This window comes from Hyperoodon ampullatus (assembly GCF_949752795.1).
Source record: "Hyperoodon ampullatus genome assembly, chromosome: 3".
Classification (NCBI taxonomy): domain Eukaryota; kingdom Metazoa; phylum Chordata; class Mammalia; order Artiodactyla; family Ziphiidae; genus Hyperoodon; species Hyperoodon ampullatus.
The window spans coordinates 84268583-84412761 of record NC_136916.1 but is presented as its reverse complement, the minus strand read 5'-3'; the positions used below and the strand labels follow the sequence as shown (position 1 = coordinate 84412761).

General features: G+C 38.5%; 1 protein-coding gene across 1 annotated transcript; it reads right to left on the bottom strand.

The window, feature by feature from the left end:
- Nucleotides 1-28336: 28336 nt before the first annotated feature.
- On the bottom strand, nucleotides 28337-123046 carry LOC307051000 (ankyrin repeat domain-containing protein 26-like). The gene is made up of 24 exons (XM_079701314.1): nucleotides 123007-123046; nucleotides 119997-120025; nucleotides 119832-119904; nucleotides 101586-101647; nucleotides 98425-98518; nucleotides 95633-95661; nucleotides 95468-95540; nucleotides 84782-84864; nucleotides 80659-80810; nucleotides 78678-78711; nucleotides 78254-78395; nucleotides 74771-74984; nucleotides 72734-72914; nucleotides 71985-72122; nucleotides 68404-69360; nucleotides 66857-67009; nucleotides 63943-64013; nucleotides 63508-63601; nucleotides 51672-51778; nucleotides 49725-49854; nucleotides 37995-38212; nucleotides 36368-36596; nucleotides 29685-29730; nucleotides 28337-28498 (listed from the first exon to the last, which is right to left on the bottom strand). Exons 3-24 carry the CDS (start codon nucleotides 119857-119859, stop codon nucleotides 28455-28457), a joined length of 3279 nt encoding a protein of 1092 aa, XP_079557440.1. The 5' UTR covers nucleotides 119860-119904; nucleotides 119997-120025; nucleotides 123007-123046; the 3' UTR covers nucleotides 28337-28454.
- Between the last annotated feature and the right edge of the window lie 21133 nt (nucleotides 123047-144179).

Below are 144179 nucleotides of genomic sequence, written 5' to 3'. Positions count from 1 at the left end.
CTGAACTAGTCTCACCTGCCGTGACATTTCTTCTGTGCTTTTGACAATTTTCACAGCATATGGATTCTTCATTTCATTCTCAGACACATCAGTTAATTAGCTAATTTGGGTTTTGATTCACATGTATTAAACACCATCATTTTTGAGCACACAAAAACCCCCTTATGTGACATAAATGGCATTATGTCCAAAAGAATGGTGTTAGATTATCTTTTGCTTTGGAGGAAAAGACAGTAATTAATTTGATATATATTTTTTCATTTGCAGATTTTAATGCCATTTTCACCACTGAAGGAAAGGTGAATGACCGTGGCCAGTCACTGCTCCTGGTTTTTGTGACCCTGACATTGTATGCGAGGAGTTTGGGGAAATGAAATGGAATAAAAGGGCCTCAGTTGAATACATGGGTAAGTAGTGTTCTTAAGACTTCAACAAAATCTAAAACAGTTTGCAATTCACATAGCTTTTCTGCCAAGAGGGACATTTTGAATAGTTGGCGGAATGAGGAATTAAATGTAGATTATTCTGGAAGAGACTGGAATATAACATTTGAACAGGTTAAATTTGTAACAATAAAATACCAGGGGGAGGGCTTCCCTGGTGGCGCAGTGGTTGAGAGTCCGCCTGCCGATGCAGGGGACACGGGTTCGTGCCCCGATCCCGGAAGATCCCACATGCCGCGGAGCGGCTGGGCCCGCGAGCCATGGCCGCGGAGCCAGTGTGTCCGGAGCCTGTGCTCCGCAACGGGAGAGGCCACAGCAGTGAGAGGCCCGCGTACAGCAAAAAAAAAAAAAAAAAAAAAAAAAAAAAAAATACCAGGGGGAGAATGAGACCATTTAATTTCCAGCACACAGAAGACACATAACGGTTCTAGAAAGGATGAACGCAGCATAGGCTGCTGTTTCAGGCTTCTGTGTTCATTTTCAAAAGCAGCCTGGGAAATTCCTGCCATTCTTTGGAATTCGAGGCAGTGGCAAAGCTAAGGTCAGATGTGATGGATTACGAAGCCAATTTGCTTGAAGTTTGTGGTTCACTAATCCAGCTCTTTGAATTTCAAAGAACCGAGGTGATGGCATTTGCAATGTACATCACAGAAAATTAATGGGGTTCCTTGGTCAGAAGCGAGAACTAAGACAATGTGACAGGGAAAATGGGGACTGCTGTTACTAATGGCTGGGGAGTGGGACTCCTGGTTTCCAATGGGAAAGCCTGCCTAGCCATTCAGGGCCTCTCCCCGCCCCGATCCCCCTTGTAGGCTCTGAGGGAGCCCTCTTTGTGGGTCAGCCTTGCCAAGAATGAGAAAACACAAAGCACTACTTATTCAAGTGGTTCCCAAGAATTCAGCAGCATCAGAAGCAGTTAAAAGTTTTAGTCTAATTCACTACAGTGGAACTGACTGGTTCCTCCTGTCTCCAGTTCCACAGCCTACCACCCCGTCAGGGTCACGTTGGCAGTGCTGGTGGGAGTCCGGCCCATCAGGGTGCTGTGCTGACATTGGATGCTTCCCACGGTGGACTGGACTTTGAAGCCTGAGGAGGAGTGGCAGAAAGGAGACTGAATAACTGCCCAAGAGGCAGGCTGGGAACGTGGGCCAGGAGGGGGTCTCGGGAAAGAATCCAATGAAATTAGTGAATGGGTAGTGAATGACTTGCGCTCAGCCAAGCTGGGTGCTAGGTACTATAACAGTTCATAGGATCATTACAGCAACTGTCTGTGATAGCAATAGAAATATAGCCCCTGGCACAAAGTGGTTGCTCAACAATTTCATTTTTTGAATAAAAGCAAAAAAAGAAAAAAAAAAGCGCAACAAAACCCAAAAAACCTAAACACTCCCCAAAACTGTTCAGCTGGGTGATAATATTGTCCTTCCTTTTCAAATGAGAAAACTGCAATTCAGAGACTCGCTCAGATAGTAAGAGAGTTCTATTCTTTGTACTTTGTAAGCTGCAAAAATACGCTTCAAATGTTAGCTTTCATTACTCTGTCACGGAATATGCCCATTTCCTTAAAGCCTCTGCCTCTGGAAGTGCCTGAAACATCATAGCAATTCAATACCTATTTGCTGATTGAATGACTCATTGACCATTGGGCAAGAGGGGCTGATGGTATCGTAATTGGATTGTCATCTCACAGGAAAAGAGGTGAGGATTTCCACACACATATACCATCCACTGTGCAGGGTGAGTTTCCAACACTGTGTAAGAAAGTGGAAGCTAGATATCTATTAAGAAAGACAAGGTAAAATTTTTCTGGATGATTTTGGAAATCCTAACTCTGGCTTAGAACCCCTTGAAAACTCCATTAGGAATCAAAATGTACTAGTATTTTTATTGGGTAACAATATAATCTGAAAGAGTGAAAAATTTTCTGTTTGACAGTGCAGGTTGGGATTCTATTTCATATTAATGGTCAAATCTAATATGGATAGTAGTTTTTGTTGCCTATATGTTTATTAACATTTGAGGGCAATTTGAACTTGATAGCATGTTTCATTGCTTCCTCAAACAGTAATTACTCTTTATTGTAAATACATTTATGATATTACACATATATTTCAAGACATACAAAAAGTAAATTCGTTTAAAAAAATCTGAACTGCTTTGTGCATTCTTATTTCTAGCCTTTACTTCCACTTAGAGTCTGATAGTCTTGGACGTAGCCACTAAAAGTTGGTCAATAAATTGCAGCTTTTAGAATCCAGGGAGAGTAAGCTTAAAAGAGAACTCCAGGATTCTGTGTTCATTCACTCCTGGTGCCATTTTTTCTGGGAGAAAACCCAGATTTTCTCTGTCCATTTTGGATTCTTATTTCCTGATTGGAGTTGGGGGTCCTCACGAGCACTGATAGGGTAGAAACTCAGCTGTAGGTAGAAAGTCTCTGTATGTTTTCAACAACAACAACAAAAAATTGAACATGGAAAATTTCGATCAGTACAAAATATAGAGAGAATAGTTAAAACATTTTTCTTAAGTTGAAGTATCGTTGATTTACAATGTTCTGTTAATCTCTGCTATAGAGGGAATAGTTTTTTGAACCCCAAACACCCTTACCCAGATCTAACAATTATCACCATTTTGCACATCTTGTTTTAATCTCTTTCCCCCATTTATTTTTTCTGCATTATTTTAAAACAAATCCCATATCATTTCACCTGTAAGTAGTTCAACATAAATCTCTAACTGGTAAGGACTTTTAAAAAACTGCCTTGCAATTATCACACCCAAAACAATTAACAGTGGTTCCCTTCATACCATCTAATACCTATATTAACTTTTCCCTGATTGTCTTAAATATGTCCTTTGTGGTTGGTTGGTTTGAATCAGGATCAATCACTGAATGTTTTTCCTGAAGCACAGACACCTCCCTGGGGCTACCTCCGGTGTCTTTCTACGTTGGGAGACTAAAACTAAGGTAACAAAGGTAAACTTGGGATCTAAGGCATTATGGCTCTATCTGCTAGTTGCGGCCGAGTGGAGAGTTAACTAGAAAGGACTAACCTGGCCTCTTGGGCTGCGTTGGGACAGGGCACCTGAATGGACCGGTCACAATCCCCAAGGGGCAGGGTGGTCTCATTCCTAATTCTAGAAGTGGACTGTGCCAGGTCATGCCATCCTGTGGCTGCAAAGACAGCAGTGGAATCCTCTAGAGCCTAGTGGGAAATAGCAGTCATTCCAGGAGAGTCACCGTAAGAAGACAACAAAATGTCAGGTCTTGTGGGTTGCAGAGGATGGCCCCAGGACCCCAGCCCAATTAGGAGTATTTGTTGGAAGTAGAATAGCAGGCAAAAAATGAAACAGAAGGGACTGGGTTGGAGATGGTGGGTTTATCCCATGTTGGAGAGAAGAGTGTGACTGGTTCCACAACTCTCCGAGGACACTAGCTATCAAGTGTGTTTGGAAACAAAACTATTTGGTTCATAGAGTAGGAGCCCAACAGTGGGATCTGGCCACTGGATGCCAGTTCGGGAAACAGGGCTTCATTTCATGTCCCACTGGGGGAAGGAGAAGTAGACAGGAGGCAGCCGTGCATACCCTGCCCATGCTGAGATTGGTCTGGGAGCATGTGTGAGCCTCAGCACAAGCAGAACAGAGCACACAGGTGGAGTTCACAGAAGGTGGCATTTGGTACAGAAATACGTTTTCCAAATGACATGTTACTAATCTGAAAGAATTAGAACTTGTCTCCTCAGATACATTAAGAGATTTTGTCCATATTACTGATAATATAAGTAACATCACTAAGCATAGAAAAAATGAAAACCGGATACAGAGTGAAGTAAGTCAGAAAGAGAAAAACAAATACCATATGCTAACACATATATCTGGAATCTAAAAAAAAAAAAAAAAAAAAAAAAAGGGTTCTGAAGAACCTAGGGGCAGGACAGAAATAAAGACGCAGACGAAGAGAATGGACTTGAGGACACGGGGAGGGGGAAGGGTAGGCTGGGATGAAGTGAGAGAGTGTCATGGACCTATATACACTATCAAATGTAAAATAGATAGTTAGTGGGAAGCAGTCATAGCACAGGGAGATCATCTCGTTGCTTTGTGACCACTTAGAGAGGTGGGATAGGGAGGGTGGGAGGGAGACAGAAGAGGGAGGGGATATGGGGATATATGTATAAGTATAGCTGATTCACTTTGTTATAAAGCAGAAACTAACACATCATTGTAAAGCAATTATACTGCAATAAAGAAAAATAGTTCTAAAGTAGGAAAGGAAAAAAAAACTGGCATTTGAATAGTATTTCATAGTTCTCAAAACATTTTCACAAACATTCTTTTATCTTCACAAAAACCCTGTCCATTTAAAATTGGCTGATATTTACTGAGTTTTGACTATATGCCATAATCTATGCTGGCTGATTTTTATACCTTGCATGAGCCTCTCCACCTATCCCTTTTTTAAAAGGGATTTTGCCTCTAAAGTCCCTTACTTGTTGTATTGGATGGGGTTCATCTCAAGAATCAGAATAGATAATTCATGTTCTACAGGGACGTGGCTTATGTGATTAAAGACACTGGATAGGCCATCTCGGCAAGACTGTCTCAGTCCAGTGCTAGAACTTGAAGCCCCCAGGCAAGTGGTCAGGAAGGGGAGATCACAAGCAGGCTGGAACCCCATGTGCATAAGCTAGAATCCCATAAGGATGAACTGAATTCCACATCTGTACTTATTGCCTCTGACCTTGGTGATAAGGATATCCTGCAGGAGCCTGAGCCCTTCCTCATGGAGCTGGACAAACATATCCCCGGCCCAGGAGTCAGAGACAGGGAAGGAAAATTCAGGGGGAGAAGAGAGCAATGACAAGACCAGCTGCTGCTTCACATCAAAGAGGTGACTCAGCTGATCAGCAACAACCTCTGTGCTACAAAATAGCTGCCGCTTCCCTTCTGTCTTGCAACTCTCCCTAGAGACTCTTTCTTGGAGCCCATGCTAACAGGAAACACACAAGAAAAAGGAATTCTGGGAAATGTAGTTCTGAGCGGGCACAGAGCCGGCACACCTGTTCTAAGATGTGCACAAGGTGGGGTGGTTCAGTGTTCAAGGCAAGGAGAGGGGGTTGACCTGCAGTAGGAGGGGCTGCTCTGCAGCACTCAGAGGGGAGTTAAGGTAAACTAAACCTCAGTGACCACGTTAAACCTTCCACTACTGCAACAGGAGCTTCGTGTCGTAGGACCCGCTTTCCTGATGTATTCTGCTAAATTTTGCGTGAAATGGGGCAGCGTGTCCTACACTTGAATAGTTAGCAGGGAAGCATGGAGTCCCGGCCTACTCACACTAAAGGGTCTTTCATTCATCCAGCAACTATTTGTTGGCTCTGGTGGTGTTGTTCTGTTCCTTCTGCTTCTCAGGGGACCATCCAAGTTTACATGGAGGAACAGCTGAATCTTTTGGTGTCCCAGCTGTAAGCAGCTAATTGTCACCAACGCCTTACCCCACCAGGCCCGTGCCTGGCAGGCTCTTTGCCTCTACCAGATGGGCACCTGCCCTGTCATGGTATCTTCCCTCAGCCAAGCAGACACTTGGCTGTGGGAAATGTCTTCCTGAGCAAATGTGGTCTCAGGTAAAGAACATAAGAGGGCCAGCCCAGCTCTCATCCAACTTGGTGCTCAGGCGATGTGCTCTTTGGGAATCTGTCACCATGCACCCTGCAGGGTGAGGGGAAGGAACTCTGTCTCAGCTGCTGTGAATGTATGTGAGTGGGCAGGTGCTGACATTCCCTGTCCATCTTTGCTGGGATAGGCGACCTGGAGCCACCTTTGAAATCAAGAACAGAGACTAAACGGCCTGGCGGGCGTCCAGAGGGCCCCTGAAGATGCATGCAGGGACGCTTGAATCGCAGAGCCTATTACACGGCCCAGGAAGCACATCGGTGAGCTGGGCCTTGGGGGCCCAGGTGGCTCTGAGCACCTTGAGCAGGATTACAGGCCCTGCCAACACGCCTGGAGCTCGGAGTGCTGACATGGGTATGTTCCCTGGGAATTTCTTGCCATTTTTCATCTTTGTTCTTTGATCTTTGCTTAATGGAAAAGCAAGCTTTGCGTGCTCACTGGAGGGTCTGGCGTTCCAGGCTGGGAAGTGGAGCTCAGGCAGGCAAACCTGAAAGCAGCGCTCAACTGGTCCGGGGCTGCAAATTAGTATATTCTACTTTGCTGGCAGGCTTTATTGATTGGCCCAGGGCGGGTGATGATTTTCCAGGCATTTTACATAAATAAATCTAGATAATGGTATCTAATATCTCACTCTCTGTCCCTGTCACAGAGAAAGGTAGGGGGGCATTCTTAGAAGTTCAGACATATGCTTCAGTTGCTGACAAATAGGCTGAATCTTGGTGCCTGGGAAGAGGGAGCTCCAGACGCAGCTGGGGCTCTTGGGAGGCAAAGGTGTCATCTTTTTAAAAAAAGGCAATTTCCTCTTCTGAGAGGATTTAGTTATTCTATGCATTACCTCTGAACTAATCAGTTGCGGCCCTGAGTACCAAGGGTTTGCATTGATCACCAGTGGGGACATTGTAGAGAATGAGTTCTTTTAGGGGACCTTGGATGGAGATGCTCTTCTAGTTCATTCCAGACAGCTCTTGTGAAGCCAAAGATGACCTGGCTTAAGGGTTTTACAGATCCTGGCCTTGTAGACCCTTTGCTGCTTCTGAGCAAGCCCACCTCTCCACCAACCAAAGACATTTCAATCCCTCATGATCCAGTAAGTCAGATCTACTCTAAAAAGGTGTGTGTGTGTGTGTGTGTGTGTGTGTGTGTGTGTGTGTGTGTGTGTGTGTGTGTGATAAATTGACCTTTCCTTTCCCTGGTGAGCAAGGAGTTTAGGACTTGGGTGTTTGGCATGGTGTTTTTAAGACCTGTGGAAGTATGCTCAAAAAGGAACACAGTGGGATGTACTCAGAGAGATGCACCTGAGTGTATTTGCCTTATCCTGCCAGCCCTGGAGATCCTGATACGGGATGTATGTTCAAAATGTGTTTTGTGAGCCCACCCCAGCAGAGGGCTTTGGCTGAAGAGCCCTTGACTGTGGATCCGGTATGAGTTCCCTGTCTGCTGTGTGTCCTTCACTCTACTTTTCTCTGTGATTTAGACTTTATCTGCTCTTTCTGATGTTTGTCCTTTGCCCTTCCCCCATTTCTCACACTTCTAGAGGCCAGCAGTCCAAACCAAGGTGTCTTCAGGATTGCTTCCTTCAGAACCTGGGAAGGAGGGATCTGTTCCAGGTCTCTCTCCTTGGCCGGTAGGTGGCCTCCGTGTGTCTCTTCACATTATGTCTTTGTGTCCAAATTTCCTCTTGTTATAAGGACACCAGTCATATTAGGTTTATTTCAACCCTCATTTTAACAAGATGGCCTCCATGAAGATCTCATGTCCCAATAGGGTCATATTCTGAGATAATGTCAACATATGAATTTTTTTGGTGGGGGGAACACAATTCAGCCTATAACACAGACCACGATTAGCTATCATCCCCCATCCTTTAGAGAAGGGGAGTGGGGCCCCAGAGATCTTTGAGGTAGCCTGGTTAATCAGTGGGGCCCTGGGAATGGACCTCAGGTTCCTGCTACCCTTGCAGGTACCAGGCTTCATCAGAATCCAGATGTGTGAAGGAGCTCCGAGGGCCCGCAGTGAGTGTACTCCAAACGGGTGTAGAGTTGGTGTCAGTGTCCAGGTGTCAAGCTCAGCTCTCAAGTTTTAAAACCTCTCTGTTTTAAGAGGACACATTACTCAGATTGAACTGAGGCTTCTCCCTTCTTTCTTGTCTGCTCCGAGGGCAATAATGGTACTGACGGTCACGGTTACAACTACCACTACCACCTACATCTGGTGAGCACCATGTACTTCTGCAAGCCTGTTCTATGCTTTACCTATGTCCATCCTTACCACCACCCCATGAAGTAGATTCAGGTTTAGAAGCCCTTCTGAAAGCCCCTGGGGCCAGATGTATTTTAGAATTCAGAGCTCTGCAGACTTGAGAAAAGCAACTACAGTGCTTGTCTTGTGTATGACATAACAGCCCTTGTGGGTTCAGGGGCAGCATTTGAAATCAGACAGCAAAACATATAACTATTCACACAAAACTGGGTCAATGAGGATAAGCCATAACCTCTGATCCATTCAAGTCAGATTCTGCTGCTGTTGAGTTTGGAAAAACTTTCAGTTTTTTGCGATTCTTTAATTTCAGGTGTGTGGCTAAGGGATCACGAGCCTGTTGCTATTTTGGTCCCTGTTCCCAGATGAGAAGGTGAAGTTGCCAACCTGCCTGCAGAGGTGAGCTGGCCTCGGCACTCAGCAGGAGAGGACTGATGGCAGGGCTCTGTCTAGAAGAATCTGGGTGCTAGTTCTGGGCCCCAGTGACTCATTCTGTGCCTCCAGGGCACATTGTTCACCCTCCCTGTAGCTCAGTTCCCAGTTTTGCTCTGATATGCTCACCTTGTGGCATTGCAGTGAGAATAAAACAGACTTAAGACGGGACAGGAAGGGGTCTGGGTTTTGTGGGGCTTGAAGCTTGCGAGACTGTGAAGGCACTCTTAAAGAAACAGGACATAAAACAACAGACATAAAATTAGACACAGAGTAGATTTTTCTTTAGGATGAGAAATCACAATAGATTACACATTTTAAAAAGCTGCCAGATAAACTGGAGGCGGGAGTTTGTGAGGGGGAGCCCTCTCTGCTTTCTGTTCAATTTTTCTGTGGACCTAAAACCAAAAAAAAAAAAGAAAAAACAAAGGTCTATTAATTAAAAAAACAAAAGCTGCCAAATAGTTCAGACATCACACAATCTAGAAAGGGAACATGATATATTTTTTAAATCAATTATCTGCCCACTCTTTATCCTACTTTTTTTCCCTACAAGTTTTGGGCTGTGGATTCTTTGATTTCCTTTTCACATGACAATGATTTTGTAATATATTTATAGAGAGCCTTTAAAAATCAAATGTAAAGATGATGCAGTCTTCCTTCTAGCGTGGTCGATGAAGCTGGCTTTTTATAACTGAAAGCTTAGAAACGTTCCTCTCGGCTTTGCAACTGTTTATTGGTAACATGGTAAATTTTTAGGATGGTTGACCAATTTGAGATACCTTTGCCAAGTTTCTTCCAAATCTGTGCCTTTCTTTAGGCAGGAGGATAGTGTCGTGTGCCCCTGCAGGTGAGGGTTTCAAGCTGCCTGGGGTATTAAGGGATGGGGGGTCAGTTGCACACTGTCTGGTTCTCACAGTAATGGTGATGCCGTGTGCCTCCCCACTGTAGGGTCAGCCCTGCTTTGGCCTCTAGAACAATCTTTAAGTAGGAGGATTTTTAGCAGCCTCGTCTTCCTGAAGCACTGGCTCTCATTTGGGTTCTAGACCCACTCCTGTTCTGCTGGCTGGGCCTCTGTTTGAATTGGGTACATAACATTGCCTAACATCCCAGCCTTCTAAGAAGGCAGGCCAGTCTGGCTACTAAACCCCCCCTCTCTATAGCCTCCACCTGGACACCCTCTTTGTGAAGGGTGCTGTGAGCTGCCTGCCTGAATTTCTGAGTATGTTTCTCTCCCTCATATATGAACTCCTTGATGGCAGAGGTAGGTTTTTTGTGATTACATGTTTGTGACCACATCAACCAGAATAATATCTGGCATAAAATTGGTACTTGGAAAATGTAAAGGAATGAATGAATGAATGAATGAATGAGACATGGAGGGCCAGGCCAGCTTTATTGCCAAAGAGCATTTAGGAGCTCTTAGAGCAATAGGCATAGATGCTTCTGAGCTTGACGGGGAGGATTTGAGGGCTGAGCATGGGGTATGTGGATATCCCTGTATTTTGCTAGGGCTGCTGTAACAAAGTACCACAAACTGGGTGGCTTATGGAAAAGAAATTGATTGTTTCACAGTTCTGGAAGGTAGATTGATTTACAATGTTTACATTGATTTACAATGTTTTGTTAATTTCTCCTGTACAGCAAAGTGATTGAGTTATACATATATATACATTCCTTTTTAAAAATATTCTTTTCCATTATGGTTTCTCATAGGTCATTTGGGATTAGGACCCACCCTAATGGCCTCATCTTAACTTGGTTAATTCTGCAAAGACGATATTTCCAAATAAGGTCATATACTGAGTTTTACTGGGGCTTATAATTTTGATACATCATTTTTTTTTTTTTTTTTTTTTTTTTTTTTTTGTGGTATGCGGGCCTCTCACTGTTGTGGCCTCTCCCGTTGCGGAGCACAGGCTCCGGATGCGCAGGCTCAGCAGCCATGGCTCACGGGCCCAGCCGCTCCGCGGCATATGGGATCCTCCCAGACCGGGGCACGAACCCGTATCCCCTGCATCGGCAGGCGGACTCTCAACCATGATACATCATTTTTTTAAGGGGAAACAATTTAACCCATAACAAGCCCCAAAAGCTCTCACATGGGTGTTTTGGACATTTCCATGACTTTCAGGGGATGAAGTGGGGAAGGGATGTTCTCAAGGACAGGACAGTAAAGATCCTGGATGGAGTTTCTCAGGATTAGCTGGAACATAGGTTAGTGCTTGTTCAATAACGGAAGAAAGAAAAAGAGAGTGAAAGAATGAATGAACACATTCTGCGGTGTACCATCCTATGGAGATATCCTTGTGACTTCCTCCTGGACACTCAGTATCATGAACTTGCCTGGACAGATGGTTTCTGGATGCTTTGGATATGCTGCTGCCAGGTTGAACTCTGGATGCCTACAACTGGGAACCAGATAGACCTGTGTTCAAATCCTGGCTCCACTATTTTCCCATTGTAGGATGTAGGTCAAGTTACCTCATCTCCAAGAACCTCCGATTTCCCATGTTGAGATGACAATGGTGATAGTAATCTTATAGAATTGTTTAGCATTAAATATGATCATATACATGATATATGTAGCTTAGAGTGGGCAGAAAGGAAATGCCTGGTAATGAGGAGAAGTCTACTGTTATTGTCATATGTGGCTCTGTCTGTCTCTTCCATGGCTGCCCTCCTCTAGCTTGTTAATCTGGTTCTGGTTCCTTCCACACTGCCCCTTTCTTCTAGCTGGAGTTGATCAGGCTACGCCTGGCTAGTCCCAGAAATAAGGTGATCAGATGCCCAGTCCCAAGTTAGGCAGGAAGCCTGACTTCTGGGCCAGAACTTCAATTAAGTGCCTCTATGGGGACTTCCCCGGTGGTTCAGTGGTTAAGACTTTGCCTTCCAATGCAGGGGGTGCGGGTTTGATCCCTGGTGAGGGAGCTAAGATCCCACAGGCCTCACGGCCAAAAAATCAAAACATAAAACAGAAGCACTATTGTAACAAATTCAATAAAGACTTTAAAAATGGTTCACATCAAAAAAAAATCTTAAAAAAAAAGTGCCTCTGTGGACTAAACTGTGCATTCTCTCTGTGCCCTGAGTGTCTTCATTTGTGAAATAAAATGTTGTTGGTCTAGTCCTCTCTATGACCCTATCAGTACCTAATTCATGTCCTTACAAATGCGGATGAGAACGGTTATGGGTGAGTATTTTTCTGCTGTAGGACAATATTTTTACTTGTTGTTGTTACTGGCATAAGCATGGTGTTAAGACCTGTGGCATGAACAGCGCTATAAGAACTCTTGGATTACAGCATAACCCAGAGGAAAGGGAACGCAGTGTCTCAGAGCCGACTGTGTTTCGTGCACTGTGCTCTATGCTTTGTGTACAATATCACATCACACACACACCACAGCCTCTAAGGAAGGAGCAGGGCAGGAAACTGAGGTCTATGGAAGTTACATGACTTGCTGGAGGTCTCAGTGCTGGCAGGTAGGAAGGCCAGAATTGGAACCTAGGATGCCTGACAGTCAGGGACCTCTGGAAAGGCAGCTGGACCCAGAAGAACTGAGAACAGCGAACAGCCACGTGTCCACGCCCCCCACCCTTCCCCCGTCCCAGTCCCCGCACAGGCGCACAGGGCTGGGAGCTGCCTTGGGCTTGAGCAGTGGTCTGTTCAAATAAGTTCTTATGAAAGCAACAGGCCTTGACTAAAGAACCAGACTCTCCCCTCGGCCAGGCTCCTCTGCATGAGAAAACAGGCTTTTAAGAGGATAATGAACTCAGCCTCTAAGGCAAGTGAGCAGGCAGCTGGTGGAAAATATTCCTGTGCAGATTTAGCCTTAGCTTCAAGGCCCCTTGCAGCCTGCTTCTGCTGGCAAGGAAATGGCCTCACACTAAGGAGGAAATATCCGCCTTCCTTCAACCCTAAACCCTGGGAGTCATTCTGGCCATCCAGCGAGGTTCCCAGGCCATTTTCCTTTAAGTATTTACACTAAGCAAGTGCTTTTTGCTCATGAACACTTTTTCTCTCAAAAGGATCTTAAAATGGGACTCAATTCCTTTTCAGCCGAAGTTCAGTTAAGAAAATAAAGGCCAACTATTTCCATATTGCAAAGTGAGATGGTAGTGGACTGACAAAGGAGGTGATAGGAAACTAACTGGTTTTGGAGCCTTAAACCCATACCCACTGGAGAGCATCAAAAGGGGCATAAAGTCAGGACATGAGAAGTTGGAAAGGTGGGAAGGGAGGTGATTGGAAATTGGAGCATTTTTTGCAAAGAGCTGGGCAGTGATTTTTATCCTTGATGGCAGAGGGTCAGGGGATACCTTCTGATCCCAAATCTATTGAGAGGGATGCTAGTGGGAATTCTCAAAGATCTCAGCATGCATCCCCTGGTTCTTGAAAACTACAGTGGACTGACATCTATCTCAAATTTGGGAATCTACAGAGCGAAAGGCTGTGGCTGGAGCTGTCAGCAGGTGGCTCAGTGAACAGAAGGCTGCTTTGGGGAAGTGATTCTACCCCCACTGACTGAGGGCAAATACGAGTTATTTCCTGTGTGGGTCAGGGAGAGAGAGAAAAAATTGATAAGGGGCAGTCACCCAGAGGAGTGACAAGAAAATGCTGAAGTTGTACCATGGTATGCCCAGGAGTCGAGGGAGAAATTGTAAGTGATCAGCCAGAAGAGGTACATTTGTCTACATCAAGGGCACTGTAGCAACTCTAAACAAGACCCTTCTAATAATAATTCATACATGTATAGATCTTACTAAGGGCCGAGTGTTCTTATCACTAGTTTAGTCCTCCATAACTCTATGAAGCCTACACTATTTTCATCTTTATTTTACAGATGAAGAAACTGAAGCACAGAGAGGTCAAGTGACTTGCCCAAGGTCACCCAGGTAAAAGTGGCAGAGCTGGGATTCAAATCCAGGCAGTCTAGCTCAAGAGTTTACACTTTTAATCAATACGCTGATGCTGAATCTTCTAGTAGCAATGAAGCCATTACATAGTTCTGTTGGAGGAAAATGTTCAGTTTCTCTGCCAGAACTCCATGAAGGAAGCTGGGATCCTGGGTGAGCTCATCCTGGCTGCCCTCTACTCCCCAAGTCCCCGATTCGCCCTTCACTTGGCAACACCTCCCACCTTCTCTCAACGTTTCCCTAAAGGGCTGCGCTGGGGACGCTGTCATCTCTCCTCTTGGCCCCCAGCCAACTCTAACCTCTGGGGCCTGCACAACTCAACACAATCTCCAGATGCTTCCTTGTGGCCCCTGCACCTACACAAGTCCAGTCTCAGTAAGAGCCCCTGGGAATTCTAGCTCCCTAACAGAGAAGCTACGGGTTCAAGTGTAATGCTTTTTGGTGCTAAAGTCAGGGGAGACTCGTAGCACTTTTCTATCACCTTTATCTCCTCTTCCATTGGCTCTGAGCCCTCAGTAGCCTGAGGCAGGAGACAGCTCTGATGCTTGTCTGCTCGCCCGCCGGGGTGGGCGGCGCTGGAAGCTGAAGCTCGGGCTTCGGTCAGAGCGCAGGGAGAGGACTGGGGCTGGCGGCGAGCACTCAGCCTGAAGGGGGCTAATGCGCCACAGCTAGCCGGGAGGGAGTCCGGGGAAACTCTGGAGCTGCCGAAGAGGCAAGAGACTTTTTCTTCCCTCTTGGTTTCCTGGTGCGCGAGGAGAGGGGATTAAGAGCGCTGCTTAAAGGAGCTCCAGAGACGGGCGCAAGTCGCGGCTGAAAGCGCGGAGCCCAGAGACGGGCGTGGGACGCTGGGGCTGCTGCTGCCGCCGCCAAGAGGCCTGTGTGCGAGCGCAGGTCACTGTCCACGCCGCCCTTCCGGGAGCCTGTGTAGCCCGTCACTGCCGGGGGCCCGGGATCCCGGGACGGCTTCCCTGGGAGAACGCACGGCAGGCCTCGGGCTGGTGCAACGTCACGCCGGCCTCTGCCGCTGCAGGCTCGCCCCGCACTCCGTGCCCCTCCCTCCCCCCCACCTGAGTGAGCCAGAGTCCCCGAAGCGGCTGCTCCTTTAACCCTGTCCTGTCTGAGCAAAGAACAGACGCCCTCCGGCGACCTACACGCAGAGGCGGGGCCAAATCCAAAGCTGAGCCCCGGGAGCTGTGAGAACAAAGAAGAGAAAGGGAAATCTCTCCCAGCAGCCTCAGAAGCAGCAGGTTAAAGCTCCACAATCAACTAGATGTACCCTGCATCTGTGGAATACATGAATAGACAACAAATCATCTCAAATTGAGGAGCCAGGAGTCAGTGCTGTGCCTCTGAGGTGGGAGAGCCAACTTCAGGACACTGGTCCACAAGAGACATCCCAGCTCCACATAATATCAAATGGCGAAAATCTTCCAGAGATCTCCATCTCAACACCAGCACCCAGCTTCACTCAACGACCAGCAAGCTACAGTGCTGGACACCCTATGCCAAACAACTAGCAAGACAGGAACACAACGCCACCCATTAGCAGAGAGGCTGCCTAAAATCATAAAAAGTCCACAGACACCCCAAAACACACCACCAGACGTGGACTGGCCCACCAGAAAGACAAGATCCAGCCTCATCCACCAGAACACAGGCACTAGTCCCCTCCACCAAGAAGCCTACACAACCCACTAAACCAACCTTAGCCACTGGGGACAGACACCAAAAACAACGGGAACTACGAACCTGCAGCCTGCAAAAAGGAGACCCCAAACACAGTAACATAAGCAAAATGAGAAGACAGAAAACCACACAGCAGGAGAAGGAGCAAGATAAAAACCCACCAGACCTAACAAATGAAGAGGTAATAGGCAGTCTACCTGAAAAAGAATTCAGAATAATGATAGTAAAGATGATCCAATATTCTATTTCCAAGATCCAAAATCTTGGAAATAGAATAGACAAAACGCAAGAAACAGTTAACAAGGACCTAGAAGAACTAAAGATGAATCAAGCATCGATTAAAAACACAATAAATGAAATGAAAAATACTCTAGATGGGATCAATAGCAGAATAACTGAGGCAGAAGAACGGATAAGTGAGGTGGAAGATAAAATAGTGGAAATAACTGATGCAGAGCAAAATAAAGAAAAAAGAATGAAAAGAACAGAGGACAGTCTCAGAGACCTCTGGGACAACATTAAGCACACCAACATTCGAATTATAGGGGTTCCAGAAGAAGAAGAGAAAAAGAAAGGGACTGAGAAAATATTTGAAGAGATTATAGTTGAAAACTTCCCTAATATGGGAAAGGAAATAGTTAATCAAGTCCAGGAGGCACAGAGAGTCCCATACAGAATAAATCCAAGGAGAAATACGCCAGTACACATATTAATCAAACTGTCAAAAATTAAACACAAAGGAATCATATTAAAAGCAGCAAGGGAAAAACAACAAATAACACACAAGGGAATCCCCATCAAGATAACAGCTGATCTCTCAGCAGAAACTCTACAAGCCAGAAGGCAGTGGCAGGACATAATTAAAGTGATGAAGGAGAAAAACCTGCAACCAAGATTACTCTACCCAGCAAGGATCTCATTCAGATTTGATGGAGAAATTAAAACGTTTACAGACAAGCAAAAGCTGAGAGAGTTCAGCACCACCAAACCAGCTTTACAACAAATGCTAAAGGAACTTCTCTAGGCAAGAAACACAACAGAAGGAAAAGACCTACAATAATGAACCCAAAACAATTAAGAAAATGGGAATAGGAACATACAAATCGATAATTACCTTAAATGTAAATGGACTAAATGCTCCCACCAAAAGACAGATTGGCTGAATGGATACAAAAACAAGACCCATATATATGCTGTCTACAAGAGACCCACTTCAGACCTAGAGACACATACAGACTGAAAGTAAGGGGATGGAAAAAGATATTCCATGCAAATGGAAACCAAAAGAAAGCTGGAGTAGCAATTCTTATATCAGACAAAATAGACTTTAAAATAAAGACTACTAGAAGAGACAAAGAAGGACACTACATAATGATCAAGGGATCAATCCAAGAAGAAGATATAACAATTGTAAATATTTATGCACCCAACATAGGAGCACCTCAATACATAAGGCAAATGCTAACAGCCATAAAAGGAGAAATCGACAGTGACACAATCATAGTAAGGGACTTTAACACCCCACTTTCACCAATGGACAGATCATCCAAAATGAAAATAAATAAGGAAACACAAGCTTTAAATGATACATTAAACAAGATGGACTTAATTGATATTTATAGGACATTCCATCCAAAAACAACAGAATACATATTCTTCTCAAGTGCTCATGGAACATTCTCCAGGATAGATCATATCTTGGGTCACAAATCAAGCCTTGGTAAATTTAAGAAAATTGAAATTGTATCAAGTATCTTTTCTGACCACAATGCTATGAGACTAGATATCAATTACAGGAAAAGAGCTGTAAAAAATACAAACACATGGAGGCTAAACAATACACTACTTAATAACGAAGTGATCACTGAAGAAATCAAAGAGGAAATTAAAAAGTACCTAGAAACAAATGACAGTGGAGACACGACGACCCAAAACCCATGGGATGCAACAAAAGCAGTTCTAAGAGGGAAGTTTATAGCAATACAATCCTACCTTAAGAAACAGGAAACATCTCGAATAAACAACCTAACCTTGCACCTAAAGCAATTAGAGAAAGAAGAACAAAAACATCCCAAAGTTAGCAGAAGGAAAGAAATCATAAAAATAAGATCAGAAATAAATGAAAAAGAAATGAAGGAAATGATAGCAAAGATCAATAAAACTAAAAGCTGGTTCTTTGAGAAGATAAACAAAATTGACAAACCATTATCCACACTCATCAAGAAAAAAAGGGAGAAGACTCAAATCAATAGAATTAGAAATGAAAAAGGAGAAGTAACAACTGACACTGCAGAAATACAAAAGATCATGAGAGATTACTACAAGCAACTCTATGCCAATAAAATGGACAACCTGGAAGAAATGGACAAATTCTTAGAAATGCACAACCTGCCAAGACTGAATCAGGAAGAAATAGAAAATATGAACAGACCAGTCACAAGCACTGAAATTGAAACTGTGATAAAAAATCTTCCAACAAACAAAAAAGCCCAGGACCAGATGGCTTCACAGCCAAATTCTATCAAGCATTTAGAGAAGAGCTAACACCTATCCTTCTCAAACTCTTCCAAAATATAGCAGAGGGAGGAACACTCCGAAACTCATTCGACGAGGCCACCATCACCTTGATAGCAAAACCAGACAAGGATGTCACAAAGAAAGAAAACTACAGGCCAATATCACTGATGAACATAGATGCAAAAATCCTCAACAAAATACTAGCAAACAGAATCCAACAGCACATTAAAAGGATCATACACCATGATCAAGTGGGGTTTATTCCAGGAATGCAAGGATTCTTCAATATACGCAAATCAGTCAACGTGATACACCATATTAACAAATTGAAGGAGAAAAACCATATGATAATCTCAATAGATGCAGAGAAAGCTTTCGACAAAATTCAACACCCATTTATGATAAAAACCCTGCAGAAAGTAGGCATAGAGGGAAATTTCCTCAACATAATAAAGGCCATATATGACAAACCCACAGCCAGCATCGTCCTCAAGGGTGAAAAACTGAAACCATTTCCACTAAGATCAGGAACAAGACAAGGTTGCCCACTCTCACCACTCTTATTCAACATAGTTTTGGAAGTATTAGCCACAGCAATCAGAGCAGAAAAGGAAATAAAAGGAATCCAAATCGGAAAAGAAGTAAAGCTGTCACTGTTTGCAGATGACATGATACTATGCATAGAGAATCCTAAAGATGCTACCAGAAAACTACTAGAGCTAATCAATGAATTTGGTAAAGTAGCAGGATACAAAATTAATGCACAGAAATCTCTGGCATTCCTATATACTAATGATGAAAAATCTGAAAGTGAAATCAAGGAAACACTCCCATTTACCATTGCAACAAAAAGAATAAAATATCTAGGAATAAACCTATCTAAGGAGACAAAAGACCTGTATGCAGAAAATTATAAGACACTGATGAAAGAAATTAAAGATGATACAAATAGATGGAGAGATGTACCATGTTCTTGGATTGGAAGAATCAATATTGTGAAAATGACTCTACTACCCAAAGCAATCTACAGATTCAATGCAATCCCTATCAAACTACCACTGGCATTTTTCACAGAACTAGAACAAAAAATTTCACCATTTCTATGGAAACACAAAAGATCCTGAATAGCCAAAGCAATCTTGAGAAAGAAAAATGGAGCTGGAGGAATCAGGCTCCCTGACTTCAGACTATACTACAAAGCTACAGTAATCAAGACAGTATGGTACTGGCACAAAAACAGATAGACAGATCAATGGAACAGGATATAAAGCCCAGAGATAAACCCACGGACATATGGTCACCTTATCTTTGATAAAGGAGGCAGGAATGTACAGTGGAGAAAGGACAGTCTCTTCAATAAGTGGTGCTGGGAAAACTGGACAGGGACATGTAAAAGTATGAGATTAGATCACTCCCTAACACCATACACAGAAATAAGCTCAAAATGGATTAAAGACCTAAATGTAAGGCCAGACACTATCAAACTCTTAGAGGAAAACATAGGCAGAACACTCTATGACATAAATCACAGCAAGATCCTTTTTGACCCACCTCCTAGAGAAATGGAAATAAAGACAAAAATAAACACATGGGACCTAATGAAACTTAAAAGCTTTTGCACAGCAAAGGAAACCATAAACAAGACCAAAAGTCAACCATCAGAATGGGAGAATATATTTGCAAATGAAGCAACTGACAAAGGATTAATCTCCAAAATTTATAAGCAGCTCATGCAGCTCAATAACAAAAAAACAAACAACCCAATCCAAAAATGGGCAGAAGACCTAGATAGACATTTCTCCACAGAAGATATACAGACTGCCAACAAACACATGAAAAGATGCTCAACATCTTTACTCATTAGAGAAATGCAAATCAAAACTACAATGAGATATCATCTCACACCAGTCAGAATGGCCATCATCAAAAAATCTAGAAACAATAAATGCTGGAGAGGGTGTGGAAAAAAGGGAACACTCTTGCACAGCTGGTGGGAATGTGAATTGGTACAGCCACTATGGAGAACGGTATGGAGGTTCCTTAAAAAACTACAAATAGAACTACCATATGACCCTGCAATCCCACTACTGGGCATATACTCTGAGAAAACCATAATTCAAAAAGAGTCATGTACCAAAATGTTCATAGCAGCCCTATTTACAATAGCCCAGAGAAGGAAACAACCTAAGTGTGCATCATCGGATGAATGGATAAAGAAGATGTGGCACATATATACAATGGAATATTACTCAGCCATAAAAAGAAATGAAATTGAGCTATTTGTAATGAGGTGGGTGGACCTAGAGTCTGTCATACAGAGTGAAGTAAGTCAGAAAGAGAAGGACAAATACTGTATGCTGACACATATATATGGAATTTAAGAAAAAAAATGTCATGAAAAACATAGGGGTAAGACAGGAATAAAGACACAGACCTACTAGAGAAGGGACTTGAGGATATGGGAAGGGGGAAGGGTAAGCTGTGACGAAGCGAAAGAGCGGCATGGACATATATACACTACCAAACGTAAGGTAGATAGATAGTGGGAAGCAGCTGCATAGCACAGGGAGATCAGCTCGGTGCTTTGTGACCGCCTGGAGGGGTGGGATAGGGAGGATGGGAGGGAGACACGAAAGGGAGGGGATATGGGAACATATGTATATGTATAACTGATTAAATTTGTTATAAAGAAAAAAATAAAGAAAAATTTTAAAAAAAGAAGCTAAGTGGTCTTTCCTACGACTTCCTTCCCATTTTCTTTGCAGTTTCATAAAGTGATTTTGTTTTATTTACTCCAGTGAGTCATTAGCATAAGGATCAAAATGACAACCGGTAACAAACAATTAGAGAGAAGAAGCCACATTTTATTTGTTGTTGCATCTCTAGCATTCAGCACATAGACTAGAGCTCAAAAATTGGCTGGTTTTGATTTTGTGGCTTTTCGAATGATATAACATGCATTTACTATCTGAGGTGAGGGAATATGACACGCAGATTATTTTATTTTAAGGAGAGAGAGTTTTCTAGACCTTCCAGTTTAGGTGGGTTATGACTGAAAAACTAACTAGGAACCCTCTCCCCTCCTCTTGAATCCATTAAAAATAAGGGGGGAAACACTGTTAAAAAGAAAAACTAATTGCAATGGAGCAGGACCCAGTGGGGACCTCCCCATGGCCCCTGCCTCTTGTTTGTAGAAAACCTTTAGCCTCCTAGGCTTTCCCCCAGTTCCAAAGAGCAAATGTAATTAGGGAAGTGAGAAAAAAGGAAAATAGTGAAGCAAGACAAAATAATAATAGTTTAGCCATAAAACAAAGTCAAGGACCTTTAGTTCCTCCTCAAGGGCTATAGATAATAGTCTAAGCCATATATACCCTTGAGCTGTTTTGCAGACACTGAAAATCCCACCAGGTGGAAGAAGTTAACTGCATGCTGACCACAAGCCCACAGACCTCAGACCGGTTGGAACCTGATGGTTGATGTTGATTCCCAAAACACCACCCTGTTACCTCACTGCCAACCAATCCAGAAGGATGTACACAAGCTCATCTGGCACATTACATCCTCACCCCTAATGTTGCCTTTAAAATCCCTTCCCTGAAAGCTATCGGACAGTTTGGGTCTATTGAGCCTGAGCCGTCTGTTCTCCTTGCTTGGCGCCACGTTGGGCACCTTGGAATAAACGCCACACTTTCCTTCATCACAACCTGGTGTCAGTAGATTATCTTTGCTGTGCATTGGGCAAGTGGACCCAAGTTTGGTTTGGTAACAAAATCAATAACAAACTCCTATGCTCAACATCACTAATTATTAGAGAAATACAAGTCAAAACTACAATGAGGTATCACCTCACGCTGGTCAGAATGGCCATCATCAAAAAATCTACAAACAATAAATGCTGGAGACAGTATGGAGAAAAGGGAACCCTCTTGCACTGTTGGTGGGAATGTAATTGATACAGCCACTATGGAGAACAGTATGGAGGTTCCTTAAAAAACTAAAAACAGAAATACCATGTGACCCAGCAATCCCACTACTGGGCATATACCCTGAGAAAACCATAATTCAAAAGGACACATGTACCCCAGTGTTCATTGCAGCACTCTTTACAATAGCCAGGACATGGAAACAACCTAAGTATCCAATGATAGAAGAATGGATAAAGAAGAAGTGGTACATATATACAATGGAATATTACTTAGCCATGAAAAGGAATGAAATTGGGTCATTTGTAGAGATGTGGATGGACCTAGAGTCTGTTATACAGAGTAAGGTAAGCCAGAAAGAGAAAAGCAAATATCATATATTAATGCATATACGTGGAATCTAGAAAAATGGTACAGATGGACCTATTTGCAGGGTAGGAACAGAGACACAGATGTAGAGAATGGACATGTGGACACAGGAAGGAAGGGGAGGGTGGGATGAACTGGGAGATCAGGATTGACATATACACACTACCATGTGTAAAATAGCTAGCTAGTGGGAACATGCTATAAAGCACAGGAAGCTCAGCTCGGTGCTCTGTGATGACCTAGGTGGGTGGGATGGGGGTCGGGGCGAGGGAGGTCCAAGAGGGAGAGGATATAGGTATACATATAGCTGATTCACCTCATTGTACAGCAGAAACTAACACAACATTGTAAAGCAATTAGACTCTAATAAAAAAATTTTAAAAATTAAAACAATAAAAAACTCTTGCAGGGGGGCAGGAAGGAACATACAGGTTGCATTATAGGTTCTCCATAAAACCTAGCCTAGAACTGGAAAAATATTAGAATATTTCAATATTCTTCTTAAAATTGATAGTTAAAATACCTGCCCGGTGTGATAGTTAATTTATGTGCCAACTTGGCTAGATTATGATCCCAGCTGTTTGGTCAAACACAAGTTAGATGTTTCCATGAAGGTATTTAAATATATATATATATTTAAATACAGTTTTGTATCCTGCTTTTATAAACATCACATTTGGAGCACTTTACCATACCATTAAGTATTCTTCGAGGAAATGATTTTATTTATTTATTTATTTATTTGGTTGCACCAGGTCTTAGTTGCAGCAGGTGGGCTCCTTAGTTGAGGAACGCAGGCCCTTTAGTTGTGGCATGCAAACTCTTAGTTACGGTGTGCATGTGGGATCTAGTTGCCTGACCAGGGATCGAAGCCAGGCCCCCTGCATTGGGAGCGCAGAGTCTTAACCACTGCACCACCAGGGAAGTCCCCTCTGTGAAGGTGTATTTAAATGTGATTAGTATTTAAATCAGTAACTTTGAATAAAGCTGATTACCCTCCATAATGTCCATGAGCCTCATCCAATCAGTTGAAGGTCTTAAGAGCAAAGACTGAGGTTCCCCAAAGTGGAATGAACTCTTTTCAAGACTGAAGCATAGAAACCCTGCCTGAGTTTCCAGACTATTGTCCTGGGGATTCAGACTCAAGACTGCAACATCAACTCTTCCCTGAATTTACAGCCTGCAGGCCCACCCTGCAGATTTCAGACCTGTTGACAGAGATAGATAGATAGATGATAGATGATAGATAGATAGTTAGATAGATAGGTAACCTCATACTGTTTTTATTTCCCCTCTGGAGAACATGGACTAATAATTTTACTATATCCCAGCAGCAGGGCTATAGTTATGTTTCACTATATCCTGGCAACAGGGATATAGTTATGTTTATAATTATAGTAAAATGTATTGTGGTAATCATCTCATAAGTCAAATCATTATGCTGTACACCTTAAAATTATACAGTGCTGCATGTCAATTATATCTCAATAAAACTGGAAGGAACAAAAAAGAATTTCAATTCGGGAGACACAGATTCACGTAAAACTGAGTGTTCCGAGAGAGAGTCAGGGGCTCATAAAGACAAAAAGCCACAGGCCGACAAAAATTGCCTGATGAGAATTATGACTGACTCTGATACGAGTCCAGAAATACTTGTCCTTAAGGGATCACAAGTTATTTTAGGGTAGGGTCCAAGAAGTATCTTGAGTTTCTGGCAGATGTTCTGGATGACTTCATTAGGACAATAAATGGTCAAAAGGTCAGATTCCATCCAGGCTGAGACGTGCATATGTCACACCCCTTAATGGCCTCCCAGCTCCACTTTAGAGAGCCCTCTTTAGGGAGCATTACCAACTCCATTTTTATTTTTCTTTCACAAAAGGCAGTATGAAATTTGTCCCTGACTTCTGCTGAAGTGAACAACTGTACAATACCATACAAAGTGAAGAAACTTCGTATTCTATTACAAGTTAATCACTGAGGGGATGTTGCCTACAAGCTTAAGTTATACACAATGGCCCATCTCTGGGAACCCTGCCTCCCAGGTAATGAGCATTAAGCTAAAGTACCTTTGTTTAGCTCCCAGGAAGCATGCTGACCAGGCCCACCTGTGAATGACTGCAGGGAGGAAAAAGAGGAAAACAGTAACACCTCCCCTCAGGAGGCTGATGGGAACCAGGAAGTGTTTGACTTTACTCCCTCCCCTTTCAGTATAAAAGCAGCCTGAATTCTAACTCAGGCTAGATGGTTCTTTGGGACATGAGTCTCCCATCTTCTCAGCCTGCCAGCTTTGCAAATAAGGTCGCTATTCCTTGCTCCAACAACTCGTCTCTCAATTTATTGGCCGGTCCTGCAGCGAGCAGTATGACTAACACAGTGACCCCACCTCAGCTTGAAGCCATTCAGGTGAGCTTCAACTCACTGGCTAGTATTGTATGGATAACAGAGTTTGCCATAGATTCCTTCCTTGCAGGCGAAGCAAAGTCTGTGCCACTTGTAAATTAGCATCGCTACCTGTACTAAGGTATGTGCTGTCGGGGAGAAAAAAAACCTTCCTCTATCCTTCTAGGTTCGTCTGACTGGTCTCAGGATAAAATTGATGTGAGGCAGATTAACAGGAGAAAAACAAAAAAAAAGCTTACTAACATGTATACTTCCTGTATACATGGGAGAGACCCAGGAAAACTGAGTAACTCACCAGAATGGCTAAAAACCTCCCCTTAAATACCATCTTCAGCTAAAGACAAAAGAGGATGTTATGGGTAGTGGTTTGGGACTACAAAGTGGAGGAAGGCAATTCACATGGAGATGGAAAAGCAAATGTCTGGAACTCCCTGTAAAAATCTGGAGTGCTCTTTACCGCACCTAGCCCATATTCCTTCTAGGTGTCTCTGGTGATGGCGGTCTTCTCGGACCAGGCCCTTTATCTAAACTCTTCAACAGTTAAGGGGGTGGTAAAAAGAAAGACTTCCTGAATCTTCCACTTCTTAAAATTATTCAGCCTAAAATAATTCTCGTGCCAAAGACACACGTTTAGGGGTGACAAATTTTGCTTCCTTACAGTGCCTTGGGCCAGATAGCAAAGGTTAATATGGAAACACAAGGAGGAAGCCACCTGCCTTCCCAAGGTCGTCCCTAATGCTTTGGGGGACTCGGCTAGATGCCTGAACCTGAGATTTGGGGGAGTTCAGCTGAGACCAACTTCTTTTGCTAAGTCAGGGTCCTGGTGATCGTAGCTCTGATTAAGTGTTGGCTAAGACAAACCCAAAGGATTTGGTGCCCACCAATTTTAGTTGGACTGGTTACAGTGGCCGATGTTGGGGCTAAAGCTCCTTCCGGAATGAGGGGTGGAATTGTGGGGAAGCAAAATTTCCTGGGTTTTCTCAGCGATCTTGTAAAAAGCCCTGGCCCTCTGAGACTCTCTGTGCAGTGTGAGATTCACATCTACAGCCATTTGTCTAGTTAATTGCTCTGATCTGAAAGGATTCATAAAGTCTCATCCCCCCAGGAGGACCAAACAGTTACAGCTCTGAGTAGGTCCCCGAAGGTGCACCATCTCCCTAGGAATTCACATTCCAAGGAGGAATGAGGCCCAGAAACTTGGAGACTCCGGGTCTGGCTCCTGGAGAGATTTCATCACCGGCAAAGCCCATTAGCTGTTCCCAGGAAATAAAAATAGAATCTGGGTAGTAAAATAAAGTCTAACCTTTTTTGCCTTTGTGCTTAGTCTGCTTTCACTGGCTTACAGGGGGGCTTCGTGCAGAGGCCTTGCATCCAGCACTTCAGACCCGAGTTCCGGGTGTGAAATGTCTGCGCCAATGCTCCAGCTGGGGGTGGGAGGTCCGACCGTATGCAGGAACGCTGCACACGACACCCCCAATCAAGGTGGCGGTGGCGGGCCATGTGGGCACTGCGATGGGGAGCAGCTGCACCTGCGCCTGCGCCTGCCCCGCGAGAACTCCACCCCCTCCCCTGCTGAGGGGATCCCTGTGAAGCAGCCCCGCCCACGGCCTCTTGAGCGGGAGCTTGTGCCTCTGCATTCTTTGATCAAAGAGTAAAGCTTTCTTTTGCTTCTGAACCCAACTCATTCTACTGGTGGGGGCGACACTGGGCAGAAGGACCCTTGTTGGGGTGGGTAACAGTTTTACTTACATACCAAAGGCCAGAGTGAGGAGGAGATGCTTCCCAGGAGAGAAGGACGGCTAACTCCCGCCCCTTCACAAGCAGCAGGGAAAACCAGTTTCCTCCCGCCCTTCACCTGCTGACTTACAACAACTGACCTGTTCTCACCATGTTGCCCCAGGTGCAGGCCTGGGCGAGGGGGGAGGCCTGTGTATTTACTGTGAGATATTAATAAGAACTCTGTCTGCGATCCCAATACGCTGTGGGTGCATTCAGGATGGAATTAAAGAGTATTAAAAGCCCAGCCGAAAGGAGAGAGTGTCTCAAAGAGGTCAGTTATACTGAAAGCCAAGAGGAATGAGAAATTCAGTTAGACAAGGACTGGAAAGGTGTCACTTTGATTTAGCGATGTGGAAGTCATGGGTGACTTCGGAGTAGTTTTGAGAGAATGCGGGAAGGAGAAGACAGCCTAGAGCGGGTGGGGATACAGGCAAATCTTTCAAGAAGTTTGTCGTGAGAAATGAGATTGCCTGGTACACATGAGAGGGAAAAAACAGGGTGAAAAGTTTACAGAGAGAGGAGATTTGAAATCGACATTGTGAAGAAAGAAGATGCAAATTAACTAAATAAAAGTAGTAGAATAACTTTCTTCAGCAGCACGTAGATGCCTGGGTGAAGGTAAGGGGGGAGAATGATAAGCAATCTCTTATGAAGTTCTGCCAACTAAATACACTGAAAGGACAGAAGAAAAGGGAATAAAGGATGTAAGTAAGAGTCGCTAACATTTTAGCTCTTGGAATTGTTGGGAAGGAAAACACTTCCTCTACCCTCTTACGTTCATTAATTGGGAATCTGCAAATTAAATTGACAAAAGCAGATTACCATGAGAAAAAAACATTTAACTGTGGATGACTACATGCAGGGGTTCACAGAGAAACGTGATTTGAAGGGCTGGCTACAACTGGGGGCTTATATACTACTTAAGTGACAGGGAGTAGGAGAAAGGCATCTTCTGAAAAACATGACTTCTTGGTGGGGGGAGGGAAGGGCACTTATGGGAGAACAAATGACATTTAGGAAAGATAAATGTTACATTAGGAGAATATATGGGAGATATGGTAGTTTTAGGAAAATGTCTGTTTGAGTCTGGTGCTTGGAACTCTTCTCTAAGACTGTTTCCAAAAAGTAAGTAAGTAAATAAATAGAAAAGGTGAAAAGTCTTAGGGAAATTTTATTTCTCCATGAGGAAAGATCTATGAATCAGTGTTTAAAGTTATATATACTAAGTTTTATGGCACTAGAACAATTGTAATACATCCAAACATTGACAATAAGGACTCCCCTGGTGGCACAGTGGTTAAGAATCCTCCTGCCAATGCAGGGAACACAGGTTCGCCCTGGTCCGGGAAGATCCCACATGCCATGGAGCAACTAAGCCTGTGCGCCACGACTACTGAGCCTGTGCTCTAGAGCCCGCATGCCACAACTACTGAAGCCCGCGCGCCTAGAGCCCAGGCTCCGCAACAAGAGAAGCCACCACGATGAGAAGCCCGTAGCCCCCGCTCGCCGCAACTAGAGAAAGTCCGCATGCAGCAACGAAGAACCAACACAGTCAAAAATAAATAATATTAAAAAAACCCTAAAACATTGACAATAGCCATAGCAGCAGTATATCCAAATGATGTCTGTCTAAATCTTTAGGTCTATATATAGTGATAAAATTGGAAATAGAAAAAAGCTATCAATCAACACCACTATATATCAATGACAAGTTTGGTTGTCTGGGTGCTGGTATCAGGGCTCAGTTTGAGTATGTAAAACTCAACAGTGTTTTGATTCACAAAATCTGATTAAAAGTAAGTTAGATGCAGAGAAACATGGTTTAAAATACTATATAAATTTTCATCATACACATATAATACAAAAATATTTTCCTTTAATCCAGATTTTCACGTCATGTTTAATGGGAAACAACTAAAATGTTATGCAAACAACCCAGGAGGGAAATTTTTACTATTTATCTTGTAGATCATATAATCTTTCTTCAAAATCTGTACATATTCTCGTGATGTTTTCAAAACTAGATCTTGATTTAGATTTGACTCATCAGTAGCTCCTAGATGAGAAGCTCTATAGCAAGCTGATTCAATTCAGCAGCAGCTGAAAAGAAAAGAAAGGATTATATTCTTTACCTAAAATACTTGAGTTAACTAAATATAAGTTAGTAAAAAAAAAAAAAAACCTGAGACCTTTCTAAGCATTCAGAAGAATGAAAAGTATTTATACACGACATAACGCAAAATACAAGATTACTAGTATATAATTTGCCTGTGGTTGCACGATGAATTAATTGCTCTTGTGGCTGAGTATCAGAGCTTCTGGCTTTCTCATTCGTCATTCATTTACTCAACAACCATCTGCTAAGGTGCTGTGACAAGCACTGAAATTACAAGATGAAGGTGACACAGTCCACCCTGAAAAATCATACTATAAACTGGAAAAACAGACAAACAGGCAATTTCCATACAGAGTCATAAATACTATGACAGGTATAAAAGAGGGTACAAGGAACACTCAGAAGTGACACCCAGCTTTGTGTCAATACTGTCAGCTTTTTGGTGCAGGTGGTATGTAAGCGGATACCTGAAGGTCAAGGGAAAAGTATGGGAGATGGAGGGAAGAAGCAAATACAAAGACTAAAGGTGAGGAAGAGCACCTGTGGGATTGCAAGCAGTCTATTTGACTAGATGTAGAGCAAAGGGGCAGAGGAAGGTAGTAAAGAGATAAGGCTGAATACTATGGCAGGACCCAAACTGATTTGGGTGTTTTTATTCCATGATAAGGAATTTGGAATTTTTCCTGAGAGTGAAAGATAAACCAATGACAAAGTCAATGACAGGAAATTTTAATGTCAGCCACTAAGTGACAGCTACATGAACGTGACTGCTTGAGTCTGGGTTTTTTGGCCTTAATCACTGCCAGAAACTTGAGAAGTTGATAAACCCCATGTTTTCTAATAGTGTCAGTGTGCAGGTTGACAGTTCCACAGGGATGGCAGAAGTAGAGAGGAAGGATATAGCCAGAAATAAAAAGAAATACATAGACTTTTTGAGATTTTTTTTTAAAGCTATGGAACATGATGAATAAATGAGGAATCAGGATATTTTTCATTATGAATGTTCATTCTTTCACATTTTTTCATTAGATATGTATAAGAAAAGATATTCAACCTATCAATAGTATCTGTCATCCAAACAATGGAAAGAGATGCCATTTACTACTGAATATTTCCAGTGTATTTCAGAAATCAATGTCTAAATTTAATTCATAAATTTCAGCAACATACCTTTTTCTAGTACTCTAGTTATATTTTTTTCCATCTCCGGCCACATCTGAAATAAGTAAAATATTATTTAAGTTAGACAAGAGACATTTTTGTAGGAATGATGTATAGCTTATGAAATGTGGCCTTTAAATAATACTTCTAGAGACTAGACCTAATTTGAGGATTGCTTAAATAGAAAAATAATCACATATATAAAATAAAATAAATTCCTACTTATTTTGATTTTAGATAATAAAGAACACATATATGTAACGTTATGTAGATTAATCTGATAAAAAGTACAATGAATATCAGTCTATTGAATATACATAATTTCAGAGGGTGATATTTGATCTTATTGGTACAAACAAGTTTAAACGATTAAAATCATATATTACAATGAATGCATTACTTTGCAATTCTTAGAAAAATTGCTCTTTATAAAAGTTTAATCAGTTTTTTACTCTAATGGATCTTTCCTTAAAATGAGTTTTCCTTTCTTACACTTCTATATAACTAAAATTTTAAGGTATGTTCTATGGTAATAATTTTTCAACATAGAATCTTAAATACATAAAATGGAGAAAATGGTTCTGTTGTAATGTCATGTCAAAATTCTACTGGCAAAAAATTAAGTAAAGGTATTTTGCTGTCTATGTTAGGAGTAAAACATTTATTTCAGAAAATCTGCTTGAAGAAAGGAAAAGTAGAGGCTAGAGCCAGTTTTCAAACTCAGTTTCTGATTCATGACTTTCTAGAATTAGAAGCAAGGAAAACAATACATAATTCTTTAACTGTAACTTTGTTTCCATTCTAGAAATTAGGGCCAACTTTTTGAAACATTTGACTAATTATAGTTATCTACTTAATTATGAAATGTGTGGGAACATTTCAAACTGTATTACAAGTGTCTCCACCTAGAGTGTTCTTTTAAAAATCTTTCTTATAAAAGGCACCCTCTCACTAAACAGGGTCTCAAATAGTATACTGAACATGACAAACACTGTGATGATAATGATATCATGATAGCCAACGCCTTTGTAAATTTTAGGTGCGAAGACAAATTTTTTGGCTAGCAGGTTTCCCAATATTTTCAGAGACTGCTTTCCATAACACTTTTCTGACAACAGCACTGTAGAGAGGCCCTATGAAATGAATAATGTGACAACATTACTAGACAGGTTTTGTGAAATTAATAATTCATAACAGATGAAGGAAGAAGCCTTTACTGAAATAATTTTTTATTACCATTAATAAACACTGCAAAATGTAGGTCACGTTTTTACATGCGTTGAATTAGGGAATGACCCGTGTAAGATTACTCTCTTTTCCCCCAAAAGCTCTTTTCCTCAATATGTACTTCCAAGACGCTTATGTTGATTTCTAGGTGAAGATCATGTTCACCTGGAGGAAGTAGTTGGAAGTCGAACATTAATAAGGAGAACAGGGCTTCCCTGGTGGCACAGCGGTTGAGAGTCCACCTGCCGATGCAGGGGACACGGGTTCTTGCCCCGGTCCGGGAAGACCCCACATGCTGCGGAGCGGCTGGGCCCGTGAGCCATGGCCGCTGAGCCTGCGCGTCCGGAGCCTGTGCTCCACAACGGGAGAGGCCGCAACAGTGAGAGGCCCGTGTACCGCAAAAAATAAATAAATAATAAGGAGAACACACCTGCATTTTTCTTTAAACTTTTCCATTGAACAAAAACACAGAAAGGTGAGAAAATTATACACAGGAAAACAATATATCAGCAAGTTTTAAAGATTTTTAGTTAGAAGGATTCTCTCACAACTGGTAGTTTCCAAACTATGTCCCATAGTAATGGAAGGTCCCCCACTGAGGACACTGCAGGACTGAAGGAAAAAGAAGTCACAGCTTCAGGGTCTCCGCCACTCCTTTAGCTAAACAGCTCTATATTTATCTCTGTTTTATATAATACAGTTTCATGCAAAATTTTTTTTTAAAAAAAGAAAGGTTCTTTTCCTTGAAAGAAAATTTTTTAAGGTATGAGAGTCATTGATTTAGTCAAAGTCCCTAATTATACAAAAGAGGTAACAAAGGGTCAGAGAGACTTTGTCACAAAGCCAACGTGTCACAAAGCCAACGGCCTTCTCACTGAGTCTAGAGAGACTTCTACACCAGCTACTTCCTCAGATTAAAAAAAAAAAAACACATAGATTTTTAACTATAACTCAGAGAAAATGAATATGTAAAACTTTGTCATGTAGCTCAATAACGTTTGATGCATGAGACATGAAATAGTAGCTTTCTAACTAAATTATATGTTTCAAAGGCATGAACAAGAATAAATTATCATAACTCCTATTAGTAGCAGTCCATATATTTAATTTATAAAGCACAGATTTTTTTTTTTTTTTTTTTTTTAACCAGAGGACAGGGAACTTGAAGGAGAAAATCTTTAGTTGAATCACACAGGCCAAAATTTAGGAGAGTCTTCTTCTTTTTTTAATTATTATTTATTTATTTATTTTTGCGGTACGCGGGCCTCTCACTGTTGTGGCCTCTCTCGTTGCGGAGCACAGGCTCCGGACGCGCAGGCTCAGCGGCCATGGCTCATGGACCCAGCCGCTCCGCGGAATGTGGGATCTTCCCGGACCGGGCCACGAACCCGTGTCCCCTGCATCGGCACGCAGACTCTCAGTCACAGCGCCACCAGGGAAGCCTGAGGAGATTGTTCTTTAAAAGGATATTCGTTTCCTCCAAATAAAACTTGGTTTACCGAAATGAGTCAACAAATGAATTATCCACGTTGTGGGTTATTTATGGCAAAATTTAAAACACAAAACAGATTTCTCTTTACCATCTAGCATACTTCAATCTCTCATCATTAGTTTGTATGTACAAAAAACATGAGTGTAATCTCAATTAGAATTTAAATCCAGTCAGAAATTACAGGCTAATTCCTTGGCCTAAAGTTTCAACGTGAAGACTTACACTCCTACCCTCCTCATGAGAGGAGGGGAGATTTACTCAATGCGTGAATTTGGGAGAAGGAACTAAGAAGTGCTTGCTTGCTTCCGAATCTCTTCTTTGAGAAGGTGTGTGTGCCCTCAGCACCGGGAACTGGGGTCTGCTCTCATGCCCGCAGTAAGCAGCCTGCCCTGGGGCGGGGGTCAAGCATTTGCTTCCTCCCCTTAGGCCTAATTTGGGATGAAGTATTCTGAGGCCCACTGTGACTGCACACTTAAAGCACGTCCTCCAATTCATTAGTTATGTGTCAGTAACAAAGCTCCTTAGTTGATCTCCAGCTGCTGACTCCCGTGTGCTGAACTCAGAAGGGGAAGAGAAGTGTCATCTGCCACCTACCCAGCACAGCTCCAACAAGGCAGAGGACCACACGACACTGAGGGAACGTTTTCTTCTTCTTCCCTGACTTTATAATTAATGTACATTGTTCAAAACAACCCCCACTATAAAGTAGGGGAAAGGTGAAAGGAACATTTTAGAAAGAAACGTAGTGAAGCCGGTAACAATATGAAGCACAACAAGTATGTGCTCGTTCACCCAACCGTAATATACTACTGTTAAATTATATCTGAGACTGCAGGCTGGAAAATAATGTTGCACTCTCTTTTTTAAGACCAATTTGATAAATATATACACACCACACACATACACATGCACACTCATTTCCAAAGTTAATTTATTTTCAGTAATTATTGATACTTTTAAAATTTGATATCACTCATTTTAAATGTCACGAAAATGTAATAAAATCAAGTCATTTAAACCACTTCAATTCATTATCCAATTGTAAACAGGCTAAGGTATGAAGGAAATTACACTTGGCAGTCTGTAGATATTAAGTACATATATTTTGCTGCAGAGAGAAGAACTGAGGAAGAATTTGTAGATCAAAGAGCTGAAAAACTAAGTACAGGAAAAAAAATGAATGAAAGAAAAAGAACTGTTAAGAAGTTGAACTATTACCTCTATCTTTCAAAAGATAAAATGCCTACTCATTTGTCCATGTGGACAAAATGAAGTGGGAACAAGAAGGATTATACTGATATAATAAACTGAGACAATAAACAAGTTTATTGAACTCTGCCTGTGCCTTATGAGAAACTAGCTCAACTACTGTGGTAATTTGATTAGAGTTAAAACTCAAGAGTGGATAGGCACTGCCTTGGTGATGTAAACACGAGCCCTATTTTTTTTAAAAAGAAATGTGACTCAATATTCTGGTGAGACACAAAATGTTGTGTCATATAAAAAGTCAAAGTCTTAGGAATATTAATTGTTTTAGCTTCAGTGCATTTGTATGACCACATTTAGAAAGAGAGTTGCTGAACTGAATGGACATTTGAGCAATTTTTTAAATTACTTAAATAAATCATTAGAAAAATTTTCAAAGTGTCAGTAATGCACCAAAAGTCCAAAATCAGTCAATGTAAAATGTAATCCTCCTACTTAAGACAGATTTAAAGGGCATTTATTAACTACTGTGGCCATGCATCGTGTTCGGCACACAAATACCTAAAAACTCTTGAACATAAAAAAATCTTTAAACCAGTGAGATTGTGTCTGTTATAAAATTGTCTGGAATAGATTTTTAAGTTTTCAGTTCTTGAAAAAATTCTATGTGCAAGAAAATCTAACAGTGATGTAGCTATTTTGGCTAATGTTAACTTTTGTATTTTATAATAATATAATTAAATAACACAATTGAAAAAAACTGTAAAATTACTTCTGATATATAGGACCAAACATCCCAGAATTAACTAGAATGTGAAAACTGAGGGTAAAATTAGCAAGACAGATATGCAGTAATTTCCTACCCCCACAATGGTATCAACTGCTAAGACTGAACTTCATGTACTGGTGAGGGAGGTAATAAATCTAAGTATTACATACATGGAGAAAGCTTGCTGCTACAACCAGCGCAACTGAAACCACACACCTGGAGTAGTACTTTGCTATAATTATTTTCCTTAATGTTAGGCGAAAATGCTGAGTAAGATAAAACTTCACAGTAGGAATAGTCCAAAATGTTAAAACATTGCAAATAAAGGAGAATGATAAACAAATGCAATCTTAATGCCATTTTTAACATTTTACTTTGTAGAATCATAGCTAAAACCTTTAGAAGGCTATTGTTTTATCATGTCCCATCCAAAAACCCACCTCTTTCTATCATTTTAGACAATGCGTTAACACCTCTCATAGTATTATTTTATGTTTTCCTAGTAGAAATAATTATATTCCTAGCAATTCCAGAAGGCACCTTCTTTCTGTAAGTCTTACTAAGAATTATGTGAAAAACAACTGTATAATAACTCTTCCGTGGCATTCTGTAGTGATTATGGAGACATGTCTTTGCACCTTGATAGAGTTAAGTAGTGCTCTTCAATCTCTCTTATTAAAACCAGCACGATTTGGCAAAGACCCCACAAGGGAACTATGTATACCTAGTAACTACAACATTGAGTTTAAAATAAACGATTTTTCGATTTATCTAGAATTACTAAAATAATAAACGCCTCTTTCCTCCAAAAAAATTAAAGGAAAAAATTCCCGCAGAAATTTTCTCTCACATTGTTTTTGCATTCACACACTCTTTCATCTTCATCTTGTAAAATGATACATTGTTTGATTTTTTGGGTGACAACCCATGAGAACATTCTAAGTTTATATCATGCTTAGCAACTGACAGAGGGCTTGACATGCATTTTCTTTTTGACCCTGGAGTCCAGTTTCATGGCTCTGAAGCACTTAGACCCAATTTAGCCACAGCACTGTCTAAGAAACCTTAGCTTTGCTCTTCTATGATTTCTTACGACGTGAAGCCAAATGAGAAAACAGGTTGAGACTTCATTTAACAAGGCCTACTTTTCTCTGCATCAAGAACATCATGAAAACACCATCAAAACCATAACCCCCTGTGCACTGAGTGAGATGCATATTTTAATAACAATGATACACAATGAAAACTAGTTGCAATTTAAAGACTCCCCATCATAGTCATCATTCATCCAGGTGATGGCAAGATAGAGACATAAGTGGACTTCATTTTAAAAATTTAAATATTTGCTTTATTTATGTATTTAGAAATGTTCTACAATTGCTCAGCAAGACATTTTATAAAAATTCAATAAAAATGCTCTAAGTAAAATAGCAATTAAGGATGCACTCTCATGTACGAAAATGAGAAAAAAATTTAACTTAAAAACAGAAATTAACCTATTTAGTGCTACAAGTCTATTTAATTCACAAAAAGGATTTATCTAGGATTCCTTTAAATTAAAAAAAATCCATATATGGTTAAGTGTTTGGATGCCAATCATTCACTTATGCTTAGGGGTAGAAAAACTAGGGTGCAGCAAAACTTGAAAATGATTATGAACCATTGTCAAACTGAAATCAATTAGAAGGTATATCTTTGGTTATTAGGCAATAATATTTAATTTCTAAAATAGAATTTAACTGCAGTTTTTCAAGAAATTTAAAATTTGTCAGTTTAATTACATTTACTGAATAAAGTTAATGATAAATCTCTCTTGAAAATGAGAAATCCAGGGACTTTAAAAAATCATAAAATTTCTCTCTCTTTATTAGCACAATTAATTATGGCTTTTACTTCGTGTGTGTAAGTCAAATAAACAATTCAGAATTTCACCAAATTAAAAACAAGAATTATTATCAGAAATCTGAAACCCAAGGAAAAAAGGGTAATATAACTAACCTTGGTCCAGTAAATCTCCATGCTCTCATGTGAAGGGCGCCAACTTGAGGTAGAAATCCCTAAGTTTTCTCCTGGAGTAAGATATCTATTGGGCACTAAACTATTATTAATATTTCCTACACAAGGTGGCTTCAGGACTGGCCTCGTAGTAAGAGTGCTGAGTAAAGATCTGTTCTGCTGTTTCTCCACCAGTAGTTTCCTACTGACCTTTGCCAGCTTCTTAAGAGTCCTGGAAAGATGGCAAAACACCAATTTCATTCATTGCATTTTCCCTAAATGATTTGTAAATGATTTGCATTTCTTAAATTGCCATAATAGTAAATGGAATGAACCATTAAACCACGTTTTAACACTGAAAATGGGTTAAAGCAGACCTATTATAAACAATTCTAGGTGTAAAATTATTCTAAAGAAGTATATATGTGTCTGGGGGATCCTTAACTAACAAGTAAGTCAGAGTCGGGAGAGGAGAGAAATGGCGTCAGCGATGGAGACGGCTTAACAGGTGACGCTTGCTGCCTTCTGCGATGGCTGCACTTAGACACCCACCTTTAGTAAACCAGTTCAGGGCTGAAAAAACAAACCGTCCCTCAAAGACATTTTCAAGCATTTGCTTTCACCACCCCTGTATACACATTTCACTCATTACCTCAGAGGAATTAAGCATTCGGCACTGAGGAATAATCTAGAGCAGCGGTCCCCAACCTTTCTGGCACCAGGGGCCAGTTTCGTGGAAGACAACTTTTCCATGGATGGGGGTGTATGGGGCTTGTCAGGATGGTTCAGGCGGTAACGCGAGCGACGGGGGGCGATGGGGGGGCGGCAGGTGAAGCTTTGCTGGCTCGTCCGCCGCTCACCTCCCGCTGTGCGGCCCGGTTCCTAACAGGCTGCGGACAGGTACCGGTAACACTGTTACTGAGGCACTGGGGGTGGGATCTGCCCTTGCGGTCTTCCACGCACACCCTCACGCAGGCCACCGTGTTATTTTTAGACACTTTGTGAATTATACGGCCCTTCGCCCCTCTGTTACTTTCCCCTTATTTCACAAGCATGCCTTTATGTAGAGTAGAAAAACTTCAAATACAGTAGTTTGTCTCAGGGCGCCCTCTAGCGATGATACCAAAGATCATAATCAAGAAAGTAAATTTACCAAATGCTAAAATGTGACGCTTTGCGTTTAAGCGGTAACCTTCCAAAAAATAATTAAACTCGTTAATATTTCTATTTACGGGAATTCCAACAAGAAATTTTATCTAAATTACAAAGTTTCAAAAACACTTAGCTTAAAGACTAAATCAGGTTAACTATTGGGTTGGCCAAAAAGTTCGTTTGGGTTTTTCCAGTAACATCTTACGGGAAGACACAAATGAACTTTTTGGCCAACCCAATATATGAAAATATAAAAAATAAACTTATGTAAAACCAACAAAAAGGTGGGGAGATGCAAACTGGACTAACATTTTAAAGGTCACTTCACTTACTAACATCATTTTCCAAAGTTATACTATCTAGTTAGCTTTCACTTCCTACTAATCTCATGAACCTGGCTCAATAAAAATTATGCTTTAGAGGCAAATCAATGAGCTGAATTTAAATTTATTTTCTATGATTCTACGTTTTGACTTACTTCTTTAGTTTATTTGCCAATAACTTTCTAACTTTTAGTTCTTCGAGGTAGAGTTGCTTATATTTTTCCAACTCTGCTTTAGTAGAATCTTCTTGAAAAGTTTTCATTTTGGAGAGTTCAGGTTCCAGATCTTTAATTCTGAGTTCCATTGGACTTCTTATTGAAGCATTATTATTCTCTCTTAACTGCTCTAAGTTTTCTTGAGATGCTGCTTGTGTCTAAAGTCAAATAAAAACATACATGTTTAAAATAATTATAACCTGAATAATTATAGTATATTTGTTCCCTTTAGTTTTGTGGCAATGATTCAGAGAGCAATTTTAAATGTGAAAAAAAAAGCTGAACTTTAAAAATATTTATCATCAATGTAAACTGAATTAAATCTTAATTATAAAATTAAAGTGGGATCATTCTTATATTCGTACTCATGTAATCTGATAATTCAAAGAATAATAGGATCAATTTTAAAATTTTTAAATTGAACAATACAGCTAAGAATAATCCAAGAGTATAGTACAATTTCTAAATCGTAATATTTTCTTTTCATCCTAATAGTTTTGTTTTATACCAGTTGGTCATAAAAATAAAATGATTCCCTAGTGAGAATCGTTCTGAAAGATCAATTTAGTGAGAATAATGATGGAAACTGAAATATTTAAAGGGAGAAACAAATGCCACCTTCCTTCCAGAAATTTGCAAAACAAACTGCTATAAGGGAAGTAGAAGAAACATAAAATGTATACATCCGAAATGGAATTTATAGTGAAGTGAATTAAAGCACATTACAGATAAAAAATTAACCTGTAAAAATACATTGATTTCTTTTAATTTTTCTATTATATCCTGTCTTGCTCTTTCTTCAACCTCCCGTTTATACTGCTCTACTTGACTGTGTTCTATCATATTCATTTCTATATGACTTCTGAGGTTCACTACTTCTTGCTCCAACTTCTTTTTATTCTTCTCTAGTTTTTCACATTTCTTTTGCATTACTTTCATAGATAATAACTCCTGTTGAAGAACTTGATTTTTTGCACTCAGATGTAGACATTTTGAAGATGCAGTTTCCAGTTCTGCTGTAAGGTCATCAATCTTCATGGATAAAATAAAATCGCTTGGTAATTAGGGACGTAGACCGAGAATAGCCTAACTCAAAACCAGTATCCACTTTTAAAATAGATTCAGTTACAATAAAATGGTGTCTATATTGTAGCGTGTAGGACCTTGAATTACTAAGAAAATGAAGAAAAAAGTTCAAACCACCAAGAGCCACAAATATATATCCTTCACTGTCATCATTGTTACACAAAATTTGCATTTGATTTTATACTTTTATTCTTCTATTGTTTCATGCCTTTCCTCCATAAAATGACTATAAGTCACCTCTTAGTAGAAAGCCTCTTACTCCTTCCCCACCCCCATCTTAACCCGCCATGATTTTTAAAGTTTTAGGGATATCATATTGAGTTATTTAGGGCTGAATTAATAAATGCCTCCCAAAATAAGACTCGGAAAATCAGACTCTAATGAGTCTTGTAAATATGGCTTCTAATACCATAAGCCTTTTTTCTGAACTACAAATATTTTATGCTAATTTGAATTGCATTCCAAGGAGAAATGCTTCGTAGGGTTAAGGAGAAATCACATCTCCCAGTGTAATAGTTTAGCGAGATGATCCATACATTTTTCTGAACAAAAAAATGCCATTAATTCTTGTAATGCTTTGTTACTTTCCACAGAATAAGAGAACATACTAAACAAAACAAACAAAAAAACTTGCTGGAATTTCAAGGAGACTGAGTTGGGAAGAACTACTTCCCTTTAGACAGAATGATTATTTGGTCAGACAAGGCAAGTGGATGTGGTAGTTTAAAAACATGTCTACATGTTTTTAAACTAGTGGCGCAGTGGTTGAGAGTCCGCCTGCCGATGCAGGGGACACGGGCTCGTGCCCCGGTGCGGGAAGATCCCACATGCCGCCGTGGAGCGGCTGGGCCCGTGAGCCATGGCCGCTGAGCCTGCGCGTCCAGAGCCTGTGCTCCGCAACGGGAGAGGCCACAACAGTGAGAGGCCCGCGTACCGGAAAAAAAGGAAAAAAAAACCATGTCTACAAATTCTTTGACACTTATCTCACGAAATTCTCAGGGCTTCACAAGACTGTTAATGGAAGCCTGACGGCCCTTGAAGAGGCTGAAGGTGACAGCTTCTAGGCAAGGGAAGAAAATGACACTGCAACCTGGAGGGAGGGGGACTCTAGCTACAAAGCAGCTGAAAGTAAAATTGATGAGAGGGATAAGCTAAAAAAAAAAGACTATTGAATATAAAGGATCCAGGACTCATTGCGTTCAAATATCTGTATCCCATTTACAGCATCTCCACATGCCCAAATAATGCTAAAACAGAGAAATAGCTTCTGGACTAAGATCAGATTTAGGGTGCTGCCAGGAAAACATGGTCTAAAGATGAAGCCAAGACTGTAGAACCGTTTATTAACACCCTGGAAAGACTTAAGTTGGTGCCTCAAATTCCTTTAAGGATCTTTAAAAAGCATAAGAAATTTATAGGCATCATCCTACAAAGTTTCCCGTCCTACCGTCCTACAACAGCTTCACAAGAAACCCAAGGGGAAGAGCTTATCTCAAAAAGATTTGGGAGGGTAGCTTTTCCAATGTCATGAACCCCAATAAAATTCACAGGACATTGAAAGCTTTAAAGAGAACTGTGGTAGCAAAAACACTGCTTGCTAGCTTGGATTAACGGAGACCAAGACAGTACAAAATGAGAAGAGGCCTCTGGGATTTTCTTAGAAGTTCTGTAAGTCCCCCTTCCTCCAGGTTTCAGTGTCATTTTCTTCCCTTGCTGGCTTGAGAAACACTACTCAGCTGCAAACACAGCTCATTTCTTATGAAAACGACGGAACTAAGAGCTCAGAGGGTACAGCAAAAGAGAATCACTTCCATGGTCGGGACTAAGTCCTAACCACAGAGCTGGCAGCAGGTATCAGGCTGTATTTCAGAACTGCTATGGACCAGCATGTCTTCCATTTTCCATTTCTGAAGGGGAGAGTCTTTAGCAGTTTAACAGAATATTGGTTATGTGGGTGACAGAAGATTTGTCCCTTTAGTTCTCAAGTCTTAGTACTGAGAGGATTGGTACTCAAGGGGCTATACTCTAGAAACCACACACAGGAGCCTCATCCCCATCCGTACCTGGTGAAAGATGGTAAGATCCTGGACTCAAGCCTGAGCCTGACACCATAACAATTGAGACTTGTGGGGGAACTGAGTAGGGATAAGTGTATTCTTCATGTGGAAGGAATATAAAAATTGTGGCCAGTGGGTAGATTATGCTGGTTTTTAAATGTATCCATAAGTTTTTGAAAAAAATTATCCCATAAAAAAAGGTAGACTATGGGCCAAGCATAAGTGACTTATTCCTAATGAACAGAATATGGTGGAAGAGATGCTGTGTGAATTGCAAGGCGAGGTTAGACAAGGCAACACAGCTTCTGCCTGGCTCTTAACCTTGGAACCCAGCCCCATGTTGTGAGGAAGCTCAGGCCACAAAGAGAGCCTAGGTGTTCAGGGTAGGTGTTCCAACTGAGGGGAAGAGAGGCCAGCTGTCCTGGCTATGCTTTTCCTAAGTATAGATTGTGAACAAAATAAACATTGCTTATTTCAGCTACTAAACTTTGAGGAGATCTTTAGGAAAAAACAGATAGAAAAGTGGATGAAAAAAAAGAGATAATAAGAAACATAACTTAGACACAGTAGAAATTGGTTTCCTATAAACTGGAATCTAATAAATGTTGAGATTAATTTAAAATGACAAACAATGCTGATGAGAAGAAGCAGATAACTAGAAGAAAGACCTAAGAACTATTCAGGAGGAAGTTTTGGGCAGGTTCCCTTCACTTACAATTTCTTACACATAGGCAGGTATGCCTCTTCAGAATTTCCCCTCAAGTTTGAAGATAAGGAAGATTGGTAAGCAAGGAGACATATGAAGTATAATAGTTGAAAAACAACTAGAAATCGTCAGTTTAATTACCAAAATCAGACTTTTTTACCTCATCTCAAATAACTGAACTTCTAAGGGATAGGCAACTTTGAATATTTATTAATCTAGGACTCAATCTTCATTGTCCTTTCCTCAGAGAGGAAATAAAACATCATGGAAGCATTTTTAATCTTCTCAGTAGTAAAACAAATGGAGTGTCCTTTGGCAGTATATAATTAAATACAATTTTTCCTTTACCTTACTTAAAGCTTGTTTGTAAGGGAAGGTAGGATATCTCATTTTTACATTGTACCACAGTGCTTCTCTATATCCTACAAACTGGCTTTGAAATTTTGAAATTCAAATTACTAATCTATTATTTGTCCCAGATAAATTATTACCTTTTTTAAAAAAATTTTATTTTATTTATTTTATTTATTTTTGGCTGTGTTGGGTCTTCGTTGCTGTGCACAGGCTTTCTCTAGTTGCGGCGAGCAGGGGCTACGCTTTGTGGAGGTGCACAGGCTTCTCATTACGGTGGCTTCTCTTGTTGTGGAACACGGGTTCTAGGTGCATGGGCTTCAGTAGTTGTGGCACACAGGTTCCACAGCTGTGGCTTGCGGGCCCTAGAGTGCAGGCTCAGTAGTTGTGGCGCATGGGCTTAGTTGCTCCATGGCATGTGGGATCTTCCCGGACCTGGGCTCGAACCATTGTCCCCTGCATTGGCAGGCAGATTCTTAACCACTGCACCACCAGGGAAGCCCTACCTGGTTTTTAACAGCTATACTCTTTTTTTTTTTTTTTTCCCGAAGTATTTTATTTTTTTGCTTTATAACAAATATAATCAGTTATACATATACATATGTTCCCATATCCCCTCCCTTTTGCGTCTCCCTCCCACCCTTCCTATCCCACCCCTCCAGGCGGTCACAAAGCACCGAGCTGATCTCCCTGTGCTATGCGGCTGCTTCCCACTAGCTATCTACCTTACGTTTGGTAGTGTATATATGTCCATGCCGCTCTTTCACTTTGTCACAGCTTACCCTTCCCCCTCCCCATATCCTCAAGTCCATTCTCTAGTAGGTCTGTGTCTTTATTCCTGTCTTACCCCTATGTTCTTCAGGACATTTTTTTTTTCTTAAATTCCATATATATGTGTCAGCATACAGTATTTGTCCTTCTCTTTCTGACTTACTTCACTCTGTATGACAGACTCTAGGTCCATCCACCTCATTACAAATAGCTCAATTTCATTTCTTTTTATGGCTGAGTAATATTCCATTGTATATATGTGCCACATCTTCTTTACCCATTCATCCGATGATGGACACTTAGGTTGTTTCCATCTCTGGGCTATTGTAAATAGGGCTGCTATGAACATTTTGGTACATGTCTCTTTTTGAATTATGGTTTTCTCAGGGTATATGCCCAGTAGTGGGATTGCTGGGTCATATGGTAGTTCTATTTGTAGTTTCTTAAGGAACCTCCATACCGTTTTCCATAGTGGCTGTACCAGTTCACATTCCCACCAGCAGTGCAAGAGTGTTCCCTTTTTTCCACACCCTCTCCAGCATTTATTGTTTCTAGATTTTTTGATGATGGCTATTCTGACTGGTGTGAGATGATATCTCATTGTAGTTTTGATTTGCATTTCTCTAATGAGTAAAGATGTTGAGCATCCTTTCATGTGTTTGTTGGCAGTCTGTATATCTTCTGTGGAGAAATGTCTATTTAGGTCTTCTGCCCATTTTTGGATTGGGCTGTTTGTTTTTTTGTTATTGAGCTGCATGAGCTGCTTATAAATTTTGGAGATTAATCCTTTGTCAGTTGCTTCATTTGCAAATATTTTCTCCCATTCTGAGGGTTGTCTTTTGGTCTTGTTTATGGTTTCCTTTGCTGTGCAAAAGCTTTTAAGTTTCATTAGGTCCCATGTGTTTATTTTTGTCTTTATTTCCATTTCTCTAGGAGGTGGGTCAAAAAGGATCTTGCTGTGATTTATGTCATAGAGTGTTCTGCCTATGTTTTCCTCTAAGAGTTTGATAGTGTCTGACCTCACATTTAGGTCTTTAATCCATTTTGAGCTTATTTTTGTGCATGGTGTTAGGGAGTGATCTAATCTCATACTTTTACATGTCCCTATCCAGTTTTCCCAGCACCACTTATTGAAGAGACTGTCCTTTCTCCACTGTACATTCCTGCCTCCTTTATCAAAGATAAGGTGACCATATGTCCGTGGGTTTATCTCTGGGTTTTCTATCCTGTTCCATTGATCTATCTTCCTGTTTTTGTGCCAGTACCATACTGTCTTGATTACTGTAGCTTTGTAGTATAGTCTGAAGTCAGGGAGCCTGATTCCTCCAGCTCCACTTTTCGTTCTCAAGATTGCTTTGGCTATTCGGGGTCTTTTGTGTTTTCATACAAATTGTGAAATTTTTTGCTCTAGTTCTGTGAAAAATGCCAGTGGTAGTTTGATAGGGATTGCATTGAATCTGTAGATTGCTTTGGGTAGTAGAGTCATTTTCACAATGTTGATTCTTCCAATCCAAGTACATGGTACATCTCTCCATCTATTTGTATCCTCTTTAATTTCTTTCATCAGTGTCTTATAATTTTCTGCATACAGGTCTTTTGTCTCCTTAGGTAGGTTTATTCCTAGATATTTTATTCTTTTTGTTGCAATGGTAAATGGGAGTGTTTTCTTTATTTCACTTTCAGATTTTTCATCATTAGTATATAGGAATGCCAGAGATTTCTGTGCATTAATTTTGTATCCTGCAACTTTACCAAATTCATTGATTAGCTCTAGTAGTTTTCTGGTAGCATCTTTAGGATTCTCTATGTATAGTATCATGTCATCTGCAAACAGTGACAGCTTTACTTCTTCTTTTCCGATTTGGATTCCTTTTATTTCCTTTTCTTCTCTGATTGCTGTGGCTAAAACTTCCAAAACTATGTTGAATAAGAGTGGTGAGAGTGGGCAACCTTGTCTTGTTCCTGATCTTAGTGGAAATGGTTTCAGTTTTTCACCATTGAGGACGATGCTGGCTGTGGGTTTGTCATATATGGCCTTTATTATGTTGAGGAAAGTTCCCTCTATGCCTACTTTCTGCAGGGTTTTTATCATAAATGGGTGTTGAATTTTGTCGAAAGCTTTCTCTGCATCTATTGAGATGATCATATGGTTTTTCTCCTTCAATTTGTTAATATGGTGTATCACGTTGATTGATTTGCGTATATTGAAGAATCCTTGCATTCCTGGAATAAACCCCACTTGATCATGGTGTATGATCGTTTTAATGTGCTGTTGGATTCTGTTTGCTAGTATTTTGTTGAGGATTTTTGCATCTATGTTCATCAGTGATATTGGCCTGTAGTTTTCTTTCTTTGTGACATCCTTGCCTGGTTTTGGTATCAAGGTGATGGTGGCCTCATAGAATGAGTTTGGGAGTGTTCCGTCCTCCGCTATATTTTGGAAGAGTTTGAGAAGGATAGGTGTTAGCTCTTCTCTAAATGCTTGATAGAATTCTCCTGTGAAGCCATCTGGCCCTGGGCTTTTGTTTGTTGGAAGATTTTTTATCACAGTTTCAATTTCAGTGCTTGTGATTTGCCTGTTCATATTTTCTATTTCTTCCTGATTCAGTCTTGGCAGGTTGTGCATTTCTAAGAATTTGTCCATTTCTTCCAGGTTGTCCATTTTATTGGCATAGAGTTGCTTATAGTAATCTCTCATGATCTTTTGTATTTCTGCAGTGTCAGTTGTTACTTCTCCTTTTTCATTTCTAATTCTATTGATTTGAGTCTCCTCCCTTTTTTTCTTGATGAGTCTGGCTAATGGTTTATCAATTTTGTTTATCTTCTCAAAGAACCAGCTTTTAGTTTTATTGATCTTTGCTATCGTTTCCTTCATTTCTTTTTCATTTATTTCTGATCTGATTTTTATGATTTCTTTCCTTCTGCTAACTTTGGGATGTTTTTGTTCTTCTTTCTCTAATTGCTTTAGGTGCAAGGTTAGGTTGTTTATTCGAGATGTTTCCTGTTTCTTAAGGTGGGATTGTATTGCTATAAACTTCCCTCTTAGAACTGCTTTTGCTGCATCCCATAGGTTTTGGGTCGTCGTGTCTCCATTGTCATTTGTTTCTAGGTATTTTTTAATTTCCTCTTTGATTTCCTCAGTGATCACTTCGTTATTGAGTAGTGTATTGTTTAGCCTCCATGTGTTTGTATTTTTTACAGATCTTTTCCTGTAATTGATATCTAGTTTCATAGCATTGTGGTCGGAAAAGATACTTGATACAATTTCAATTTTCTTAAATTTACCAAGGCTTGATTTGTGACCCAAGATATGATCTATCCTGGAGAATGTTCCATGAGCACTTGAGAAAAATGTGTATTCTGTTGTTTTTGGATGGAATGTCCTATAAATATCAATTAAGTCCATCTTGTTTAATGTATCATTTAAAGCTTGTGTTTCCTTATTTATTTTCATTTTGGATGATCTGTCCATTGGTGAAAGTGTGGTGTTAAAGTCCCCTACTATGATTGTGTTACTGTCGATTTCTCCTTTTATGGCTGTTAGTATTTGCCTTATGTATTGATGCGCTCCTATGTTTGGTGCATAAATATTTACAATTGTTATATCTTCTTCTTGGATCGATCCCTTGATCATTATGTAGTGTCCTTCTTTGTCTCTTCTAGTAGTCTTTATTTTAAAGTCTATTTTATCTGATATGAGAATTGCTACTCCAGCTTTCTTTTGGTTTCCATTTGCATGGAATATCTTTTTCCATCCCCTTACTTTCAGTCTGTATGTGTCTCTAGGTCTGAAGTGGGTCTCTTGTAGACAGCATATATATGGATCTTGTTTTTGTATCCATTCAGCCAATCTGTGTCTTTTGGTGGGAGCATTTAGTCCATTTACATTTAAGGTAATTATTGATATGTATGTTCCTATTCCCATTTTCTTAATTGTTTTGGGTTCGTTATTGTAGGTCCTGTCCTTCTGTTGTGTTTCTTGCCTAGAGAAGTTCCTTTAGCATTTGTTGTAAAGCTGGTTTGGTGGTGCTGAACTCTCTCAGCTTTTGCTTGTCTGTAAACGTTTTAATTTCTCCATCAAATCTGAATGAGATCCTTGCTGGGTAGAGTAGTCTTGGTTGCAGGTTTTTCTCCTTCATCACTTTAATTATGTCCTGCCACTCCCTTCTGGCTTGTAGAGTTTCTGCTGAGAGATCACCTAACAGCTATACTCTTAAAAATTTTTCTTTGGATGGGTTGAAATAGTTATTCTATTCATTATGTGTTAAGCTATAAAGTACAGCTATGCATCTCTTTCTTTTTCAATCCAAGAAGGTAGACACAGGGAACTGTGGTTTCTGAGAATGCAGGATCTATGTCAAGAACAAGATCAGCACGAGTGTTATACACAAGAACCACATCAAAAGATGATTTAATTGTGAATTGCAACATGATGGCTTAGAGAGACTTCCAACGAGGAAAGCTGACAGCCCAGACTTAATCTTCTCCTAGATGGTGAAACATACGGATGAGTCTATGAATTATAATGAGCTAAACATAATGAAACAGATAGCAGACGAAGTCAGCAGATCTCGTGACCAAGGTTTGATGGAAACTGGAGTGAAGTGGGAGGCACTGGGTGAGAGACTAAAGGTCTCAATGGAGGGAGAAAAAAAGGAATGGACTTTACCTTTGTAAACCTACTTCCCATTGTGTCATGGGGTCAGTGAGGCATAAGCTGGCCACAGGCTCCTTCAAGAGTCAAAAAACCTCCACGGAAGTAGAGTTAAAGACATTCCACTACATTGACTTTTTTTTTTTTTTTTTTTTTTTGCTATATGCGGGCCTCTCAGTGTTGTGGCCTCTCCTGTTGTGGAGCACGGGCTCTGGACGCGCAGGCTCAGCGGCCATGGCTCACGGGCCCAGCCGCTCCACGGCATGTGGGATCTTCCCAGACCAGGGCACGAACCCGTGTCCCCTGCATCGGCAGGCGGACTCCCAACCACTGCGCCACCAGGGAAGCCCTACATTGACTTTTTATTATTACATAAAACAACTGGTAAGATGCAAGATGACGAAGAAAGAATTCTCATAAAATCTGACTTGATACTGGCATAGGACAGACATATAGATCAATGCGTTACCATTGAGGATGTAAAAGGAATGCCCCACATTTACGGCCAACTGATTGTAAGAGTGCCAAATAATTGAATGAGACAAGAATAGTCTTTTTAACAAATGGTACTGGGACAATAGAATATCCACATACAAAAGAATAAAATTAGACCTCTACCTCATACCATATGTAGAAATTAAGTCAATATGCAAGAGCTAAAACTACAAAATTCTTAGAAGAAAACACAGGTGTTTATCTTCATGACTGGATTTGGCAATTCTTAGATATGACACCAAAAGACAAAAATCGACTAGCTGAACTTCATCAATATTAAAGACTTCCATATTTTGAAGGACACCATCAAGAAGGGGAAAGGGCAAGCTCCTGAGTGAGATAAAATACTTGAAAATCCTATATCCGATCGAAGATTTGTATCTAGGATACAAAAAGAACTCTTACAATTCAATAATAAAAAGACAATCCAACTTAAAAATGGGCAAAAAGTTGAATAGACAGTTCTTCAAAGAAGATACACAGATTGACAATAAGCACATGAAAAGTGCCTCAACCTTATTAGTCAACAGCGAAACGCAAATCAAAACCACAATGAGATGCCACTTCACACCTTCTAGGATGGCTATAGTCAGAAAGACAGGTAATGACAAGTGTTGGTGGGCATGTAGAGAAACTGGAATGCTTACACACTTTGGATAAAAATGTAAAATGGTGTGGCCCCTCTGGAAAACAGTATGGCAGTTCCTCAAAAGTTTAAACAGGGTTACCATATGATACAGGAATTCCATTCATAAGTATATTCCAAAAAGAAATGAAAATAATATGTTCACACCGAAACTTGGACATGAATGTTCATAGCAGCATTATTAACAATAGCCAAAAAAGTGGAAACCACCCAAAGGTCCATCAACTGATGAATGGATAAATAAAATGTGGTATGTCCATACAAATGAATATTATTCAGCAATAAAAAGAAATAAAGTATTGATCCACGCTACAAAACAGATGTTCCTTAAAAATATTATGCTGAATGAAAGAAGGCAGTCACAAAGGACCCCATATTCTGTGATTCCACTGACATGAAATATCCAAAATAGGCAAATCTATCGAAACAGGGAGTACAGTCGTGGTATTAGGGCTGGGAATATGAGGAAGGGAAAACTGGCACAGGGTGATGGCTAAAAAGTATAGGGTTTCTTTTTAGGGTGATGAAAATGGTCTAAAATTGATTGTGGTGATAACTGTATAACTCTTTGAATATACTAAAAGTCACTGAATTGTACAGTTTAAAGGAGTGGACTGCATGGTATGTTCATTATATTTCAATAAAGCTGTCACCAAAAAATAATGGATGCTTTGGGGTAATGGTGTGCTGCTCAGCTTCAGATCACTAGCCATGGTTCAAGACACAAACAGTCAACAGTGTGCCCTTTTTATGGAAAAATTATATAGGAAAAAGCTGTCTTTTTTACTGGTATCAAGCCTAAAAAATTAAGAGACAAATCTACGTTTCACTGCTCAAAGCATGGAGTGATTTATATTTCCCCCAATTAAGTGACTTCTGGGTCCCAAAACTGATTAAAAATTACCTTATGTTTTAGCATATTAATCTGAATATCCATTTCACTTTGACTGGTTTTTAAATCTCCATGGAAACTAAGCTCTCCATTTTCATATTCATTTAACTTCCTTCTTGGCATTTGTAAGAGTTTCTTAAGTCTGTAGAAATGCATAGAATGAATAAGTCAAGTGCTTTTTAGAGTAGATAATTGGGCTTCCCTGGTGGCGCAGTGGTTGAGAGTCCGCCTGCCGATGCAGGCGACACAGGTTCGTGCCCCGGTCTGGGAAGATCCCACATGCCGCGGAGCGGCTGGGCCCGTGAGCCATGGCCGCTGAGCCTGGGCGTCCGGAGCCTGTGCTCCGCAACGGGAGAGGCCACAACAGTGAGAAGCCCGCGTATCGCAAAAAAAAAAAAAAAAAGAGTAGATAATTAATAACTATTTAAACAGATATATGTTCTATCATATAAAATAAACTCTATAAATTATAATCCTTTCTCATCTGTTCTAATCTAATATGGTTTGAAAGCATAATAACTAAATTATAATCTTAGGTAAATAATATGAAGAAAAATTTTATGACACATGCTAAGTAAAGAGTTAATATAGTATGTGTATACATATATTATACGGTTCTTATAAGGAAGCTGTTATTAGTATCCATTTTTAGTATGTTAATATGAAATACTAACTTATTATTAAATACTAGTTATAAACCAGACATCAGTATCCAAGCTGAAGAAGAAGAGCATATCATATATGAATGTTTTGAAAAGACACAAAAAGACATTTTGGTACCTACTGACCACAGCCTCTACAAGAAGCAAAGAAATAACACACAAAAAAACATCGACACTCACTCACTCAAAATAGAAAAAGAAACAAGAAAGAAAAATCTTTGGAGTCTGAGCTGCTGGAGAAGAAAACCAGGCTGAGATTCATAAAAAAGGAAATCAGCAGAGAGAGAATGTGTACCAGTCTCTTCAAGCTGTTTTAAGAGATCTAGAAATCTTGCCCAGCACAATGTTAACAAAATGCCAAGCAATGTAGAGAAAATTAAATGAGAGAAAAATACTTATGAGAATCAGGGAAGAACCATAAGTACAATACCAAAATCCACAGATGCTCAAGTCCTCCTAAGCACATACTCCTGTATACTTTAAATCATCTCTAGATCACTTATAATACCTAATACAAGGTAAGTGCTATGTAAATAGTTATAAATACAATGTAAATAAATTCTATGGAAATAGTTGCCACCTGAGGCCAATCCAAGTTTTGCTTTTGGGAACTGTCTGGAATTTTTTCCCCCTGAATACCTTCAATCTGAGGTTGGTTGAATCTGTGGATGCTGAGGGCAAACTGTGCTCAGCAAATAACCAGAAAGGAAGCCATGTGGAGGCACCACAGACATTGGGAAACACTCTTATTTTTTTTTTATAATCTGAGTGGTCAAAACATGATCATTAATTTTATTATTCTTTAAGTCATACATATGTTTTTGTACGTATATTTTAGAACTAAACTTTTAGAGCAGAAAGAAAACATAAGCAAAATCAAGATAGTTTTTGATGTTGTTTAACAGTGACACAAATAGGTTTTTAGATATTAAAATACTTGAACGCTGAAGGGGAAGAAAACAACTAAAAGAGGGCAGGATTACCCAAAAAGAGCAAAGATATCTTGCAGACATAAAAATTCAAGGTAGATGATGAAGAGCAGAGTGATATTACTATATGCAAGGCACACTATTGTTATTGTTTTAGAAATCATTAAAGAGGAACTGTAATACTGGGGGACTCAAAACAGTTTCAGATTGTGCTCTGAGTTTCTAAAGTAAACTTTTAAATAGGATGGATGATTTGTTTAAGTATGAATATACACATATAAAATGAATTTGTATCTAAGGTTTTAATAAAACAAAATTATAGTTAAATCAATTAATTGTTGAAATTATCAGAAATATTAAAATCTTACCTAGTAATCTCTTTTTCTAATTCACTATTTTTCTTCATTACTCGATCCAAACTATATTCCAGAGACTGTTTTAATTCAATATATTTCTTTATTTCCTCCTTTTCATCCTCAAAAAAAATTAATTATTTTTTAAAACCTAGAGACTTACTCTTCTTTCTTAAAAATATTACTTCTCATGAGTTCATGAGTAATATACATTTATAGTGAAACACAGTTTATAAACCTGATGCCAATAAGGACAGATTTCAAAAATAATAACTTTTCTTGGCCGGAGGAAGATGGCGGAAGAGTAAGACGCGGAGATCACCTTCCTCCCCACAGATACATCAGAAATTCATCTACACGTGGAACAACTCCAACAGAACACCTATTGAACGCTGACAGAAGACCTCAGACCCCCCAAAAGGCAAGAAACTCCCCACATACCTGGGTAGGTCAAAAGAAAAAAAAAAAAGAATAAACAGAGACAATAGGATATGGACGGGACCTGCACCAGTGGGAGGGAGCCGTGAAGGAGGGAAGGTTTCTACACACTACAAGCCCCTTCGCGGGCGGAGACTGCAGGTGGCGGAGGGGGAAAGCTTCGGAGTAGCGGAGGAGAGCACAGCAACAGGGGTGCGGAGGGCAAAGCAGAGAGATTTTGGCACAGAGGATCGGTGCCCTCAGGCACACACCAGCCCGAGAGACTTGTCTGCTCGGCCGCCAGGGCGGGCGGGGCTGGGAGCTGAGGCTCGGGTATCGGCTTTCAGTCGGAACGCAGGGAGAGGACTGGGGCTGGCGGCAGGAAGAGACCCTGAAGGGGTTAGTGCTAGCCCGGAGGGAGTCCGGGGAAAGGGTCTGGAGCTACCGGAGAGGCAAGAGACTTTTTTCCCTTTTGTTGCCTGGTGCGCGAGGAGAGGGCATTCCCCTCCCTCCCCTCTGCCTGAGTGAGGCAGAGCCCCCGAATCAGCGGCTCCTTTAAACCCGTCCTGTCTGAGCGAAGAACGGACGCCCTCCGGCGACCTACGCGCAGAGGCGGGGCCAGGTCCAAGGCTGAGACCCGGGAGCTGTGAGAGCAGAGACAGGGAAATCTCTCTGTGCAGCCTCCGAGGCAGCGGATTAAAGCTCCACGGTCCATTTGATGTGCCCTGCGTCTGTGGAGTGCATGAATGGACAGCGAATCATCCCAAATTGAGGAAGTGGACCTTGAGGACAAGATTTAAGACTTCCCCCCCCCCTTTTTTTTTTCCTCTCTTTACAACGAATTATCTCAAATTAAGGAGGTGGACTTAGCAAGATTTCAGACTTTTCGCCCTTTTCCTCTTTTTACAACGAATTATCCCAAATCGAGGAGGTGGACTTGGAGAGCAAGATTTTTGATTTTTCCCCCTGCTCTCTTTTTGTGAATGTGTATGTGTAATCTTCTGTGTAAGATTCTCTCTGTATAGCTTTGCTTCCACCATATGTCCCAGGGTTCTATCGGTCCGTGTTTTTTTTCAATAATTACTTTTTAATTTTAATAACGCTACTATATTTCATACTTTATTCTATTTTACTTTACCTGCTCTTTCTTTTTTTCCTCCCTTCCCTTCCTCCCTCCCTCCCTCTGCTCCTCCTTTCCTTCTTTCTTTTTCTTTCCTCCATCCCTCCCTCCCTCCCACCCTTCTTCTTTCCACTTTCTTTTTCTTTCCTTCCTTCCTCCCTCCCTCCCTCCTGTCTTTCTTTCTTTCTTTCCTTCCTCCCTCCCTCCCTCTCTTCTTCCATTCACTCTTCCTTTTGCTTTCATTCCTCCCTCCCTCCTCCTTTCTTTCCTTCTTTCTTTCCATCCTTCCTCCCTCCCTCCTTTCTTTCTTTCTTCCTTCCTTCCTTCCTTCCTTTCTTCCCTTCTTCCTTTCTTTCAATCTCTCTTTCTTTCTTCTACTAATTATTTCTCTCTACTTTTTCTCACTGTTATTCTGAGCAGGGTGGATGAAAGGCTCTTGGTGCTGCAGCCAGGAGTTAGTGCTGTGCCTCTGAAGTGGGAGAGCCAACTTCAGGACACGGGTCCACAAGAGACCTCCCAGCTCCACATAATATCAAGCAGCGAAAATCTCCCAGGGATCTCCATCTCAACACCAGCACCCAGCTTCAGTCAACGACCAGCAAGCTACAGTGCTGGTCACCCTATGCCAAGCAACTAGCAAGGCAGGAACACAACCCCACCCATTAGCAGAGAGGATACCTAAAAACATAATAAGGCCACAGACACCCCAAAACACACCACCAGACGTGGACCTGTCCACCAGAAAGACAAGATCGAGCTTCAACCACCAGAACACAGGCATTAGTCCCCCCCACCAGGAAGCCTACACAACCTACTGAAACAACCTTAGCCACGGGGGACAGACACCAAAAACAACGGGAACTACGAATCTGCAGCCTGCAAAAAGGAGACCCCAAACACAGTAACATAAGCAAAATGAGAAAGCAGAAAAACACACAGCAGGTGAAGGAGCAAGATAAAAACCTACCAGACCTAACAAATGAAGAGGTAATAGGCAGTCTACCTGAAAAAGAATTCAGAATAATGATAGTAAAGCTGATCCAAGATTCTATTTCCCAGATCCAAAATCTTGGAAATAGAATAGACAATATGCAAGAAACAGTTAACAAGGACCTAGAAGAACTAAAGATGAATCAAGCATCGATTAAAAACACAATAAATGAAATGAAAAATACTCTAGATGGGATCAATAGCAGAATAACTGAGGCAGAAGAACGGATAAGTGAGGTGGAAGATAAAATAGTGGAAATAACTGATGCAGAGAAAAATAAAGAAAAAAGAATGAAAAGAACAGAGGACAGTCTCAGAGACCTCTGGGACAACATTAAACGCACCAACATTCGAATTATAGGGGTTCCAGAAGAAGAAGAGAAAAAGAAAGGGACTGAGAAAATATTTGAAGAGATTATAGTTGAAAACTTCCCTAATATGGGAAAGGAAATAGTTAATCAAGTCCAGGAGGCACAGAGAGTCCCATACAGAATAAATCCAAGAAGAAATACGCCAAGACACATATTAATCAAACTGTCAAAAATTAAACACAAAGAAATCATATTAAAAGCAGCAAGGGAAAAACAACAAATAACACACAAGGGAATCCCCATCAGGTTAACAGCTGATCTCTCAGCAGAAACTCTACAAGCCAGAAGGGAGTGGCAGGACATAATTAAAGTGATGAAGGAGAGAAACCTGCAACCAAGATTACTCTACCCAGCAAGGATCTCATTCAGATTTGATGGAGAAATTAAAACCTTTACAGACAAGCAAAAGTTGAGAGAGTTCAGCACCACCAAACCAGCTTTACAACAAATGCTAAAGGAACTTCTCTAGGCAAGAAACACAACAGAAGGACTATACCTACAATAACGAACCCAAAGCCATTAAGGAAATGGGAATAGGAACATACATATCAATAATTACCTTAAATGTAAATGGACTAAATGCTCCCACCAAAAGACACAGAGTGGCTGAATGGATACAAAAACAAGACCCATATATATGCTGTCTACAAGAGACCCACTTCAGACCTAGAGACACATACAGATTGAAAGTAAGGGGATGGAAAAAGATATTCCATGCAAATGGAAATCAAAAGAAAGCTGGAGTAGCAATTCTTATATCAGACAAAATAGACTTTAAAATAAAGACTATTAGAAGAGACAAAGAAGGACACTACATAACGATAAAGGGATCGATCCAAGAAGAAGATATAACAATTGTAAATATTTATGCACCCAACATAGGAGCACCTCAATACATAAGGCAAATACTAACAGCCATAAAAGGGGAAATCGACAGTAACACAATCATAGTAGGGGACTTTAACACCCCACTTTCACCAATGGACAGATCATCCAAAATGAAAATAAATAAGGAAACACAAGCTTTAAATGATACATTAAACAAGATGGACTTAATTGATATTTATAGGACATTCCACCCAAAAACAACAGAATACACATTTTTCTCAAGTGCTCATGGAACATTCTCCAGGATAGATCATATCTTGGGTCACAAATCAAGCCTTGGTAAAGTTAAGAAAATTGAAATTGTATCAAGTATCTTTTCCGACCACAACGCTATGAGACTAGACATCAATTACAGGAAAAGATCTGTAAAAAATACAAACACATGGAGGCTAAACAATACACTACTCAATAACGAAGTGATCACTGAAGAAATCAAAGAGGAAATTAAGAAATACCTAGAAACAAATGACAATGGAGACACGACGACCCAAAACCTATGGGACGCAGCAAAAGCAGTTCTAAGGGGGAAGTTTATAGCAATACAATCCCACCTTAAGAAACAGGAAACATTTCGAGTAAACAACCTGACCCTGCACCTAAAGCAATTAGAGAAAGAAGAACAAAAAACCCCCAAAGTTAGCAGAAGGAAAGAAATCATAAAGATCAGATCAGAAATAAATGAAAAAGAAATGAAGGAAACGATAGCAAAGATCAACCAAACTAAAAGCTGGTTCTTTGAGAAGATAAACAAAATTGACAAACCATTAGCCAGACTCATCAAGAAAAGAAGGGAGAAGACTCAAATCAGTAGAATTAGAAATGAAAAAGGAGAAGTAACAACTCACACTGCAGAAATACAAAAGATCATGAGAGATTACTATAAGCAACTCTATGCCAATAAAATGGACAACCTGGAAGAAATGGACAAATTCTTAGAAATGCACAACCTACCAAGACTGACTCAGGAAGAAATAGAAAATATGAATAGACCAATCACAAGCACTGAAATTGAAACTGTGATTAAAAATCTTCCATCAAACAAAAGCCCAGGACCAGATGGCTTCACAGGCGAATTCTATCAAACATTTAGAGAAGAGCTAACACCCATCCTTCTCAAACTCTTCCAAACAATATCAGAGGAAGGAACACTCCCAAACTCATTCTACGAGGCCACCATCACCTTGATACCAAAACCAGGCAAGGATGTCACAAAGAAAGAAAACTACAGGCCAATATCACTGATGAACATAGATGCAAAAATCCTCAACAAAATACTAGCAAACAGAATCCAACAGCACATTAAAAGGATCATACACCATGATCAAGTGGGGTTTATTCCAGGAATGCAAGGATTCTTCAATATACGCAAATCAATCAATGTGATACACCATATTAACAAGTTGAAGGAGAAAAACCATATGATCATCTCAATAGATGCAGAGAAAGCTTTCGACAAAATTCAACATCCATTTATGATAAAAACCCTGCAGAAAGTAGGCATAGAGGGAACTTTCCTCAACATAATAAAGGCCATATATGACAAACCCACAGCCAACATTGTCCTCAATGGTGAAAAACTGAAACCATTTCCACTAAGATCAGGAACAAGACAAGGCTGCCCACTCTCACCACTCTTATTCAACATAGTTTTGGAAGTTTTAGCCACAGCAATCAGAGAAGAAAAGGAAATAAAAGGAATCCAAATTGGAAAAGAAGAAGTAAAGCTGTCACTGTTTGCAGATGACATGATACTATACATAGAGAATCCTAAAGATGCTACCGAAAAACTACTAGAGCTAATCAATGAATTTGGTAAAGTAGCAGGATACAAAATTAATGCACAGAAATCTCTGGCATTCCTGTACACTAATGATGAAAAATCTGAAAATGAAATCAAGAAAACACTCCCATTTACCATTGCAACAAAAAGAATAAAATATCTAGGAATAAACCTACCTAAGGAGACAAAAGACCTGTATGCAGAAAATTATAAGACACTGATGAAAGAAATTAAAGATGATATAAATAGATGGAGAGATATACCATGCTCCTGGATTGGAAGAATCAATATTGTGAAAATGACTCTACTACCCAAAGCAATCTACAGATTCAATGCAATCCCTATCAAAATACCACTGGCATTTTTCACAGAAGTAGAACAAAAAATTTCAAAATTTGTTTGGAAAAACAAAAGACCCCGAATAGCCAAAGCAATCTTGAGAACGAAAAACGGAGCTGGAGGAATCAGGCTGCCTGACTTCAGACTATACTACAAAGCTACAGTAATTAAGACAGTGTGGTACTGGCATAAAAACAGAAAGATAGATCAGTGGATCAGGATAGAAGGCCCAGAGATAAACCCACGCACATATGGCCAACTTATCTTTGATAAAGGAGGCAGGAATGTACAGTGGAGAAAGGACAGCCTCTTCAATAAGTGGTGCTGGGAAAACTGGACAGGGACATGTAAAAGTATGAGATTAGATCATTCCCTAACACCATACACAAAAATAAGCTCAAAATGGATTAAAGACCTAAATGTAAGGCCAGAAACTATCAAACTCCTAGAGGAAAACATAGGTAGAACACTCTATGACATAAATCACAGCAAGATCCTTTTGGACCCACCTCCTAGAGAAATGGAAATAAAAACAAAGATAAACAAATGGGACCTAATGAAACTTCAAAGCTTTTGCACAGCAAAGGAAACCATAAACAAGACCAAAAGACAACCCTCAGAATGGGAGAAAATATTTGCAAATGAAGCAACTGACAAAGGATTAATCTCCAAAATTTATAAGCAGCTCATGCAGCTCAATAGCAAAAAAACAAACAACCCAATCCAAAAATGGGCAGAAGACTTAAATAGGCATTTCTCCAAAGAAGATATACAGACTGCCAACAAACACATGAAAGAATGCTCAACATCATTAATCATTAGAGAAATGCAAATCAAAACTACAATGAGATATCATCTCACACCAGTCAGAATGGCCATCATCAAGAAATGTAGAAACAATAAATGCTGGAGAGGGTGTGGAGAAAAGGGAACACTCTTGCACTGCTGGTGGGAATGTGAATTGGTACAGCCACTATGGAGAACAGTATGGAGGTTCCTTAAAAAACTACAAATAGAACTACCATATGACCCAGCAATCCCACTACTAGGCATATACCCTGAGAAAACCGTAATTCAAAAAGAGACATGTACCAAAATGTTCATTGCAGCTCTATTCACAATAGCCCGGAGCTGGAAACAACCTAAGTGTCCATCATCGGATGAATGGATAAAGAAGATGTGGCACATATATACAATGGAATATTACTCAGCCATAAAAAGAAACGAAACTGAGCTATTTGTAATGAGGTGGATAGACCTAGAGTCTGTCATACAGAGTGAAGTAAGTCAGAAAGAGAAAGACAAATACTGTATGCTAACACATATATATGGAATTTAAAAAAAAAAAAATGTCATGAAGAACCTAGGGGTAAAACGGGAATAAAGACACAGACCTACTTGAGAATGGACTTGAGGATATGGGGAAGGGGAAGGGTAAGCTGTGACAAAGGGAAAGAGAGGCATGGACATATATACACTACCAAACGTAAGGTAGATAGATAGTGGGAAGCAGCCGCAGAGCACAGGGAGATCAGCTCGGTGCTTTGTGACCGCCTGGAGGGGTGGGATGGGGAGGGTGGGAGGGAGGGAGATGCATGAGGGAAGGGATGTGGGAACAGATGTATATGTATGACTGATTCACTTTGTTATAAAGCAGAAACTAATAAAAAAAAAAAAATAATAATAATAATAACTTTTCTTGAAACAGCTTATATTGATTTTTTTTTTTTTTTTTTTTTTTTTTTTTTTTTTTTTTTTTTTTTTGGTGGTACGCGGGCCTCTCACTGCTGTGGCCTCTCCCGTTGCGGAGCACAGGCTCCGGATGCGCAGGCTCAGCAGCCATGGCTCACGGGCCCAGCCGCTCCGCGGCATATGGGATCCCCCCAGACCGGGGCACGAACCCGTATCCCCTGCATCGGCAGGCGGACTCCCAACCACTGCGCCACCAGGGAGGCCCTATTGATTTTTCATTTTCATCATTTCATCCTTTTTCTAGAATTTAAATTGCCAAAATTTATTTGTTAAAAACAGACGTTTTGGGACTTCCCTGGTGGCATGGTGGATAAGACTCCATGCTCCCAATGCAGGGGGACTGGGTTGAATCCTTAGTCAGAGAACTAGGTCCCACATGCAGGCCGCAACTAAGAGGTTGCATGCCACAACTAAGGAGCACACCTGCTGCAACTGGGGAGGCCGCCTGCTGCAACCAAGACTTGGAGCAACCAAATAATAATAATAATAATAAATAAATAAGTAAATAAATAACCCAGAGGTTTTTACACGTTAATGAAATTTTTTTAAAGAGTGGTTATATTTACGTTTTAGTTTCTAAAGATGCCCTAGAAACATTTTCATCAATGGTTTAAGATATTCCAGGTTTTGTTAAATCACATCTTACTAATATAATCTTTGAAAAATTCCCACACAAGATAAAGCCTTTCATTCTCTGTAAGCATTCTTCCATAGGTTTCAATTTCTCCATTTCTATTAACCATTCTTCTCTTTAAATAAAGTTTAAGTCTTCTGTACACTAAATAAAAATGTAACTTCGGGCTTCTCTGGTGGCGCAGTGGTTGAGAGTCCGCCTGCTGATGCAAGGGACACGGGTTCGTGCCCCGGTACGGGAAGATCCCACATGCCTTGGAGTGGCTGGGCCCGTGAGCCATGGCCGCTGAGCCTGCGCGACCGGAGCCTGTGCCCCGCAACAGGAGAGGCCGCAACAGTGAGAGGCCCGCGTACCGCATAAAAAAAAATGTAACTTCTTCTTGATTCTTGTAGCTTTTTCTCTCATCCTTTTTCTCCCTCACTCCCACTACTGGACTCTTATATTCTTTTTTAAAATTAATTAATTAATTATATTTATTTATTTTTGGCTGTGTTGGGTCTTTGTTGCTGCGTGCGGGCTTTCTCTAGTTGTGGTGAGCAGGGGCTACTCTTCGTTGTGGTGTGTGGGCTTCTCATTGCAGTGACTTCTCTTGTTGCAGAGCATGAGCTCTAGGCACATGGGCTCAGTAGTTGTGGCTTGCGGGCTCTAGAGTGCAGACTCAGTAGTTGTGGCGCACAGGCTTAGTTGCTCTGCGGCATGTGGGATCTTCCCGGACCAAGGCTCGAACCCGTGTCCCCTGCATTGGCAGGTGGATTCTTAACAACTGCGCTACTAGGGAAGCCCGGGACTCTTACATTCTTTAACGCACGGTCTCATCCATAATTCATCTTTCATCACTTATTCTCTTCTTTTACACTAAATTGACTTTCAATCTTGTAACTCCATTAAAAGTTTTGAGGGTCATCAAGAACCGTTTCTTCTTCAGTCCTTACCCTGCTTCACTTCTCAGCAGCAACCGCGAACATGACCACACTCTGCCTCTGCTCCTCTGAGCCCACCTCAGTCTGAATGACAGTAACTCTTGATGTTCAGTCCTTGACCCTTTCTAATCCTCTTTCTAAATTCACTCAGGGCTCCTTACATCTCAAGGCTTCGTACCAGATTCCCTAACCTACCTTTCCAGCCTTGACCCCTTTGCTGAGATCACCTGTACTTTACTCTCCCCCTTCTTGCTCCTCATAGACAACATCCTCAGCCACACTCATGAGCCATTGCTCAGGGTGGATTATCCTTGTACAGAGCTATTCTTGGACACTTTACGTTTATTCTTATTGGTGTTACTTTGAGTGTAGTGTTATTTTCTAATCTTGGGGGGCACCCTCACCCTTAGGATGTTGACCAGCATAGTTTGTCTTTATTTTCTTTTACAATGTGAAAGTTTTTCACAAGGATCAGATTATCAATTATTTGCCCTTGTTTTCTTCTTTTTCTTTTTTTTTTTTTTTTTTGGCTGTATTGGATCTGCGTTGCTGCGTGCGGGCTTTTTCTAGTTGAGGTGAGTGGGGGCTTCTCTTCACTGTGGTGCGTGGGCTTCTCACTGCAGTGGCTTCTCTTGTTGCAGAGCACAGGCTCTAGGAACGTGGGCTGCAGTAGTTGCAGCACATGGGCTCAGTAGTTGTGGCTCGCAGGCTCTAGAGTGCAGGCTCAGTAGTTGTGGTGCACGGGCTTAGTGGCTCCCCGGCATGTGGGATCTTCCCCGACCAGGGATCAAACCCATGTCCAATGCACTGGCAGGCGGATTCCTAACCACTGCACCAGGGAAGTCCCTGCCCTTGTTTTCTTTTGAATAATTTCCTATTCCATAGAGACCTGACCTTATGGAAGTCTTCTGATACTCCTTTCAGGTGAATACTCAACTATATTGTTTGGAGTCTTGAGTCAGCTAGAGCTCTCTCTTCTTCCCAGCCCAGATTCTTCATCTCAACACTGTGTTGACCATATATCTTAACTCAGGTTGGCTCTGGCCTGGGGATTCCTGAGATGAGAACTTTAGGAGAAGCCAGGGCTACTGACTGAGTTGGTGAAAAGCTGTCTCATTAAATTTTTGATTTGTGTAGACCTTAAAGTGGCCAATAATTCTATGTCATAATCCTAACTCATTTCTATAGGAATCTACAGAAAATCCGTTATTATTTTTTTTAATACCCTTAATCAGTGTGGGGTATCCTTACAAAATTTTCAATTTCTGATACCCGAATAGATTTGTTTGACAATGTAAGGGGACATCTGGCACTCTCATTCACATGAGACTCCTTTTGTCAACATATTGTGTTGTCACTCGTATGAAAAGTATGCTAATACAATGTGACTAATGCATATCAAGTCTAGAAAAAATAATTTTCAATGTTTCTTTGAACACAAGAAGGGCCAGTCAATAGAATGTTCTAGTCCCCCTGACAGGTATATCTGTATAATGACACTGCATGAATCTAACTATTGTGATGGAAAGAAACGAGTTGGTAGGTGCATCTACCTCATCCCTCCAACTTAGGGTTCACAATAGAATCTTCTGATTTTTAAATCATAGGTAGCTTCCCTACAAAGGAGAGTATAAACGGCAGGAGAATCCCTTTCTGCTTGGTAAATAATTACATAGCTTTCACTATACATTGATAAATTGGAATCCTGGATTACACATCAGTCTTTTCTGAGACTGGCTCTTACACCTTTGAAAGGCTGATTAACTCAAGTGTCTGGGAGAAAAATTGTTCCTGAACTTGCTATGCTAGGAGCACCTGTTACTATGTAAGGCCCTGATTGAGCAGCCATTTCTACTTTTTCACTGGCATCTCTTTTCTTTTTTTAAAGAAAAAAGGGGGACTTCCCTGGAGGTCCAGTGGTTAAGACTTTGCCTTCCAATGCAGGAAGTTCGATCCCTGGTCAGGGAGTTAAGATCCCACATGCCTCCTGGCCAAAAAACCAAAACATAAAACAGAAGCAGTATTGTATCAAATTCAATAAAGACTTGAAGAATGGTCCACATCAAAAAAAATCTTTAAAAAATAAAGTAAAATAAAATCCAAGAAAGGAAAAAATACATTCCTTTCAGAAAAATGCTTGCATAGTGACCTAGTATTCCTTCTTGATAAAGAAAATGAACTACAACGTTAAAAGTAATTCATTCTCAAAATAGCACTGGAGGGTTTAGATTACAAGGGAAATTCAGAATTCTAGATCAAATCATTACTCAAATTTCTGGACTCAAACAGATATTTGTGTACCACTGTTCATAGCAGCATTATTAACAATAGCCAGAAGGTGGAAAAATCACAGTGTTCATTGACAGATGAATGAATAAACAAAATGTGGTATATATAAAATATTGCTTTTGGACTGTCACCATCTTTTTAATTAAAGTCTTACTATAAAAATCAATTTTATTATTTCAGTCAACTTCCTCTATAAAGAGGAATTATGCTACCAGTAGCAAGTAGTATCAATATAAAAATAAACTCTTTTATCAATGAGACTTTTCATATTGTCCAAAATATTCTTATATATTTCTAGTAAAACAATTAAAATTCCTTTTCAGCATGACAGAAATTAAGAGATTGACTTACTGAACTTGTACCTAACAGGTTTTTCTGAAGCTCTTCACTTTTGTCCGCTTGCTTTTTGACTGTAGCTTTTAACTTGGCATTTTCAATATCAAGCCTAAAATGCATATTTTAAAATAATTATTCTCACACATAGATTTTAAAATACCACACAGTTTCTGAACAAACACCTGCAGGTTCAATTACATATGTTCTAAGAATTTTGAAAAGTAGATGATTTGGCAATTGTGCCGTTTTCTAGTTGTGTTCTGTGGATAATGTGAAAAATTTAGAAATAATGGAGAAAAATTATGCATTTCAAAATAGCTCAAAGCTGAAATGTTTACCCAGCTTTACAATGATGTATTTATTGTCATAACTGATATAATTCTCATACTATACTGCTTATCTGCTCTATACTTATACTTAAGTTATTTTCTGTGCTGCTTTAAATTGTACTTTTGGATGTGATCCTGCGTCTTCTCAGCACATCTCATGGCCTCTGTACATCGATCCTGTGCTTCTTGCAACTAAAAGGAGAAAATTTTTTTTTTAATTACTGATAATCTAGCCAATCCGCCATCATCTGTTTTTATGTCTTTCTTCTGCATATTGTTTATGGCTACTTTCCTGCTGCAACAGCAGAGTTGAGTTGCTACAACAGACACCTTGTGAACCACAAAGCCTAAAATATTTACTATCTGGCCCTTTACAAGTTACTGACTTCTCGTACTAAACCACAGCATCATTCATGCTTTAAATTATATTTTATCAAATAAATACACAAATTTATAAATTGGCCAAATGGGGAAAGACATTTATATTTTTTACTCCACGCTCTATACCAACTATAATTTTAAATATCCACATATGTGAATGACCACAGCTCTTTCAGTGATTATGAACGTTCACACTACACACTACTGTTGGTGACAACCAGGTGCTTCAGGGACTAGTGTGAGAGGTAGTATCTACACAGGAGCCAGAATGCGTGGGTCTGAGTCCCAATTCCACCACTTATTTGCTGTATGTCCTTGAGCAAATTACTTAAATTTTCTGTGTCTCAGTTTCTCCAGCCGTAAAATGAAGATAATAATAGCACTGACCTCACTGGGATGTCGGGAAGATTAAATTGGGGGGGGGGTATGCATAACGTATTTAGAAAAGTACGTGGCACATAGTAAATGCTAAGTGTTTACAATCAGAATTATTACTATTGCTGTATTTTATGTTCCAAACAATTTGATATTTTAGGCAGATGGCATGCCAACAGAAGTGGTCTCCTGTACAAGTCACACTGAAATCATTCTCCATACCATTGAAATTGGCAGTAAAGAGGGAGCATGAGGACCAGAATGTATGTGCCCAGTACTTCAAAAACTTCCACTGATTCCACTAGTCCTTTTTTCCACTTATAATAATTTATAACTTACTTCCTCTCTGTACTACTCAGTGGGCAGTGATCATGGATTAATATGCAAATAGCACCTCCTGGATTGAGTGGTACATAACTTACATGACCATCAGAGGAAGGGTTATGTCACTGGCATGGAAATATCACCCTATTGCTAAATCAAAGCTCTGAATCAATTCACTCCTAGCAACTGGTTATGTCTAGAAAGTACTCGGATGAGAAAATTAAGGTTATGTGGTATGGATATTGGAGAAGCTATCCACAGAGCTTTACAGTTGGTGAAATGCTATCAATGTGAAAATCCCCAGTTCTGGCTGCATAATGAAGGAAGGCAAATTTAGATTTTTTTTTCCAGAGTGAGGGGAAAAGAAAAGAGCATTTAATTGAACAATTCTCCTCTATTAGATTAAGAGCTTTTAATTGTATATTTAATTGCTTAAAATACATTTTAATAAAAGATTATATCAATATCTCCAAGAAAATGTTATTGGTATGGTATAAAGTACTTAATTGTATCCTAGCAACTGTTAAGCTAAAATATTTTCAATTTATGCAAGACAGGTGCCGTGCATATCAATAAATATTCCCTGTTAGACAAATTTATACTTAGGCGAGATTCTCTCTCATGAAAAAAATTAAAACAGTGTAAAATTAAGGGCTAAACTCTTCTTCACAGACTAGATGACAGGGTCAATGAGAGCTAGGACAGTCAGAGAGCTTCATGGAGAAGACTGGGGGCCAGGTCTGAATAAATGGAGGATTAGGCAGGAGGAAAAGAAACTGTAAAGACAGAAAGGACAGCATGAGTAAAGGCCAAGAAAAGGTGAAATCAGCCAATTAACTAAGAGGATAAAACCCAACAGCAGGGAGATAAAAATTATGTCCACACAGTAACTTGTAAATGACTGTTCACAGCAGCATTATTAACAGCCCAAAGGTGGAAATAACCCAAAGGCCCATCAACTGATGAATGGATGAATGGCTTAGCCACATAACGTGCTGTTCGACAATAAACAGGAATGGAAGTACTGATATGCGCTATAACATGGATGAACCTTGAAAATGTTACATCAAATGAGAAAAGCTAATCACAAAGGACCACATACTGTGTGATTCCATTTATATGAAATACCCAGAATAGGCACATCTACAGAGACAGAGATTAGACTGGTGGTTGCTGGGGCTGAGGGAGATGGGGGCCATGGGTGACGGCTAAGGGACGCAGGGTTTTCCTTTGGGGGTGATGGAGATGCTCTATAATTGATGCCAAGTGCACGACTCTCTGAATATACAAGGAGAGATTGAACTACACATTTTAAATGGGTGAATTATATGATATGTGAATTATCTCAATAGTTTTCTTAAAAATACAATGGGAGGATCTAGATAATTTTCTTAATTTTCTATTTCGGGTGTACATACTACACACGATCTGAGTATCTCTACGCTTTTACAATATATCTAAAATGAAAAGAATATGAAGGCAATGCCTAACTTCAACTGGTTTGTATAATGACCTTTCTGCACACGTTATTCTGAAATCCATGAAATAAATACACACAGATACTACATCCATTCATGAAAGTGAAGATGAAAAATGACAATTTTATGGAACATTCCATTAAACATTATCCTCTGATTTTATCTGGCTTGCTTCATCATGGTAGTAGAGATATCACTAAAAAATACTGTTTAATAGAAAAAAAAAGTCTCTCAACTTCTGTGAGGAATCACGCACAATTCTCAACTTTCCTAAGGGTAAATATTGTAAGAAAAAATATATAATGCAAACGGCAGAATGAAAGTCAGAGTTTAAGAAACAAGTGCATGATAAAGATAACAAAATTGTAATAAATTTACTTGTAACGGAAATACAAAAGAAAGCCGTCCATGAAAATTAGTGTCCTAAAACACTTTATCCTATACATTAAGTATTGACACGTTAAATTTCATACATACCTGACTTGTGACTTGACGTAATTTTTTCTTTAAATCCTGTGCCTCATCTTCTAAATTAGTACGATAACATGACATGGCCTCCAGTGAAGCCTCTGACATAGATTGCTTTTTTAGGGTATCAGCCAGTTCTTGTTGAAGTTGTCTCACAAGTGCCTAATAAGATACTCTGTCACTGATTTTATAAATTACCTTATTATTAAGTTATGTTAATAATAGATAACTCCAACCTATGTACTTTGAAAACTATCACCAGAGACATCAATTTGTCTCCTTCTCCTTGTATGTGCACCTTCCTGCTCACTGAATTTGGTTTAAGACACAGAAGGTGTTACCCTCTGGCCTTATCACTATTAAGTTACTTAGACAATGGATTCAGTCCCACTATCCACTCCCTGACCTTCCCGATCAATTTGCTGAGCTTGAGGACCTCCTCAAGTCTCAGAAAGAAATGGGTGTGTAGGTGGGACGAGTGGTGGGAACATCTTCCCTCTTCTCTACTGGAGGCTTCCATTAACTTCAGAGATCCTCACATATTCAATCCAGTGCTCAATAGATTCCTATCTCAGAATTAAAATGAGGTCATTCCCATTTTAATTCCTAGAATTAAAATGAGACCTTCAGGGCCTCCCTCTGCCTCCCGATAGAAGCCCCTATGACCCTGTCCCACACCCTATTCCTGCTACTCATGAATCTGCCACCCCTCACTAGTCTGAAAATGGGAGTCCAATGCCAAATTGATAAGTCACAGAGAGCTACAATTCTCTTTGTATTGGACAGATTTATATCCAAATGATAGTAACTGAGCCTTGAAATGAGAATTATGAGCAAATTATTTGTAAAAATGTTCCAAGTAAATTATAAATAGAAATGGGAAGATTAAATCAAGTATAGTTTTGCTAAAGCTCACTACTTTAATCCCAAATTATGATTTAATGAAAAGTAGATGCCTTTAAAGAGTTGAGAGGTCATAAGAATACATGGTTTGAGGCTGAACTATTTCCCAAATTAATTCAAATTGACATGAAGAAAAATAAAATTATATCAACTAAAAAGTTATGACAAGCTACTGAAGGAAAAGTACTATGAGATATGGCATCAACACATCAGTTCATTCGGGAAATCTGGAATTGACTGTCAAGGTAATACACAAAATTGAACCTTAATTTCAAAATAATTCGTTTTATATCTGAGCATTTCATTTATCTGCTTCATCATGATACTAAAATGTGGTGACATAAAGATTAAAATTATTATCTTAGCAGTAGAAGAGTAAATTACTAATACCGGTCTATACCCATTAACAATTTATAACTTAATCTCTTAAAATTTCATAGGTGACACAATGTCTCTACTCAAAGTAAAGTACCTCTCAGGTCTAATTCTCTATTTGCTGAATACAAGGTATGCTTTTAGGCTGATTTACAGTCTATAGATTTATAGTCTATATATTATTTATATTCAACTAGATTCAACATTTAGCCATAATCAAAATCACTTTGAATTTTCTTTCGGAAGTCTGAGAATTATTTCTCTTCTTGGATACTTACTTCTCTTTCTGTTTTCTCATTTTCATACTGATATATTCTCTCTTTTAAATGATTACATTCATTGATTAACTCCTTGTTCCTTTCCTCCAGCATCAGACCTTGTTTTTCACTTTCAGCTTTAAGATTTTTCACAATCTCCTGAAACTGGTCTTGGATGTTAATTACTGTCTTCTCTCTACTATCGGCTTTGTTTTGCGCATCATCCAGTTGCTGTCTGAGCAATATGTTTTCACTCTGGAGTTGAGATAATCTCTCTTCTAAGGATTCCTGCTTTCCAATGTATTTATTCACTTTGCCTTGTTCACTTTGATACATGTGTTCAAGTTCCTTCTTTTGACACTGTGCTTGGCTTAGGTCTCTCTGTACACGTTCTAACACCAAAGTCTTTTCTCTGAGAGCATCCCTCATGTGATGGAACTTGGTTTTTAGGCTACTGAATTTACTTTCAGCTTGAGAAAGTTGCTGGGAAAGCATCTCATTGTTACCTTTCAGGTTAGACACATCAAAATTCATTTTGTCCTGCAAGCGTAACCACTCATCTCTTGGTCTCTGGAAGGCAAGTCCCAGGTCTCTTTTTGATGTCTGACTTTGATGGTGATCATGTATGGCAGCAGCCAGTCTAGAACGGTAGGATTCCACTTCTGCTTCCTGTCTTTCTTTGCTTTGTTTTTCATTCTCCAGCTTAGAGTTTAGCATTGTATTCTCAGCTGTCGGAACATTAAGCTGTCCAGTATATTGGAATATTGTCTTTGTTAATGTTTCCTCATTCAGTTTTATTGTCTTTTGAAGATCATCATTCTTTTCTTTTACAATTTCAGTGTCCTCAAAATATTTCTTTTCCTTTTCCTGGTTCTGACATTTTATTGTGTCGATTTCCAGTCTTAGCATGGCAACTTCATCCTGCAACATGTGGTTTTTATGTAACAGATCTTTTTCTTTTTCAGGACTATCAGACACCTAAGTGAAATAAAGGAGATTTTTAGCTAGTACTCAATAAATTGACATTTCATGATTTCCTCTGAAAGACTAACCTATATGTTTATACAATGAAAAGGCTGCAATAAGTGGATATCCAACTGGAAAAAATAAGGTTGGATACAAACCTCAGACTTCTTACAAGCAGAAATCTTCAAAAGTTCAAAAATTTAATTGAAGACAATGAATCCATGAAAGTAAAAAACAAACCACAGGAGAATTCTTAAGAAGCTCAGAATTGGAAAGGCCTTTCTCTAAATTATAACAAACCCAGAAGGCTTAAAATAAAAGATTAATAAATCTGACTATAGCTAAAAATTGCCTCTGATGTGATATATTTATACGGTGGAATACTACTCTGCCATAAAAACAGAATGAAATAATGCCATTTGCTGCAACATGGATGGACCTAGAGACTATCATTCTGAGCGAAGTAAGCCAGACAGAAAGACAAATATCATATGATATCACTTATACATGGAATCTAAAAAAATGATACCAATAAACTTATTTACAAAACAGAAAGAGACTCACAGACGTAGGAAACAAACTTATGGTTACTGAAGGGGAAAGAGGGGGAGGGATTCATTAGGAGGTTGGGATTAATATATACACACTACTATATAAAAACCAGATAACCCACAATGACCTGCTGTGTAGCACAGGGAACTACACTCAATATGTGGAAAAAGAATCTATAAAGGTATATATATATATATATATATATATATACATATATATATATATATAACTGAATCACTGTGCTGTATACCTGAAAATAACACAGTATTGTAAATCAACTATACTTCAATAAAAAATAAACTAAAATACCACCTGCTAGCTTAAAAAATAATTACGTCTGCTAGCTAACCTATACAGCTACCCCAGAGTAAAAGCCTTAGCTCTGTATATATTTCGACAGATTAAATTTCCTAAAATTTTTTTTCCTGAGAATATTCCATAAATATTCTATGTTTCTAATATTTATATAGTCCTGAGAATATTCCATAAATATTCTACGTTTCTAATATTTTTATAGTCAGTTACAAGAATCACATCTACTGATAACTGTACTAAGCACTTCTACAAACATCAATTAACTCATTTAGCTATGACAGTCCTGGAAATGAGGAAGTCAAAAATACAAGCAAGCTGCAGGCTTTTCTCCAGGTCTTCTGACTTTACTATGAGTCCTCTTACACCAAACCACAGCTAGTTCTCTAGTACAAACATATAAATATGAAATGAGCCTTATATTTCACTATGGTGCATACACTCGTGGTAAATAAGGTAAAATTTATAGAGATCTTAGAAAATCGTGAGATTATTCGCTGCTGCAATAACTTTTATTCTCTCTTCATAATGCTTAAAATAGTAAGGTAGGGGGAAATACAATGAACTGTTTCACTAAAAATAAAATACTTATCAATAAATTATCACTAAATAAATATTATGGCATATCTATCACTATTTTCAAAAGTTCCTTGTACTGAAATAGGACACTACATGGAGCAAAGTGTTAATTTTCTCACAAGTAGAAGAATGACGTCCAAAAGATGGCCTCTGAACTGGCTATACCTTTCCTCCTTACCATCAGTGGAAGGGATAAACTAATCTCTCTACTAATCTATCAAGTAAGTGAAATCACTGCCAGAAATCATAATGTTGCTTTGTTTGTTTGTTTTGGGGTTATCTCTTTTTTTTTTGGTAATTTTGTAAGTTTATTCTAAGGAAATAATTTTGTTAAAGTGCTCAAAAATGTTTTTACGGGCTTCCCCGGTGGCGCAGTGGTTTAGAGTCCACCTGCCGATGCAGGGGACACGGGTTCGTGCCCCGGTCCGGGAAGATTCCACATGCCGCGGAGCGGCTGGGCCCGTGAGCCATGGCCGCTGAGCCTGCGCGTCCGGGGCCTGTGCTCCGCAATGGGACAGGCTACAACAGTGAGAGGCCCACGTACCGCAAAACAAAAAAAAAAATGTTTTTACAACTAATGTTGCAGCTTTTACGATACTGAAAAATTGTAAGTGATGTGAAAATGTCATTGATGGGGTACTGGTTAAAGAAATGACAGTGAAGCCAAGAACAGACTCTGATTTAGACACTGAAAATGATGAGGTGCATAGTGATTGACATGTTCACTCCAAAGCAGAGGGCAAGAACGTATTCAGTGCTGGGATTTGGTCGGGTAGTGTGGTCGATGGTGGAGCACACATGGTCTTCCCTGCCTAAACCGCCATCAGGGTGCAGACTTTTCTAGATGGTAGCAATAGTTTTGAGATTATGAAAAGTTCATCAGTTCCTATGGAAAATATTAAAAGCCTCTCCTTGGATGAGGCTATTGTATGTCACTGCTTGACTGTTGCAGACAAATGGATTTGAATTAAAAATACTACTTGAATTAAATTTAATCAAATATAATTCAATTATGTTTGAATTAAAAATATTAAATATCCAATGGATGAGAAACGTCCACTCCCTCCCCAAAATATACTTAAATAGGTTTTAAATATCCTCTACACTGTCTGTGACGTATAGTATTGGTTTTTAAAATATATACATATACAGATACATACACACAAATATTTGAAAATGATTAAAGAAAATACCTCAGAATTCATTTCCTTATTAGTCATTTCTATCTCCTTTTGTTTGGCAAGGTGACTGGTCAGGATTCCATCTTGTAAAATTCTGGCATTCTGCTCTCGAGAAAGCTGCCTCTGAGCGTCATTTCGTTCTTCTACAACCTGGAGACATATTTCATGAGGTTTTTGGTCTCATACCATTAAAAAAAAAAAGTCAAAAGCTTAAGAGCAGAATTAAAAAAAAAACTGTTAAAAGGAAGTAGCCTTTTAAAATAAACACAAGGATATTTATCCCACATGAATAACTTAAGATTTTAATTTAAATGACTGCTAAACTTATCACAGAGCAAAAATACAGGGAGATATAGTATTGTGAAAGAAAATCTTTTTACAAAGCATTTAACTAGTTCCATCGCAGTCTCAAGGCAATTTACCCTGTATTTTAACACAGAAAAGCCAAAATTAACACATGGATTGGAATTAAGAATATTACTTTCGAATGGACCAAAAATGCCAATCATTATGTTAATCATTAAGCTCAATTTACCTTCCATTCCTCCATTCAGAAAACATACACAGAGCATGTATTAGAAGCTAAGAATGGCAAGAAATTAATAATTTAAGCTATAAATGTCATAGTTCATATTTAGGATGAGATAACACTTTTTATTTGTTTTAAACCTAAATAATATATATTAAATCAAAGAGATATTACAAATAATACTGAGGAAATACTGTTGGAAATTTGAAATTTTCACCAAAGATTAACTTACCTGAATCAGATTATTTCTCACAGTCCTCAGTTCCATGTCTAGTGCTCTGAGAGTGAGTTCAAGTTGTTGTTTCATTTCAACTTCTTTACTGTATTGCTCTTTTCTTCTTAACTGCTCCCTAATTTTTTCATATAACCTGTCAGCATTTCTTCTCTTCTTTTTTTCTTGTTTTAGGGTGAATCTGCAGTTAAATATGCTTACCTTAAAATGTGTTTTGTTGGAAAATAAAAAGTTCATTTTATGATCTGGATCTTCACCTGCTGATTTAGTATCCTAATGAAATTTCTGTTCTCCAGTTTTTTTTTCCTTTCTAGGCCTCATATTTTTAATTCCTCACTTCAATCTCTTCATAAAGATATATGTACTTGAAAGGTAGCAATGAAAAAACATTCTGCCACTTAAGTAAGTTTTAGTCAAGAGTAACTCTGGTGAATAGTGTAGGAAAGAAATTTTGAAATTATTCAGTGAAGTTAGGCCGAAAATTACCCTGTTTTCCACACTGTCATAATTACTCCTCCTTTAGGACAGATAATTTAGTTACTAGTTAAAAAGAGAAGCTGTTGTTTAGAAACAAGTTTATAAGTTCACTAGAAATAAAATTTCAACTTCATAAAATACTACAGGTACCCCTAAATGACTTACAGTGCCAGATAAAATCTGCAGATGCCTTTTACAGAACATATATCTTCAGACACTGTAATCCAAGACTAGGCTAGGGAGTCTAATATCTGTTGCCCCACACTTTTTATGTTTCTTCTTTTGTAACATTTTCAACTTGTTGATTATTATCTATTTAATAAATAATTTTAAATCCCATAAGGCAGAATCCATATTAATTAATTAAACAGAGAGTATTTTGTGCTTTCAGCACAAACCTGTGAACTAATTTTATCTCTGTATGAAAGAGACATTGAATAAACTAATCAGTAATCACCTTCCATTTTTACCTTTTATTTCATCCACGCATATGTTAAGAATAAAACTACATAAATGTTTTTAAAAATTTTGTCTTGAGAAAAATGGCCATTTCATACTTCTGTGGGTGGGAGTGTAAAGAAATATAAACTTTCTGGAGAACAATTTAGAAACATGGATCAAAGACCTTTTTAAAAAGTTCTCATACTTTAACCAAATAACACAATATTAAAGAAATTATTCAAAATAAATAATCAGAAATGTAGAAATGAATTTATAGAAGAGACATTCCTTGTAGCATTAAATATAATACAGAAAAATGAAAAATAACTGAAATTCAATTTGCTAAAAAAAAATAATGACCATAATTCAAAAAGACACAAGCACCCCAATGTTCATTGAAGCACTATTTACAATAGCCAGGTCATGGAAGCAATGTGAATGCCCATCAACAGACGAATGGATAAAGAAGATGTGGCACATATTTACAATGGGATATTACTCAGCCATAAAAAGGAACGAAATTGGGTCACTTGTTGAGACGTGGTTGGATCTAGGGACTGTCATACAGAGTGAAGTAAGTCAGAAAGAGAAAAACAAATACGCATATTAACGCATATATGTGGAATCTAGAAAAATGGTACAGGTAAACTGGTTTGCAAGGCAGAAATAGAGACACAGATGTAGAGAACAAATGTATAGACACCAAGGGGGGAAAGCAGGGGGGTGGGATGAACTTGGAGCTTGGGATTGACATGTATACACTAATATATATAAAATGGATAACTAATAAGAACCTGCTGTATAAAAAAATAAAATTAAAAAAGATATTACAAAAAAAATGAGCCTTCGTATGGAGGACTTCTGTATGGCCATGAAAATGATGATTTGGAAATATATACATTAAATTATTAGTAGAAGTATCCACTGTTAAGAACTTGCTGTATTATTTCCAAGAATTTCATACTCCACAATACTAATGAAGTTTTCTCCCCTGTAAAATCCCAGCAGGTATGTTAGCAAGTATAAAACTTCCCGTAGTATTAAAGTAAATACACATCTGTAGTATTACAGTAAATAAAAACAGTTCAAATATTTCTTGAAAACTAAGATGTTCAATACCTCAAGCTGCAGAGCTCTTGTTCCCACTCCACTTTTTGATGCTCTAACTGTGATTTCATTTCTTTTGTTTCTGATAGCTCCTTTGGTAGCCCAGTAACCTTATTTTCCATTTTTTTATTTTTTTCTGTAAGTAGTTCACAGTAATATTTTTTAAGTTCTATTAATCTTTCATATGAAAGAACTGCATCCTGAATTTTCAATAAGCTAACAGAATCTGCATTAGGAAGAAAACAAAGATAGAAATGAAATATATGAGTAATTTTTATGTATAAAGCACTGCACATTTTCACCTTCACTCATCCATACATTGAGCAAATACATTTTTTTTTTTTTGGCCATGCCGCACAGCATGTGGGACCTTAATTCCCTGACCAGGAATTCAAGTGGCTAAATATACAATGCTCCAAAGAGGTGGAGGAAAGAAACAGAAAAAAATATATTTGAAGAAAAGAATGGCCAACAATTTTCTAAACTTAATGAAAACTACAATCCCACAGATCCAGGAGGATCTGGCAAGGAGAGAAGAAGTGGCAGTAAACTATTTTGTAATATTCTTATCCTATATATGATGTGGTACAATATTACTTGAAGGTGGACTGTGAGAACCCTAAGTAAAATACTGTAAACCCTAAAGTAACCACTAAAATAGTGAAACAAAAGAGTTACAGTTAATAAACCAAAAAAACAAAAAAGAAATAAAACTACATCATAAAAATTACTTGATTAATCTAAAAGATGGCAGAAAAAGAAAAGGGGAACAAAGAACAGATGGGATAAACAGAAATCAAACAGCATAATGACAGATTCATACCTACTGTATCAATAATCACATTAGTGAAAATGGTCTGAAAACCTCAATTAAAAAGCAGATTGTCAGGGACTTCACTGGTGGCGCAGTGGTCAGGAATCCACCTGTCAATGCAGGAGACACAGGTTTGAGCCCTGGTCCTCCCACACGTCATGGAGCAACTAAACCCATGTGCCACAATGACTGAGCCCACATGCCACAATTACTGAAGACCGTGGGCCTACAGCCTGTGCTCCACAGCAAGAGAAGCCACCGCAATGAGAAGCCTGTGCACCACAACGAAGAGTAGCCTCCACTCGCTGTAACTAGAGAAAGCCTGTGCGCAGCAATGAAGACCCAACAAAGCCAAAAATCAACAAATAAATAAATTAATTAATTTTTAAGAAAAAGCAGATTGTCAGACTGCATCAAAAAGCAAGACACAACTGTATGCCACCTATAAGAAATGCACTTTAAACATACAGACATAAATTTGTAATAAGGTTAGAAATAAGATATAACACACTAACATGTGACAAAACAAAGCTAAGCTAGACTGGCTATATTAATACCAAACAAAGTAGACTTCAGAGCAAAAAACATTATCAGCAATAAACAAGGTCATTTCATAATGATAAGAGTGTCAATTAATAACAAGCATAACAACCCTAAACGTTTATGCGCCTAGTAACTTCAAAATATATAAAGCAAAACTTGAGAGAACTGCAAAGAAAAATAGACAAATCCACAATTACAATCTGAGATTTCAATACCCCTCAATGAATAAGTGATAGAAAGAGCAGGCGGAAAATCATCAAGGATACTGTAGACTTGAACACCACCATTCTTTTCAAGTAGCCATGGAACACTTACCAAAAGAAGACTATATTCTGGGTTATAAAATAAAGGAGTAAGTCAAAAGGATTTAAGTCATACAAAGTATGTTCTCTGACCACAAAGCAATCAAACTGGAAATCAAGAACAAAAATATTTCTGGAAAATACTCCAATATTCAAAAACTAAATAACACACATCTAAATAATCCTTGGATTAAAGAGGTAATGAAAAGAGGAATTACAAAGTATTTTGAACTGAATAAAAATGAAAACATAATATATTACAATTTGTGGAATGCTGCTTACTTGCATGAAAATTTATAGCACTGAATGTCTATATTAGAAAAGAAGGTCTCAAATCAATGACCTTGGCTTCCAACATAAAAATCCAGAAAAAGAATAAATTAGGGGACTTCCCTCATGGTTCAGTGGTTAAGGATCTGCCTTCCAATCCAGGGGACATGGGTTCGATCCCTGGTCGGGGGACTAAAACCCCACATACTATGGGGCAACTAAGCCCGCCCGCTGCAACTACTGAACATGCAAGCCACAACTAGAGAGCCGGAATGCCGCAACTACAGAGCCCACACACGCTGGAGCCCACACCCCATTTGGAGTGTCACAAATACTGAGCCCACAACCACAACTAGAGAGAGAAGCCCACGCAGTGCAACAAAAGATCCCACGTGCTGCAACAAAGACCTAACGCAGCCAAAAATAAAATAAATAAATAAATATTTTTTAAAAAAAGAGCAAAGTAAACCCAAAGCAAGCAGAAGAAAGGAAATAAAAAACATCAAAGAAAAATCAATGAGAAAAAACAAAACAAACAAAACAAAAAAGACATGGAAAATCAATGAGGGACTCCCTGGTGGCACAATGGTTAAGAATCCACCTCCCAATGCAAGGGACACGGGTTGATCCCTGGTCCAGGAAGATGCCACATACCGCAGAGCAACTAAGCCTGTGTGCCAAAACTACTGAGCCTGCATTCTACCATCCGCAAGCCACAACTACTGAGCCCGCATGCCACAACTACTGAAGCCCATGTACCTAGAACCCATGCTCCACCACAAGAGAAGCCACAGCAATGAGAAGCCCGCACACTGAATGAAGAGTAGCCCCCGCTTGCCGCAACTAGAGAAAGCCTGAGCACAGCAACGAAGACCCAACAGAGCCAAAAATAAATAAATAAATAAATAATTTTTTAAAAAACCAGTGAAACCAAATATGTTCAGAAGATGAATAAAAGTGATAAACCTCTAGCCAGGCTGATAATGAAAAAAAAAAAGAGAGAGAAGGCACAAATTACCAATTTCACAGAAATGAGTAATGAGAAATTACTACAGATATTAAAAGACTGACAGAGTAATATTATGAACATTATGTAAATAAATTTGACAACTCAGATGAAGTGGGTAAATTCCTTGAAAGAGGGAAAATACCAAAGCTCAATCAAGAAAGAACAAATAGGGCTTCCCTGGTGGCGCAAGGGTTGAGAGTCCACCTGCCGATGCAGGGGACACGGGTTCGTGCCCGGGTCCAGGAAGATCCCACATGCCATGGAACGGCTGGGCCCATGAGCCATGGCCGCCGAGCCTGCGTGTTGGAGCCTGTGCTCTGCAATGGGAGAGGCCACAGCAGTGAGAGGCCCGTGTACCACAAAAAAAAAAAAAAAAAAGAAAGAACAAATAAACTAAATAGCCCTATATCTAAAAAAGAAACTAAAGTCCTACTTAAAGACCTTCCCACAAAGAAAATTCCAGGCCCAAATGGCTACACTGGTGAATTCTACCAAATATTACAACAGTATACACAAAAATATACATATAAATATACATATTTATACCATGGTCCTACCTTTACACTCCATGCCAAGATGTTCTATTAGCAACATGAAATTCTTATGATTAGAGTAAAGCATCTGGCAATCCTTAAAAGCTGTTTCAGATGACTGAGTTAAGTCATCAAGGTCATCCATAGAATTAATTTGCTCCTTGACCTACAAATAAAAAATACTATTTCACAATGTCCCCAAAATACTTATAAAATATACTAAGTGTACAGAGGTGATAAATGTCTCTTTATTAAAGAAAAACACAGATACTTCTTAAAAGAACAGATTTTTATCAAAGGGATAATTTTATCAACAGTGATTCTAAATAATTTTTTCAAAGTAAATGTTTCTACAACAAAGGAAGATTTTCTATTTTTCCTCTATACCTTTCACAAAGTAATTTTTTACTACAGGATAATATTTTGTATAATTCGTTTTTTACTCTACCTTGTTCTTTTCATTAGATGTTTCCTTTGTAGCCCTGAAAAAACAAACGATTCTTTTCAGGCAAATATTAAATACTTAAAATACAAAGAATACCTAAACCTATTGTTTTTTACATAAAATCATTGCATTGGTAATTAATTTTCTATAAAATAGATTAAAAAATAAATAGAAAGAGTAACATTAAAGGACAAAGAAAATACACCATAATAATATTAACAAAGCATTAAATTAGATTAAGCTGACAATCAAAGGAAAAACATAATGTTACTTGCATTATTTGATAGGAAGAAATATACAAGGGTTTTTACTTTTTTACTTTGAAACACCCACATGTTGGGGTCATGTCAGCATCAGGGCTGAAAAATAGGTACCTCATAGTATCCCTCCACCACCAGCAACAATTTGGCATCTATCTACAGACAAAAGTGGCTTTGTGGCAGTTACAGGATCCAGCACCATAAACCAAGGGACCTGGGAAGAGTCCTGCCCACCCAAGTGGTAACAGACATACAGACCACAGCCCAGCTGTGGACCCTGTATGGCCCATGAACTGGCTCCAGCCACTCTTAGCAACGTCCAGGGAACGCCTGGAAAACACTGTCTTAGACAATCACCCACAGACGAGAGAGCCTTTGTGGAAATCCAGGTTTCCAGCAGAGAAGTGCCAGCATACCACTGGAACAAAAAAATGCAAGTTGGGATACATTGGAGAGGGCAGTTATTAAAGACTGGAAGAGGTGACTGCTACTTCAAATTCAAAGACAGCAATGCAAAACTTCAAGTAACATTAAAAAAATCAAGAAAACATGACACTACCAAAAGATCACAATAATTTTCCAGTAACAAATCCCAAACACATGGAGATCTGCAATCTACCTGATAGAGAATTCAAAATAGTAGTTTTAAGGAAACTCAGTGAGCTACAAGAAAACACAGAAAGACAACCCAATAAAATCAGGAAAGTAATACACAAACAAGATGAGGAGTTTAACAAAGAGATAGAAATAATAAAAAATAACCAAATGGAAATTTTGGAGCTGAAGAATACAGTGAATGAAAGGAAAAATGCAATAAAGAGCACTGACAGCAGAATGGATCAAACAGAAGAAAGAATCTGTGAGTTAAGAGACAGGAGCTTTGAAATTATCCAATCAGAGGAGAATAAAGAAAAAAAGAATGAAAAAGTGGGAAGAAAGCCTACATGAATCACCATATACCATCAAAGGAAATAATTCATAAATCATTGCAGTTCCAGAAAGAGAAGATAGGGAGAAGGTGGCAGAAGCTTATTTAAAGAAAAAATGGTTGAGAACTTCCTAAACCTGGCGAGAGATTTGGATATCCAAGTTCCTAAAGCTCATAGGTCACCAAACAAACTCAAGTTAAAGAAATCCTCGCCAGGAGACATTATAACAAAACTGTCAAAAATCAAAGACAAAGAGAGAGTCTTAAAAGCAGCAAAAGCAAAGAGGCTTGTAAATTATAAGGGAACCCCCATAAGTCTATCAATGGATTTCAAGAGAGTAGGACGACATATTCAAAGTGCTAAAAGAAAAAACCTGCCAACCAAGAATACTCTATCCAGAAAAGTTGTCTTTCAGAAATGAAGGAGAGATAAAGGCTTTCCCAAACAAAGCAAAGCTGAGGGAGGTCATCACCACTAGACCTGCCTCACAAGAAATGCTGAAAGGAGTCTTCAAGCTGAAATCAAAGGACGCTAATTAGTAACATAAAATATATTTAAAAATACAACACACTGGTAAAGGTAAGTATACAGTCAAATCCAGAATACTCTAATACTGTAGTACGGTGGGGTGTTAACCAATTAACTCTAGTATTAAGGCTAAAGGACAAGAGTATTAGAAATAACTATAACCCTAGTAAAATATAAAATTTGTTAATCATGAACAGTAGCTCAAATGAGAACTTGTTTTATAGGAAAATAACAATTATCTATTGTTAAATACTGACATAGGCTTACCTATCAGAATCTTCATTCTCCATGGTAGGAAACTGTTGGTTATTAGTTTTTCTGCTCTTTCTCTGTTGAATTAATCCACTATCATCAGCATCATATATGTTTTCTGATACTTCCATTTCACTACTTCTGTGCTTCTTCTTTGCTTCTTCAACCTTTAATGAAAGTTTGACACTACATATAATTGTTATTACCTTATTCATTATAAAGACCTTTTCATTGTCATTAATTACTTGACTCAGAGTTTGCCCCGGCTTTAAGCAATAAAAATAGTTTTGTGCTTACTTTAATTTTTTTAATTACAAGTCATTGAAATTTTTGTAAAGTCTGCTTCTTTCTGTTTGAGGAAAAGAAATAAAATTTTAAAAATTTCAAAAAGGGCTTTCTTAATGTGGTGCAGCTATTCACATCCACTCTTCCCTGTCTGATGGCAGAGACAGAGAAATAAAGAGACAAAGACACAAAATTTGTCCTCTTTGGTCTTTACCACCTGGATTTTGCATTAAACAGCCAAATTTAGAGGATGGGACACCTTGGTGCTTCAGTAACAAAAAGGAAACATCCTTCTTTCTGCACTGAAGCTATTCTTCCCCCACTGCCTTTTACAATTCTTTTTTTCATTTGGATCCTGGGAATATCAAAAAAGTGACGGTGTTCACTAAAATATATGAACCAAAGTTTACCAAAAAACAGGAGTAGAGTGAAATTGATGAATTGTTAGTTAGTGTGGAATTCTGGAAAATGAGTAATGCCTCCCAATTTCACATTCAATAACCATGAAATTTTATAGCTAAAGGGTACAGAAGCAATTATCTACTTTAGCCCCACTATTTACCAATAATGGGAATAAAACCAAGAAAGGTTCAATGATTTGTCCAAAGCCCCTAAAGTGGCATTTCCTATCATTTCATGGCACCAAAAGAGATGATACAATTCTGTAACCCTGAATCTGATAAATTACTAAATGAATTCATCAGATTAATCAGATAAGTTAAAAGTGTGACTTTGGCAAAGTAATTTAATGCCTCAGTTGGGGGTAGGGCTCATCTCTTTTTCTTTCAAAGGAGAATATCTACAGATTTGTGTCTACTTTAAAACTCAGTCAATGCACCTCTTACACAAAAGAGCAAACAAACAAATTAAAAAATCTATTACTGGAAGGAAAAAAAAACCCTCATTGCACATCAAAACTCAGTTTTCTCCTTTGGAGATAAATACTGAATTTGTTTGGCTGAGGGTTTATACTACCTAAAAGATAAAATCATACATGTCAAAACTTACCACATTTTATTAAACAACACAAAGTAAAGGTCTGACTCAACAGAAACATCTGAGAGTGGTGACTAAAGAATATGTGGGAGTACATGTATTTGTTATTAAAAATATCTTGAAGTGGCCATGTTGGAATTCTAAGTGCCAAGCGATTGAGTAAAGCAGAGAAGATCACATACACTAAAGCACAATAAAGAGATTAGTTTAGCAGGAATACGTGTTTATGTCCCTTCTTTCAGTCACTGCTTCCTTCCCATACCATAGAGTGTAATTTATATTTAACACCCAATAGATTAAAAAAAAAAAACCCAAACCCAAGCTTATTATATTTCTTAAGCAATTTCCTTTGTGGAAATTCTGGCTCAGAAGGTCACATGGTATGTAGCTAAATTAGTTTCCCAGTTCATATGAAAGACTGACAGAGAGAGACTTAGGTTGATTAAGGAACAAAAGCCAGGAAAATAGTTTCCTATTATTTAGATGGCAGAAGTAATCTATTTCTACACAATTACCTATTTAGCTGACCCCATTTTATTACTAAGTGGAAAATCAGAATGGATCAGATCATTGATAAAGAGAAAGAACAAAGTAGCAGCAAATGAACCTCTATCTCTTTTTGAAGTTGAATTTTCTCTTTTTCCAAAGCCAGGAACTCTACTTGTAACATGCCTATCTCATTCTTAAGCCTTTGCATATCTTGCTGTAATTCCTCATTTAGATACACTTTGGATGTTCTGTTACTATTCAGTGGAGAAGAACTCCCATTTTCTAATTCAGGTTGCATGCTTTTATAGTTATTAGCACTGCAATTATCTGCAAGCAATGGCTTCTGGAACCAGTCTTGTATTGGTTTGGTTTTCTTATAAGTATTTGGAACAGCAGAAATATCACGACTTTTTATTTGAATCATGTGTTTCATCTCATTGGAGCGGGCAAGCCATAAATCAAAAAGTCTTTTGGGATCACTAGACTGAGGTATACATCCGAGTCTAATTAACAATTAGTGGTATTTTGGTTCATATTTTGTAACATTTGTATATCAAACTCTTGGTCTTCTTGCATTTCAAATGTAACTACTGAGTCCCTTACATTTTTATTTTCTGTATCATTATAAAAACTCTCCTCATTTTTGTTAAAAACATGTTCAGTGTCTGGTTTATCACTTTCATAGTCTAATTTATTTTCATTTAAATAAAGCTGTGAAGATGACGGACAAGAATGTCCCCAAGACCCAGAGGTTAAATAAGATGGAAAAACATTTTCAAGACTGGGTTCTTTTTGTTCAGGAAATGCTTGGAATGCTAGAGAGACAGATACTCCAAATGCAACTTTTGCCTCACAGTCAGGTATATTATTTGTCAAATTAGAAGGTATTTCCTTTATGTTTGCTCCTTCTTTAGGGTTATCATGCAGTGGCTCTTCCTCAGGACAAACAGTAATTTTGTATTTTTCAAAAGTTCCACCAAACTTCCACTTTAACTTATTTGTGATGCGTTTGAAGTTATTTTTCCACCCTAATTTGCCTCGTTTGACCCACATTTCCTCATGCTTCTGTACACAAGGAAGTCCTGAACATACAGATATGTCCTCTCTATCACATTCCTTATTCATTTCTGGTTCTTGAGGCATTTTTTGCAGATGCAAAAGCGGAAGATCAATTGGCTTGATTTGATTTTCAGATGTCTTTTCTGTCAGGGTACATGTTTGTAAAATAACTTTATCCTTAAGTAATCAAGTACGGACAAAGAAAAATTAGAAAATAATTAAACTTTAACCATTAAACTTCTTAATCTATGTTTAGCTACTCACAAATCACTGGATTACAACTAAGAAGTGAAAAATAACTTGCCTTAGCCTGAAACAGGAGAAAAACATGAACTCACAAACCCAATTTTGTCACTGTTTGTTTGAACTAAATAATTCATATATGTTAAATCTACCAAAAATGAATTAGGAGATGATTTTTAATGTTACAAAGGCTTCCTTACTTAAAAATATTTGACCTCACCGTACCTTAAAAAGTCCCTATGTGCACGTAAGGATTTTTTTTTAAGGACGAGTAACTGGAGAATAGACAAACCTTAAATTACTAGGAGCCAAAATCAATTAATACCAATCAGAAAGAGGAACAAATTCCTAAATTTTAATGCAAATTATATACTATGATAGTATTATACGTTGATATAATACCTGCTTTCATTCAGTTATATTATATTCTAATATCCACTAATGAATGTGGATAAAACATTGTTTAATATTATTTATTGGTTTCCTACCCTGAAATGAAATAAATTAGAAAGTTATTGTTTGTACCCTAACAACAAAGGTCCAATTCTGGAAGGTCTGCTTCCTTAATAGGCAATTGGGTTGATTGTATGACCCCTTCTCTCCCTGAATGTAGATCTTTAGGTCGATTACATAGAGGTCACAAGACAGAATAAATCTTTAATCTTGGCATTAGTGACTGGCAATTTGAAACTGCAAATTTTGAACAGCTGGGAATGATTTCTCCTTCCATGAATCTAACTCACGGACCATCACTGATATACTGTTCATAATTTCAACTGCTTAATCATACGATTCAGTATTTAATATCAACTTCTTTATCATGTAAGGAAGAAGCAAACAATATTCAGGAAATTTTTTTGCCTCAATTCCAAGGACAAAGTTTAACTATAAATTATAATAGATTCTAACAATATTTTAAGCTTTGTAATTAAAGCACTATAAAAACTAACTATTAAATTATTATCTATCAAATCTAAGAGGTTAATTTTGAAAGGTAATTTCATTTGAACTCTGTTGTTAAAACATAGAAAACAATATTGAGCCAGAAATTTACATTTTTACATACCCGTGAGTGGTTATTTTCACTTCCATCAAGCCTTTCTTGTGCTTCCTCCGATGTTATTTCTAAGTCTAGTTCTGCTGACAAATCTATATGTTTAGTTAAAATTAACTACTTAGAACAGTTAGATAAAAGACATAATCTTTAAAAAAATAGATGTAAAAAATTTTATCAAATGACAATGTAAATTAAGCTTAATCTTTAGCTGAATATTTACTTCTTTAAGAAATACTTCTAATTACCTAAAACTCCAACAAACCATCTGGGAAATACCAGATGTCACCAGGTTACAGGCACACAAACATCTCAAAGATTCATTTACAAATTAATCCACCAAACATCAATGAACAGAACAATCAGAAACCAAACAAAGGGTTTCCCTGGTGGCGCAGTGGTTGAGAGTCCGCCTGCCGATGCAGGGGACACGGGTTCGTGTCCCAGTCCGGGAAGATCCCACATGCCGCAGAGCTGCTGGGCCCGTGAGCCATGGCCGCTAGGCCTGTGCGTCTGGAGCCTGTGCTCCGCAGTGGGAGAGGCCACAACAGTGAGCGGCCAACATACCGCAAAACAAACAAACGAACAAACAAAATATAAAAATACAGGACAAACATAGAAAGTCACAATATACTCTGTTCTCTACTTCATAATAGTACCTATTTAACAACACACCAAGCTTCAACTGCAATGTTATTCATGGTTTCCAAAATTACTGTTACTTTTCATGCTTTTATCAGTTCCTTAATCTGAAATGTTTTCCTCTACTCTTCTGACAAAGTTCTTTTCATCTTTTAAGACTCAGCCTGCTTTGTGAAGTCCTCCTTGATTACAGCTCTCTTTCCCCAAATAGGTATCTCTTTCCTAGTAGCTACCTTAGTACTTTATAGATTTTTCTAGTGTATCTTCATCACCTGAACTGTAAATTATTTCTTCACATCTATCCTCTTTGCTTCTAGACTGTAGAGGACAATCTCTTGAAATCATCTTTGTATAAACAGTCTTTATTTTACTCAATAATTATTTATTGAGTTCCTGCTCAGTACTAAACATGGAGTTTAAAGAAGAATGTAGATGAAAGGTGTCAGGGATGGCTTTTCTAGAGATAATGCCTGAGCTGAGACTTACACAGTGAGGTCAGTCAGATTCAAGGGAATAGAGGGCAGGAAAGGGAGAGAGCATGGAAAGCTGTAGCAAGACAGGCAGAGAAGCATACATAAAACAGGGTGAATATTTGTCTAAAATACAGGGATAGATGAGAGAGCATCACCAGCAGTTCAGAATTCCAGAGCAAAGGACAGACAGAAAGGGCTAGAGAGGGAGAGTCAGGTAGAAGTTAGATTATGAAAGCCTCGTGTCATTCTAAGATGGCTGGACATTAATATGCTTTAAACAGTGGTTCACGATCACTGGTGCATTTGAGATAGATCACTCTAAATGCTGCGGGAGGGATGAATTTGAAGGCCATACAAATAAATAGAGGGAGAAGAATTTGATGGCATTATAATGCAAAAAAAAAAAAAAGATGATGCAGGCCTACACTGAGGGACTGTTTCCAGAAATATTTAGGATATAAAATTACCAGGACCCAGCATAGAATAAATCTTTATTAAATAAATAAATGCACGAATCCTGGGCCCCTCAAGAACTAGACTCTGCTTATTACTTTATAAAAGGTATCAACTGAGAAGAGAAATGATCTGCATGAACTGTTTTAAGTTGCTTGTATTTAGTTTCCAGTTTTCCTGTTTCACATCTTCCTGTGTTGAGGGGGCTCGTGTAGGTGTTTCGTTTGAATTTGTGTTTCTTGGACCTACCAAGCTCATGGAGAAATGAGAGCAAACAAGTCACTTGTATAGATAAAAAAAAAACTTTGAGTTTATAGCTCGTAGTCACTACTCTAGGAGATAACTGAGAATCTTTTGTAAATGTAACATTAATTCCACAGGTAAGGAAAGACAAGAAGATAAAACTATAGGACTGGAAAAAGAAAACAGTGTATGATTTATTACTATAGCCCTGATCATATGACTGATTAAGGGCACTAAATTAATCACTATTTATGTAGAACATATATTAGATGTGGTTAATCAATAGACTGGGCATCCTAGTAGAATTAGAATTGATTTTCCTTACACTATCTTTAAATGATCAGCACTCCTTAAAACCAATATCCCTTGTGAACTATTAATTCATTAAAAATAATAAGTTGATATACTATGTGGACACAGCTAAGAAGGAGGGACTACGTAGCAATCCCCAATGACTCCCATTACTGCTGGGAAAGCCAATTCTAAAATATATAAACTCATAGAAAATACAAGAAATAGTTTAGTATTTGGTTTTGGAGGTGCTTTTTTTGTTACACTGAATATAGCTATAACTAATACTAATGAATTCAGAGCTAAACAAAAATAAAGCTAAGAAACTACATTTTGAGAAGGGAATCTTGAGATGTCTGCCTAGGTTTCCCAACTAGTCCCAAAGTTCTAAATATAATCTTGGACCCACTCTCAGGTGTATGCTAAATACTAGCCTAACGAACCTATTCTCTCTCCTAATTCCCTTTGTTATTTATTATGTTGCTTTGGTCAGAGGAAGAATGCAAACGTCTTGCTAAAAGACGTTTGGCTGCAGGTTGAATAAAAGGAGTAAACACAAAGCAGATTTTGCCACAAAATGATCTTGGAAACATCAGGATTATGGTGAAGCCATGCCGAGGTGGTCTACGGTTGAGTGCTCTGTGCTTATTTATTACATTGTTTGCTTTCTCTGTTTTCTGGCAGTTGTGACTCACACAGGTCACGGAGCGTGTAATCCCCTAACAGAAACAACACTCCGATATTAATCTTTTCTTTATCTGTTAAGGTCATCTGTCCAAATTCTGTGGATGCTGACTGATTTTTGGTCATTGATTGTGACACAAATGGATATTTATCATCAACTTTCAAATGCCCGGCTCTTTGACAAGTCTCATTATTGAGCAACAAACTAGCAGAATCCCAATCTGAAAAATCTGAAAACAAAGTTTCCGTTTATTAGAATGTGAATACTAATACAAATTTGACTAACCTGAACAAATTCTTTCTTCAGAGAAGCAGTCCCATGTCCTCCTCTCCCACCAAACACACTACTCCCTCATGGCTTATTGTACCTTACATGTCATTGCCATTCATATAGATACGTTAACTATTGCCTCTCATTTTTTCTAATTTTTAATTTTCTAGTGTTACTTACTTTCATTCACTCATCAATCTCTATTACATTTTCTGTATACCTTAAGAGCTTTATTAATAATTATGTTTCTTCAACATATAAATTTTTTCATTAACAAAATTATGTCTAACCATTTATTTTATGTTTAAATATGCATGACAGTATTGTGTGTTCCAGAGACATGGGTTTTAAAAAATCTTTTAATGAATGGTACTACTTTAATACAATGAGATGGTCTTTCCTCAATGTACCAATATCTTGAGAACTCATTTTTTAAGGCTTGGATAAATATCATAAATTTACAAAAGAAATGATAGCCTTGAGTGACTAATTGTTTTCTGGTAAAAATAGGATAAGTCTAGGTCCACACTAGATCCAAAGAGCATACAGTGCCATGACACAGGAAATGAATACATAACAAAAATATTTTCCTTTTTTTTAACGAAAGTAAAATTGTCAGATTTCAATTTCTGAAGACAAATAAGAGCTGAACCAAGATGGTGGAGTAGAAGGATATGCTCTCAGTCCCTCTTGTGAGAACACCAGAATCACTACTAGGTGCTGGACAATCATCGACAGGAAGACACTGGAACTCACCAAAAAAGATACCCCACATCCGAAGACAAAGGATAATTCACAATGAGACAGTAGGAGGGGCACAGTCACAGGAAAATCAAATCCCATAACAGGTGGGTGCATGACTCATAGACTGGAGAACACTTATACCACAGAAGTCCACCCACTGGAGTGAAGGTTCTGAGCCCCACATCAGGCTTCCCAACCTGGGGGTCCGGCAACAGGAAGAGACATTCCTAGAGAATCAGGCTTTGAAGCCTAGTGGGATTTGACTGCAGGACTTTGACAGGACTGGGGGAAAAACAGACTCCACTCTTGGAGGGCACACACAAAATACTGTGTGCAGTGGGACCCAGAAGAAGGAGCAGTGACCCCACGGGAGACTGAACCAGACCTACCTGCTAGTGTTGGAGGGTCTCCTGCAGAGGCAGGGGGTGGCTGTGGCTCATCGTGGGGACAAGAACATGAGCAGCAGAAGTTCTGGGAAGTATTCCTTGGCGTGAGCCCTCCCAGAGTCTGCCATTAGCCCTACCAAAGAGCCCAGGTAGGCTCCACTGTTGGGTTGCCTCAGGCTAAACCACCAACAGGGAGGGAACACAGCACCACCCATCAGCAGTCAAGTGGATTAAAGTTTTACTGAGCTCTGCCCACCAGAGCAACACCCAGCTCTACCCACCACCACTCCCTCCCATCAGGAAACCTGCACAAGCCTCGTAGATAGCCTCATCCACCAGAGGGCAGAGAGGAGAAACAAGAACTACAATCCTGCAGCCTGTGGAACAAAAACCACATTCACAGACAGATAGACAAGATGAAAAGGCAGAGGGCTATGTATGAGATGAAGGAACAAGATAAAACCACAGAAGAACAACTAAATGAAGTGGAGATAGGCAACCTTCCAGAAAAAGAATTCAGAATAATGATAATGAAGATGATCCAGGACCTCGGAAAAACAATGGAGGCAAAGATCGAGAAGATGCAAGAAATGTTTAACAAAGACCTAGAAGAGTTAAAGAACAAACAAACAGAGATGAACAATACAATAATTGGAATGAAAACTACACTAGAAGGAATCAATAGCAGAATAACTGAGGCAGAAGAACAGATAAGTGACCTGGAAGACAGAATGCTGGAATTCACTGAGCAGAAGAGAATAAAGGAAAAACAATGAAAAGAAATGAAGACAGCCTAAGAGACGTCTGAGACAACATTAAACGCAACAACATTCGCATTATAGGGGTACCAAAAGGAGAAGAGAGAGAGAAAGGACCAGAGAAAATATTTGAAGGGATTATAGTCAAAAACTTCCTTAACATGGGAAAGGAAATAGCCACTCAAGTCCAGGACATGCAGCGAGTCCCATACAGGATAAACCCAAAGAGAAACATGCCGAGACACACAGTAATCAAATTGGCAAAAATTAAACACAAAGAAATATTACTGAAAGCATCAAGGGAAAAATGACAAATAACATACAAGGGAGCTCCCAAAAGGTTAACAGCTGATTTCTCAGCAGAAACTCTACAAGCCAGAAGGGAGTGGCATGATGCACTTAAAGTGATAAAAGGGAAGAATCTACAACCAAGATTACTCTACCCGGCAAGGATCTCATTCAGACTCCACGGAGAAATCAAAAGCTTTACAGACAAGCAAAAGCTAAGAGAATTCAGCACCACCAAACCAGCTCTATAACAAATGCTAAAGGAACTTCTCTAAGTAGGAAACACAAGACAAGAAAAGGACCTACAAAGACAAACCCAAAAGAATTAAGAAAATGGTCAAAGGAACATACATATTGATAATTACCTTAAACGTGAATGGATTAAATGCTCCAACCAAAAGACACAGGCTTGCTGAATGGATACAAACACAAGACCCATATATATGCTGTCTACAAGAGCCCCACTTCAGACCTACGGACACATACAGACTGAAAGTGAGGGGATGGAAAAAGATATTCCATGCAAATGGAAATCAAAAGAAAGCTGGAGTAGCAATACTCATATCACATAAAATAGACTTTAAAATAAAGAATGTTACAAAAGACAAGGAAGGACACTATATAATGATCAAGGGATCAATCCAAGAAGAATATATAACAATTATAAATATATATGCACCCAACATAGGACCACCGCAATATATAAGGCAACAGCTAACAGCTGTAAAAGAGGAAATCAACAGTAACACAGTAATAGTGGGGGACTTTAACACCTCACTTGCACCAATGGACAGATCATCCAAAATGTAAATAAATAAGGAAACAGAAGCTTTAAATGACACAATAGGCCAGATAGATTTAATTGATATTTATAGGACATTCCATCCAAAAACAGCAGATTACACTTTCTTCTCAAGTGCGCACAGAACATTCTCCAGGATAAATCACATCTTGGGTCACAAACCAAGCCTCAGTAAATTTAAGAAAATTGAAATCATATCAAGCATCTTTTCTGACCACAACACTATGAGATTAGAAATGAATTACAGTGGAAAAACATAAAATACACAAACACATGGAGGCTAAAGAGTAAATTACTAAATAACCAAGAGATCACTGAAGAAATCAAAGAGGAAATCAAAAAATACCTAGAGACAAATGACAATGAAAACACAACAATCCAAAACCTATGGGATGCAGCAAAAGCAGTCTTAAGAGGGAAGTTTATAGCTATACAAACCGACCTCAAGAAACAAGAAAAATCTCAAATAAATAATCTAACTTTATACCTAAAGGAACAAGAGAAAGAAAAACAAACAAAACCCAAAGTTAGCAGAAGGAAAGAAAACATAAAGATCAGAGCAGAAATAAATGAAATAGACACAAAGAAAACAATAGCAAAGATCAATAAAACTAAAAGCTGGTTCTTTGAGAAGATAAACAAAATTGATAAACCATTAGCCAGACTCATCAAGAAAAAGAGGGAGAGGACTCAAATCAATAAAATTAGAAGTGAAAAAGGAGAAGTTACAACAGACACCGCAGAAAGACAAAGCATCTTAAGAGACTACTACAAGCAACTCTATGCCAATAAAATGGACAACCTGGAAGAAATGGACAAATTCTTAGAAAGGTATAACCTTCCAAGACTGAACCAGGAGAAACAGAAAATATGAACAGACCAATCACAAGTAATGAAATTGAAGCTGTGATTAAAAATCTTCCAACAAACAAAAAGTCCAGGAGCAGATGGCTTCACAGGTGAATTTTATCAAACATTTAGAGGAGAGCTAACACCCATCCTTCTCAAACTCTTCCAAAAAATTGCAGAGGAAGGAGCACTCCCAAACTCATTTTACGAGGCCACCATCACCCTGAATACAAAACCAGACAACGATACGGCAAAAAAAGAAAATTACAGACCAATATCCCTGATGAATATAGATGCAAAAATCCTCAACAAAATACTAGCAAACAGAATCCAACAATGCATTAAAAGGATCATACACCATGATCAACAAGGATTTATCCCAGGGATGCAAGGAGTCTTCAATATACACAAATCCATCAATGTGATACACCATATTAACAAATTGAAGAATAAAAACCATATGATCATCTCAATAGATGCAGAAAAAGCTTTCAACACCAATTTATGATAAAAACTCTCCAGAAAGTGGGCATAGAGGGAACGTACCTCAACATAATAAAGGTCATATATTACAAACCAAGAGCAAACATCATTCTCAATGGTGAAAAACTGAAAGCATTTCCTCTAAGATCAGGAACAAGACAAGGATGTCCACTCTCACCACTAATATTCAACATAGTTTTGGAAGTCCTAGCCTCAGCAATCAGAGAAGAAAAAGAAATAAAAGGAATATAAATTGCAAAAGAAGAAGTAAAACTGTCACTGTTTGCAGATGACACGATACCATACATAGAGAATCCTAAAGATGCCACCAGAAAACTACTAGAGCTAATCAAAGAATTTGGTAAAGTTGCAGGATACAAAATTAATGCACAGAAATCTCTTGCATTCCTATACACTAATGATGAAAAATATGAAAGAGAAATTAAGGAAACACTGTCATTTACCATTGCAACAAAAAGAATAAAATACCTAGGAATAAACCTACCTAGGGAGACAAAAGATCTGTATGCAGAAAAGTATAAGACACTGATGAAAGAAATTAAAGATGATACCAACAGATGGAGAGATACACCATGTTCTTGGATTGAAAGAATCAATATTGTGAAAATGACTATACTACCCAAAGCAATCTACAGATTCAATGCAATCCCTATCAAATTACCAATGGCATTTTTTACAGAACTAGAACAAAAAATCGTAAAATTTGTATGGAGAAAAAAACGACCCCGAATACCCAAAGCAGTCTTGAGGGAAAAAAACGCAGCTGGAGGAATCAGACTCCCTGACGTCAGGCTATATTACAAAGTTACAGTAATCAAGACAATATGGTAAAAAAAAAAAAAAAAAAAAAAAAAAAAGACAATATGGTACTGGCAGAAAAACAGAAACATAGATCAATGGAACAAGATAGAAAGCCCAGAGGTAAACCCACACACCTATGGTCAACTAATCTATGACAAAGGAGGCAAGGATATACAATGGAGAAAAGACAGTCTCTTCAATAAGTGGTGCTGGGAAAACTGGACAGATACATGGAAAGAATGATATTAGAACACTCCCTAACACCATACACAAAAATAAACTCAAAATGGGTTAGAGACCTAAATGTAAGACTGGACACTATAAATCTCTTAGAGGAAAACATAGGAAGAACCCTCTTTGACATTAATCACAGCAAGATCTTTTTTGATCCACCTCCTAGAGTAATGGAAATAAAAACAAAAATAAACAAATGGGACCTAGTGAAACTTCAAAGCTTTTGCACAGGAAAGGAAACCATAAACAAGATAAAAAGACAACCCTCAGAATGGGAGAAAATATTTGCAAACAAATCAACGGACAAAGGATTAATCTCCAAAACATATAAACAGCTCATGCAGCTCAATATTAAAAAAACAAACAACCCAATCCAAAAATGGGCAGAAGACCTAGACAGACAGTTCTCCAAAGAAGACATACAGATGGCCAAGAAGCACATGAAAAGCTGTTCAACATCACTAATTATTAGAGAAATACAAATCAAAACTAGAATGAGGTATCACCTCACACCAGTTAGAATGGGCTTCATCAGAAAATGTACAAACAACAAAGGCTGGAGAGGGTATGGAGAAAAGAGAACCCTCTTGCACTGTTGGTGGGAATGTAACTGATACAGCCACTATGGAGAACAGTATGGAGGTTCCTTAAAAAACTAAAAATAGAATTACCATATGATCCAGCAATCCCACTACTGGGCATATACCCAGAGAAAACCATAATTCAAAAAGACACATGCACCCCAATGTTCACTGCAGCACTATTTACCGTAGGCAGGTCATGGAAGCAACCTAAATGCCCATCGACAGACGAATGGATAAAGAAGATGGGGTACATATATACAATGGAATATTACTCAGCCATAAAAAAGGAATGAAATTGGGTCATTTGTTGAGACGTGGATGGATCCAGAGACTGTCATACAGAGTGAAGTAAGTCAGAAAGAGAAAAACAAATATCGTATATTGACGCATATATGTGGAACCTAGAAAAATGGTACAGATGAACTGCTTTGCAGGGCAGAAATTGAGGCACAGTTGTAGAAAACAAACGTATGGACACCAAGGGGGGAAAACCACAGGGGGTTGGGGATGGTGGTGGGATGAATTGGGAGATTGGGAATGACATGTATACACTGATGTGTATAAAATTGATGACTAATAAGAACCTGCTGTATACATTAAAAAAAAGACAAATCAAAGAACAAAGCAAGAAATGTAAAAGTGAAAGTTTAAAGCCTGTTTCATCACAAGCATCCCTTTATCATTTCACATCCATGAGCTCTGTAAATGGTTTAAAACAGTGGTTCTCAAGTGTCACCTGAGCATCCCTGGAGTCCCAAGACTCAACCGTTCAAGGGGTCCAAGAGGTCAAAACTATTTTCACAATAACAGTAAACGTTATTTCCATTCTCATTCTGTTTTAAGTGTACAGAGCAGTTTTCCAGAGACAAGATATGTGATAACATCATACTTCTAATGGCTAATAGAATGTATGATTGTGTGTGCTTGTATTTTAAATTTTTCAGTTTTATTTTCCAATACAGTAAACATCAGTAGATACAACCTACTTAAACAAAAGTTCCTTGGAATTCTCAATAATTTTTAAAAGTATAAAAGGATCCTATATCTGCATCATAAAAAATAACAAACAAATAAATAAAAGGATCTTAAAGCCCAAAACTTTCAGAATTGCTGTTTTAAAAGATTGTGTCTATCAAATCGTCATTAAGGTATGATTACTTTCCCCCACTTTTAATAATCAAAGACCACACACACACACACACACACACACACACAGAGTCTGCTAATCAAAACATCTGGTTGGCTTAAGCTCATCCATGTAACACCACTAAAATGAAATAATTAAATTTGAAATACAATTGACACGTTAGCAAGTGAAGCTTTACTCTAGGTTAAGGTCAGAATTCAAATAAGCATTTTATAAAACTGGAAAAATCTTAGAATCTAATAATTGACCTCTGAGAATCCCTAAAAAGTACAGAGATTCCAAACTGAGAACTTTCGGGTATTGAAACGTACATAGAAACATCTGAGTTAAAGCTTACATTTTAAAAATATCTTTTTCTTATGCTTGTAAATATCTTTTTTTCAAAACATGGATACCAACAATAACATGTGCCTTATTTATGTCAAATCCTTCAATTAAACTTGCAAAAACAAAAGAAAAAAGAATTAGGAATATGAAGGCTGTGAGCGTTTCAAATACTTTAGTGTACCTCTTTCCAGAGTGAAACTTGCACTGCAAAATTTACCTGATCTGGCTGTTTGTAAATCCTTCATTCCTACTGTTTTATTAGGAACAGAATCTTTCACTCCAACTGCAGGCTGAATGGGTTTTGAAACAAGTTGATTAATAAATAATGTACATTTGATACAATCTGTAGTTAATAACTCAAGACAAAAATATAAGTTTTTACCTTCAAGTGAGGATATTTTTCAGGAGAATCTAAAAGGCAAAAGGGACATAGAATCAATTACACGTAACTATGAAAGCCAACTATATATTCATGCAGTTAGTACTGAGCAGAATCCTCATGCTTGGCCTTGGCAGTGAATACTTTAGGTTTTGGTGTTTTGTTTCTTGGGGGAAGTTAGGACTGCAACAAGACAGACATATGAATCCACTATAGATACTGAAGAAAAAATAGGAGTACAGGTTTAACAAAATATGCAGTTAAGATTTCAAAAGTAAGATTATGTTCCAAAAGCCTTTATAAAATAGAAAAATGCACATGTACCAATGTGAACATGCTGATTGATGAGGAGAAAAGTGATCTTTAATCAGAGGAACAAATCATGACCCCGAGAAGGTAAATGTGAAAGCTGATGGTAAAATGCAACAGCATATCTTGAATGCAATACAGCAGCATCATTTACACCATTATACTACAAGTATTTATCATGTTCTTCAATTTGTCCTGTAATTTAGGAAGTGCACAGTTGGGATGACAGTTCAGTTGAATGTATAATTCATTTCTCATCAGAGAAAGTGTTATGAACTGATCAGCTTGGATATACACTTGTAGAATAATAGTTCATAAAAATATTCATGTTTTTCCATACCCATGTGGGCTACTGGTATGCCTACATTTCTTGGATCCTCTAGTTTAGTCATCTTAAAGTTTCTCGATCCACTCATGCAAGAAGGTATAGAAGGCACATCTAAGAAATAACGTATTATAAGTTTTCAATATCGAAGCATGATTATCAAAAAGGAAAAAGTAAATTTTACTGCCACAGAATTATTAGATATTAAAAATCTTTCATATTTCAAAATCAGTGTAGTATTTACTGAAAGTAACAATTTTAGCATTTAGGGAATGAACCCTATTAATTTCTTTTGTTTCCAAAATTAGTTTGGTTCAGTATATCATGCTAATATTTAAAAGGATTTTTGTGAAACAATTATCATCAAAAAATTAGCTATCTTAGGGACTCCCCTGGCAGTCCAGTGGTGAAGACCCCATGCTTCTACTGCAGGGGGCACTGGTTCAATCCCTGGTCGGGGAATTTAAGATCCCACATGCCAAGCCAAGCAGCCAAAAAAAAAACCCCACAAACCTATCTTAAAAAAAAAACAAAAAAACAGCCAATGCTTCCATATTCAAATTAATCTCATTTGAATAACACATACCAACACAACATATATCTTTGATGCCTGATAGTTACAAGGAGGAGCTGGGGTTTACCTCAATTCTAGCACCCACTCCTGCTTCCAGTATTCTCTGGAGCAGCAATGACCTAACCTTGTTTCAGTGTAAATACACTGAAGTCATCTAACGAGAGTTCTCTCAAGTTTCCTCATCACCTCCACAATCACCTCCCTAACACCCTTCTTTCACCCCCTCTTTCCTTTCACTATATTCTTTCCTCTTCAAAGGTAGTCTCTGGATCTGTGGTCTTAATTCTCCCCCTTTGACATTCCTTTTATGGATCATCCCCACCACTTCTTTTTTCCTCTTTGCTTAGCAGTGGCACCTTACATCTATAAGTTCTACTTCAACGCTTTGCTACCCTCTGGCTATAAACACACTCAGAAAGAAAAACAAAATAATGCTTTTCCTTGATCCTGTTCTGTCTTGAACTATCCAGTGGCTCCTCTTCCAGATTTCTCTCAATGCAAGCCTACACCCTTGCTACTCTGAGAGCTTGTCAGAAATGCACAATCCCAGACCTGCTGCTCAGCATGTGCACTTTTCACAAGGTCCCCAGGGGACTAATTAAAATTTGAGAAACTCTGATCTATGAGTCTGCTTCTACATTCCCACAGTAAGAGTGGGAAAGCTTTGCTGTTCGTCTCTGACAAGTTTCGGTGCTGGAAGCTCACTTCAAATTTGTCTCACGTTTCAAATACTCTGCTCTTCCCTTTTCTAAAGACCTATTTTACTTTGCCCCCGTCCTCCACAGACCCCTGCTTCCTTTTCCTTCATTTACTCCCTGTAACCTCTGCCTCTCTCATTCTTTAGTCCTTCTTTCCTCTTCCTCATTTCCCGACTTTCCTTAGGTTGTAGAGTACCTTGAAACGGAACTAATAATTTAGCTCCTTAAAGGGGACTCTCAATTTAATCTGTGGCTGACACCAGATAAGATACACAGCTTCCCTCCTTTTCTCGTCTTTTTCCTCACTATGCATTTGACAGGTGATTTTCTTTTCTTTTTTTTTTTTTTACATCAACAGTGTTATGTTTTTTAATAGTTTTCAGAATATAAGCTGCATAGCTTTTTAGAATAAAAAATTATATAACTTCAGGTACATGCTTTAGGACACTTGGTTAAACAACAAGCAAACTGTGTCTTTGAGGACCACCTCAAAAGGGTGGCACACTTCACAGTGTAACTTGGTAACAGACATGGAGATAGATGATTATATCATGGCATGTTGTCTACAAAAGAACATCTGGACAGTCAGAACTTAAATAGAACACAGCACACAGTTAAGTATTCAAGCACTGCTTTTTGGCCAAATAAAAACTGCCTAAAAACTGCTGATGGATTTTTGACAAGAAAAAAAGATGTAGCTGCTTAGTTCTTCTGACACAGCACTTCTTTTCCAGAATGAGACAGGCTCAGTTCAACTTGAAATCAGTGTGAGGAATGATTCTTCCTCTTAACCGACAGGTGATTTTCTTTGGCTATTAGAATATATCAGAATTCCCATTTTAAATCAACATGCTGTCAAATGACTTTTTCATAAAAATATAGTTCTTACCTTCTGCTTGTCCATTTAATATATTTTTTCCTCTTTGACCTGCAGCTCCAGATAAATGATCAACATACTTCTCTGGAAGACTCTCAGAGATACTCTGTTAAAATTGACATTAATAATGAGTTGCGTAAAGCTTTCCTAATCCCTTTCTAATAGCTGAAAATATCCTACCTTTTAAAAATTTCCTACTTTACAAGCAATTAGATTTAAAAATAAGAGAAGCATGCATTGAAAACCCAAACATTTAAATAGAAAACTTCATATACACTCTCTAGATCAAGTCTATCTTTTATCCTCATTTGGCTACTGACTCTGTAAACTGAGCATGGAAAGCCAGAGGAATTATTTTCACAGACAAAAAATGTGCCTGACTTACAGGCACATTTCAGCAAAGAATTAACTTCAAAACACCTAACTCTACTTTACACTCCTTGTCAAAAGAAGAGAGTATTTTTAAAAAATATGTGTTTAAATAAATGCTTTAATAAGTACACTTGCTATAAATTTAAAATATTTCTAAAGACAGAAATTTTTTAGTATTAAAATAATATACTTGGCATGAAAAGAAACCATGAAGTATGTCATGTTGAGCATAAACAGAACACTGTAGAAGCTGCTTCATTTAGGTAAACAAGGGCTTATAAGAATCTGTTATTTGATAAAATTTTTATTGATAGGAAAAATAGTTGAATAAAATAGCGAAGTAGTAAGGAAAACTTTTATGTTTAAATAATAGCAGAAAATTTAAATATAGTTATGCAACTCTTCAAAAAAGTACAGCAAGCTTTAATAAGGGAAGAATAAGAACTTTTATTTATTAATCATCTAAATGTGCCAAGCTTTTCTTATGCACATTTTATTTTCTACATATAACAACAATGATAAAAGTGATTGTAAGGACAGTTACCCCACTTCCTGTTTCCTGGTCATTCCAAGATGCGAGAGTGTAATGATGAACAGATGGGATCCACTGTTATCTCTGTCCAGAATGTCCCTCCCCTGGACCCTCACGTGATTGGCTCCTTCCCATCCTCCCCTTGGTAGCTTTTCTCACATGCAGATCTTTTCTGACTACCTAAATTCCACTCCCACTCCCATCCCCATCCTAACTACAAACTCTCTCAATGTTGTCTAACTTAACATTCTCCATTTTCTTTGTCTCTCACTGTTGTGGCCTCTCCCATTGAGGAGCACAGGCTCCGGACGCGCAGGCTTAGCGGCCATGGCTCACGGGCACAGCCGCTCCGCGGTACGTGGGAACTTCCCGGACCGGGACACGAACCTGTATCCCCTGCATTGGCAGGTGGACTCTCAACCACTGTGCCACCAGGGAAGCCCTCTCCATTTTCTTTACATGAAGGACTTAACAGTGACTTATAAAGGATTCCTGTTTGGTTTTATGTTCCCACCACTACAGGCTAACCCCTCAATTGGTACACTCAGTGTCTAACTGTCCAGTATATAGTTGGTATTCAATAACAGGAATTTATTTAAGATCAAAACATTTAAAATGTCGAGAGGACCTCAAGTACCAAAGCACTTGACACCTATAGGAGATCTCTGATAACAGTCTATAGAAACTTAACATACCCCAAGCTAGAAATCCACATGCCCATTCTAATTTTCCTATTCTTAACACTAATGTCATTTTATTGTCCTTCAGGTTTTAAAAAAGTGCCCCAGCATTTAGTGAGTCACTAATTGCCACTGTGATCATTTTTTTTCTTAGTTTCTGCTTTATAACAAAGTGAATCAGTCATACATATACATCTGTTCCCACATCCCTTCCCTCATGCATCCACCTCCTTCCCACCCTCCCCATCCCACCGCTCCAGGCAGTCACAAAGCACCGAGCTGATCTCCCTGTGCTCTGCGGCTGCTTCCCACTATCTATCTACCCTACGTTTGGTAGTGTATATATGTCCATGCACTGTGATCATTTTTGTCTTACATTTCTGTAGCACCCTTTACAGTTTACAAGGTGTGTTCACAGCTGTTACCACATCTGTTCCCTACACCTACCCGAGAAGTGGGTACCAGTACCATTTTTACGAAGGACATCACTGATGCTCAACCAGGGTAGACAAGTTTTTCCGAGATCCCACAGCTAGTGACAGAACCAGGATGCTACCATGTCTTTTGACTTTAAACACAGTGCTGTATCGCTGCAGCAGCTGCCTATATCTAACAGATCAGGCCCTTCTTATCTCTTTCCATAGCTGTCACCTTACAACAGGTCATCATTACTTTATATTTACATTACTTCAAGTATGGCTGCCATAAAGGTACTCAACGCACACTAGTTTATCCAAAATGGTGTGTACTTATTAAAACATCGCTAAACCAAACTGTTGTTCTTATAACGCCACATACTTATTATTCCCCATTCTTTTGCTTCTCTTGAAACGTTCCTTGCAGATCTATTTGAAAATCCAAATGTACTAATACTTTCAAGTCTCAGGCACTATCTTTTTCAGGTCTAAGTGGTAAAAAACTACATTTCAACCTGTTTCTCTCTGAACCTCACTAGGAGTTTTACACATCCATATGTACCAAAGAAACATACATTTGCTTGGGAGACTGGGACTGACAGATACACCCTACTATATATAAAATAGATCAATAATAAGGACCTCCTGTATAGCACAGAGAACTCTACTGAATACTCTGTAATGGTCTATATGGGGAAGGAATCGAAAAAAGAGTGGATATATGTATAACTGATTCACTTTGCTGTATATCTGAAACTAACACAACATTGTAAATCAACTATACTCCAACAAAAATTTTTTAAAAAAAGAAAAGAAAAAAGAAACATACATTTGGCCATAGGCTGACCTGGAATAATGCTTCAGTTTTTTGATAAATTTAACTTCAGAACCCAAACTGATTCCTTATTACTTCTAAGCCTTGGTTTTTGCTCTGTGCTACACTGGTTTCATTAGGTGAATCTTGCAAATTAACAAAAGTGCACTATGTGGCAGTTATTATACTTAGCACACAATTATTTAATTAATTACAGGTTAAAAATGTAAGGAAAAAATTTTGATGGGCAAATGCAAAGGTGAGAAAGTAAAGTCAAAGCATCCCCCCTTTTATGTTTTAACATCATTCAGTGCTTATATTTTAAAATAAAAAATAATAATAATAATAGAAGACAGTACCTCAGAATCCCAAGGTGATTCTATACCTTCCTCTTCTCCTAATCCTAATGCTGACATCATATCTGTAAAATGCAGCCACAGATACATTAATGAGAACATTTACTACTATGAATTTTAAATACATATATGTCTATCTCCATCCACAAATATTTAAATAAAATAAAGTAGCAGAAAAGAATTTCAGAGGGTTGAGGCATTTTCAGGAAGAAAAAGTTGGTAGTAGTTGGGATACTTCTGAAGAAACGGAGCAAAAGAAATATACTTAAAAAGAAATGGAAAAAAAAAAAGGGCTTCACTGGTGGGGCAGTGGTTGAGGGTCCGCCTGCCGATGCAGGGGATACGGATTCGTGCCCTGGTACGAGAAGTTCCCACATGCTGCAGAGCGGCTGGGCCCGTGAGCCGTGGCCGCTGGGCCTGTGCGTCCGGAGCCTCTGCTCCGCAATGGGAGAGGCCACAGCAGTGAGAGGCCCGCGTACCGCAAAAAAAAAAAAAAAAAAAAAAAAAAGAAAGAAATGGATAGTATATTTGGATCTACACACTTTAGATGTTTTTAGACTAGCCTTTAAGCATAGAACAAATTCATAAATATTCACTAAATTACCACTCCTATTATTTTTCTGAGCTCCATCAAAAGAAGTCAAATTGGGCTTTCGTGGTGGCGCAGTGGTTGAGAGTCTGCCTGCCAAAGCAGGGGACACGGGTTCGTGCCCCGGTCCGGGAAGATCCCACATGCCGCGGAGCGGCTGAGCCCGTGAGCCATGGCCGCTGAGCCTGCGCATCCGGAGCCTGTGCTCCGCAACGGGAGAGGCCATAACAGTGAGAGGCCTGCGTACCGCAAAAAAAAAAAAAAAAAAAAAAAAAAAAGTCAAATTGTTATGATCTGTTTGCTCCTGTGGAGCACATTCAATATCATTATCATTTTCTTTTTCTCCAATTTCTGGATTTGTTGCTCCTTCCTATAAAAACAAAACAAAACAAACACCTCATTCCAGAAAACATCATATTCATTCATTTGGTCATTCAATCAATCAGTAAGACCACAAACATTTACTGGATCTGTCAAATCATAGGCACTATCCTGGGAGAAAAGCTGGAAATATAAATAGAAGACCGATTCTGCTCTGTATTCCAGGAGAAGTAGAGCTACATGAAAACAAGTAAGAACAGCAAAGTATCATTCAAAAGCTCTACAACTGATGTGAACAGAGTACAGGAAGGGCACAAGGAAAGAGGAGTCAGCTGTATCGGGGTAGCTCAGGAAATGCTGCAAAGACAGGTCTGTGTCTTAAAAGACACACACAGTGTAGAGCAGGGACGTGAAGGGGATTCTAGAAAGGGCAGCCTGAGCAAAAGGACGAGGCGTGAAACAACATAACAAGTCACGTGGAAAACTAGAACACAGTTACCGGGAATGGTATGGAGAGACAAAACTGGAGGATCAGAGCCAAACCAAAAAAAGCAAGTGTCCTCCTAGAACATGACCTTTCTCCTTCATGTGATGGGGATCCACTACATAAGTAGAGGTGTTACATCTTCACAAATATATTTTAGAAAGGTCACTCTGGCAGCAACGTAAAGATGAACATCAGGGGAGCAAAACTAGAAAAGAGCATTTCAAAATTATAAGTGAGAAAGTAATAGGAAATGAAAAATGGTAAGCAGGTAGAAAATACTGAACTTGATGAGCAACGGGATGTGGTGATTTCAGGGAGGGATGGAGTCCAGGATTTTTCCTGCTTTGGTATTTCAGTGATGTTATCTACTAGGATGGGGAAGACAGATGACAGAGTAGCTTACAAAGAGTCAGGAAAGAGGAAAGCATCAGGACAATGTCTTTAGTTTGGGGCATAACAAATTTGAGGCACCCAGGGGACTTAGAAGAAAGATTTGGATAAATGCATTTGGATTAGTAATAGATAAACTTATTCAGGAAAAGCATATGATGTTAAGATAAATATCTGTAAAATATACTAACCTGGTATAATTAAATGATGCAAACCTATGCAGAATTCTGAACTTTTGAAAATATAAACAAGACTGGGGAAGAAAACTATGAGATTCAATTTTTCGATTATATATTGCAACATTTGTTTAAGGATATAAAATATACTCTTTCACGAATATGTGCAAATATTCATTTCCTGGATATTATAGCAATAAGCATTTTTAAGTTTAATGAAAAGATTTAATTGTAAAACACCAACTCAAGAGACTACAAGAACACTCCTTTTCAAAAATTAATCTGAAAAGACAAGTTTTAAATTGTAGAAGAGAATGTTTATGTGATTATGGAATTATAAGGCATTTTTAAGTACTACTATGATGTATGAAAGAAATATTAAACCCTATTTTGAGTGTTGCTGTAGATCAAAAAATTGTTTCTTAAAGTCATATAAGACATTCTGGAAGTCTAGGAGCAAATAATTTGAATCGGTAAACTTGAAAACGTTTTTCAAAAATTAGACGGGGACTCAAGTTTTTTGTGTCAGGTCATCTCTTCCTAACTAGAAAAATTATTATGAAGGTATGTAACCACAGATGACTTGGTGATTTATTATTAACACTTTTATTGAAGTGCACTGGCATTAAGAAAACAATTAGAGATGCCTTATCATTTTGGGCATTAAAAAGATCAATCCCTTTTCTTTGCTGTTAGTAAGATTAATGATAAACAGTTTTGCATAGAACATTTCTACATGTGTGCTGTTTTAATTTTCAATGAAAAGGTCCTTTTTTTTTTTATAATAGTTTTAAGCCCAACGAAGGAGTTATCATCATAGGAGCCACAAACTTCCCAGAGGCATTAGATAAGTAAGTATTCAAATTTTTGTGATATATTCTAGAATAGTGATGAACTTTAAAAATATTGTGCTAAGTGAAGGAAACCCATCACAAAACATCACATATTATATGATTGCTTTTATATGAAATGTCTAGAATAAGCAGATCCATAGCAACAGAAAGGAATTTAGTGGTTGCCAGAGGTTAGGGAAAATGGGGAATAACTGCCAGTAGATTTGGGGTTTCTTTCAGCTGGAGAAGAGAGGGAGGGGGTAAAAATTCTCTAAAATTAGATTGTGGTGATGGTTGGGCAACTCTGAATATATTAAAAACCACTGGGTTACGCTACCAAACGTAAAATAGATAGCTAGTGGGAAGCAGCGGCACAGCACAGGGAGATCAGCTCGGTGCTTTGTGACCACCTAGAGGGGTGGGATAGGGAGGGTGGCAGGGAGGGAGATGCAAGAGGGAGGGGATATGGGGATATATGTATATGTATAACTGATTCACTTTGTTATACAGCAGAAAATAACACAACATTGTAAAGCAAATTATACTCCAATAATGATGTTAAAAAAAAAAACACTGGGTTTTCGACTTCAAATTCTAAATGAAAATTGTATCTCAGTAAAGCTGCTAAAAGAATCTTCTCACAACTTAAACATCATAAAGCTTTTGGGTGGGGGGTAGAGAGGATTTTAAGAATAAAATTTACTATAGTTTAAAATTTTTATTGGTTTTATTATATAGAAATTATTCATAGTTTCATTTGATCTAATAGTTGGTTCTTGCCTAAGACTCTAGTTTAACATTTTGTACTTAATAGCAGTAAGATGGATGTGCAGCTCTCATAATAGATTGCTGTAGAATTTTGTTCCTTGACTGGCTGACTTGCATGTCTTTGTCTCTGAAGGGTTGTATGCTATCTAGATGCACACATTTATCTATATGAACCTTTGTTCTGCCTTCTGGTTATTGAAACTGTTCTTTGAGCCACGTTTTATAAGGAACTAATCTGAATATTTATGTTCAAAATAAATATTGGTTGCCATTGTCTTTCCATCTTCTCTTTAGGATGTCAGTCCTGTTTAACTTGACCTTCAGCACAGTCAGCTTATTAATTTATATTTTCTTTTTGTATTCTCCCTTTAGTGCCTTAATACGTCCTGGTTCTTTTGACATGCAGGTTACAGTTCCCAGGCCAGATGTAAAAGGTCGAACAGAAATTCTTGAAGTGGTATCTCAATAAAATAAAGTTTTATCAGTGTAAGTCTTAATTCGACGATACAGACATTATCTCCATAAAATGGTAATATATCAATCCACCCTGTTTGTGGTCCTTACTCAGGATGTCTTAAGAGACAAATTCCTTTAAATGTCTATTTTTCTCTCCTCTTGTTTGTCCATAAAGTCCATTTCTCAATGAACGTGTGTCCAGAGATTCTGTCATTTTGAATCCCGATTCTAAAGAAAGGTTTCTTTTGAGTACTTAGATAATACTTGATGAAATCTATGTATAAATGTTTCTTTAGATGAATGTAAAATATAAAATCATATAAAAAGCACCTGTATATTATGAGCATAGTACCTCATGATATAGTCACTTTGGGGCCAAAAGAGGGGAAGCAGACTATAAAACAAAACACATGGAAATATTATGGAACTACCTGAGTAATAAAAGCAGCTATTAAAGCTGCAGTATTTTCAAAGATACCTGAATCAATTCTTAAAACCAAATATGTTTCCGATAATAAGGGGGGCTTTTATGTCCAAAGTTATTTCAAGATGAAATTCTGAAAACAAAATGTCTATGAATGTGCTTTTTCAGTTTGTGGTTAGGCCATAACTAAAGGTTTGTAAATCGTTATCTGGCAACTCTACCTTTCTCTGTTTATCACAAAGTTATTTAAATATAAGAACTTTTGTGATTTGTCCCAATGACAATTTTAATGGTGTCTTTACTAGCAGTTTTGGCTTTTTCCCCTTAGAATTTAGTGAAGTAAGCTTTTGTAAAATTACAGTTCATGATGGCTATCTTCTTTTTTCTTTTGCAATGTGAGTTCTTTATGAAGAGCTTTTTATTAGCTCTTCTGAAATTTTAATCTTGTGTCCTGTCTGCATATAGCTGTTGATCCAGAAATCATAGCTCGAGGTACTGTTGGCTTTTCTGGAGCAGAGTTGGAGAATCTTGTGAACCAAGCTGCTTTAAAGGCAGCTGTTGATGGAAAAGAAGTGGTAACCATGAAGGAACTAGAGTTTTCCAAAGATAAAATCCTAATGGGTAGGTTTTCTTTTTTTTCCCCCTATCTTATACTGTTCATTATGTTAGAGAAAAAATTCTTTTTTTTTAAATTGCCACTTGGTAATTTTTGGTTTGGTGGTAATTCACTCTTTTTTTAAATTTTTTATTTATTTATTTATTTATTGGCTGCATTGGGTCTTCGTTGCTGCATGCGGGCTTTCTCTAGGTGTGGCGAGAAGGGGCTACTCTTCATTGCGGTGCATGGGCTTCTCATTATGGTGGCTTCTCTTCTTGTGGAACATGGGCTCTAGGTGCGTGGGCTTCAGTAGTTGTGGCTTATGGGCTCTAGAACTCAGGCTCAGTAGCTGTGGCGCATGGGCTTAGTTGCTCCGCGGCATGTGGAGTCTTCTTGGACCAGAGCTCGAACCCGTGTCCCCTGCATTGGCAGGCGGATTCTTAACCACTGCGCCACCAGGGAACTCCGAGAAAAAACTCTTAATTTTGAGAGAAAGTTTATAAAAAAGAAAGGTATAGAAACATGCAAATATATACTCTAACAGAGCAACACAGTTTGGCCTGTTACAGAACAAATATATCATAACTTATATTACACTCTTTGGGGGGCATGAGTGCCCATGTTTTTCCTCTTGTCTGATATTGCTGATAAAAGAATAGTTAATTTTACTGTTTTTCAGAATTTAATTTTTATTTTAAATCTTGAATTGCCTTCAAAACAGGTTAGTTATGATATTCCTGCTAAATTAGAAGTTTATTTTCTAGAAATAGAATAAAGCTTTTCCTTTTGATATAAGGATTAAGATGATAGTTTTTACAGTTTGGTTTTCAGTTGACAAATTATGGTTTACATGTGTTGTAGAGTGGAATCTACTCATTTTTTAAACTTTCAAACTTTTAAAATATTTATTAATGATATTAAATCATATGACTCTAAGAATGACTTTGAGACAAAGGAGCTTCATTCATTTAAATATACCTTCTTAATGGAGTATTTTACTTAAGCAAATTTTTATTCTTAGGGCCTGAGCGTAGAAGTGTGGAAATTGATAACAAAAACAAAACAATCACAGCGTATCGTGAATCTGGTCACGCTATTATTGCATATTACACTAAAGATGCTATGCCTATCATCAAAGCTACAATCATGCCACGAGGGCCAACACTTGGACATGTATCTTTAGTTTTTCTTTTCTTTCAAATAGTGCTCCCCAGGAGCTTATGTAGGAAATTGCTGATGAAAACATTTCAAAAGAAAATTCAGCTACTTCCTAGGTGTGTTGATACTTTCTTCTTTAGCTTCCTCAACTGTCTTGAAATCAAACATACTTGTGAAATTTACCTGCTAATAAAGGATATCCTTAATATTTCAGATAATATATTTACATTATGAAATGTAATTCAGGAATGACAGCAAAATATAATTCTTAAATATGTAGTTGCTCTTTTCCCCTCGAAAGAAATTATGTATCATAGTGACTGGTTCAATAGTTTTTCTAAGTTTTTTCTCATTGAGTACAAGTTTCCTTTTCATATCTTTCTAATTATAGACGTTTATTTTTATTTATTTATGTTTTAAATTTTATTTTTGGCTGCGTTGTGTCTTCTTTGCTGCACGCGGGCTTTCTCTAGTTGAAGCGAGAGGGGGCTGCTCTTCATTGCGGTGCGTGGGCTTCTCATTGCGGTGGCTTCTCTTGTTGCAGAGCACAGGCTCTAGGCGTGCGGGCTTCAGTAGTTGTGGTACATGGGCTCAGTGGTCGTGGCTTGCACGCTCTAGAGCACAGGCCCAGTAGTTGTGGCGCACAGGCTGAGTTGCTCCGCGGCATGTGGGATCTTCCCAGACCAGGGCTCGAACCGTGTCCCCTGCATTGGCAGGCAGATTCTTAACCACTGCACCACCAGGGACGTCCCTATAGACGTTTTAAACATGTTTGTGCAACGAGGGACAAACAGTTGTATTGCAGCATTAACTACTTATTATTTATAAACTGCACTTTTGCTTTCCTCATTTTATACATAGCTGGTTTGGTAATCAATCACCATGACCATCTCTATTAAATGCCGCTGAGCTTTCAGCATCATGGTATTAAGTAAGGTCATGAGAGACAAATGATAATTCAGGTTATTAATGTAAGTGTTTCAAAACTGTGTCTGAATTTTCTCTTTGTTTTTCAATTGTCTGGGTGTACCTGTTGCCTGAAAATGATCGACGGAACAAAACTAGAGCTCAGCTTCTTGCTCAGATGGACGTCAGTATGGGAGGAAGAGTGGCAGAGGAACTTATATTTGGAGCTGATCATATTACAACAGGTTGGCTGTAAAGAATAGCTTTGGTTCAAATTGTGTTTGTTGGTTTAAAGATTTTTTTTAACTTGAGTTTTATGTATATTTCAAATTTTCAGGTGCTTCCAGTGATTTTGATAATGCAACCCAAATAGCAAAGCAGATGGTCACCAAATTTGGAATGAGTGAAAAGGTAATGGCTAATTTTAATCCTTCCTCATGTATCAAATGTTGATGTGCCAAGTGTCTCTTTGTGAGAGAGGATTCTCATTATAAATTGATAGATTTTCCCCTGTCTCATTCCAAATGGATTTAACAAAGCTGACTCTAAACTAAATGTCATTTTCTGAGAAATGTAACATACTCTTTCCATTCCAGCTGCTCAAACAGTACGAGTTATTACTTCATGAATTAACCAAATGATAATATAAATTCTTTAGCTTTTTTTATTCATATGACATCGAAGACCTACTTGTTGAGCTTGCTTACTTTGCCCTTTCCACATACTTCACGTTCCTACATTATCACTGTGGCTCCATAAAGCAATTCCAGTACTCTGTGAATTGTGGATTTCTGGACTAGAATAGCTGCTAAGGTTTTCTAAGAAGGTACTCAGAACGATACTTAGGATTTGAAATTTTCCCTCTTGCTCACACTTTTTAGTATTATACTTTCAGGAGAATAATGAAGTTTTTTTGCCCTCAAGGGCATTTTTATATTGTATTTTTTCCTTGCCCCCATGATATTTATTTTCTTATGTATAGGATAGTACTTCCTCTGTTACATACATTAGTGTTGGAGGTTTTTCTGTTGGATTTCTTTCTTTTCATTGATTTTAGCTTGGAGTTATGACCTACAGTGATACAGGGAAACTGAGTCCAGAAACTCAATCTGCTATTGAACAGGAAACCAGAATCCTTCTGAGGGCAATGATCTTTTATAAAATGTTTATTTATCTATTTAGTCAAAATGTGCCTAAATATTTGGGTGCTTGCAAAAAAACTAAAGTTCCTCTGTTTTATAAAGTTAATAGGTGCACCGTTGCTGCCGTGATTAACTATGTCATAGACTGGATCTTTGACATAGACTGGAACCCCTGATCATAGACTGGATCTTTATTTTATTCTGGCCATAGGCTAAGAACAATTTATATATATATATATACATATATATATATATATATATATATACACATATATGTATATATATATTTTTTTTAAATAAATTTATTTATTTTATTTTTGGCTGCATTGGGTCTTTGTTGCTGCATGTGGGCTTTCTCTGGTTGCAGCGAGCAGGGGCTGCTCTTCGTTGCGGTGGCTTCTCTTGTTGCTGAGCATGGGCTCTAGGGCACGGGCTTCAGTGGCTGTAGTGCGGGGCTTCAGTGGTGGTGGCACACGGGCTTAGTTGCTTCGCGGCTTGTGGGATCTTCCAGGACCAGGGATTGAACCCGTGTCCCCTGCATTGGCAGGCGGATTCTTAACCACTGTGCCACTAGGGAAGCCCAGAACAATTTACATTGTGATTTAAATATTCGGTCCTTCTTTAGCTGATATATTTCTAATATTTTATGTATTTTCTTTAATTTGATTATTTTACTTGGACATGGTTATGTTCAAAATGTCTAGTAATTGTATTGTGTTTATATGACCTGTGCTTCTTGGTGTTGGTAAATTCATTTTTACATTTTCCACCCAATTTTATAAGGACAAAAATATAATTCGCTAGTAAAATATTGGCAGAAACATTGTACAGGCAAATATGACACTGCCAAAAATGAACTGTTATTACTGCCATTATTCATAAGCTGATAACCTTAATTCAGACTCACCTTTGGAAAGAGAGTTGAAGGATTTAAATGAAAAGTTCAAGGTGGGTTGCAAAAAAATCAAATGTATGGAAGTCAGGGATCACCTCTAATGATACTGTATTACAGTATTGAGAGGTGAGTGTGTTACCAAGTAAAAGAATGGAAATTATATCTTTTCTGGCCATTCTAGATTGAGCAAATTGGTGAAATCTCAAGAGGCAAAAGGAGCAAACTCCCTTTCCTTTTAGCACGTATACTGAAAAGAGAAATAGATTTCTGTGTTCACAGACCTTATTTAGAAAGCAGATGAGTACAGTGTATACTTTTATTTCTTAAGTAGCTTTTTGTTTAAGTAGTCCTCACTTATCTCTATGATAGACTTTGACGTTAAAAATGTAACATTTGAAAGTATGAAAGAGTTATCTTTAGGGAACCAAGCTTTTAAATGCATTTATCTTTCATAACTAGAAGTCAATAGATTTTATAGTTTTTTTAGGGTGCATAAAGGCTTTTTATCTCATTTAGGGTTTGTGCTTCTCCTAAGGTTTCTGCCTTTTACATATCTGCTTTGTATTTCAGGATTCGTATGAGCGAGCAAAACATATCTTGAAGACTCATGCAAAAGAGCACAAGAATCTAGCGGAAGCTTTACTGACCTATGAGACTTTGGATGTCAAAGAGATTCAGATTGTTCTTGAGGGGAAGAAATTGCATGTGAGATGATAGCTCTTGATGCATTGTTGGTTTTATTGCAAGACCATAAGTAGCACTGCAGTAGTCGTATTTTGCAACACTTTTCTCCCATTCTTGGTATCACTCAAGGGTGTGAAACACTTTGTCAGTCTTTTGTCACATTTATCTAATTTTGATTATTCTCACGATGGACACCTACTGCAAACAGCAATTTATTAAAGAAAATAAAGAACTATCAGGATTGAAAACAGCTTGTTTGAGAAATGTCGATTAGTTATTAAGTTGAAAATAAGTAATGATTTTATGGTTGGTTACAGTGCTAGATGTGAATAGAAATTGTGCCTTTAGCTCTTGGGAAGTATTTTTACTTAGGAAAATAAAATTCTTGAAGGATTGTCTTTATTTCTAGATAGTACCACTTATCTTTGATAAAGAAATGATGCTATTTGGCTATTGGTAAATCATATTTCTACATACATCAGTGGAAACTTCATTAAGATGCACTTAATTATGATCTAGATAGACCATATATAAAGCGTTTTTTTAAAAATCTAAGAGTAGAGAATTGTGAACCTACAGATACAATCGGAATTTAAATGATTATTATAAGCTTTTTAAAATGCAGCTTGCATTTTCAAGGTCTTTTTTTTTTTAACATTACTATCACTCTGAAAATGAAGTTTATTTCAGAGCAGCAGTATTTTGTTAAATAAACAAGTAACACACCTCAAATTATGAATAACTGTGTAATTATGCTTTGCGTTAAAACCAAAATAAAACCAAAAACCCAGTCCCATTCAGAGTGAACTTTTGAATTATGCTGTGTTAGAAATGGAAAGTTGTGTTTATTTTTCAGTCAGATTTTGTGCATATGAATGTGTTGTTACAGAATTTACGGATGACTTTATTTAACTCAGTAGAAAAATTATTTTAGAGCACATTGTAGTGGTTTTACAACCATACTATATTCTTGAAGTGATTTTATTAAAATTACCTACAGTTTTCTAGTAACTTGTAAGCTGTATATGGTCTTTGTTGAGGTTGGTAGAGGGAGCTTGCTACATGATATTCTTGCCCTTTATTTGGGTAATTTAAAATTTTGATGTCCTTTCAAACTTAGAGAAACAATACCAGAATAATACAAGGAATTCTCATATACCCTTGATTCAGATATACCAGTTATTTTCATTTGCCCGTTTTTTATTGCCCCTGCTTCCTTTCTGCCTTCCTCCTCTCTTCCCTCCCTCCCTCCTTCCCTCCCCTTCTCTCTGTGTTTATATATATATGAGTATACATGTCTTTGCATGGACACGTTTTCATTTGTCTTGGTAGACTTCTAGAAATTGCTGTGTGATGTGGTGAGTTTCTGTTTAACTTTTTAAGAACCTGATGAACTGTTTTGAAAGTAACTATATAATTTAATGTTCCAACTACCAGTGTATGAAGGGTCCCGTTTCTCCATATCTTGTACAGTGTTTCTTATAGTCTTGTCTTTTTGACAAAGCCAATCTAGTGGGTATGAAGTAGAATCTCATTGTGGATTTAATTTACATTTCCCTAGGACTAGTGATTTTGAACATCCTCTGCTAGGCTTTTGGTCATTTGTATATCGTCTTTGGAGAAATGTCTGTTGAAATTCTCCCTCCCCTCTTTGGGTTGTTGTCTTCTGTGTTGTAAGAGATCATATATTCTAAAGACAAGTCCTTTATCATATGGATCTTTTTTTTGTTTGTTTTTGTTTTTGGCGGTACGCGGGCCTCTCGCTGTTGTGGCCTCTCCCATTGCGGAGCACAGGCTCCGGACGTGCAGGCTCAGTGACCATGGCTCACGGGCCCAGCTGGCTGCGGCATGTGGGATCTTCCCGGACCGGGGCACGAACCCATGTCCCCTGCATCGGCAGGCGGGCTCTCAACCACTGCACCACCAGGGAAGCCCAATCTTGTTTTTTTTTTTAATCCAGTGTGAAAATCTCTGTTGTTTGAGTAGGGTGTTTAGTTCATTCATATTTAATATTTATGTAGTTGCTTTTACATCTGCCATTTGCTATTTGTTTTCTGTTTTTCTCGTATCTAAAGAGATCCCTGTGTTCCTCTTCTTCTTTTTTGGCTGCACAGCAGGGCTTGTGGGATCTTAGTTCCCCAACAGGAATTGAACCCGGGCCCTTGGCAGTGAGAGCATGGAGTTCTAACCACTGGACTAACAGGAAATTCCCTGTTCCTCCTATTGTGAGTTATGTCTTAGCAGTTGCTCTAGGGATGACAGTACGCATTTATCATTCTTAATCACAGGCTCCTTCAAAATAATACAAGTTTAATTCTGTCAAAATGTAGTAAGTTTGTTGCTTTCTTACCTACTTCTTGCCTAAATAGCAGAAAGAAGAGGAGAGGTGACCTAGAGAACCTCAGTCTCTCCACTGGGAATTGGAATAGCCTCTAATTTTAGCCACAGAAGGTTTTCCTCAACTGTATATGTTGGGATTTTGCAAAAATCCTGTTCTGATGAACCTCCAGATGAGATTGGTGGGAGGAGTGAGTGGTGTGGCTCTTACTCCTTAGCTGCCCAGAGTGATTGTCGTCTCTGAAGGGGTTATAGGGAAGTCGTGTCCATATCCCCCTCCCCGACCCCCCACCACCCCTGTACCTCCTCCTTTTAGTTTAGGGTATATTAGCAGGTTGGGCTAGAGGAATCAGCTGCTATGCGGTTGATTTTTTTTTAACCCTTTCCCTTATTTGCCTTTTACTCCTCCCCTTAATCAAAAAGCTCTGTTTAATGCAACTGTAAATCTTTATCCTCCTCCCTCCCCCTTCCTTTATATATTGAGGCTTTGGGGTAGGACAAAAGTGCACAACCCACCACCCACCTTCCCCTCTGCATTAAAATTCCTTATTTACCCCTTTTCCCCGTCACATTTCGTCCCAATCCTTTTCTGGCAAAAAGGAGCCTTTTCCTCTCTGTGACCCTAAGAGCATACTGCACAAGGGAAATCGCCCCCATCCAGATGTGGCTCCACACTTCATTTCTCTTGTCTTCTGCTGCTCTTTTCCTGGTGCTCTTTTTGTCGGTGGGATGTGGGTAATAGAACAGCCATGGGCTTTTGGGGACTTAAAGTTAAAGCTGTTTGTTTCTTCCTTTTCATTTATAAAAACACTAAACGTTCAAATTCAGAGAACCAAAAATCCCACCTTCCCACGGAACACTACTAAGGGGCATGACTTCTGCTCCATACCTTTTCTGTTTTTCTTTCTCTCTTGTTAATGCTTTTAAAAACAAATGAGTTTTTTTATATAAATAAAGTTTTTAAAGTGTGAAAAAAAAACAAACACAAAAGAATTAAGAAAATGGTCATAGGAACATACATATTGATAATTACCTTAAACATGAATGGATTAAATGCTCCAACCAAAAGACACAGGCTTGCTGAATGGATACAAACACAAGACCCATATATATGCTGTCTACAAGAGCCCCACTTCAGACCTACGGACACATACAGACTGAAAGTGAGGGGATGGAAAAAGATATTCCATGCAAATGGAAATCAAAAGAAAGCTGGAGTAACAATACTCATATCACATAAAATAGACTTTAAAATAAAGAATGTTGCAAAAGACAAGGAAGGACACTATATAATGATCAAGGGATCAATCCAAGAAGAATATATAACAATTATAAATATATATGCACCCAACATAGGACCACCTCAATATATAAGGCAACAGCTAACAGCTGTAAAAGAGGAAATCAACAGTAACACAATAATAGTGGGGGACTTTAACACCTCACTTGCACCAATGGACAGATCATCCAAAATGTAAATAAATAAGGAAACAGAAGCTTTAAATGACACAATAGGCCAGATAGATTTAATTGATATTTATAGGACATTCCATCCAAAAACAGCAGATTACACTTTCTTCTCAAGTGCGCACAGAACATTCTCCAGGATAAATCACATCTTGGGTCACAAACCAAGCCTCAGTAAATTTAAGAAAATTGAAATCATATCAAGCATCTTTTCTGACCACAACACTATGAGATTAGAAATGAATTACAGTGGAAAAACATAAAATACACAAACACATGGAGGCTAAACAGTAAATTACTAGATAACCAAGAGATCACTGAAGAAATCAAAGAGGAAATCAAAAAATACCTAGAGACAAATGACAATGAAAACACAACAATCCAAAACCTATGGGATGCAGCAAAAGCAGTCTTAAGAGGGAAGTTTATAGCTATACAAGCCGACCTCAAGAAACAAGAAAAACCTCAAATAAATAATCTAACTTTATACCTAAAGGAACTAGAGAAAGAAGAACAAACAAAACCCAAAGTTAGCAGAAGGAAAGAAAACAAAGATCAGAGCAGAAATAAATGAAATAGACACAAAGAAAACAATAGCAAAGATCAATAAAACTAAAAGCTGGTTCTTTGAGAAGATAAACAAAATTGATAAACCATTAGCCAGACTCATCAAGAAAAAGAGGGAGAGGACTCAAATCAATAAAATTAGAAATGAAAAAGGAGAAGTTACAACAGACACCGCAGAAAGACAAAGCATCTTAAGAGACTACTACAAGCAACTCTATGCCAATAAAATGGACAACCTGGAAGAAATGGACAAATTCTTAGAAAGGTATAACCTTCCAAGACTGAACCAGGAGAAACAGAAAATATGAACAGAGCAATCACAAGTAATGAAATTGAAGCTGTGATTAAAAATCTTCCAACAAACAGAAAGTCCAGGAGCAGATGGCTTCACAGGTAAATTTTATCAACCATTTAGAGGAGAGCTAACACCCATCCTTCTCAAACTCTTCCAAAAAATTGCAGAGGAAGGAGCACTCCCAAACTCATTTTACGAGGCCACCATCACCCTGATACCAAAACCAGACAAAGATACGACAAAAAAAGAAAATTACAGACCAATATCCCTGATGAATATAGATGCAAAAATCCTCAACAAAATACTAGCAAACAGAATCCAACAATGCATTAAAAGGATCATACACCATGATCAACAAGGATTTATCCCAGGGATGCAAGGATTCTTCAATATACACAAATCCATCAATGTGATACACCATATTAACAAATTGAAGAATAAAAACCATATGATCATCTCAATAGATGCAGAAAAAGCTTTCAACACCAATTTATGATAAAAACTCTCCAGAAAGTGGGCATAGAGGGAACGTACCTCAACATAATAAAGGTCATATATTACAAACCAAGAGCAAACATCATTCTCAATGGTGAAAAACTGAAAGCATTTCCTCTAAGATCAGGAACAAGACAAGGATGTCCACTCTCACCACTAATATTCAACATAGTTTTGGAAGTCCTAGCCTCAGCAATCAGAGAAGAAAAAGAAATAAAAGGAATATAAATTGCAAAAGAAGAAGTAAAACTGTCACTGTTTGCAAATGACATGATACCATACATAGAGAATCCTAAAGATGCCACCAGAAAACTACTAGAGCTAATCAAAGAATTTGGTAAAGTTGCAGGATACAAAATTAATGCACAGAAATCTCTTGCATTCCTATACACTAATGATGAAAAATATGAAAGAGAAATTAAGGAAACACTCTCATTTACCATTGCAACAAAAAGAATAAAATACCTAGGAATAAACCTACCTAGGGAGACAAAAGATCTGTATGCAGAAAAGTATAAGACACTGATGAAAGAAATTAAAGATGATACCAACAGATGGAGAGATACACCATGTTCTTGGATTGAAAGAATCAATATTGTGAAAATGACTATACTACCCAAAGCAATCTACAGATTCAATGCAATCCCTATCAAATTACCAATGGCATTTTTTATGGAACTAGAACAAAAAATCGTAAAATTTGTATGCAGACAAAAACGACCCCGAATACCCAAAGCAGTCTTGAGGGAAAAAAACGCAGCTGGAGGAATCAGACTCCCTGACGTCAGGCTATATTACAAAGCTACAGTAATCAAGACAATATGGTACTGGCAGAAAAACAGAAACATAGATCAATGGAACAAGATAGAAAGCCCAGAGGTAAACCCACACACCTATGGTCAACTAATCTATGACAAAGGAGGCAAGGATATACAATGGAGAAAAGACAGTCTCTTCAATAAGTGGTGCTGGGAAAACTGGACAGATACATGGAAAGAATGATATTAGAACACTCCCTAACACCATACACAAAAATAAACTCAAAATGGATTAGAGACCTAAATGTAAGACTGGACACTATAAATCTCTTAGAGGAAAACATAGGAAGAACCCTCTTTGACATTAATCACAGCAAGATCTTTTTTGATCCACCTCCTAGAGTAATGGAAATAAAAACAAAAATAAACAAATGGGACCTAGTGAAACTTCAAAGCTTTTGCACAGGAAAGGAAACCATAAACAACATAAAAAGACAACCCTCAGAATGGGAGAAAATATTTGCAGACAAATCAACGGACAAAGGATTAATCTCCAAAACATATAAACAGCTCATGCAGCTCAATATTAAAAAAACAAACAACCCAATCCAAAAATGGGCAGAAGACCTAGACAGACAGTTCTCCAAAGAAGACATACAGATGGCCAAGAAGCACATGAAAAGCTGTTCAACATCACTAATTATTAGAGAAATACAAATCAAAACTAGAATGAGGTATCACCTCACACCAGTTAGAATGGGCTTCATCAGAAAATGTACAAACAACAAAGGCTGGAGAGGGTATGGAGAAAAGAGAACCCTCTTGCACTGTTGGTGGGAATGTAACTGATACAGCCACTATGGAGAACAGTATGGAGGTTCCTTAAAAAACTAAAAATAGAATTACCATATGATCCAGCAATCCCACTACTGGGCATATACCCAGAGAAAACCATAATTCAAGAAGACACATGCACCCCAATGTTCACTGCAGCACTATTTACCGTAGGCAGGTCATGGAAGCAACCTAAATGCCCATCGACAGACGAATGGATAAAGAAGATGGGGTACATATATACAATGGAATATTACTCAGCCATAAAAAAGGAATGAAATTGGGTCATTTGTTGAGACGTGGATGGATCCAGAGACTGTCATACAGAGTGAAGTAAGTCAGAAAGAGAAAAACAAATATCGTATATTGACGCATATATGTGGAACCTAGAAAAATGGTACAGATGAACTGCTTTGCAGGGCAGAAATTGAGGCACAGTTGTAGAAAACAAACGTATGGACACCAAGGGGGGAAAACCACAGGGGGTTGGGGATGGTGGTGGGATGAATTGGGAGATTGGGAATGACATGTATACACTGATGTGTATAAAATTGATGACTAATAAGAACCTGCTGTATACATTAAAAAAAAGACAAATCAAAGAACAAAGCAAGAAATGTAAAAGTGAAAGTTTAAAGCCTGTTTCATCACAAGCATCCCTTTATCATTTCACATCCATGAGCTCTGTAAATGGTTTAAAAACAGTGGTTCTCAAGTGTCACCTGAGCATCCCTGGAGTCCCAAGACTCAACCGTTCAAGGGGTCCAAGAGGTCAAAACTATTTTCACAATAACAGTAAACGTTATTTCCATTCTCATTCTGTTTTAAGTGTACAGAGCAGTTTTCCAGAGACAAGATATGTGATAACATCATACTTCTAATGGCTAATAGAATGTATGATTGTGTGTGCTTGTATTTTAAATTTTTCAGTTTTATTTTCCAATACAGTAAACATCAGTAGATACAACCTACTTAAACAAAAGTTCCTTGGAATTCTCAATAATTTTTAAAAGTATAAAAGGATCCTATATCTGCATCATAAAAAATAACAAATAAATAAAAGGATCTTAAAGCCCAAAACTTTCAGAATTGCTGTTTTAAAAGATTGTGTCTATCAAATCGTCATTAAGGTATGATTACTTTCCCCCACTTTTAATAATCAAAGACCACACACACACACACACACACACACAGAGTCTGCTAATCAAAACATCTGGTTGGCTTAAGCTCATCCATGTAACACCACTAAAATGAAATAATTAAATTTGAAATACAATTGACACGTTAGCAAGTGAAGCTTTACTCTAGGTTAAGGTCAGAATTCAAATAAGCATTTTATAAAACTGGAAAAATCTTAGAATCTAATAATTGACCTCTGAGAATCCCTAAAAAGTACAGAGATTCCAAACTGAGAACTTTCGGGTATTGAAACGTACATAGAAACATCTGAGTTAAAGCTTACATTTTAAAAATATCTTTTTCTTATGCTTGTAAATATCTTTTTTTCAAAACATGGATACCAACAATAACATGTGCCTTATTTATGTCAAATCCTTCAATTAAACTTGCAAAAACAAAAGAAAAAAGAATTAGGAATATGAAGGCTGTGAGCGTTTCAAATACTTTAGTGTACCTCTTTCCAGAGTGAAACTTGCACTGCAAAATTTACCTGATCTGGCTGTTTGTAAATCCTTCATTCCTACTGTTTTATTAGGAACAGAATCTTTCACTCCAACTGCAGGCTGAATGGGTTTTGAAACAAGTTGATTAATAAATAATGTACATTTGATACAATCTGTAGTTAATAACTCAAGACAAAAATATAAGTTTTTACCTTCAAGTGAGGATATTTTTCAGGAGAATCTAAAAGGCAAAAGGGACATAGAATCAATTACACGTAACTATGAAAGCCAACTATATATTCATGCAGTTAGTACTGAGCAGAATCCTCATGCTTGGCCTTGGCAGTGAATACTTTAGGTTTTGGTGTTTTGTTTCTTGGGGGAAGTTAGGACTGCAACAAGACAGACATATGAATCCACTATAGATACTGAAGAAAAAATAGGAGTACAGGTTTAACAAAACATGCAGTTAAGATTTCAAAAGTAAGATTATGTTCCAAAAGCCTTTATAAAATAGAAAAATGCACATGTACCAATGTGAACATGCTGATTGATGAGGAGAAAAGTGATCTTTAATCAGAGGAACAAATCATGACCCCGAGAAGGTAAATGTGAAAGCTGATGGTAAAATGCAACAGCATATCTTGAATGCAATACAGCAGCATCATTTACACCATTATACTACAAGTATTTATCATGTTCTTCAATTTGTCCTGTAATTTAGGAAGTGCACAGTTGGGATGACAGTTCAGTTGAATGTATAATTCATTTCTCATCAGAGAAAGTGTTATGAACTGATCAGCTTGGATATACACTTGTAGAATAATAGTTCATAAAAATATTCATGTTTTTCCATACCCATGTGGGCTACTGGTATGCCTACATTTCTTGGATCCTCTAGTTTAGTCATCTTAAAGTTTCTCGATCCACTCATGCAAGAAGGTATAGAAGGCACATCTAAGAAATAACGTATTATAAGTTTTCAATATCGAAGCATGATTATCAAAAAGGAAAAAGTAAATTTTACTGCCACAGAATTATTAGATATTAAAAATCTTTCATATTTCAAAATCAGTGTAGTATTTACTGAAAGTAACAATTTTAGCATTTAGGGAATGAACCCTATTAATTTCTTTTGTTTCCAAAATTAGTTTGGTTCAGTATATCATGCTAATGTTTAAAAGGATTTTTGTGAAACAATTATCATCAAAAAATTAGCTATCTTAGGGACTCCCCTGGCAGTCCAGTGGTGAAGACCCCATGCTTCTACTGCAGGGGGCACTGGTTCAATCCCTGGTCGGGGAATTTAAGATCCCACATGCCAAGCCAAGCAGCCAAAAAAAAAAACCCCACAAACCTATCTTAAAAAAAAAAAAAAAAACAGCCAATGCTTCCATATTCAAATTAATCTCATTTGAATAACACATACCAACACAACATATATCTTTGATGCCTGATAGTTACAAGGAGGAGCTGGGGTTTACCTCAATTCTAGCACCCACTCCTGCTTCCAGTATTCTCTGGAGCAGCAATGACCTAACCTTGTTTCAGTGTAAATACACTGAAGTCATCTAACGAGAGTTCTCTCAAGTTTCCTCATCACCTCCACAATCACCTCCCTAACACCCTTCTTTCACCCCCTCTTTCCTTTCACTATATTCTTTCCTCTTCAAAGGTAGTCTCTGGATCTGTGGTCTTAATTCTCCCCCTTTGACATTCCTTTTATGGATCATCCCCACCACTTCTTTTTTCCTCTTTGCTTAGCAGTGGCACCTTACATCTATAAGTTCTACTTCAACGCTTTGCTACCCTCTGGCTATAAACACACTCAGAAAGAAAAACAAAATAATGCTTTTCCTTGATCCTGTTCTGTCTTGAACTATCCAGTGGCTCCTCTTCCAGATTTCTCTCAATGCAAGCCTACACCCTTGCTACTCTGAGAGCTTGTCAGAAATGCACAATCCCAGACCTGCTGCTCAGCATGTGCACTTTTCACAAGGTCCCCAGGGGACTAATTAAAATTTGAGAAACTCTGATCTATGAGTCTGCTTCTACATTCCCACAGTAAGAGTGGGAAAGCTTTGCTGTTCGTCTCTGACAAGTTTCGGTGCTGGAAGCTCACTTCAAATTTGTCTCACGTTTCAAATACTCTGCTCTTCCCTTTTCTAAAGACCTATTTTACTTTGCCCCCGTCCTCCACAGACCCCTGCTTCCTTTTCCTTCATTTACTCCCTGTAACCTCTGCCTCTCTCATTCTTTAGTCCTTCTTTCCTCTTCCTCATTTCCCGACTTTCCTTAGGTTGTAGAGTACCTTGAAACGGAACTAATAATTTAGCTCCTTAAAGGGGACTCTCAATTTAATCTGTGGCTGACACCAGATAAGATACACAGCTTCCCTCCTTTTCTCGTCTTTTTCCTCACTATGCATTTGACAGGTGATTTTCTTTTCTTTTTTTTTTTTTACATCGACAGTGTTATGTTTTTTAATAGTTTTCAGAATATAAGCTGCATAGCTTTTTAGAATAAAAAATGATATAACTTCAGGTACATGCTTTAGGACACTTGGTTAAACAACAAGCAAACTGTGTCTTTGAGGACCACCTCAAAAGGGTGGCACACTTCACAGTGTAACTTGGTAACAGACATGGAGATAGAAGATTATATCATGGCATGTTGTCTACAAAAGAACATCTGGACAGTCAGAACTTAAATAGAACACAGCACACAGTTAAGTATTCAAGCACTGCTTTTTGGCCAAATAAAAACTGCCTTAAACCTGCTGATGGATTTTTTTTTTTTTTCCTGCGGTACGCAAGCCTCTCACTGCTGTAGCCTCTCCCGTTGTGGAGCATGGGCTCCAGACGCGCAGGCTCAGCGGCCATGGCTCACGGGCCCAGCCGCTCCGGGGCATGTGGGATCTTCCCGCACCGGGACACGAACCCGTGTCCCCTGCATCGGCAGGCGGACTCTCAACCACTTCGCCACCAGGGAAGCCCTGCTGATGGATTTTTGAGAAGAAAAAAAGATGTAGCTGCTTAGTTCTTCTGATACAGCACTTCTTTTCCAGAATGAGACAGGCTCAGTTCAACTTGAAATCAGTGTGAGGAATGATTCTTCCTCTTAACCGACAGGTGATTTTCTTTGGCTATTAGAATATATCAGAATTCCCATTTTAAATCAACATGCTGTCAAATGACTTTTTCATAAAAATATAGTTCTTACCTTCTACTTGTCCATTTAATATATTTTTTCCTCTTTGACCTGCAGCTCCAGATAAATGATCAACATACTTCTCTGGAAGACTCTCAGAGATACTCTGTTAAAATTGATATTAATAATGAGTTGCATAAAGCTTTCCTAATCCCCTTCTAATAGCTGAAAATACCCTACTTTTTAAAAATTTCCTGCTTTACAAGCAATTAGATTTAAAAATAAGAGAAGCATGCATTGAAAACCCAAACATTTAAATAGAAAACTTCATATACACTCTCTAGATCAAGTCTATCTTTTATCCTCATTTGGCTACTGACTCTGTAAACTGAGCATGGAAAGCCAGAGGAATTATTTTCACAGACAAGAAATGTGCCTGACTTACAGGCACATTTCAGCAAAGAATTAACTTCAAAACACCTAACTCTACTTTACACTCCTTGTCAAAAGAAGAGAGTATTTTTAAAAAATATGTGTTTAAATAAATGCTTTAATAAGTACACTTGCTATAAATTTAAAATATTTCTAAAAACAGAAATTTTTTAGTATTAAAATAATATATACTTGGCATGAAAAGAAACCATGAAGTATGTCATGTTGAGCATAAACAGAACACTGTAGAAGCTGCTTCATTTAGGTAAACAAGGGCTTATAAGAATCTGTTATTTGATAAAATTTTTATTGATAGGAAAAATAGTTGAATAAAATAGCGAAGTAGTAAGGAAAACTTTTATGTTTAAATAATAGCAGAAAATTTAAATATAGTTATGCAACTCTTCAAAAAAGTACAGCAAGCTTTAATAAGGGAAGAATAAGAACTTTTATTTATTAATCACGTAAATGTGCCAAGCTTTTCTTATGCACATTTTATTTTCTACATACAACAACAATGATAAAAGTGATTGTAAGGACAGTTACCCCACTTCCTGTTTCCTGGTCATTCCAAGATGCGAGAGTGTAATGACGGGATCCGCTGCTCTCTCTGTCCAGAATGTCCCTCCCCTGGACCCTCACGTGATTGGCTCCTTCCCATCCTCCCCTTGGTAGCTTTTCTCACATGCAGATCTTTTCTGACTACCTAAATTCCACTCCCACTCCCATCCCCATCCTAACTACAAACTCTCTCAATGTTGTCTAACGTAACATTCTCCATTTTCTTTGCCTCTCACTGTTGTGGCCTCTCCCGTTGAGGAGCACAGGCTCCGGACGCGCAGGCTCAGCGGCCATGACTCACGAGCCCAGCCGCTCTGCGGTACGTGGGATCTTCCCGGACTGGGGAACGAACCTGTATCCCCTGCATCGGCAGGTGGACTCTCAACCACTGCGCCACCAGGGAAGCTCTCTCCATTTTCTTTACATGAAGGACTTAATAGTGACATATAAAGGATTCCTGTTTGGTTTTATGTTCCCAACACTACAGGCTAACCCCTCAATTGGTACAGTCACTGTCTAACTGCCGAGTATATAGTTGGTATTCAATAACAGGAATTTATTTAAGATCAAAACATTTAAAATGTCAAGAGGACCTCAAGTAGCAAAGCACTTGATACCTATAGGAGATCTCCGATAACAGTCTATAGAAACTTAACCTACCCCAAGCTAGAAATCCACATGCCCATTCTAATTTTCCTATTATTGCATATTACACTAAAGATGCTATGCCTATCAACAAAGCTACAATCATGCCACGAGGGCCAACACTTGGACATGTATCTTTAGTTTTTCTTTTCTTTCAAATAGTGCTCCCCAGGAGCTTATGTAGGAAATTGCTGATGAAAACATTTCAAAAGAAAATTCAGCTACTTCCTAGGTGTGTTGATACTTTCTTCTTTAGCTTCCTCAACTGTCTTGAAATCAGACATACTTGTGAAATTTACCTCCTAATAAAGGATATCCTTAATATTTCAGATAATATATTTACATTATGAAATGTAATTCAGGAATGACAGCAAAATATAATTCTTAAATATGTAGTTGCTCTTTTCCCCTCGAAAGAAATTATGTATCATAGTGACTGGTTCAATAGTTTTTCTAAGTTTTTTCTCATTGAGTACAAGTTTCATTTTCATATCTTTCTAATTATACACGTTTATTTTTATTTATTTATGTTTTAAATTTTATTTTTGGCTGCGTTGGGTCTTCTTTGCCGCACGCGGGCTTTCTCTAGTTGAAGCGAGAGGGGGCTGCTCTTCATTGCGGTGCGTGGGCTTCTCATTGCGGTGGCTTCTCTTGTTGCAGAGCACAGGCTCTAGGCGTGTGGGCTTCAGTAGTTGTGGTACATGGGCTCAGTGGTTGTGGCTTGCAGGCTCTAGAGCACGGGCCCAGTAGTTGTGGTGCACAGGCTGAGTTGCTCCGCGGCATGTGGGATCTTCCCAGACCAGGGCTCAAACAGTGTCCCCTGCATTCGCAGGCAGATTCTTAAGCACTGCACCACCAGGGACGTCCCTATAGACGTTTTAAACATGTTTGTGCAACGAGGGACAAACAGTTGTATTGCAGCATTAACTACTTATTATTTATAAACTGCACTTTTGCTTTCCTCATTTTATACATAGCTGGTTTGGTAATCAATCACCATGACCATCTCTATTAAATGCCGCTGAGCTTTCAGCATCATGGTATTAAGTAAGGTCATGAGAGACAAATGATAATTCAGGTTATTAATGTAAGTGTTTCAAAACTGTGTCTGAATTTTCTCTTTGTTTTTCAATTGTCTGGGTGTACCTGTTGCCTGAAAATGATCGACGGAACGAAACTAGAGCTCAGCTTCTTGCTCAGATGGACGTCAGTATGGGAGGAAGAGTGGCAGAGGAACTTATATTTGGAGCTGATCATATTACAACAGGTTGGCTGTAAAGAATAGCTTTGGTTCAAATTGTGTTTGTTGGTTTAAAGACTTTTTTAACTTGAGTTTTATGTATATTTCAAATTTTTAGGTGCTTCCAGTGATTTTGATAATGCAACCCAAATAGCAAAGCAGATGGTCACCAAATTTGGAATGAGTGAAAAGGTAATGGCTAATTTTAATCCTTCCTCATGTATCAAATGTTGATGTGCCAAGTGTCTCTTTGTGAGAGAGGATTCTCATTATAAATTGATAGATTTTCCCCTGTCTCATTCCAAATGGATTTAACAAAGCTGACTCTAAACTAAATGTCATTTTCTGAGAAATGTAACATACTCTTTCCATTCCAGCTGCTCAAACAGTACGAGTTATTACTTCATGAATTAACCAAATGATAATATAAATTCTTTAGCTTTTTTTATTCATATGACATCGAAGACCTACTTGTTGAGCTTGCTTACTTTGCCCTTTCCACATACTTCACGTTCCTACATTATCACTGTGGCTCCATAAAGCAATTCCAGTACTCTGTGAATTGTGGATTTCTGGACTAGAATAGCTGCTAAGGTTTTCTAAGAAGGTACTCAGAACGATACTTAGGATTTAAAATTTTCCCTCTTGCTCACACTTTTTAGTATTATACCTTCAGAAGAATAATGAATTTTTTTGCCCTCAAGGGCATTTTTATATTGTATTTTTTCCTTGCCCCCATGATATTTATTTTCTTATGTATAGGATAGTACTTCCTCTGTTACATACATTAGTGTTGGAGGTTTTTCTGTTGGATTTCTTTCTTTTCATTGATTTTAGCTTGGAGTTATGACCTACAGTGATACAGGGAAACTGAGTCCAGAAAATATATCTGCTATTGAACAGGAAACCAGAATCCTCCTGAGCGTAATGATCTTTTTTTAAATGTTTATTTATCTATTTAGTCAAAATGTGCCTAAATATTTGGGTGCTTGCAAAAAAACTAAAGTTCCTCTGTTTTATAAAGTTAATAGGTGCACCGTTGCTGCCGTGATTAACTATGTCATAGACTGGATCTTTGACATAGACTGGAACCCCTGATCATAGACTGGATCTTTATTTTATTCTGGCCATAGGCTAAGAAAAATTCATATATATATATATATGTATATATATATATACATATATCTATATATATATATTTTAAATAAATGTATTTATTTTATTTTTGGCTGCATTGGGTATTTGTTGCTGCATGTGGGCTTTCTCTGGTTGCAGCGAGCAGGGGCTGCTCTTCATTGCGGTGGCTTCTCTTGTTGTTGAGCATGGGCTCTAGGGCACGGGCTTCAGTGGCTGTAGTGCGGGGCTTCAGTGGTTGTGGCGTGCGGGCTTAGTTGCTTCGCGGCTTCTGGGATCTTCCAGGACCAGGGATTGAACCCGTGTCCCCTGCATTGGCAGGCGGATTCTTAACCACTGTGCCACTTGGGAAGCCCAGAACAATTTACATTGTGATTTAAATATTCAGTTCTTCTTTAGCTGATATATTTCTAATATTTTATGTATTTTCTTTAATTTGATTATTTTACTTGGACATGGTTATGTTCAAAATGTCTAGTAATTGTATTGTGTTTATATGACCTGTGCTTCTTGGTGTTGGTAAATTCATTTTTACATTTTCCACCCAATTTTATAAGGACAAAAATATAATTCGCTAGTAAAATATTGGCAGAAACATTGTACAGGCAAATATGACATTGCCAAAAATGAACTGTTATTACTTCCATTATTCATAAGGTGATAAACTTAATTTAGACTCACCTTTGGAAAGAGAGTTGAAGGATTTAAATGAAAAGTTCAAGGTGGGTTGCAAAAAAATCAAATGTATGGAAGTCAGGGATCACCTCTAATGATACTGTATTACAGTATTGAGAGGTGAGTGTGTTACCGAGTAAAAGAATGGAAATTATATCTTTTCTGGCCATTCTAGATTGAGTAAATTGGTGAAATCTCAAGAGGCAAAAGGAGCAAACTCCCTTTCCTTTTAGCACGTATACTGAAAAGAGAAATAGATTTCTGTGTTCACAGACCTTATTTAGAAAGCAGATGAGTACAGTGTATACTTTTATTTCTTAAGTAGCTTTTTGTTTAAGTAGTCCTCAGTTATCTCTATGATAGACTTTGACGTTAAAAATGTAACATTTGAAAGTATGAAAGAGTTATCTTTAGGGAACCAAGCTTTTAAATGCGTTTATCTTTCATAACTAGAAGTCAATAGATTTTATAGTTTTTTTAGGGTGCATAAAGGCTTTTTATCTCATTTAGGGTTTGTGCTTCTCCTAAGGTTTCTGCCTCTTACATATCTGCTTTGTATTTCAGGATTCGTATGAGCGAGCAAAACATATCTTGAAGACTCATGCAAAAGAGCACAAGAATCTAGCAGAAGCTTTACTGACCTATGAGACTTTGGATGTCAAAGAGATTCAGATTGTTCTTGAGGGGAAGAAATTGCATGTGAGATGATAGCTCTTGATGCATTGTTGGTTTTATTGCAAGACCATAAGTAGCACTGCAGTAGTCGTATTTTGCAACACTTTTCTCCCATTCTTGGTATCACTCAAGGGTGTGAAACACTCTGTCAGTCTTTTGTCACATTTATCTAATTTTGATTATTCTCATGATGGACATCTACTGCAAACAGCAATTTATTAAAGAAAATAAAGAACTATCAGGATTGAAAACAGCTTGTTTGAGAAATGTCGATTAGTTATTAAGTTGAAAATAAGTAATGATTTTATGGTTGGTTACAGTGCTAGATGTGAATAGAAATTGTGCCTTTAGCTCTTGGGAAGTATTTTTACTTAGGAAAATAAAATTCTTGAAGGATTGTCTTTATTTCTAGATAGTACCACTTATCTTTGATAAAGAAATGATGCTATTTGGCTATTGGTAAATCATATTTCTACATACATCAGTGGAAACTTCATTAAGATGCACTTAATTATGATCTAGATTGACCATATATAAAGTGTTTTTTTAAAAATCTAAGAGTAGAGAATTGTGAACCTACAGATACAATCGGAATTTAAATGATTATTATAAGCTTTTTAAAATGCAGCTTGCATTTTCAAGGTCTTTTTTTTTTTTACCATTACTGTCACTCTGAAAATGAAGTTTATTTCAGAGCAGCAGTATTTTGTTAAATAAACAAGTAACACACCTCAAATTATGAATAACTATGTAATTATGCTTTGCGTTAAAACCAAAATAAAACCAAAAACCCAGTCCCATTCAGAGTGAACTTTTGAATTATGCTGTGTTAGAAATGGAAAGTTGTGTTTATTTTTCAGTCAGATTTTGTGAATATGAATGTGTTGTTACAGAATTTACAGATGACTTTATTTAACTCAGTAGAAAAATTATTTTAGAGCACATTGTAGTGGTTTTACAACCATACTATATTCTTGAAGTGATTTTATTAAAATTACCTACAGTTTTCTAGTAACTTGTAAGCTGTATATGGTCTTCGTTGAGGTTGGTAGAGGGAGCTTCCTACATGATATTCTTGCCCTTTATTTGGGTAATTTAAATTTTGATGTACTTTCAAACTTAGAGAAACATTACCAGAATAATACAAGGAATTATCATATACCCTTGATTCAGATATACCAGTTATTTTCATTTGCCCATTTTTTATTGCCCCTGCTTCCTTTCTCCCTTCCTCCTCTCTTCCCTCCCTCCCTCCTTCCCTCCCCTTCTCTCTGTGTTTATATATATATGAGTATACATGTCTTCGCATGGACACGTTTTCATTTGTCTTGGTAGACTTCTAGAAATTGCTGTGTGATGTGGTGAGTTTCTGTTTAACTTTTTAAGAACCTGATGAACTGTTTTGAAAGTAACTATATAATTTAATGTTCCAACTACCAGTGTATGAAGGTTCCCGTTTCTCCATATCTTGTACAGTGTTTCTTATAGTCTTGTCTTTTTGACAAAGCTAATATAGTGGGTATGAAGTAGAATCTCATTGTGGATTTAATTTACATTTCCCTAGGACTAGTGATTTTGAACATCCTCTGCTAGGCTTTTGGTCATTTGTATATCGTCTTTGGAGAAATGTCTGTTGAAATCCTCCCTCCCCTCTTTGGGTTGTTGTCTTCTGTGTTGTAAGAGATCATATATTCTAAAGACAAGTCCTTTATCATATGGATCTTTTTTTTGTTTGTTTTTGTTTTTGGCGGTACGCGGGCCTCTCGCTGTTGTGGCCTCTCCCATTGCGGAGCACAGGCTCCGGACGTGCAGGCTCAGTGACCATGGCTCACGGGCCCAGCTGGCCGCGGCATGTGGGATCTTCCCGGACCGGGGCACGAACCCATGTCCCCTGCATCGGCAGGCGGACTCTCAACCACTGCGCCACCAGGGAAGCCCAATCTTGTTTTTTTTTAAATCCAGTCTGAAAATCTCTATTGTTTGAGTAGGGTGTTTGGTTCATTCATATTTAATATTTATGTAGTTGCTTTTACATCTGCCATTTGCTATTTGTTTTCTGTTTTTCTCGTATCTAAAGAGATCCCTGTGTTCCTCTTCTTCTTTTTTGGCTGCACAGCATGGCTTGTGGGATCTTAGTTCCCCAACAGGAATTGAACCCGGGCCCTTGGCAGTGAGAGCACGGAGTTCTAACCACAGGACTAACAGGAAATTCCCTGCTCCTCCTATTGTGAGTTATGTCTTAGCAGTTGCTCTAGGGATGACAGTACGCATTTACCACTCTTAATCACAGGCTCCTTCAAAATAATACAAGTTTAATTCTGTCACAATGCAGTAAATTTGTTCCAGTATATCTCCTTTTCTTTCCTTTGTGCTATTGTTGCCATGTTACATCTGTACGTGTTACAACAACTTAATACAATTATTAACTACTGGTTTATGTAATCTTAAGTCCTCTGTCTTTATCTGGGGATGTCTTTATTTTGCCTTGTTTCTTTGTTTGTTTTCTTTTTTTGCAGTATGCGGGCCTCTCACTGTTGGGTCTCTCCCGTTGCGGAGCACAGGCTCCGGACGCTCAGGCTTAGCGGCCATGGCTCACGGGCCTAGCCGCTCCGCGGCATGTGGGATCTTCCCGGACCGGGGCACAAAGCTGCGTCTCCTGCATCGGCAGGTGGACTCTCAACCACTGCACCACCAGGGAAGCCCAACAGTTTATTCTTTAATCACTTTGAGTGTGTCGTCCCACAGCCTCTGATTTCCATTATTTTTGGTGAAAAGTCAGCTGTTAATGGTAATTTTGGTCTCCTTTTCCGATAGGTTGTTTTTCACTTGCTGCTTTCAAGAAGTTTTTCTTAGTCTTGTCTTTTAACAGTTTGACTATGATGTGTATAAGTGTGGATATCCTTGAGTTTTTCCTACTTGGGATTCGTTGAACCTCTTGGATCTGTAGATTAATGTTTTTCATCAGATTTGAGACATTTTTCGCAATTATTTCTTCAAATATATTTATTTGCCCTTTCTCTCTTCTTCTGGGATTCTCCTTTCACATATGTTGATCTGGTCTCTGAGGCTTTGTTCATTTTTTTCATTGCTTTTCTCCCTCTCCTCTTCAGATTGAATACTTTCTGTTGATTCAGCTTCAAGTTCACTGATTCTTTCTTCTTCTTTCAACTGAATTTTTCATTTCAGATATTATATTTTTCAGCTCCAAGTTTCTATCTGGTTCTTTCATATACCTTGTCTCTCTTTACTGAGATTCTTCATGCAGTGCACCATTTTCATCATAGCTCTCATTAATTCTTTAAACATGAATTCCATTAGTTCTTTGAACATGTTCATAATAGCTGCTTTTAAGTCTTTGCTCATTCTAACATCTGGAGATACTCATTTCCTATTGAATGCTTTTCTTCCTCAGTAAGGGTACACTTTCTTCTTTCTTTGCTTTGTAATCTTGTTGAATTTCAGATAATGTAGCAAGTACTAATTCTGAATTTTTCCCCCGAGGGTTGTTCTTGTTTTATTTAGTAACTTGCCACCAGTAAATTTGTGAAATCTGTCTCCACGGCAGTGTGCAGTCACCGATGTCTCTACTCATTTTTTAAAATAATAAATCTTGCTTCCTAAGCATTGCTGCTGGATTGCATAGCTTAGCATATAGCCAAAGACTGGACAGAGGTTGTGTTCAAACCCCATCAGTCAGGCCTCCACTCTGCCAATGGATCTGTGTGCGCTGGCAAGTACATACAGTGTTCAGGTCATTTTCAAGTCTGCTCTGGTCTGAGCTTTCTGATGGGCTTTTTTGCTTCTCCCTTGTGCATATGTGCAGGCTTTGGCAACCATGGGTATGTGGGTGGCCTGAATCAGCTTCAGTTTCCGCTTTGCATGCCTGTACATCTGGAGTATATAGAATGCTTATCCAACCCAGATGGCTGTCTTACCTCCTAGAACTTCCAGTGAAATCCCTAGCTACTCTGTTGTTTGCCCCAAACAGGACTACAACCTCACTGAGCCTTGTTTGCTTACCAGTGAGCTCCTAGGTTAACTTACAATGCATCATATCAAATGAGTCCCCTCTGGCAGTGACAACAAGTCTTGTTCCCTGGGTCTGTTGTTGCCCTGGTTGAACTACTGCACCCGTAAACCTGGCCCAGGATGTGGCAGCACAGTAATCCCACAGGCTCACAGGTTCTTTCCCTAACTGGGTTTCATGAATAAGCACTTCTTAGTTTGTTGTAGATCTTCAGTTAATTTCCAGAGTGCTGAAATGGCTGTTTTATTAAACAGTTTATCCAAATTTATAGCTGCTTTTTAAAAAATGGAGATGATTTGTCAACCTCCTCCCCTCATGATGCCGAAAGTATATTTCCCCAGCTTATTCTGAATCACATTTCAACCAAATCAGTTTAATAAGGATGGACTTTGAGAGGACTTGTAAACTTTTTAAAGCTGTCCATTGAAAGCTACCACAATGCCAGAGTTTTACAAGTAACCTATACCTATTAAATAGATTACTTGTGGTAATTGATACATGTTTTATTTTTAGATATGCTTTGTTCATATTCATTTTAAAGTAAATACTGAGTTACTACAATCTGGCTAGTTATAAGCATTTTTCTTAATGTAAGTATGTAATATTTTAATAAAATATGTTGGAGTGTAGATTTGATCTTTGAATTGAAAAAAATAACACCTATTCGTGGACATAAAATTTGGAGAGTTGATACATTTGAACTGAGGATTTTATTTCTATGCAGATTCTCCCCTGCCCCCATTTTGTCACATGAATCCCTATTCTTTTGGGCAAGAATGTGATTCCCCAACACACACCCCTCCCCACCTTTTAAAACAGAAACTTAATTTAGTTATGTATCAATGCTTCATAGGGGAATATAATGGGTAGCTAATCTGTTATGAATTTGAGAATGTATTTCATGAAAAAAGAAATTACAGAGCTGCCAAAGAGAGAGGGTGAGAGGGAGAGAGGTTGTAAAACCTGGTTTGGGGAACTCGATATGAATCTAATCTCCCGCAGTTCTGGGAGCAGGTATGTAACTCATACCCAGGGAACCTGGAATCTGAAGGAACTGGTAGGTTACTTTGGCTCAGGACAGGAGAAGAACTGCTAATGTGTTGAGACTGTTCTGCACTCTCAGCATTTGCTTTGACAAAGACTGAGTGCTTATCGAGGACCAGATGTTAGTCAAGCGTGAAAGAGGGAAAATGAGCCCTGGTGGTGGATCCACATTGGATACCGCACAAAAGGCCACTTAGAGGCGTGAACAGGCCTCAGAACAGGATAGTCCAAAGTGGGGCTCTGGATTCCTTAAGAGCTAAGAAGAAAGAATGGATTACATTCACTTAGGTCAAGGGAGTTACAGGTGAGAACAGCTGTGGGCACAGAAATGCCCCTGAGAGAGAGAGTCAGCTTTAAAACAATTGCCAGATCCAGACTGCTCAAAACCATCTCACATAAGAACTCTACCGCCCCCTGCAGTTTTGAACCTGGCAGCATGGGAAACCATAATTAGCCAGCTGAAGGAGGAAGGATGGGATGAGGCAGGAAAGGAGGGGACCATGCCTGCCTTCCACCCCTACTGCAGGTGGTCTGCCTGTAGCATGGCCTAGCTGATTAACTCTGCCTTGGCATTTCTATAGTTCTGTATGTTATGGGGGGCTGGACATTGTTTTTCAGTGCTTTGTGAGTTAAAGCAACTCTGGACTTCTTATTACTTGAGAGTAAGGGTTTTCAACCTGGGTTGGGAGAAGAACCTCTGAATATTTAAAAGGGTAGTGGGAGATGAAGTTGCCTTCTAATTGTATCCCATGAGTCAAAAATAGTGGTTACATATATTAACAGATTTTTGTTTGAACACTTTTCTGGGTGATATAATTCTATTCATACGATTTTTCAAAATTGAAATATTTGTGTAATTTCCATCATAATCATGTATGGGATATGTGTGTGAGTAACTATTTTAACAAAGCTTCTAATGTCTTGGTATTTTTTAAAATTTTTATGGAAGTATAGTTAATTTACAGTGTTGTATTTCAAGTGTACAGCAAAGTGATTCAGTTATACATATATATCTAGATATATTCTTTTCCAGATTCCTGTCCATTATAGGTTATTACAAGATATTGAGTATAGTTCCCTGTGCTATACAGTAGGTCCTTATCTGTTTTATATATAGTAGTATGTATATGTTAATCCCAAACTCCTAATTTATCTCCGACCACCGCCCCCCTGCTATCCGCTTTGGTAACCATAAACTTGTTTTCGATGTTTGTGAGTCTGTTTCTGCTTCATAAATAAAATAAGTTCATTTGTATCATTTTTTTTAGATTTCACATATAAGTGATATCATGATGTCTTTCTCTGACTTGACTTCACTTAATATAATCTCTAGGTCCATCCATGCTGCTGCAAATGGCATTATTTCATTCTTTTTTATGGCTGAGTAATATTCCATTGTATATGTATGCTACATCTTCTTTATCCATTCACCTGTCAGTGGACATTTATCGAAAAGATACATGCACCCTGGTGTTCATAGCAGCACTATTTGCAATATCCAAAACATCATGGAAGCAACATAAATGTCTTGGTATTTTTATATGATTTTATTTCCTCTTCCCCCTTATATGATATTTTATTGTACTATATTATGGTTCAGTATTCTTTCCCCTTAAAATTCCTATGCAATTTAGTCATGTTATATTTCCATAATCATTATCAGTTTAACACTTTTAATATTGAAATAGCTAATCTAGGCATTTAGTAGAATGATCTATTTATTGTTAAAATGGGGACAAGAGAAACTGCTTTTAGTTGATTACAGCTCTTATTTCCCCCTTTATTCTGTTGATAACATTTTTATGATTATGTTAAAATTCAGGAATTATTTTGTGGGATCTTATTCTTTGCTCTCCATTTTATGTTGGTAAACTCTAAGGTTATATATCCTTGGTCCTTTTAGCTTCTCTCTATATTTTTGTATCATCTGTATGCTGATGACTTCTTAGTCTTGCTCTATAGCCCTTTTCCATTTAGGCTACGTGTCCAACTGTTTTTCTCCATAGCCTTTGATTTGTATGTTCATAAGAAGCTGTTATTGGGGACTTCCCTGGTGGTCCAGTGGTTAGGACTCCACACTCTCAATGCAGGGAGCGCAGGTTCAAACCCTGGTCCGGGAACTAAGATCCTGCATGCCACATGGCGCGGCCAAAAGAAAAGGAGAAGAAGAAGAAAAAAGCTGTTCTCTAATTTATTGTTTCTGTGTCTGCCTTTTCCCACCTGGTGCTGAGTTCTAGGAAGGAGTCTTGAACACTGGTATCTCTAAGACTAAATGCAGTGCTTTATAAGTAGACAGCTAAAAAATCTTCAGTGAGTGAAAGAATAATAGGCATTCAGTAGATTGATCCTAATTCCCCCATCAGGCAGAGCACTGGAACAGATGGGTCAGATTCTCCATAGATGGTTAAATAATGCCATAGAGAATATGAGTAGTAAGTGTTTTTTTCGTCTTTGAAAATATAGTAGTGACTGTAACAATAAAGAAGATGGAATGTCTTCCTGAGGAAGATCTGCCTTCTTTTTTGGAAGATAAAATGTGCAAGGTAGGACTGAGTGCCAGGCTAACAGTATCTTTTACATAGAAGGATCTGTTAACTGGATAAAAAGATAACTTTAAGACCTGCAGCATGTGAAACTCCTTAAGTATTCTGGATTGATTTCATACAAGATGTGTTTTATCTTTGATCAACCAGTTGCCTCCATTCACAGTCCTGAGGCATGTTAAAGACCAGCTGTTGGTAAACTTGAGATGTTAGGAATGTGTGTATAACTCTCCTGGAAGTTCTGAACTAGGTGATGAAAGAGACAGAGGTGCGAGAAGACGGAGAAAGAAGAGACAAAATATGGAGGATTGGAGAAGATGGTTGCTAAAGGATTTCCATGAAGAACAAAAGAGAGACTGTTTATATTATTTGGAAATAAGCATCGTTATCTAAAAAGAAACCCAAATCAACTATAACCAAAATATCAAATGACTGAATGATTATAAGAAATTTGTGAATCAAACTATGCAAAGCCTGGGGCTTCCCTGGTAGCACAGTGGTTGAGAATCTGCTGCCAATGCAGGGGACACGGGTTCGATCCCTGGTCCTGGAAGATCCCAAATGCCTCGGAGCAACTAAGCCCATGTGCCACAACTGCTGAGCCTGCACTCTAAAGCCTGCAAGCCACAACTGCTGAGCCCACGTGCCACAACTACTGAAGCCCACGCTCCTAGAGCCCGTGCTCTGCAACAAGAGAAGCCACCGCAGTGAGAAGCCCACGCACCACAAGGAATAGTAGCTCCCGCTCGCTGCAACTAGAGAAATCCCACGTGCAGCAATGAAGACCCAACGCAGCCTAGATTAATTAATTAATTAATTTAAAAACAAACTATGCAAAGCCTGATGCACAATGTTTCCTGGTGGAGGGAGCATAGCTCCCACCAAGTAGAAGCATCTTGTCAGCATTAACTCTGCTAGGCCAAAAGGTTCATAATTTTTTATTTTTAATTTTGCTGGAAGATAATGTTTTATACTGTTATAGCACAAAGAAAACTGACTTCAAAATTTATCAAAACTTAATGTGATTTTTTTTCTTCCTGTTTGGGAAGTTGATAGGAGGGCAAGTGCATACTTGTACCCTGGTTCCGCTTTCTGTATGCTTCTTCATCCTTGTTAGATTTTAAGATTCTTAGGTTCATGCTTCTTCTTAGTGTCATAAGATCTCAAATCCTCTCATATAAAATTTGAAGAAAGAGTTGTTAAAGGAGTACATATAAGGTAAAAAGAATGTCTCTCTTGGTTGGGTTTTATAAAAAATACACCTGTTTTTTTAAATACACCTTTTCTAAAAGTGAACTGTTACTATGCTTCTCAGTACCCCGATTCACAAATTTCATTTATCCACCAAAGCTGCTGTTGGTCACTGTTAGAACTGATTATATGGTTAGCATTACATTTTGTAAATTACTTGTGATGCCAAGGTGATGTCTAGGATTTGTGCTTAACTCTGGGGGAAATATTTCTTTAAATGGATAATGCTGATTTTTTAAGAGGGTTAAGATAAATCATAACAGTGGGAAAATAAATTTTGACCAGAACTTTCAAACTATCTCCTATTTCCTATGCACCTAATACCATCAGCATGAAGTCATCCACATAATGGGTAAATTTGATGTCCTGTAAGGTAGTGAGAATATCAAGATCTCGGTGGATTAAATTACCACAGAATTATCAGCATTTGATGAGCAAATGTTGTCTTGAAGCAAGATGATGAAGTTGAACCCCTATCCATATCAAGTAAGAGTAGAAAGCTTCTGGTACCCATGGTTAATTTGTGAACTGATTGTATCCTTTGATCATTAAAAAAAAAATTTAGGGGACTTCCCAGGCGGTGCAGTGGTTAAGACTTCGCCTTCCAATGCAGCGGGTGTGGGTTTGATCCCTGGTTGGGGAGCTAAGATCCTTCATGCCTCACAGCCAAAATAACCAAAACATAAAACAAGCAATATTGTAACAAATTCAGTGAAGACTTTAAAAATGGTACACATAAAAAAATCTTTTGAAAAAATTTAGTTCCTTGATTGTGAACAATGTTTTATTAATATTAAGTATTTTATTATTTATGAATAAAATTAATTAATTTTATTTGCATTTATCTTATCTGTATTTGTATTTATACTTTTTTTTTTTTTTTTTTTGCGGTACACGGGCCTCTCACTGTTGTGGCCTCTCCCATTGTGGAGCAGAGGCTCCGGACACACAGGCTCAGCGGCCATGGCGCACGGGCCCAGCCGCTCCGCGGCATGTGGGATCTTCCCGGACCGGGGCACGAACCCGTGTCCCCTGCATCGGCAGGCGGACTCTCAACCACTGCGCCACCAGGGAAGCCCCATTTATACTTTTTTTGTGTGTGTGGCTGCACCGGCCCTGGCAGCGAAAGCACCAAGTCCTAACCACTGGACTGCCAGGGAATGCCCTATACTAAATTTTTTGGTCACAAATTTTATGTGGCCAAATGTACTGATATTTTCTTTTGACACTTGCATTGTTTTTGTTTGAAAAATCTTCAAAAACTTACAAATAATACAACTCATCCATATTTTCTTCTAAAATATTTAGTGGTTTCATTAAAAAGACTAAACATTTTTACTAACCTGGAGTTTCTTTTGGTGTATATGTTGAGATATGTAGTTAACTTCTTATCACGAATTGATTTTTCCCAAACCATTTATTAATAATCTATATCATTCTCATTGATTTGTATAGTTTCTCTTATGTTAATACATTCTCACCTCTTACTGTTTTCCAGTAATATGCTTATTCTTCTGTAGGCTAGTATTTAATAATTATATTTTTATATTTACTAATTATATATTTTATAATCTAACAGAAAATATTTAATTTATCTTAACTTTCTTTAAACATATTTAAAGCTATTTTATTTTAACTAGAAACAAATCACTATATGTCTATGCAAAAGCAACATATGTTTATTGCTGAAAAGTTAGAAAATATAAATAAGAAAATAAATATGAAAGAAGGAACACCTTAGTAGTGAGAGTGGATGTAACTATGCCTCATTCTCCTAACACTGGGTCCCCCACGTGCAAGGTTCTGAGGGGCGATGTTAAGCTTTTGCCCTACCTCCTTCCCCTCTTAGAACCCACTTGGGTCCCAGGTTGGTGACTGAGGTGCTTAATTTGTTTCCAGTGAAAAAAGTTTGGCCACAAAGGGGATGGCCATTACACCTTTCTTGGTACCAACTCCCTATAAAACTAAGAGGTCCTATGTTTGCCACAGACTCTGGAGCAAAAAACGGCTTAAGACTTTATGAAGTAGAGATGCCAACCCATTTTTCTTGTAGATGGAAGTGCATTGCTGGCTGACTGTAGTCATGAGAAAATAAGCTCAGTACCAATAAGAGAATAATAAGAAGAATAAGAGAAAATAAGCTCAGTGCCTTCTCCTCATAGGAAGCAAAGACCCTCGTTGGAAGGGCTAAAGTAGGCACGTTGCCAACTGATGCTCCATATCCTCACAATGCTGGGGGGTCAGGGACACAGGGGATAGTCTGGATTCTATGGGAGAGAAGTATGGAAGTAAAACAGCTGAAATTTTAACTTGCATTCCTAGTGAGTTTCAATGTTTGAGAGTTACAAAGAAAAGTTACAAACACCCCAGTCTGCCTATGGAATCTCAGGAGTCACAGATGGTGTCTACTCTGGCTAGGTAGCGAAGGTAGGAAGAGGGTGAAAATTTTTTCCAGCTATAAACTGCTATGATAAGCAGAAATTATCCTAAGGGGGCCACAGAGACGAGGGGTATGTTGGGCACGAAAATGCTCAGATCAGGTCTCCAGTGCTAGAGACAGGGTAACCAACCATGCCAGTTTTCCCAGGACTGTCTTGGTTTTATCACTGATAGTCCTGTGTCCCAAGAATGCCCCAGTCCTGGACAAACTGGGGAACCTACTTGGGACACATAATAGACTGACAGCCCCAGCAGCTGTCCTTCTGGATCCACGTCTGCGTCTGTCCTATGCCCATGCTTCCCACGACTGCTCCCAGCCATTGTACCCACAATAGGGGTAAAATACAGGCCCACTCCTGGAAGATTCAGGATTTATTTATCATATGACTTTGGCTCCAGGATTCCCCTTTGGCCTGGCCAGAAATGTTGTTAGAACTGTGCTGCAGTTTTAGACTCTCTCTACCCAGTCCTCTTTGTTTCCCTCTATCTTCACTTCTTCCATTCTTCCTAGCTCCCTCCCTCCATAATTTTCTATGGCCACTTAACATATTACCACAAATTTCGTGGCTTAAAACCACACATATTTATAGTATAGTTCTGGAGGTCAGAGGTCAGAAATGATTCTCACTGAGCTAACATCAAGGCTGCATTCCTTTCTGGAGGTTCTAGAGGACAATTAGTTTTCTTGTCTTTTCCGACTTGTAGAGGCCACCTGTATTCCTTGGCGTGTGGCCCCTTCCATCTTCAAAGCCAGCAATGACCTCTCGAGTCTTTCTCACATCATTCTGACACTCCTGCCTCCTCCTTCCACATATGAAGGACCCTTGTGATTACACTGGATCCACCTGAATTTGTTAAGGCATCCATAACATGTTTTTCATCATAAAACAGGTATTACTCTGACATTATTAATTCCATTAACATATGTTAAATAAATATTAAACAAATAATTATTAAATAAATATGCAGGAAACCACCAGGGCATTATTTGAGTCTTAGATAGGCATGGGAGTTCTAAGCAACAACTTTACTTAAAAAAATTTATTTATTTATTTGGCTGTGCCAGGTCTTAGTTGGCAGCACTCGGGCTCTTTTAGTTGCAGCATGTGGCATCTAGTTCCCTGACCAGGGATCGAACCTGGGCCCCTGGCACTGGGAGCATGAAATCTTAACCCCTGGACCACCAGGGAAGTCCCCAAGCAACAACTTTCTAGAGGGCATCTGTTTGCAAAGAAATCTGGGAATCTTAGCTTTCAAGTGCTTGGGGATCCAGGTAGCATTTGACAAGGACATACAGAAGTTCAGAGTTGGCCTAGCATATACTCCTTGAGTATCTCTGGTCTATACAGATACACTAGAGTCAACCAAATCTTGACAACCTACCTGGAGTCCTGGTGTGTGGTTCTTATCTCCCTACAGCCTGGTAGTGTCTTTGACCCTCATTCCAGGCTGCATCAGCAAGTGTCAGAGTCTTCTTCAGATGTCACAATAGGGAGCCTTTACTGGTCTCATAGGTCACACTGGGGAGTACTGCGGAGACAAATAGAGGACAAAAGATGATTCTCTGGTTGGGCTATTATAGGAAGAAAATTGTGGGTGATCAGAGTTGAAACCAGTCACACACATCAAAACCATTTGGTGCAGCTAAGCTGGATAGACCTGAGAAATGTTTTTTTTTTTTGTTTTTTGTTTTGTTTTTGTTCATTGCTCTTTCACCAGTGAAGACACTGTCCTGGAACCAGCTATCACTTCAACAGGGACCCTGCCTCCCTCCAGAGTTTTTCGGCACAATTGCTTTCTTTCTTTCTTTCTTTTTATTTTTTTGGCTGTGCCGCGTTCCCCAACCAGGGATGGAACTCGTGCTTGCTGCAGTGGAAGCGAGGAGTCCTAACCTCTGGACCTCCAGGGAATTCCCCCAGCAGCAATTTCTGCTGAAGGTCTGGACACCTGACTTCTGAGTCACTAATTCCAAGCAATTTGTTGTCAAATCATTCAACCTACAAAGCACAAAATGGCATTAAACGGCCTCTGAAGAATAAGTACCTAAATTAATATCTCCGCATTTGTCTTGCTGTAAAATATGGCTGCCAAACTTTCAAATTTTGCTGGTGCATCTTGTGCAACGGTGGTATCTGTTACTTTTTAATTTGGTTAATCAAAATTCTTAAAATCATTAACATGATTTTGATCTTGAAATCATCAACAAATGTAATAGGAACCTGCTGAGTTTTGGGATAGCTGGTTTTGTATTAACTGTTGTTGTGAGCCTGCTTCTGCTTCTGTCTGTTTCACCCACAATACCAGGTTTGGTTTAATTGTATTGTAACTGTATAATTACAGTAATTGTATAATTACTGGATCAAGTACTACATTAAAAGGAGTTTCTGTATACAGTCGCCTGTTTCTACCAGTATGGAGTATGGAGTCAACCTATTTTGCTTTATTCCTAAGAAATGGAATAAAGATGGAAACACAAATTGCAGATAGAGAAAGATGGAAGCAAGGGAAAAGATTATTTAAAGTTTGGGAAATTTTAAAGATATGGGACAAGGATAAAGCATAAGAGGTTTCATAACAATGGAGATGATAAGATTCCATAAGGTCACTATGATGATTAGATTTAGGAGTGGGAAACAGATTTGGGTGGATAAAGCAAAGGAGCAAAGAGACTATTAAGAGGAAACACGAAAGTTAGATGTCCCTATTAGTTAGCTAATTACTGAAAAATTTGGCTAATAGAATTTTAGGGAAATTTAGCTATATTGATTTTTTAAATTTGTAGCAACGATCTTATACTTCAATAAAAAACAGAGTACTTGTTTGCATTCTACTTGATTTTTTTCACCTGCATACTATTCTTCAATATTCTTCAATCTATACCAACCAGTTTGTGCCTTCCTTAAGTACTGCCAGAAACTATCAACTCTTTCTCCTGTTACAAAATTATAGCTTAAAAAAGTTCTTCACTCTTGTTGTCAAACGAATACACAGATATCAGACAATAATCGTTTACAAATTATAATGAAAGAATAATATACCATTACAAAAAAAAAGCGCCCAGATACAGATATATCAAGAAGTGTACAGGATTTACATAATGAAAAAAGCTACCAAAGGCTAATGAAGGACATAAAATAAGACAAATTGAGAGACATAACATGTACCTGGATACACTGATACAAGAGACTGATTCTCAGTTAAAATTCTCTTAACCTAATTACAATCAAAATCTCACTAAGATCTCTCTTTAGCTTGGCATAGTGATTAAAAATTCATCTCAAATAATGTAGAGGTAAACATTTCCAAGAGAATACTGAAAAGGAAGACTAAGGAGGGAAACCGTGGACCTGTAATAGATATTTATATTTTACACACTACTGACGCTAGAAGCAGCAGACCAGAATGGAAAACCCAGAAACAGAAAAAACACCCGAGAATTAAATGTAAGATTAAGGGGTAAACTAGGTGAGGAAAGATGGATTGTTTGGGACAAGTGGATAACCATTTTTTAAAAAGTTCCCATATGTTACACCATGCTCCAAAATAAATCTTGAATTTAGAGACTTAATTAGGGGATAAAATATAGGTGAAGAAGATGTGCAGACGGAACGCTGGGCCACAGGGGAGGGTCAGGAGGCACGCGGAAACGCGTCTTCATTTCATCTGGAGAAACTGCGTTGGTTTCTCCTAAGTTTGCACTTGATGACACCTGTCGCCACAATCTCTGGAACCATGAAAACAGCTTTCTGTAGTTACATCTGTTAAATTCCATGGAGAAAGCCTGGGGCCCAGAGGGATGTGGAAAGGAATAAACTGAGGGATAAGGAGATTTACAGAGTATTTTTAGGGGAGCTCTCTGGGGGACGAGACCTTCTGCATCCTGAAGCTCCACGCCACTCTAGCCCCAGTCGCATGCGAAGACGACTCTCTCACGGGAGATTCTAAAATTTGCAAATGTCCAGAAACGCCCAGCCAGCTCGCACCACCGTTGGAAAACAACCCAGCGCGTCCCACAAACAATCGCAGAGATTTGTGACGTTCGGGCCTCGCACATGCGCACTGGGCACTCCTGCGCTCCGTGCCTCTGTGCGCAAGCGCAGTGACGCCGTCTTACAAGGCGCGCACGCGCACTGTGTTTAGCTGTATCGCTTGGCTACGGTTATTCTGGGCTGAAAGATGAGAAAGCGCGGAGCTTCCCAGCTGGGATGTTGTGGCTAGACCGCGTTGGCTTATCTGTACCGCTAGTGTTAGGCTCAGGAGACTGTGAGAAGCCGAGGGGGAGGGGAGGTGTGTCTGAAGCGTGTAGGCTCTGCGATGAAGAAGATTTTTGGCTTCGGAAGTAAGAAGGGCGAGTCGCCCTTCGGCTCCTCCACCAGCCCGCGGAGAGAGAGCGGTAATCGGGTCAACTCCCGGCCCGAGTACCACATCCGACACAAGGATCTCGGGAAGGTCCACAAAGCTGCCAGCGTGGGCAACGTAGCCAAAGTGCAGCAGATTCTGTTGCTTGGGAAGAATGGCTTGAACGACAGGGACAAGATGAACAGGTAACCGGGGCGGGCGGGAGGAGGCGGGGCGGGCC

What these genes read in the sequence shown, in the direction of transcription:
- LOC307051000 (XM_079701314.1), bottom strand. Translation starts at nt 119,859, where the DNA reads ATGAAGGATTTACAAACAGCCAGATCAG. An exon ending in AAAAATATCCTCACTTGAAG is followed by an intron (nt 95,541 to 95,632) that starts GTAAAAACTTAT and finishes AAACCCATTCAG; the next exon opens with CCTGCAGTTGGAGTGAAAGA. An exon ending in ATGAGAAAACAGAAAGAGAA is followed by an intron (nt 67,010 to 68,403) that starts GTAAGTATCCAA and finishes GTATCTTATTAG; the next exon opens with GCACTTGTGAGACAACTTCA.